The sequence below is a fragment of the Schistocerca nitens genome, chromosome 6 (assembly GCF_023898315.1).
Source record: "Schistocerca nitens isolate TAMUIC-IGC-003100 chromosome 6, iqSchNite1.1, whole genome shotgun sequence".
In the NCBI taxonomy this organism is placed as follows: Eukaryota; Metazoa; Arthropoda; class Insecta; order Orthoptera; family Acrididae; genus Schistocerca; species Schistocerca nitens.
In genome coordinates this window covers 50,987,559-51,131,737 of record NC_064619.1, presented here as the reverse complement: position 1 = coordinate 51,131,737, position 144,179 = coordinate 50,987,559, and the positions used below count along the sequence as shown (strand labels likewise).

The 144,179-nt window shown below is 41.1% G+C and overlaps 1 protein-coding gene across 1 annotated transcript; it reads left to right on the top strand.

Annotated features, from left to right (window-relative positions):
- Nucleotides 1-69,197: 69,197 nt before the first annotated feature.
- On the top strand, nt 69,198-119,430 carry LOC126262750 (ras-related protein Rab-2). The gene is made up of 6 exons (XM_049959560.1): nt 69,198-69,338; nt 69,914-69,985; nt 84,153-84,220; nt 84,295-84,470; nt 85,915-86,095; nt 117,953-119,430. Exons 1-6 carry the CDS (start codon nt 69,293-69,295, stop codon nt 118,046-118,048), a joined length of 639 nt encoding a protein of 212 aa, XP_049815517.1. The 5' UTR covers nt 69,198-69,292; the 3' UTR covers nt 118,049-119,430.
- Nucleotides 119,431-144,179: the final 24,749 nt, after the last annotated feature.

Sequence of the window (144,179 nt, the reverse complement as noted above, 5' to 3'; positions counted from 1 at the left end):
CTGTTCTTGATTCAGATTTGAAATCTACTAGTGAGAACAACTTCACTGAATTCTATGATTCTTTAAATTCTTACTTAGCTAACAATTTGATGATAGTTTAAAGTGTTTAAGCCCACTACGTCTAAAAAGGGAATTAACATTCAACGACATGCATGAAGTTGTGGGATGTGTCAAGGATTGTGTGAATAAAGATGATGTATCTGACGAATTTTGTAGTTCTAATAATGTAATTAAATATGCTGTCTGTTTAGAGGGTACCGTCAGTCGGAAATGGATAAAAGTTTTAACAACTTTGAAATCAAAGAAAGTGAATTTTGTAAACTTGGGTAAGCTGGTATGTTATGTTATGAGTATACCAGGAAGTCATGTTCACACCGTGAGACTGTTATCTCTTATGAATAATAAGTGGACAGATGTAAGGAATAGAACAGTACAAACCTGATCAAATCTAAACTGCAAATAGCCATGAATTTTAATTATTCACTCAGTGAATTCTTTGAATTTGTTAATAATGATCTGAAACTACTGACTGAAGAAAAATATGTGAAGTATTTGCGATGTGTAATTAAATAGTTATCTTTCACAAATACTGCTTTGATTTTTGGTGAAATTTCGCCATGCTCTTAATCTCCCTCATTTTTCACAAGGATATAAGTATCTCCTTATTTTCTTTTAAAAAAGTTGGTCACCCTACCCCTGGTTCAAATGAAGCGCCGCACTCTGTACGGAAGAGCTCCACTTATCCGAACCGCAACTACCCAGATGACCAGTTATCCACGTCGCTTTGAGGAAAGAGAAATTCTTACAGTATGACTAAAATCATTGGTTTTATTCGATAGTTATTGCAGTATATAGTACAGTGTACGTTTCTTTATCGTTCTCAAATAAATCCGCAGCGACCGTATTAAAAGACAAAATCTTTCAGTGAACAATGAATAGCATACGCGCATTGTGGTGTTTGTGGGGCCTATCATTTAGTGAGGTCTACATCAGTCTGTGTAACGTACACATTGATTTGTCGCTATGTGTTCCATCTTCCGTGTCTGTTTTTCTTTTTTTCATTGTGCATGCTCTAATTTACTCTGCGGCATATGTCTTCCAAAGGGAAACGTGTTGTCTTTATCGTTGGCAGACAAAATAAAAGTGATCCGAGAGTGTTCACCACAGTCACCGGTGACCATCACCGGGGACCGTCACCAGTGTCCCAGTGTGAAACGGGCCTAAGATGCCGAGGCACGTAGCAGCAGCAGGTGAGGCGTAGAGGCCATATGACGTGGCAGTAATGTTGTGGAGCATTATCTACAGTTTAAACAATACAGGCTGTAAATGTGTCAATGTTGGTATGATTCCTGACCGGGAATTCTATCCGGTGGGCGTATTGGAAAATCCGCAGTTTTGTGACGTTAAAGTGATATTATACGCTACGAATAGTATCGACTAGGCGGTATGTCAATGAATATTTCTGCACTGTTCCACGGCACCGTTCATTCGCCGTCAGTAATGCTGCGGGATCGTACAGTCACAGTAGGAAGCTTCCGTGGAACAATTAAAATTTTAAAAGCAGCGAGTGTATATATCTGCAGGAACAGAAGTTTCAGAATCTAATGTACACAAGTCATAGTACAAAGTATGCTGTACGCTGTCGAATGATGTGGTAATCGTACATCTGTCGGTTTTATGAGATATTGTGGAGCAAGCTTTAGGAATCTGCTCGCCGAACCCTGCGACCACCGGAAGAAACGGTCGCTCAGTTGAATGAATCATGTTGCGCCGGAATGGAGGTGGACGTGTATGAGCCAAGTGTGCCAGATATAGGCGTTCGTATTGAAGTCTTGTTCATATACCGTGCACTATGTAACTGCATGGTTCCCTATGCAACGCCCTGTATGCCAATGTGAGCGTCTAATCGTTTTCATGGTGGGAGTGGGCGACACATTACTACCCAATAGCATTCGCTATTCAATTGTGGGTTTTTCAGGGTGTGGGAAAACTAATTTGGTTGTAACACTGTTAACACATCCTGAGGGGGTCCGCTTCGAACACGCATATATGAGGGCGAGTCAAATGAAAACCTTAAATATTTTTTTTAAAATATTATTTATTGTGCAGATGTGGTGCAAAGCTGTATCACTTTTCAACATAATCTCCCCCACGCCCAATGCAAGTCCAGCGCTTACAAAATTCCTTTAGAAAAAAATTCTTTTGGAAGTCCGCGCAACCACTCATGCACTGTGTGGCGTACCTCTTCGTCAGAAAGGAACTTCTTTCCTCCCATTGCATCTTTGAGTGGTCCAAACATATGGAAATCACTTGGTGATGAGGAATGCCGCCATTCCTTGCTCGCTCTCTTTGTTTCTGGTTGGTGGAAGTGAACCCAGGTTTCGTCCCCAGTAACGATTCTTGCAAGGAAGCCATCACCTTCTCGTTCACGAGCATCAACATGTCGTTCTCTCATTTCAGGAGTCAGCTGTCATGGCACTGGAGCACATCATGCACAATGTGGTGTGCTGACCCATGACTAATCTGTAAACATGCTGCAATGTCATTCAGTGTCACTCGGCGGTTTTCCTTTACTATGGCTTCAACTGCTGCAATGTTCTGTGGAGTCACAACTCGTTGTGCCTGACCTGGACGAGGAGCATCTTCCACTGAAGTCACACCATTTGCTAACTTCCTTCTCCATTCGTAGACATGCTGCTGTGACAAACATGCATCACCGTACTGAACCTTCATACGTCGATGAATTTCAATAGGTTTCACACCTTCACTACGCAAAAACCGAATAACAGAACGTTGTTCTTCCCTGGTGCAAGTCGCAAGTGGGGCGGCCATCTTTATACTGATACTGCAACGGTATGTGTGCATCTGCACTATGCTGCCACCTACAGGCCATTCTGCACGCTGTTTGTAGCACGCTTACCAGCTTACGGGATAACGGCGCGAAATTTCCAGTTGTTATTACAAATTTAAGGTTTTCATTTGACTTACCCTCGTATTTTTTTTCTAAAACCGTGTTTCATTCAAAATATCAGCTGTTGCAGGAGGTATTGCACAGCATTGAGGGGATGACGTACCAGACGTTCAGTGAAAGAAGCTTTATTCCAAAAATGATCAGAAAACATTTCTACTTTGGTCGATATATTTTATTTGAGACAGGCATTCTCAAGGATCCCTAAGCAGTTGATCCGGGATAATGTAAACCTTACTATAGCTTTCAAGCAGGACAACTTGAATTTGAAGCATTTTTACCAAGCTCACACAGGAACCGATATTTCATTCAATGAATTAGTCGCCATATACAGGGACTGCTGGAACAACTCGCTGTGTGGTTTTCTGGTTATTGATAAAACGAAGAAACTGGGTGAGGAACGAAATAGACGAAACTTGGATGAGATTCTGTGTAAAAGGCAGTGTACCAAAACGTAAGTCTGTCAGTATATAGTAGGCTACAGACAAATTCGCAAGGATTCAGTGTGCTCGTCCTGATAGGATAAAGCATAAGCCAAACATATGTTTATATGTCGACAGAAAAATCGAGACGATCAACACAAGATTAACAGAATAGTTACAGGCGTCAAGGCAGAAGCTGTGAAAGGCGAATCTCTGCTGAACGGTAGAATCAAGTGAAATGAGCAAGCAGTCAACACAAGGTTAGAGGAATTGGAAAGCATTATCAAGGCAGCAGCTAAAAAAGTCGAAGGACTGAATGACAGAATCCAGCGGCGTGAGGCATATGTAAAGGGAAAAACTGAGGCAGTCAATGCACAATTATCGGAACTTGATGGGTTGATCAAGGGAATAACTACAGAATGACTATAAGAAGTAAAATCGTCATTACTTCTGATCGGTTTGCATTAGGACGTTCAAACTGCACGGTTGGCCGCGGGGGATGATGGGAATTAGTATGTGCATGCATGGTTTGATTTAGTGACGAAGCCCACTTTCATTTCATCCCCATTATCCAAGGTAACCCTCATTTCAACAAGCTGTGGTTCATGCAAGACGGAGCTCGTCCCGATCGAAGCAGGAGAGTGTTTGATGTCCTGGAAGACCTCTATGGGTACCGCATTCTGACTCTGGGTACCTATAGGCCACTGGCATGGATCTAGATTGGCCGCCATATTCTCTGGATCTGAACACAGGCGACTCCTTCTTGTAGGGTTATATTAAAGACAAGGTGGACAGCAATAACCCCAACCCCTGCTGAGCTGAAAACAGCCACTCAGGAGGTCATCGACAGCATCGATGTTCCGACACTTCAGCGACTCATTCAGAATGTCGCTATTCGTCTGCACCCAATCATCGCCAATGATGGCAGGCATATCGAACATGTCGTAAACGAAATCCGAATATCTGTAGTGACGTTTACATGTTGAATAAAGTGTGTGCACGCCATAGTTTGCAAGTAATTTACGTTTTTTTCGTGTAGTTCAATAATGTCACCCTGTGTGAAAACTTAGTTGTACGAGTCCCTGATGGGGGATACGAAGTCAGAGTCCATCGACAAGAATCTGAGATAAGAGAGTTAAGAAGGCGAACAGCCTATTTCGAAGTGTGATCAGTATGCGACAGAGGGTCGACAAAACTCAAGGCCATAAAGGTACAGAAAGATATTCATCGCGAACTGCGGCTCTCAAAAAAAAAAAAAAAATTGCCGGCTGGATCGTGACAGTCCCTCTCTGAAATGTTGAGACTCCTAACAGAAAATATTAAACAGCTTTCTTTGGTGGCGTCTGACGAAATCATAGACTGACTATGACTACTGATGGCATCAGCAACAGCGGGGAATACAGAGCACACGATTGAAATAATGTCAGTTATTGCAGATCTTCGAGAACGGCGCTTTATTGAATAAAAATGGAGGCAGTGGTCCATGAACTTCAAAGCCGCGCCCGCAAATTCTTCGAAAGCAGACGAGTTATAATACGTCGTTTGGATGATTTATGGCAGGTCGATCTAGTGGATATGAGAGAATACTAGCCATCGAATGAAGGGTTCAAATATATCTTAATGATCATAGATATTGTGGGGCGGCGGGTAGAATTAATTTTTATATAAATGTAATGTAGAAACACTTCCCGCCGATGCACCAATTGTGGGGCGGCGGTGGAATTTATTTTGTTAATATATAATGTAGAATATAAAACCAGTTCCTATTATTTATGCTGTTGTTTTGCTGTTCTCAACACTGGCTCTCCAACTACAATATTGGCAACCAGAAAGTGATTAGCAAAACGTGAAGCCTGTAATTAGATGGGTTCAAATGGCTCTGAGCACTATGGGACTCAACATCTTAGGTCATAAGTCCCCTAGAACTTAGAACTACTTAAACCTAACTAACCTAAGGACATCACACACACCCATGCCCGAGGCAGGATTCGAACCTGCGACCGTAGCAGCGCCAGAACCGCTAGACCACCGCGGCCGGCCTGTAATTAGAATTCCTAGTGCCCACTTCATCTGAGAAATACACTTATAGCTACAGCTTATAGCTGATTGTCTGAGATTTATAATCAAAAACGATCGTGAAAAAAAAAACAAATTTGCTATATTCTGAAAGTCACAGATAAAAAAAAAAGAATCCACACAATCTGACTAACAGAGCAGTTCAGAGTCTAATGCGCTGATGCAACTATAACTGTCCAAATTAAATGTTTACGTGAATGCTCGCCATAATTTGATGATAATGTTCATCAAACACCACGCTAAATATTGGTAGAATGTCTGTCCCGCGGCGGCACGTGAAAATACGACATACGCAAACTGAAGATCGATAATTAAAGTCATCCCAGAATTAACACTTCACTCGAAAATGATTTCATGGCTACGCGTATCCCAAGTAACTTAATACGGCATCCGAGGCTGTTAATAGCAATGATACCGACGCGACGCGACTCCCGGCACAGATTGGTGTGCTATTCAGCGTCTGGAGAGAACTGGGGCCTTGCTTCCTCTCGCAGCATTCTTATATATAAAGCCGCGGTGCGGACGGCTAAGGGAACGCCTGCCCAAATCGGCTTTCCCGACTAGCCACTGGGCTAGTAATGCACCACTTTAAGTTATTGAATAAATCATAGCTTCTTTTGCTGATGGCCGATGAAGCTCTCAATTTAAATGTGCATTCAGCACACAGGTAAATAATCATAATAAAAGTTTGACGTGGCTAAGTTAAATATTTCGGGCGAGAGAATTAATTTAATTACACTACACGCAGTAGACGAGCTCTGAACTTGCCCTTTGGAGATACGCTATCACTATAGTTTTATAGTTATTCAGTTTAAACTTCTCACATCTTTATGATTATAGCGGATCTCCATTCTACTTAAACTTAAACATCCTAGCCTTATTTATTTGCCTACTTAATCTATCTTGCTTCCTTAATTTTTAAGACAAAAACCAGAAAATCATGAATTTCCACTAAAATTTTAATTTGTGAAATCCAAAGTACTGTTTCTATTAAATTATTATGAAAAAGGAATCTAAATATAAATTTTTAAGTCTCTAGCTCTTTTCTGTTGCGCCAATGATTTTTACAGAAAAACGTCCAAATTTCGAAAATGGTTAAAGTTATCGAACTGATATTCAACACATATTAATTTAGTATTACTCCTGACATGCTAGAAACGTTTTAGGTTATTTGCTTGATTTTTAAAGTATTGCGCAACATTTATGACGTCAGAGCTAGTTACAGCGGACTGGCTGGCACACAATGGAAAGACTGATGTGAATTTACTACAGTGTGGGTAGGCTGCTTCCCTACAATATGTATTCCAAACAACATGGACCCCTAATGTGAAGGCAAAAACTGTGATGGATGTGGTATAGGTTCTTGAACAATTGTTTCAGACTGGTACGAATCAGTGCTCTGGCAACTTACAAGCAGAACACGGATTTCAAGTCGGTAATGGACCGATACTGGAAGAACCACTATTAAACATTGAAAGGTCTCTGTTGGATTCCTTTCATGTTAATTTCTTAAACCTGTTCTCATTCACGGCATAAATTCCTCTTCTAAATTTACTGTGGTGTTTCTGACTATCTGGGAGGAGACTGAGCAGTGAAACGTGTTACTTTTACACATAAACAAGAACGATCTGTCACACTACTACACTTTAAAACACAGTTTATATGTAATTCATGTCACACAGTCTCATACGGAATCTACATCCGCTTTCTTTTATATACTGTATATGATAAGATACTGTCATCCCCCTTCCCTTCTGTGTGAGAAGATGAATGAGCAAATGTATTTCTAGTTGCATGCTTGAGGGTAGCAGACAAGCCTGTCTGCTAGAGAACAGTAGGACGAACGTCGGAACAGGTAGCTACGCTTTCTAAAAGCAGAGAGGTTTCTATTCTTAGTATGGTCCTGTCTGTCCCTTGTCATGTTGGTATAGGAAGCTGTCTCTCTGGCCACTTCCGTTTGTATTTGTGAGCCACCCTCATGAAGGGACCAGGGCAGTCGGTCTGCGGCGAGTGTCTGAAGTGGTAAGATCTCCGGCTAAGCGCGTGTCTGCTAAATCCGTAGGACAATGGATTTCTTAAGTTCAGCCTAATTGAAAATTTAATCACCTTTATTTCAGGTTTAGCTCTAAAATATCTAATGTTATCTTAAACTGCAACGCAGTGTAATTCGAGTGTGAAGTTCAGAATATATTCCGGTAGTTGCTTTGTCACTACTTTGTGAGTAAAGTGGAACCACGTGTTGATCAGTAACTCTAACTAAGTTCATCAATCTTAAATGCGAATGTGCGTGAGATTATAACGTCTCGTCTTGACAATAGTTTTCAATATAGCAACTTTTCTTTATGTTCAACACACGTGGGGTGTACTTTGTGAGACCAGTACCACGTGCTTATACAATTGTTTGACCCATCAGGTTAATAGTAAGACGATAGTAACGAGTTCGAGGTTTTTCTTTTGTAAATTGCTTTTCGATCTAATTTATTTTAATTATCAAAATTATTGTGGAGTTACACTCTTTGTGTAAACCAAGTTGACCACGTGAAGCATGTGGCGTAATCATCAAAGTAGCCCTCAGCTATTCTTTTCGGGAAGATTTCACAGAGAGTTAGTATGAATTTAGTATACCAGTGTGTGGTAATTACATGACGTACAGGATTGCGCTACGAACGTAACTTCTTTGGGTGAAAATTGAATCGGTTGGTTGTGGTTAATTTCCTCTTGCATATGTTTCAACGTTCTTCCTGTGTTATTTTATGAATGCAGTGTTGTATGCAGTCTCCCAATCTTGACTTCATATTTAATGTGTTCCGTAAGATGACAAACTCACATTTTCACAGTCCTAAATAAGGCACCAGCTTAGTTATTATTCGAGTTTAATATGCTGAAATTTCAATGATCAATGTTAAAATAAATTTCCAAATGTAAACTGATTTATTTCTTTTTATTTAAATTCTCTTTTATATATATATATATATATATATATATATATATATATATATATATATATATATATATATATATATATACAGGGTGTTTCAAAAATGACCGGTATATTTGAAACGGCAATAAAAACTAAACAAGCAGCGATAGAAATACACCGTTTGTTGCAATATGCTTGGGACAACAGTACATTTTCAGGCGGACAAACTTTCGAAATTACAGTAGTTACAATTTTCAACAACAGATGGCGCTGCAAGTGATGTGAAAGATATAGAAGACAACGCAGTCTGTGGGTGCGCCATTCTGTACGTCGTCTTTCTGCTGTAAGCGTGTGCTGTTCACAACGTGCAAGTGTGCTGTAGACAACATGGTTTATTCCTTAGAACAGAGGATTTTCCTGGTGTTGGAATTCCACCGCCTAGAACACAGTGTTGTTGCAACAAGACGAAGTTTTCAACGGAGGTTTAATGTAACCAAAGGACCGAAAAGCGATACAATAAAGGATCTGTTTGAAAAATTTCAACGGACTGGGAACGTGACGGATGAACGTGCTGGAAAGGTAGGGCGACCGTGTACGGCAACCACAGAGGGCAACGCGCAGCTAGTGCAGCAGGTGATCCAACAGCGGCCTCGGGTTTCCGTTCGCCGAGTTGCAGCTGCGGTCCAAATGACGCCAACGTCCACGTATCGTCTCATGCGCCAGAGTTTACACCTCTATCCATACAAAATTCAAACGCGGCAACCCCTCAGTGCCGCTACCATTGCTGCACGAGAGACATTCGCTAACGATATAGTGCACAGGATTGATGACGGCGATATGCATGTGGGCAGCATTTGGTTTACTGACGAAGCTTATTTTTACCTGGACGGCTTCGTCAATAAACAGAACTGGCGCATATGGGGAACCGAAAAGCCCCATGTTGCAGTCCCATCGTCCCTGCATCCTCAAAAAGTACTGGTCTGGCCCGCCATGTTTTCCAAAGGAATCATTGGCCCATTTTTCAGATCCGAAACGATTACTGCATCACGCTATCTGGACATTCTTCGTGACTTTGTGACGGTACAAACTGCCTTAGACGACACTGCGAACACCTCATGGTTTATGCAAGATGGTGCCCGGCCACATCGCACGGCCGACGTCTTTAATTTCCTGAATGAATATTTCGATGATCGTGTGATTGCTTTGGGCTATCCGAAACATAGAGGAGGCGGCGTGGATTGGCCTCCCTATTCGCCAGACATGAACCCCTGTGACATCTTTCTGTGGGGACACTTGAAAGACCAGGTGTACCGCCAGAATCCAGAAACAATTGAACAGCTGAAGCAGTACATCTTATCTGCATGTGAAGCCATTCCGCCAGACACGTTGTCAAAGGTTTCGGGTAATTTCATTCAGAGACTATACGCCATATTATTGCTACGCATGGTGGATATGTGGAAAATATCGTACTATAGAGTTTCCCAGACCGCAGCGCCATCTGTTGTTGAAAATTGTAACTACTGTAATTTCGAAAGTTTGTCTGCCTGAAAATGTACTGTTGTCCCAAGCATATTGCAACAAACGGTGTATTTCTATCGCTGCTCGTTTAGTTTTTATTGCCGTTTCAAATATACCGGTCATTTTTGAAACACCCTGTATATATATATATATATCACTAGTTGTTGTATGACTATTAAAAGATTATAATTAATGTTAGTCTGGTTGGGAATTTGGTAAGGTAGACTGGATACTTGGTGAAACAGTTGCTAAGTAATACAAGGTTAACTTCCCCAGACAGCTCACAGCTTTTAACCCGCTTTTATTGTCCATCAGCACCGCTTACATAGCAAATTAAAGCAACAACATTACACATGGCGACCCTGTTCTGTGATTCCGCTAGACTCTGGAATCTCTGAAACATTAGATTGCGAGCGTTGTATAATCTTAATTTTTTTTTCCCTGCAGCGCTCAAACAACTTCTGCGTTGTTTCTGAGCAGAATTTCAAAAGATTCACGGCGTTGTTGAGCGGCATTGTGTTTTTCTTCTCCCTTGTAAATTGCACTGACTTCGATCAAAGATATAAATTTGTTTTGCATGTGAAAAAGTGCGTACTAGGTTGGGTACCTTTCGTGTGACTGTCGTAAGTTTTGGGGGATACATTTAATTTGATTAGTGTGTCACGTACCGGGTATAAATTGAACTAATGCTGACACGTAACCAAGCTAAAAGTAGGTGGTCCAACAACTTAAGCAACATGGACCAAGGGGATAATTTGATTGCGAATATTAACGCGTCGGACGGTTCCGAAAATGCCTTGGGGAATACTTCAGAGGAAATGCAAAACAGGACGAACGGGCTCACATCAGAGCCAGAAATTAATGTGCCTCCAACTAACCAAATTGATTTGGCAGAACTCATGAAAGCCTTATTGCAACAAAATAAAGAAAACGCAGAGAAATCTGAAAAATCGATCCGAGAGCTAGGCGAACAAATGACGCAGAAATCTAAAAAATCGATCCGCGAGCTAGGCGAACAAATAGACGAAAAACTAATCCAGCAGACAAATTAAAGTCGTCAAGTCGATGCAGAGAGTGTCCGATGATATCTCACAAAGAATAAACAATCTGGCAAGTGAAATAAAAAGTGATATTATGAAAGAATTAGGCCGTACATTCGAACAAATCGATGATCGTCTGCAAGCCTTAGAACAGGGCAAGCGGAGTCGTGATGCGGAATCGAAAGAGAGCGAAGAACAGCTACTTAGGAATTTCCAAGCGCTGAAAGAAGAATGCCAAAGAGAATGCCAGCAGGTACTTTCCAGGGTCCAGGAGGCGGAAACGCATTGTCCCACGTCCATTAGCAACACAGTAGCGGACAACAGTCAAGCGATTCACGCCCTCGAACAGCAAGTAGAACAATTGCAGCAGATTGGGGCGGAGGACAACAGACAAATACATGATAAGATTGCGGCTCTCCCAAGGCCGTCAGTAGTTCTAATGGAATGTTGTCTACTCCCGGGGCCTTGTTTCGGCTCAGGTCTTTCAGTGCTCTGTCAAACTCTTCACGCAGTATCGTATCTCCCATTTCATCTTTATCTACATTCTCTTCCATTTCTATAATATTGTCCTCAAGTACATCGCCCTTGTATAGACCCTCTATATACTCCTTCCATCTTTCTGCTTTCCCTTCTTTGGTTAGAACTGGGTTTCCATCTGAGCTCTTGATATTCGTATAAGTGGTTCTCTTTTCTCCAAAAGTCTCTTTAATTTTCCTGTAGGCAGTACCTATCTTACCCCTAGTGAGATAAGCCTCTACATCCTTACATTTGTCCTCTAGCCATCCCTGCTTAGCCATTTTGCACTCCCTGTCGATCTCATTTTTGAGACGTTTGTATTCCTTTTTGCCTGCTTCAATTACTGCATTTTTATATTTTCTCCTTTCATCAATTAAATTCAATATTTCTTCTGTTACCCAAGGATTTCTACTAGCCCTCGTCTTTTTACCTACTTGATCCTCTGCTGCCTTCACTCTTTCATTCCTCAAAGCTACCCATTCTTCTTCTACTGTATTTCTTTCCCCTATTCCTGTCAATTGTTCCCTTATGCTCTCCCTGAAACTCTGTACAACCTCTGGTTCTTTCAGTTTATCCAGGTCACATCTCCTTAAATTTCCACCTTTTTGCAGTTTCTTCAATTATAATCTGCAGTTCATAACCAATAGATATTGGTCAGAGTCCACATCTGCCCCTGGAAATGTCTTACAATTTAAAACCTGGTTCCTAAATCTGTGTCTTACCAACATATAATCTATCTGATACCTTTTAGTATCTCCAGTATTCTTCCATGTATACAACCTTCTATCATGATTCTTGAACCAAGTGTTAGCTATGATTAAGTTATGCTCTGTGCAAAATTCTACCAGACGGCTTCCTCTTTCATTTCTTAGCCCCAATCCATATTCACCTACTATGTTACCTTCTCTCCCTTTTCCTACACTCGAATTCCAGTCACCCATGACTATTAAATTTTCGTCTCCCTTCACTATCTGAATAATTTCTTTTATCTCATCATACATTTCATCACTTTCTTCATCATCTGCAGAGCTAGTTGGCATATAAACTTGTACTACTGTAGTAGGTGTGGGCTTCGTATCTATCTTGACCACAATAATGCGTTCACTATGCTGTTTGTAGTAGCTTACCCGCACGCCTATTTTTTTATTCATTATTAAACCTACTCCTGCATTACCCCTATTTGATTTTGTATTTATAACCCTGTATTCACCTGACCAAAAGTCTTGTTCCTCCTGCCACCGAACTTCACTAATTCCCACTATATCTAACTTTAACCTATCCATTTCCCTTTTTAAATTTTCTCACCTACCTGCTCGATTAAGGGATCTGACATTCCACGCTCCGATCTGTAGAACGCCAGTTTTCTTTCTCCTAATAACGACGTCCTCTTGAGTAGTCCCCGACTGGAGATCCGAATGGGGGACTATTTTACTTCCGGAATATTTTACCCAAGAGGACGCCATCATCATTTAACCATACAGGAAAGCTGCATGCCCTCGGGAAAAATTACGGCTGTAGTTTCCCCTTGCTTTCAGCCGTTCGCAATACCAGCACAGCAAGGCCGTTTTGGTTATTGTTACAAGGCCAGATCAGTCAGTCATCCAGACTGTTGCCCCTGAAACTACTGAAAAGGCTGCTGCCCATCTTCAGGAACCACACGTTTGTCTGGCCTCTCAACAGATACCCCTCCGTTGTGGTTGCACCTACGGTACGGCCATGTGTATCGCTGAGGCACGCAAGCCTCCCCACCAACGGCAAGGTCCATGGTTCATGGGGAACAAGTACGTCGCAGAATGGATTTAGGGACAGTCCAACGTATTGCGGCATTTGCAGTTGATAAAGCAGTGCTTGTTAAACTTAAATTGGGTGCAGGAATAAATTTAAAGCAAATAACGACCGAGGCTCGGCGCACACTGACAAAGCAGAAACTAACTGGGTGTTTAAAAAATTGCACTCAATCAGCGGTGTAGCGGCAAAAAGCGTCATGAAGGGGAAGCAGAAAGGAGCAAGAAGAAGTCGTGTTGAAGCGCACAGGGTTCTGCCAATACCTTAGGACCATCCCATTCCTAACTCCAGCGTTTGCAGGGCTGTCGGTAGCCGAGTCATTGGTGGGTGGCGCCCGAACACTGAGGAATTTGCAAAATGCACACGAGCGCTTCAGCCCGGAATCGCGCTGCTGCTACGGTCGCAGGTTCGAATCCTGCCTTGTGCATGGATGTGGGTGATGTCCTTAGGTTAGTTAAGTTTAGGTCTAGGGGACTGATGACCTCAGATGTTAAGTCCCATAGTGCTCAAAGCGATTTGAATCATCTGAAAATGCACACGAGCAACTGGAGGAATCTAAAAGACACGCATAGGGTGATGGAAGTCGTCGTTATCGGTAAAGGACTAAATTTAACCATACAAGGAAGGGCTTGTACTGTTCATCAAAAAAAGTCCCCTAACTATTCTATCTAAGTGACCTCTTGCCAATACTGATCTGCTTAAATTCGTCGAGAAACTCGGAATATGAAGAGTTCTTGCTGTGTTTATGCGGAATACTTCGCCGAAGAAGATATAAGAATGCAAGGAGTGTGGGCTCGTGAATTTAGACGTCGCAGGAGGATCTGGAACGGACCGGTTTCCGTACGTTAAGATAAAACATAACAACGTGCTGTACTTTTTCTCGTACTGGGATTTACGCCCACCTGAAGAATTGTGCCGATACTTCGCTAACAGTCGTGTGTTCTACAGTTTTTGAAGCTACCAGCATACCTCTGTGGTCATTTCTATCTAATGCTTCTCCTGACAAATGCGTAAAAACAAGCAGCATACACATCAACTCGTCATTCGACCTTGACATGCCATATCGTACACTCTGACTCTTGTCTTTAGTAAGCGCAAATTCCTGTACTTGGAAGGCACATTTAAGAAAAATGACCGAAGCACTTCAGCGGAACTTCGAGACTCAGCCGCCGGCCATGGTGGCCGAGCGGTTCTAGGCACTACAGTCTGGAACCGCGCGACCGCTACGATCGCAGGTTCGAATCCTGCCTTGGGCATGGATGTGTGTGATGTCCTTAGGTTAGTTAGGTTTAAATAGTTCTAAGTTGTAGGGGACTGATGACCTTAGAAGTTAAGTCCCATAGTGCTCAGAGCCATTTCAACCATTTGAGACTCAGCCGTAACGCGTTCGCCTTCCTATTTCAAGAGGTACGGTATGAACGTAATAGCGTCGAGGTCAACCGAACAGGAAGCACTGGAATCACACCAACACTCAAAACTTACGTATCCACATCAAATTCGGACCTGAATGTATTACAAAACGCAGGACGGTTCACTTAACTGCTTTAGTATACGCATCCCTCTCAAACTGCTCATGCGGTTATTTGGGAACAATAACAGAGTCATTTTGCCCGCTAAACGGGAACTAATCCTCGTTCGAAGTGCAACAGATAATAATGCATACATTCAAGAAGCGCAAGCCTCAGAAGATAAAAGTTTATTGGATAAATTAGTGAGAAAAGTACGGCACGTTTTTGTGACAGATGAGACCTGCCTGAAATTTTTACGTGTGTTGAACTCGGGAGCTCAACTAACACTAAGTTACCGTTTGTGGGAGCTATACGAGTACTCGGCTCTACCAACGACTTCAAAACACAGCTGGCCTCTTAAGACGATGGTGCAGTTGGAATCGCCACGATTCGTTATTCTGGGAGTGCAGACAGACAGGCGGGGGTACATGACTAAGTATTCAACCATATTCGACAACTGCAAACTAACCAGCGCAAAAGTGCTCCTGAACTCGTTATGTTATCCATACGAGAGTCTACAACTTGACTAGAACAATGAGAATACCGGTGTACTGTACGATATGTGCTCGCGATTCCGATGTTCTCACTATGAGGGCGACTAGTTGGGATGTATGCTCAACCCACAGACGTTTCAAGAATTAGCACCTGTTGTTGTAATTGACTGCTCGAAACAAAACGGAAGTATCATGACAGGTCCTATAGACATCCGCACTGAATTTGAATCATCAAGCAATTTCTCACCAAACACAGCGATGTACGCATAACTGTTGCACCCACGTATTATTAATTACTCACCTCTCGCAGGAATTGTGCAGCGAATAGTCTAATTGTGACAGGACTTCTTCACACCAGAGGCAGTCTACTATGGCTCCTGAAAGCGTGATTATCGTCGTAGATCCACAGGGCTTCCACAACGAGAGTGGACAATTTGTGTTCAAAGATGATGCTTTTCTTGCATTTCAAAACTCTGGACTGGCATTAACAGCATTCTCAACAATCGTCGCTTCACCCAAACCATTTAGAACAGTGCAGAGTGCCAAGATTCGATGGATAGTGGCATTCAATCACCATGGGAGGCGGTGGGATGTCGATGGTTTACAGTATGGAGAAATAGTGACAACGCTTTGAATCTACAATCATAAAGACAACATTGTTTATATCAAAGGTCGCGAAAAATTTGTGTGGCTTCGCGATATTTTCAAAAGTTCAACAATAAGGAACCTTGAAGATCTTAAGTGACCAGCTCTTCGGCGGCCGAGGAAAAAGTATAGACATATAAGTAATTATATTTCTGCTTCAGAGAATGTACAAGTATTTTTAAGCTGGATAATCAGTAAATAATACTGTCTTTTTTGAAACATTGTTGTACACTACTGGCCATTAAAATTGCTACACCAAGAAGAAATGCAGATGATAAACGGGATTCAGTGGATAAATATACTAGAACTGACATGTGATTACATTTTCACGCAATTTGGGTACATAGATCCTGAGAAATCAGTACCCAGAACAACCACCTCTGGCCGTAATAACGGCCTTGATACACCTGGGCATTGAGTCAAACAGAGCTTGGATGGCGTGTACAGGTACAGCTGCCCACGCAGCTTCAACACGATGCCACAGTTCATCAAGAGTAGTGACTGGCGTCTTGTGACGAGCCAGTTGCTCGGCCACCATTGACCAGACGTTTTCACTTGGTGAGACATCTGGAGAATGTGCTGGCCAGGGCAGCAGTCGAACATTTTCTGTATCCAGAATGGCCCGTACTGGACCTGCAACATGCAGTCGTGCATTATCCTGCTGAAATGTAGAAATTTGCAGGGATCGAATGAAGGGTAGAGCCAAGGGTCGTAACACATCTGAAATGTAACGTCCACTATTCAAAGTACCGTCAATGCGAACAAGAGGTGACCGAGACGTGTAACCAATGGCACCCCATACCATCACGCCAGGTGATACGCCACTATGGCGATGACGAATACACGCTTCCAATGTGCGTCCACCGCGATGTCGCCAAACACGGATGCGACCATCATGATGCTCTAAACAGAACCTGAATTCATCCGAAAAAATGACGTTTTGCCATTCGTGCACCCAGGTTCGTCGTTGAGTACACCATCGCAGGCGCTCCTGTTTGTGATGCACCGGCAAGGGTAACCGCAGCCATGGTCTCCGATCCGATAATCCATGCTACTGCAAACGTCGTCGAACTGTTCGTGCGGATGGTTGTTGTCTTTCAAACGTCCCCATCTGTTGACTCAGGGATTGAGACGTGGCTGCTAGATCCGTTGTAGCCATGCGGATAAGATGCCTGCCATCTCGATTTCTAGTGATACGAAGCCATAGCGATCTAGCACGGCGTTCCGTATTACCCTCCTGAACCAACGGATTCCATATTCTGCTAACAGTCATTGGATCTCGTCCAACGCGAGCAGCAAAACCGCAATACGATAAACTGCAATCGCGATAGGCTACAATCTGACCTGTATCAAAGTCGGAAACGTGATGGTACGCATTTCTCATCCTTACGCGCGGCATCACAACAACGTTTCACCAGGCAACGGCGGTCAACTGCTGTTTGTGTATGAGAAATCGGTTGGAAACTTTCCTCATGTGAGGACGTTGTAGATGTCGCCACCGGCGCCAACCTTGTGTGAATGCTCTGAAAAGCTAATCATTTGCATATGACAGCATCTTCTTACTGTCGGTTAAATTCTGCGTCTGTAGCACGTCATCTTCGTGGTGTAGCAATTTTAATGGCCAGTAGTGTATTTATTCACATCATCCTCTTACAGCGCTCAGGTAAGTATTCATAATACGCTGTCTTTGCAGTTCGCTATCTACTGGACTTTAATTCTTGAAACGTTGTCAATACGTTTCTGGAAGCGCCACCTGTCAACAGCAACCTGTACCCAGGGACGCACATGATCCTCTCTCTCTGTATAAGGCATGTGACCAGTCGTCTAACATGCAAACTGAGGCGCATTTTTGTGGAAAATGCACTTTCTTTTTAGATATTGTTGCATGTGAGCGCTCGGTGCCAGAAAGAGGCCACGGCGGCGAGCAGCTAACAGGGTCGTTATCACTCTCTGGTTTCAGATAGCGGACAGCACGGAATGCACAGCGGCCTGCGCTCGACCTCAGATATCATTTATCGAGCACCTGCGGTGTAATATAATAACGTTGGCGCTGACGGTGACAAATATGACTCCTCTGAATGCAATGTGCGCGGCGACACTTAATAGTGCTGCCGCAATGCCACTGAGGGCAAGTTCTGTCTCGCCCGCGCCTACGCGCACGCAGGAATCGACTTGAATATGCAGCGATAAGCATTCCTGGAAAGACGGCGCTCGCCTAGGAGTTGCTTCCGAACAGGAGCTCATTCGAGTCTTGTCCACGAAAGGCGAAAATTCCTCGCGCTAGTACGTAAAGCTAGGCGCAAATGGAGACGCCGTATAGCACGAGAGGCGCGGCGCGGTGCAGTGTAACACTCATTTTTGTAATTGAAGTGCGACCGCGCAGATTGAGACGCGACGCGATGGCGACGCGACACGCGCCTGCGCCATGTCGTGCGGCGTTGTGGTTGCGGCACGTTCACAGGTGTGAGGCGGGGAGTGGGAAAGCAGTCCTGCCTTCTGCTCCCTTAGGCAACCCGCATGTGGCCAGTGGTAGTGTTGGCACTCCGAAAAATATTGCCTTATTCCTGAACCTTATACTCATGGAGTAGTGATTCGTTTTTCGCCAGTTAAGCTCTCGATCTTTTTCAATAGCTCATCATATTCTTCAGTTATTTATATGTATATAGTTGTGCTGTCTTATTTCGTTACCGTTTATCTTTTGTCAAGAACAATGCACAGTCCAGTGACTGGTGAGCCATTAGCCAATGGAATTATATCTTCTGCCTAACAATGTCTTCAAGTTGCAAGAAGGGACAGACAATTCATCGCGAGAGTGGTGAAATAGGAAGTAATATCATATCATCGAGAAGCAAGGTCAGAAATTTTAAATATTATCCAGTAAAACAAGGATGTCTACGTGCTGCATATGCTGACATTTCTGTACTGTTCGTTACAAAAATTCGGAAAGTCGAAATTTCCATATGTGTATCCCCTTTATGCTCTTGCTAAAAAGGGTCCAAGATCTGAAGTATATGAGTTTCAGTGTGATTCCTTGGATATGAATGTAATAAGAGACTTTATATTACATACAAGCAGATATCAAATGGTTCAAATGGCGTTGAGCACTATGGGACTAACTGCTGAGGTCATCAGTCCCCTAGAACTTAGAACTACTTAAACCTAACTAACCTAAGGACATCACACACATCCATGCCCGAGGCAGGATTCGAACCTGCGATCCGTAGCGGTCGCGCGGTTCCAGACTGCAGCGCCTAGAACCGCTCGGCCACTCCGGCCGGCTGCAGATATCACATTCTCACTGTAAGCTAGAAACAGTCGAGAAACCCCGCTGAATGACAATGTTTTACTTGGTGAGTAGTGTAGAGATAAAGCATTTCAATGGTTGCATACACGGTATCGTCATCGATAAACTAATTACACAACTAATTACGCTACAAGCTTCGCAAATGTAGAATGCAGTCGATATCATTCCGAAAGCATGAATGCCCTGGGTGAGTTATATATTTAATTTATTGCTGACAAGGCAGGCCTACATTCATGACAATGCTTTTCGAACTCTTTCCCACACAACGCACACCTGTCCAGCTTCCGTATTTCTGTCACGCGCACTATTCTCAGTTGTTGACAGTAGATTGACCATCGTGTTGTGTGGAAATCAATTGCTTACTTTTCTCAATTATATTCACGAATCATACATTGTCATTTTGCCAGGCCATAAGTGAGTAACCAGCGTCTGGTTTGTGTGTTTCACTCCGCCTGAAGGGTTCGCTCGTCATTGTTTTAATATTGCTCAGATGAACAATAGGAATAAAACCCTTTGGTAAGTTTCCATTCCAGTTGTTCAATATTACAGATATGACGGGTTATGTGGATTCAACCACAGTTGCAACAGAACTGACGATTTATTTTTGTGTTAATCGTTAACCTTTTCTGATTTGAAGAAGTAGCACCATTTACGAGTAATGGCTACATTTCTCTCGTTGACAGGTTTAATTGTGTTTCTTTTGTCAAAATACAGTACAATTTGCACAAACTCACGTTGCAGCAGCTATTGCGACAGAATTTTGGAAGGGAGTGTCTCACTAAACAAGCAGTTGGCGACCAGAGAGATCAATAGCTTACAGAAAACCTGATAATGTCGGTTTGCAGTAACATAAGAGAAGAAATTTCATTTTTATTTTCATACTAGGAAGTTATCGTTTCACTAGCTACCGATGACTCTAAAAAGTTTGAGTGAAAAAAATAAAAACTGTAACTTCTGATATGTCACCACAGGTAAGAAAGTTCCATGTGTTAACAATTTGGCAAAATGCCAAACTCCTTGGTGCTATCATTCGCTAAAATCTCGTTACGATGTCTCGAGTGGATTAGTAGATATGAGGACTGTTAATATTTCATTCTCATGGACGTGCTATTTGGAGTGAACGTGCTATGTACTATCCTTTTTCTGGTGATCGGAGGCAGATAGAGATTTCCTCCCAAGTGTAAAGAAAAATTCAATGTGTTACCTAAATTTCATTCACAGCATACGCACCAAACGCAAAATCATAGTGTAATCCCTGACACAGTACTCGTTAAAGCCTGTGCTATGGTAAGTGAGCGGGATTCACCTTATGAGAAAGGATTTTCTCATAAATATCGACCGCGTGTACCTGAATGGTGGCAAATCAGACTTACATCCACTCTGTAATAATAATGATTCGTCAAGTAATTTCGAAATGCAATCACATGACAAGATGGATCAAAAGCAAACCAGAAGATGCTACCAATGTGACAATAATACGGTCGCCAGCCTAATTAGGCATTAACTGAGTTTCTTCCCTGTACAAGTTGGTATATGTTCATGCAAAACAAGAAGTTGTAACACTGCATAATATAGTAGAATTTTAGAACCAGAAAATCTATTGAACTAATAGTTTCACGTTCTGCACTGATATGGAAAATCATGAATACATAACTCTACACTATAATGTTTACTACAAAACTTTATACTGTCTGTTAATCTGATTAAAATCGGGCATAGGTTACCCTAGAAACTGTACTTCCATGCCACACACAAAATGTCAATTTTGATAAAGATAAAACACTGATAAATTTTGATTTTTATATTGACTTTAACTTTTGCTGGTCAAACCAATTTAGAACACTTCAGAATTCAAATGAATGAGGGGGGAGGGGGGACCCTGAAACTGTTATGGTCGCTGTATTTAAAAAAAATGATTACTGAATTTATTATTCATTCAAGATTTCCAGTATATACCCGTAAGTTACTACTCTTTTCACCTTATTTACTGCTCATTTAAATGCCTTTAAATCTGTCTCGAAATAATAAACTTCATTACTATATCAATACTAAAGTTATCTTTCGACTTCGTTAGACCTTCGCTATTCATTTACTGGTTCATTAACAAAACATTTCTTTAAACACCATTCTAATATAGCTAGTTTTGCAAGTAATTATTAACACAATTTTTAATTTTCATTTCGGGACACTCGGATTGCCCAACGTTTGGAAAAGAAATGATGGAAAAGTTCTGGTAAAATTTAGGTTATTATTGCACCAAACAAACACAGTTAACTCTCTGATCCATACGAATACAGTACTAAAAGTTTCAACCTGCTAGTATCGATGCGGCGGTTTTCGGGCGGTAAGATGGCGAGGCACAGAGCACACATACAACCACAGCTTTCTTGATGTATCGGCACTTCAATTCTTCTTAGCGTCACAATACTTTTCCATTTAGTGCCTATGGACTTTTGCCATGCTGTGTGGGCGTTGGAACGGCATACCCGAGGCTCAGTGAAGCTAAGTCTTCCAGGAGGGCCTCCAGAAGGTGTTGCTCAAACCAGTGCCAATCTCCAACTACTACTGAGCCCGTTGTGCCGTGCAGTGCCCGCGCGCATTTTTCCCCGCTCTCCGGCCATCCAACTTTCACCGCTCCCTGACAGACCGGGTATTCACCCGAGGTTTTGCATTCTACATATCCTAACACATCGTCTACGTATGGACCAGACGCACAGTTACAATTTTAAACATCTTACAACCGTTTCAACATTTGTTACATTTCAGTTCTATTACAATATTACTCGACATTTGACATAAACATTAATATTCACATTGAAACTTACTTACAGTTTTCTTAACGTAATGGCATGAAACAAAAAGAAATGAAATCAGAACATCAATTACACAAGTTTATCATAAAATCAGATGAAAAGAATTACTTATATGTACAATAGTACAGAGTCGTTGTTGTTACAATGGTTACCAATATTTTTCGTTGCAAACTTTTCAAATTTTGCGCAGTGTCTTACTTAAATGGGTAAATCACAGTAAGTATGACCATTAGCGAGGTGATGAGCACTTCACCACGAAGATGACATATAACGCTACAAGTAACGCAAAAATCAAATATCTTTACTGAATTGTTTCTGTAAAATCGTTTGAGAAAGATTACAGGGTGGGCGCGCTACGATTCTGTCAGCGCAGAGCGTCACCAACCGGTGCTTGCTAACAAGGGAACCTCCCCATCGCACCCCCCTCAGATTTAGTTATAAGTTGCCACAGTGGATAGGCCTTGATAAACTGAACACAGATCAATTGAGAAAACAGGAAGAAGTTGCGTGGAACTGCAAAAAATAAGCAAAATATACAAACTGAGTAGTCCATGAGCCACATAGGCAACATCATGGACAATGTGAGCTCAGGAGCGCCGTGCTCTCGTGGTAGCGTGAGCAGCTGCAGAACGAAGGTCCTTGGTTCAAGTCTTCCCTCCAGTGAGAATTTTACTTTCTTTATTTTTACATCGTTATTATCTGTCCGTTCGTTCATTGACGTCTCTGTTCACTGTAATAAGTTTAGTGTCTGTGTCTTGCGACCGCATCGCAAAACCGTGCGATTAGTAGACGAAAGGACGTGCCTCTCCAATGGGAACCGAAAACATTTGATCGCAAGGTCATAGGTCAACCGATTCCTCCACAGGAAAACACATCTGATATATTCTATACGACACGTAACGGCATGTGCGTCACATGACAGGAATATGTTGTCGACCCACCTAACTTGTACACTTGGCGAATGGGTAAAAAGATTCTTCTACCTTGCCCGATTTAGGTTTTCTTGTGGATGTGATAATCACTCCCAAAAAAGTGATGAAAACACAATAGTTTGTCACATAAACTGAAAATAAAAAAATTAAACTTTTCACTCGATGGAGGATTTGAACCAAGGACCTCTCGTTCCGCAGCTGCTCACGTTACCACGAAACCACGGCGCTCCTGTGTTCTTAGAGTCCTTGATGTTACATATCTTCCCATGAACTACTCAGTTTGTATATTTTGCTTATTTTTTCACAGTTCCACACAACTTCTTCCTGTTTTCTCAATTGATCTGTGTTCAGTTTTTCAGGGCCTATCCACTGTGCCAACTTATAACTAAATCTGAGGGGGGTGCGATGGGGAGGTTCCCTTGTAAGTATGTGTACACACTTCAATATGCACAGGACCAGTGTCGCACACGCGGAACGTGGACGTCATTTGTGCTTAGCCTGTCGGCTAAAGCTTACTCTTTAGTGCTTCTGACTGGCATTCCTACCCCTCACTCTCTACTTAGTAGCCTGCTTCCCAATATCCTTTTTCCTACTGCTATTACCTCTATCCTTCTTCATCGCCAGACCCCTGTCAGCGCCATGCTCACGACGACGATGGTGTGGCTAATAAGTGGCACAAAGTAATGTCTAACGATACAGGTATGTAGAATGATTTTCTGCTGGTTTTTCTGTGTGTGTGTGTGTTTGTGTGTGTATTTTCGTTTATTTCTTGCAATCTGGTGATTTGGTCTGTTGCAGACATGAGCAGCTGGTCACCTCTGTTGGTGCCAGTGAAGTTGAGAACTGGCACTCCAGAGGCTGGGTTTCTTATATATCCGTACTCTTGCAAAAGTAAATGCCAGTTTCTTCCCCTCTCTCTCTCTCCCCCTCCCTCACCACAAGGGCATGCATTTAGTTAATGTTATGCTTTTTTGTTTTGTAGAATTCTTCAGTGAGCTTGACAAGATGTGTTTGGATCAGGTACCACAACAGGATCCCATACCGTCGGCTCGACACCGTCCACCATCGTCGATGATAATGATGATGATGACCTACAGCAGATTCCTGTCGAAATGACCCCATTCTCTGGAGCGAGCTCATGTGGAATGGTACCTGCAGTTGCACATGAGCAGCAGTAATTCTAATAATCTTCTAACAAGCACACATACACATGCAGTTGCAATACTAACATTATGTGTTCTTGTCTGCTTATAGGTGCCCTCGATAATGAGTCACAAGCGGATGTATTGATCGTTTTCTCCAGTATTAGCTCATGGGGCATGACGCCAGTCATTGGCGAGCGAATAAGTGAGTAATAGTATTTCTCCTTCTTACAGCTCTGTTGCTGCACAGATTACTAATGTGACTTTATTTGCCTATTTTTAGATGCAGTCGATGCGCACGTCGAGCTAGATTGGGTTTTGCTGGAGTTTGCGGCCAGTAACATTGAATAACTCATTTAGAAGATAATGATTTTGAACGTTATTAGAAACGCTATCTATACCTACAGTTATGTTCTTTTATTATGCGTGGTACTTAATATTACCCCTCCTTCTGTCTGTGCACGTGATATGCAGGGTGGTCCATTGATCGTGACCGGGCCTAATATCTCACGAAATAAGCATAAAACGAAAAAAACTACAAAGAACGAAACTCGTCTAGCTTGAAGGGGGAAACTAGATGGCGCTATGGTTGTCCCGCTAGATGACGCTGCCATAGGTCAAACGGAACCCCCATTTTTATTGCGTATTCGTGTAGTACGTAAAGAAATATGAATGTTTTAGTTGGACCACTTTTCTCGCTTTGCGATAGATGGCGCTGTAATAGTCACAAACATAGGGCTCACAATTTTAGACGAACAGTTGGTAACAGGTAGGTTTTTTAAATGAAAATACAGAACGTAGGTACGTTTGAACACTTTATTTCTGTTGTTCCAATGTCATACATGTACCTTTGTGAACTTATCATTTCTGAGAACGCATGCTGTTGCAGCGTGATTACCTGTAAATACCACATTAATGCAATAAATGCTCAAAATGATGTCCGTCAACCTCAATGCATTTGACAATACGTGTAACGATATTCCTCTCAATGCAAGTAGTTCGCCTTCCGTAATGTTCGCAGATGCATTGACAATGCGCTGACGCATGTTGTCAGACGTTGTCGGTGGATCACGATAGCAAATATCCTTCAACTTTCCCCACAGAAAGAAATCCGGGGACGTCAGATCCGGTGAGCGTGCTTGCCGTGGTATGGTGCTTCGACGACCAATCCACGTCATGAAATATGCTATTCAATACCGCTTCAACCGCACGCGAGCTATGTGCCGGACATCCTTCATGTTGGAAGTACATCGCAATTCTGTCATGCAGTGAAACATCTTGTAGTAACATCGGTAGAACATTACGTAGGAAATCAGCATACATTGCTCCATTTAGATTGCCATCGACAAAATGGGGGCCAGTTATCCTTGTCCCATAATGCCGCACCATACATTAACCCGCCAAGGTCGCTGATGTGCCACTTGTCGCAGCCATCGTGGATTTTCCGTTGGCCAGTAGTGCATATTATGTCGGTTTACGTTACCGCTATTGGTGAATGACGCTTCGTCGCTAAATAGAACGCGTGCAAAAATCTGTCATCGTCCCGTAATTCATCTTGTGCCCAATGGCAGAACTGTACACGATGTTCAAAGTCGTCGCCACGCAATTCCTGGTGCATCGAAATATGGTACGGATGCAATCGATGTTGATGTAACGTTCTGAACACCGACGTTTTTTCTGATTCCCGATTCTCACGCAATTTGTCTGCTACTGATGTGCGGATTAGCCGCGACAGCTGCTAAAACACCTACTTGGGCATCATCATTTGTTGCAGGTCGTGGATGACGTTTCACACGTGGCTGAACACTTCCTGTTTCCTTAAATAACGTAACTATCCGGTTAACGGTCCCGACACTTGGATGATGTCGTCCAGGATACCGAGCAGCATACATAGCACACGCCCGTTGGGCATTTTGATCACAATAGCCGTACACAACACGATATCGACCTTTTCCGCAATTGGTAAACGGTCCATTTTAACACGGGTAATGTATCACGAAGCAAATACCGTCCGCACTGGCGGAATGTTACGTGATACCACGTACTTACACGTTTGTGTCTATTACAGCGCCAATTATCACAAAGCGAAAAAAGTGGCCCAACTAAAAAATTCATATTTCTTTACTTACTACACGAATACGTAATAAAAAATGGCCGTTGCTGTTTGAAAAACGCAGTTGATAACCGTTTGACCTATGGCAGCGCGATCTAGCGGGCCAACCATAGCGCCATCTGGTTTCCCCCTTCAAGCTAGACGAGTTTCGTTGTTTGCAGTATTTTCGCTTGATGCTTATTTCGTGAGAGATTTGGCTCGGTCACTATCAATGGACCACCCTGTATAGGCGCTGCTGGGTAGGAACCCTGTGCACCACCTGTCTTCCTGCAGCTGGCTCAGCCAACCGCGTTGCAGCTCTGCTCGATATCCGCGCACCTACAGCCTGCTCCGCCGTCCACGATGATGCAGCCCAATCTGTTGACTAATTTTGAAAATAACTACACTCCTGGAAATTGAAATAAGAACACCGTGAATTCATTGTCCCAGGAAGGGGAAACTTTATTGACACATTCCTGGGGTCAGATACATCACATGATCACACTGACAGAACCACAGGCACATAGACACAGGCAACAGAGCATACACAATGTCGGCACTAGTACAGTGTATATCCACCTTTCGCAGCAATGCAGGCTGCTATTCTCCCATGGAGACGATCGTAGAGATGCTGGATGTAGTCCTGTGGAACGGCTTGCCATGCCATTTCCACCTGGCGCCTCAGTTGGACCAGCGTTCGTGCTGGACGTGCAGACCGCGTGAGACGACGCTTCATCCAGTACCGAACATGCTCAATGGGGGACAGATCCGGAGATCTTGCTGGCCGGGGTAGTTGACTTACACCTTCTAGAGCACGTTGGGTGGCACGGGATACATGCGGACGTGCATTGTCCTGTTGGAACAGCAAGTTCCCTTGCCGGTCTAGGAATGATAGAACGATGGGTTCGATGACGGTTTGGATGTACCGTGCACTATTCAGTGTCCCCACGACGATCACCAGTGGTGTACGGCCAGTGTAGGAGATCGCTCCCCACACCATGATGCCGGGTGTTGGCCCTGTGTGCCTCGGTCGTATGCAGTCCTGATTGTGGCGCTCACCTGCACGGCGCCAAACACGCATACGACCATCATTGGCACCAAGGCAGAAGCGACTCTCATCGCTGAAGACGACACGTCTCCATTCGTCCCTCCATTCACGCCTGTCGCGACACCACTGGAGGCGGGCTGCACGATGTTGGGGCGTGAGCGGAAGACGGCCTAACGGTGTGCGGGACCGTAGCCCAGCTTCATGGAGACGGTTGCGAATGGTCCTCGCCGATACCCCAGGAGCAACAGTGTCCCTAATTTGCTGGGAAGTGGCGGTGCGGTCCCCTACGGCACTGCGTAGGATCCTACGGTCTTGGCGTGCATCCGTGCGTCGCTGCGGTCCGGTCCCAGGTCGACGGGCACGAGCACCTTCCGCCGACCACTGGCGACAACATCGATGTACTGTGGAGACCTCACGCCCCACGTGTTGAGCAATTCGGCGGTACGTCCACCCGGCCTCCCGCATGCCCACTATACGCCCTCGCTCAAAGTCCGTCAACTGCACATACGGTTCACGTAGACGCTGTCGCGGCATGCTACCAGTGTTAAAGACTGCGATGGAGCTCCGTATGCCACGGCAAACTGGCTGACACTGACGGCGGCGGCGCACAAATGCTGCGCAGCTAGCGCCATTCGACGGCCAACACCGCGGTTCCTGGTGTGTCCGCTGTGCCGTGCGTGTGATCATTGCTTGTACAGCCCTCTCGCAGTGTCCGGAGCAAGTATGGTGGGTCTGACACACCGGTGTCAATGTGTTCTTTTTTCCATTTCCAGGAGTGTAGTAAAGCTACAGATCTCTACATACGTATCTATTTAATTTTGCATGCAACTAAATTTTGTTCCTGCTCCTGTCTATACAGATAAGGCGATTCTGACAAGGGAACCTCCTCATCGCACCCCCCTCAGATTTAGTTATAAGTTGGCACAGTGGATAGGCCTTGAAAAACTGAACACAGATCAGTCGAGAAAACAGGAAGAAGTTGTGTGGAACTATGAAAAAATAAGCAAAATATACAAACTGAGTAGTCCATGTGTAAGATAGACAACATCAAGGACAATATCAGCTCAGCAGTGCCGTGGTCCCGTGGTTAGCGTGAGCAGCTGCGAAGCGAGAGTTCCTTGGTTCAAGTCTTCCCTCGAATGAAAAGTTTAATTTTTTATTTTCAGTTTATGTGACAAACTCTTATGTTTTCATCACTTTTTTGGGAGTGATTATCACATCCACAAGAAAACCTAAATCGGGCAAGGTAGAAGAATCTTTTTACTCATTCGCCAAGTGTACAAGTTAGGTAGGTCGACAACATATTCCTATCATGAGACGCACATGCCGTCACCAGTGTCGTATAGAATGTATCAGACCTATTTTCCTGTGGAGGAATCGGTTGACCTATGACCTTGCTATCAAATGTTTTCGGTTCCCATTGGAGAAGCACGTCCTTTCGTCTACTGATCACACGGTTTTGCGGTGCGGTCGCAAAACACAGACACTAAACTTATTACAGTGAACAGAGACGTCAATGAACGAACGGATAGATCATAACTTTGCGAAAATAAATTTTCACTCGAGGGAAGACTTGAACCAAGGACCGACGTCAATGAAGGAACGGATAGATCATAACTTTGCGCTAACCACGGGACCACGGCACTGCTGAGCTCACTGTATCCTTGATGTTGCCTATCTTCCGCATGGACTACTCAGTTTGTATATTTGCTTATTTTTACCGTAGTTCCACACAACTTCTTCCTGTTTTCTCGATTGATCTGTGTTCAGTTTTTCAAGGCCAATCCACTGTGCCAACTTATAACTAAATCTGAGGGGGGTGCTATGGGGAGGTTCCCTTGTGAGCAGTGGACTTGCGCCTCCAGCAACAGACAAACCACCCATAATGTTCCCACTGCCGATGTACCTGCAGCAGCAGCAGCAGCAGCAGCCAGCTTGCCCCGCTGAAGTCTGCGACAATGTACCCACAGCAGTAGTAGCAGTCCACTCCATCAACATTTGCGATGCAGCACAGACTGTCGACATCTCAGGCCTGCCTGTGGCACAGCATTACAACTCTGGCCCATTTTCTGTGGGCTGGGCACCACTCTCCGTGCCCTGGGCCATCTCGCGAGTGCCGCATCAGGTCGCCAAGACCCAGCATTGGATCTAGCAGCAGGAGCAGCAGCACCCCCACCCAGTTTGTTAAAAATCATCATGTGAGCCTGCAACTGCAGTCGGGGACCGAATTTCACTTGCACCAGTCGATAACTTGAATACAGAATACCTTTCTCAGTGCTTGTGAAGCTGTTTTGGAAAGGGAGCTATCTGCATACGCCAGTGACCTGTGGTATCCCACCATTAAGTGCAAGGAAGTTCTAAAATGTGAACTGACACACCTCCTGAAAGAGGATGGTGGAGTTGAGGAGAGGAGCATCGTCCAAATTTGGCAGAGAACTAGTGTGATACCGCGCGGCGAGTCGATCACTGAGTGGTTCGGAACTTTTAATGAGAGCGATATATGGGCCATTTTTCAGAGCTGCAGGAAAGGGGGTCCGGTAAGGCTCTCAACCATGTGCTACACCTTGACGTTTACTCTCACCTTTACGATCCGCTTAATGGGGGCCATCTACAACGCACTTCCGAAAGACATTGCCAATGATCATGCAAGCATTAATGTCCAGAACCTTGAGGATAAATATTGCTTTACATGGTCACTTCTGGCTAGCGATACGAATTACCCCAAGAATGCAGTTGATCCAAGAACATATGAAACTGCAGATGTGTGCAGGTATTATAATTTCCAAGGCATCCAATTCCCAATAAAACTCCAGGATTCTCCAAAAGTCGAGAGGCAAACCCCAATTATTCAATTCATGTAGACACCCAGGCAAGTGATGAGCCAGAAGATAATGATGATGATGCCCTTGAGCACACAGTGCAGAAGAACAAAGAAGTCAAGCATAAAGTAGTCGGACACCTCGTCTTATCCAAGTTAGCCAGTAAACGTCCCGAACATGTAGATGTGTTGCTAATCTCTGAGGGCGAGGTGCAACACTACCTTTGGATTAAAAACATATCCTACCTACTTCCCTGCCAGTTGAGTAAAAAGGAACATAAACAACAGTTTTGCTGTAGATGTCTCAGTTCTTTTACCAAGAGAGAGTACCTTGAAAGACGCCTTATTGACTGCTCAAACCAGGAACCAGTATCCGTGGAAATAACTTCAGAGAATACGAAATTCTTAAAATTTATGAATGGCCACCACCCAGAGCGATATTCCTTCATCGTGTATGCACATTTCGATTGCCTCCTAGTTCCTGCAGCCCGTTGTGAATGAGACCCCAATGCTTCCCATACCACCTTCACAGAACCACACGTACTGTATGCAACTACCTATCAGGTCTGTGCACATTTGATTCTAATCAGACAAGATTTTCATCTTATGTTGAGGATGATGCTGAGAGATAGTTGCTCACTGAGCTTGAAAAACTTGCGAGGGACGTTGACTGCATTTATCGTGACAGCACCCCTATGACCGACTCGAAGGAGGATGATTCACTGTAAAAGCAGGCAGTCGATTGTCATACTAGTGGGCTACTGTTGGACAGAGATACGGAAACACCCTGTGGGACTATTGTCATGTAACAGGAAATTCTGTGGTGCAGTCACAACGCATGCAACTTGAACTACCAACTACCACGGCACATACCCATCCTCTTCCACAATTTGAGCGGGTATGATGCCCACTTGGGCGATTTGGGGCTGAAAGATGATAAGGCCTGTGTCATTCCTGATACCATTGATATGTACATCTCATTCTCAAAAAGAATCATGCCAAGAATAACGCTCCATTTCCTGTATTCGCTTTGCTTCGTGTATGGATCTCTTCAGAAGCTTGCTGAGACAATGCGTCTAGAGGATATGCATATCGCCACAGCCACATATCCTGATGACACAAAGTTCCAGCTTTTGATGAAGAAGGGGGGGGGGGAATCTTTCTATATCAATAACTGGATTCAGTGAAGAGATCCAACAAAACCACATTGCCTGACACATCAACATTGTGCACTAAACTAGCAGGCGCTGCCACAATGAATGTGAATTATGAACACATATCAGCAACTTAGACGAATATTCCAGATTACTCCTGAACACTGACGTCCACCTGCTCGTGGATGCCTTCAAGGAGTTCCAGAGTGTATGCCTGGCCACATACTTTCTGGATACTGCCTTCTATTTTACCATGTCCAGGCTTTCGTGGAACACAATGCTAAGGAAGATGCGTTGTCACCATTAAAATTTCGACCAATGTTGACATGCTGCTCTTCTTCAAACACATCATTCATGAATGGGTGAGGAGGAGTACAAGTCTTCTAATGATTTATGTTAAATCTTCTACTATAAAACCTCTATGGGCAAGCCACGTAACAAAGTCTATCATTTGGAGTGTTCCAATGGCTGTCCAAAAAGGATCTCGATACACTGAAGAAAGGTGACATCTTTAATATAGCTGAGGACGCTGGTGAGGGATACATTCAGCAGGTAGAGCTGAAATGTCCCATTCATTTGCATGAGAGCACAGTGACTTGTCTCTACAGAGTAATTATTCCACTGTGCACAAACTCCAGGGATTGATTGATGAGAGGATACGGAGCAAATGCGTGGTTTTCATGGTAGAGATCATTTATTTAATCATACATTGTTACAGAGATTACAGTCTGATACGAGCTGTACCATGCAGCCACAGTTACAGGATGCATGGTTCCCTCCTAGAAGGTGGTACTGTTCCTCATATGTCAAACTCTAGCACCTTCTCCTGCCATAGTAAGTGGTAATGTTCTGTCCGATTCACTTCTCTTGATGACTCACTTTGTAGTGGATGTGAGACAGCATTCTACACAATCTCCCATATTTGAATCAAGAGCTTGCCGACATGGTATTTACTTACGGAAAGGCAAATGGCAACAGACGACGGGCTGTATTAGGTGACGTATCGATCAATCCCTAGAGTTTTTACACAGTGGAAAAAGTTACCCTGTATATCTGGAGCGCCTAGTCCTACGAAAAGGTTCCATCCCGAAGCTGCTGCCAACGCTTGGGACGAACGTTGCTGTATTATCCACTACAGAAACCTCCAGCATTGTCTCAGGTTGAGGGTGAAACTTGTTCGTATCACCTGCAGAACCTCCTTCAAGTAGCGTCGCTGGTCGTAAGAGTGCATTGATTTGAATACGAAACAGAGGACTCTCGCGACCTTTTATTTAAAAAATGACTTTTACGACTTGTTGAATAATTTAGTTTTCGAAAAGGCATGGAGAATGTTAGAGAATACTGCGAAGTTCATTTAGTTTATCGTTGGGATTGGCGTTATGACGCAAGATATTTCGTCGCCTGGCCAAATTTCAAACAGGCCACCACATTTAACGAAGGACTAGTCACTGTGCAGATGAGTAAGGTTTCACTGCAGTTCACGATACCTTTCTATACCAGTATGTGTGTTCTAGACCTCTCCAAACTCCACATGTACCGCTTTCACTGTGGCTTCGCTGAGCCAAAATCCTCCAATCTCAATTTATTTTATGTGGATACAGACAGTTTCATCTACGGGGTGGAAGGCTGTGATTCATACAAAGTAATTAGCTACACTCACAAAGAATTTGACATGTCCGATTACGTAGCCGAAATTCATTTGGGATAACATCTCAGAACAAAAAGTTTATCAGCATGTTGAAAGACGAAACAAATGGTTCGTAGATTGCGGAGTTTATGGGGCTGAGATCCAAGATGTATTCCTACCCTATAGATGCATGCGCCACCCAAAGGCGGTTTAAGGATGTGCATCGTGCTGCCTTAAAGGCTCTCATGATCGAAGATTACAAGAGGTGTCTTCTCGAAAGTGTTGGTTCTGCTCCACATATAGTGCACCAGGTTATCTTCGTTTCACAAGGTCATGCGGTCCATACTGCACTGCACGCTGAAAATAGGACTCTCCCATCATAAAGACAAATGGTTCATTTATGGGGACGGGACCGGGACCCTCCCGTACTCATACTAGTCCCTGGAGTGCTTGAGAGTGTGGCTGTGTGAAAATAGTTGGTGTGTATGTCTGGAATAGTTTGATGAGCCGTTTGTCACAGTTTTGTATATATGAGAGAGAGAGTATGAAGGCTTCGTTGCACACTGTACATATATACTGTATATATACTGTCTGCACACTATGTGTGCTCATACAAAATCATGTATGTATTTGTGTATTTGTGTCTGACTGTATGTATGGTTTTTTTTTCACCTGCTGCTGATAGTCCCTATTCCCCATATATATAGATAAGAAACCATTGACGTAAATTGAAAGACCTGCATTTGTTGTAAATGAAATAATCAAGAAAGTGTAAATATTGTAAAAAAGAGCATATAGAAACAAAATGGGAAATGTAGTATTTATTTTCTTGTACCTGCTAATCATAAGTCCACAGAAAAACAACTTTGTAACTGAACGTTCTTGCATATCAGAAAAAAAATAGCTTTGTATAAGAAAACCCCACTGTATGTATACTAAATAGGAAATAAATTGTTGAATAAAATGATTGTAATTTTAAAAATGCGCTGTGTGTATAACACATAGCTTTGAAAATAAAAAAAAATTAATAAGAAATGATTGTAAGGAAACTGTTGTAAATAAAAGATAAAATTGTTAACGGAAATTGTCAATAAACATAAGTTACGTTTCTGTATCATTGTTATTGTTTACAAACCCTTTCACTACAGTGTACAACTGATCTGTACAGAGAAAATAATTTCTGTTGTTTATAACAAACATTCATCTCACGCCATGAAGTTCAGGTGGCCCATGCACAGCTGAGCTGGTTATAAAAGACAATAAGGGGTAGGAGGAGGAGAGGGAAAGGGTGCTCCAACCACTTTTATGTCACATGACATAATTGCCTGTGTGATTCCCCTGGGGGACCTTGATCAATTCCCAGTGGTATGCCAGGGGAGAGGGAGTGGGGGAAGAAAGGAGCCCAAGTGTGTAGCCCAACACTGAATGTGTAATATGACATTCAATCCTATAATATCGTTATTTTAGCCAAAAACGGGACCTGTATTCTTACTATTGTATCTTCAGCGTTGCGTTATGAGGCTCAGCGACCAATATTCAATGAAAGAAACCTGCTTCCAGCAGCGTCCCGTTATCTCAGTGGTTCCAGACATGTCCTGTGATGCAAGGGCGGTGTGAGTTCTCATTTCTAATTGCGGTATAGACCAGTACACTCCAAGTTATTATTTTCTGTTTTATTTAACACAGCTGAAAATTGCTAAAAAAAATTCTTTAATAAAAACTCAAGAAAATCTTTACACATGAAGTCTTCTTACAAGCTCGACTCAGTAAGTTATGTTAAAGGTCATAGATGTCTGATTTATGAATGCCAAGCTTCTTCACTGTACAAACGTCTCTGAAGAACTTCGACTTGGTCATGAAGTACACGAATTTGCGTTTTACTTGTCACTTAGGACCCATATATGAGGGGAATAGTCACGAAATGAATATAGTTCTTCAGTGCCAAATCTATGATATACTAATTAAGCACCCATGTAGACGTTTGCTGACACTGACATTAGCAACTTTCTTCCACTCTGGGTAGCTTCAAAAATGGGCAACTTTGTTCGTTTAATTCTAATTGAATACCTTAAGGGGAGCCGGAGGTACCTATACTGTCCATGTTAAAATCACTACGTTTGAGGAACATTTATGAATAAACTACCAAATAGAAAAATTTGAATTTTTTTTACATATAGAGTGGTTTAGTATTGCAGTTATGACAGAGGGATTTTGGAGTATATTTTCTAGTTTCCTTCCAATTATTTTTTTTATTAATGACCCAAATTTTTTTACAAATAATTGCTTTATAATTAAACTGAAATGAAACTACTGAACATATTGCCAAATGGCTGTGTTACAATGTAAGTTTGACCACTAGGAGTGCTGTATAAAAATTTCATCTCTCTAGCTTGAGTGGATTATGAGAAAATGTTCCTTATATTCGAAAAATTCTAATTTACGGGAAATGGCTATCAAAGTTTCTCAATACATTCCTGCACTATAGGATGGATTATCAGGGTCTTCTTCTTCATCCTCCAAAAGCTTCCTCTTCTGTCTTTTTTTCTGGCCTGTTGTTCCATCATACTTCATATGCCTTTCTCTTCTTTCTGCTCCTCTTATCCTTTCTCTGTCAATATTTCTTAGTGTTCGTACAGTGTTCACCCCAGCTGTAAATCCTAATGCCTTCAGAACTTCACACTGTTCCCTTGGTTGTAGGTAGCTATTGCATCATAAATGCCAAAGTGCAGTGTTTTTATGCTTACAAATACCCTTTTAGGAATCACTTTCCAAATCAAATTGTTTACGCTCTCATTAGGATTCTGCATCTTTCCGTGTAGACATTTGTGTAACAATTCTGGCTGTGCTAAGTCATGAAAAATTGGTTTCATTGCATTTATCACAGCTGCTGCCAAACCATGTTTGTGATCATAGTCCTTTTTTGCATTATATTTGCACCAGGAATCTTTTGGGTGCAGGCTGTGTTGAGGGTATTCATTGGAAGAGGCAGTATGAAGGAACAATGCCCACACTGCTTTTCGCATGTCACTAACATTACTAGTATTTTGCCTTATAGCATACCCATAGTATCTCTGTAGACGTTCAATCACATCATCAGTAAGCCTGCCTCTCCCTCCTATTGTCTTTCCATCACTGAGCTTACTTGAACCCAAAGTTTGTTTGAGCCTTCGAAGATGTGCACCCATACGCTTTTGCACATGCCCAATGCATTCCAACTTTTCAACTACAAATTCATTTCCATATGGTTTCAGTTCCTCTATAGTCTTGAAACCTTTGGAGTCACCATCCCCAAGGTAGTATTTGTACCTAACATTGTATCTGGGAACTGAACTTTCAAAAATTTGTTTCACTCCATCCACTTCCATTGCTCCACTTGATCCGCTAAAATTTGCCTCACAGGTTCCACTGTGCTCTCCTTTGAATTTATTTTTGCACCTACAATGTTTTGATAATATTGCAACATCTATCACTTTTGCACTATCACCACAAGTAGCAGTTACAACCCCATTCAGGGATTTATGACCCCTCTTTTGCCAGGAACCATCTAATGCCACTACCAAATCCCTAGGACCACCATTCATTTCTACAGATTCCTCCACTGCTTCCTTCATGGTCTTTAAAGCCACATCTTCAACAGAGGATCCTACCAGTTCACAGTAGGACCCGAATTTGCTTGGAGGCGATGGAAAGTTCATAATACCACAAAACAGTTTACCAGCAGCAGACCCTTTTCCAGTGGATCGAAGACCATACACATGTCGAACATTCACATCAAACACTCTAGATCGTCCATTTTCACCAAAGAGACTGGTATGTGAATTGTAGAAAGTCACTTGATACTTGCAACATGCACAGATTATCTTCATCTCACAAGCTAAACCAAAGTGCTTTGTTATCTCTAGTCCCACTCCTACACTTGAACGCATTTTGCACAGAACACTTTCTTTCAGCACACAAGATAATAATTCAATATTCAGTACTTCGTTAATATCATCACTGTCACTAACATATTCACGAAATCTGTCACTTCCACCAGTCAGCTTCTTGCTAGAAGATGTCACAGGGCTATGGCCGGCCATGTGTTGCTTAGCAGAAGAACGCACTGTTTCAGTAATTGTAGTATCGCAACTTGGTATTAGTGTTAATTTTCTTTTCCCTAGGCTCTTCCTCTTCTTATATACACGGTAACCACAACAACGCTTTACACAAGAAGTATAATACTACCAACAAAGGCGCAACACTGAACTAATTAGAAACGGTAAACAGCAAAGAGACGATGTTTCGCGCTCTTAGCGCTTCATTTGTCACAGAAAACAATGTAGCCAACCCTTGCACACTCGCTGTATGCGTAACATTAGGCGCTGTATGCGTAACAGGCCGAGAAAATCCCAAGCAGTTCGCCAGGAAGTCACGAGCGGGTGTTAGATGCATTCAGCGGCCGCCCATTTCCTCTGCAGGTGTGGGGGAAAATAGTAATAACTCCACTTCTAGGGCGAGTAGAACAATAATTCAAAGTTTACATTAAAGAGGAATGTTCCAATTAATTTTCGGTAGCAAAAAAAAATCGTAATTTTTTGGATTTGACCACCTCCGGCACCCCTTAAATGTCACTTTTGACTAGGGGTAAGTTCTCCATGGGTCCATATCTGGACCTCAAAATAAGCAGTGTGTCTGCATCGCTATAGAGCATACACTGCATGGTATTCACATAGTTTATGGCACGCGTTTACTGCAAGAAATCAAACTACAACAGTAAAACTCATTACGTCACAGTTACTGACTGTGGTTTGATAAAAACATACGAGTTTATGGTGAATCAATTGGATGAAGAATCGCTTCTAAAATGGAAAGAAACGAGATGTATGTATAGCACTACGAATAACATTAGGCGACTTTGTAAGTTAGTCAGACTGCATCATAAAAGGTAAAATTAATTTTGAGCCATATTCATGTGTTGCATATTAGTGTAACTTAATACTCTTCATATAGAAACAGATCTCTGCCTCCACTGCTATGGAACGTGAAATGCAAATCTTAGACATTTTTATGGAGCATCTCTCAACAACAGTGAAGCATTTCATAGTGATTTTGGCAAAGTAGATGGCGGTGTAGCACTGCTGCACAGCCACTGCAGCAAGTGGGGGTCCAGAGAGCTCTGATGCAAGTGGCGTTCAGAGGCAGACAGTCTGCCACGAAATCCTCCATAAAAATTTTATTGGACGTAATTGTTATTAGTGATGTATCAGAGAGTGAAATACGTTGTAACTGTGCTACCGTTACAGTAAGGACTTCTGCATTCAGACGAAAGGCGCTATAGAAATTAAGGCAACGACAGGGTTTCGAAAACTAGAGGTTGCATTCAGAGGATGCACCGTTTACTGCTAGATTATGGGTGCAGATGCAGCATAATACCTGGAGCAGACTGACTTCCTATAGGAAATGCCACAGCCTACAGTGTTGTCAGATCCTGCAGACAGTCAGAGAATTACTAGTGTGGCCAATTTATTTGATCCATGTTGCGATCAGCACGGACTTGACTCTCTGTTAGGTTTGACATTAAAGAATATACATAGGTGTATATGGCGGGCAGAATGATGCAAAAAGTAGCTGCAAGAAGCTGACCAGAGAGCGCTTGATATGTCAAGGAGCATGCTGACTGGTACTCCTAAGAATCTACAGTGTGCCATTAGCTTGTAAAAGTGATGATGTCGTGTGACGAGGGCCTCCCGTCGGGTAGACTGTTCGTTGGGTGCAAGTCTTTCGATTTGACGCCACTTCGGTGACTTGTGCGTCGATGGGGATGAAATAGCTTGTAAATGGAAGTTGTCGAGACTGATATGTCAATGGGTGTGCGTGTCAGACGCAGGGTATTCTGCACGAATGTGAATTTTTACAAATGTAAGCATACGGGGTGTATGATGAGGCAATGTCATCAGCCTGGTTGGGGTAGAGGTAACGCTAATAGGGATGGACCAGGAGGAAGTAAGTTACCATTAAATGCAAGAGTGAACCCAAAGTTCACCAGAAGGCGTTTATGTTAGACTTAGGTGCAATGAGTATATAAGCAGAGTTGGAATGTGCAGTTGTAAGTGTTGTAAGGTGCATGAAGTCTGTCCTTGTTGGAACCAGGCACGTTGCATGATGTGGGAGATAATAATATGAGGCCATTCGGATCAGTGGAGACACATTTTCAAGTAGAGGCTGTTCTGTTTAAGCAGTGTGTAAAGATAGTGCTTCATTTAAGTGACGATTGCCATTAGATCCTGAGGTTGGGCATTCTGCATCAACATCATCCCTCAGTTCACCTTTGGTAATGTGTAATGGAATTTAGTTTGAAGACATTCCAGCTAGGGAAAGTCGTCGCCAGTGTAGGCCTGTCCTGTCTTCCACATTGGGCCATCTGATTAAACCATGTACAAATACATTAAGGCTTGATTCACATGACTGTGTACCAGGTGGTATAGGAAAGTCACTTTGGATGAGTGTAAAGCCAGACTTAACTGTCAATTTGTTACGTATAATAGAGCTACTGGAAGGAAACTATGTTTTGGATCCAGGGAGATATTTTGCTAAAATGAGCATTATATGCACACGGCAGAAAGATGACAGGAAAGTAGTAACCATGAGTTTAGATAACTTTGGCGCTGAAGAAGTGAAGTTGACCTAGGGGATGCTAATATCGAATTTGTACATTATGGAAGAGGAAAATTGATCCACTGAAAGTGTAAACCCTGGGCAACAGCAGGCTGCCACAAAGACTGTCTTGTATAACAAGGTGGAGCATCTAAAGAGAGTCGAGCAAGTGTGCCTGGAGGAGGAGTTGTAGTTAGTTTGAAGATGTGTTTGTTCCTTGGGATCCATTGTCAGTGATGCCCATTACACGACACTCAATTCTGACAGGAAATGAATTGGTGTACCAGAAAACGTATCAGGTATCCCAAGATTTACAACTGATTCTGGAAAATACTGCTTCAGTTATGAGTTTTTTTTTTATTTTGCAATGCTTGAACCAGTACTGGTTTATGGCTATGACATGCCCAGTATTAGGGGTGATAACTTTTTTGCTGTGACCCCAAGTGCCACAATGGAGAATATAAGACATGATGTACCACCAGATCACTGGTGGTAGACTGCATCCTATACTCTTCATGGAATAGCCCAAAACCGGTGGTGGTTAAAACATTGCAAAATAAAAAAATACCTTACAACTAAAATAGTATTTTCAATTCTTACTCAGTTGTGAATATTCCTCTGGCAGGATTATTTGTGATTCTGCAGGAGTTTATCAACCAGCAATTCGTTGATGGGACAGTAGAAGAAAGGAATAGTCTATGGGGAGCAGGAATTGTGCTTGTACCTAAGACTACAGCTGGTTCTAAGAAGTACAGGTTCTGGTGTGATTACCGCCATGTTAATAGTAAGTCAGAAACAAATGCATACCCTATACCCAACACCACAGAGACCATTGATAACTTCAATTTTCCCTCGCAATAGAGCGAGGGAAAAACGAGTATCTATATGCCTCCGTATGAGCCATAATTTCTCGTATGTTATCTTGGTGGTCCTTATGTGCAATGTATGTTGGCGGCAGTAGAATCGTTCGGCATACAGCTTCAAATATCGGTTCTCTAAATTTTCTCGATAATGTTTTTCTAAAAGAACTTTGCCTTCCTTCCAGGGATTTCTGTTTGAGTTCCCAAAGCATTTTTGTAACACATGTGGTTCGGACCTACCTGTAACAAATCTAACAACCCGCCTCTGAGTTGCTTCGTTGTCTTCCTTCAATCTGACCTTGTACAAATCCCAAATACTCGAACAGTATTCAAGAATAGGTCGCATCAGCGTCCTAAATGCGGTCTCCTTTACAAGCGAACAACTCTTTACTAAAATTCTCCCAGTAAACCGAAGTCAACAATTCGCCTTCCCTACACCACACTTCTCACATGCTCGTTCCATCTCATATCGCTTTGAAACGTTAAGCCCAGATACTAAAAAGACTTGACTGTTTCAAGCAGGACATTAATAAAGCTTCAAATGGTTCAAATGGCTCTGAGCACTATGGGACTCAACTGCTCTGGTCATAAGTCCCCTAGAACTTAGAACTACTTAAACCTAACTAACCTAAGGACAGCACACAACACCCAGCCATCACGAGGCAGAGAAAATCCCTGACCCCGCCGGGAATCGAACCCGGGAACCCGGGCGTGGGAAGCGAGAACACTACCGCACGACCACGAGATGCGGGCATTAATAAAGCTGTATCCGAACATTACAGGTTTGATCTTCTTACTCATCCGCATTAACTTACATTTTTCCACATTCTGGGCTAGCTGCCATTCATCACACCAACTGGAAATTTTGTCCAAGTCATCCTGCATTTTCCTACAGTCACTCAACTTCAACTACTTACCGTACACCACAGCATCATCAGCAAACAACCGCAGACTGCTGCCCACCCTGTCTGCCAAATCATTTATGTGTATAGAAAGCAACGGCAGTCCTATCACACTTCCCCGGGGCACTCCTGAAGATACCATGTCTCTGAGGAACAACATACCAGTTTCTATTATTTAAGAAGACTTCGAGCCACTCACATGTCTGTGAACTTATCCATATGCTCATACCTTTGTTAACAGCCTGCAGTGGGACACCATGTCAAATGTTTTCTGGAAATCTATAAATATGGAACTACCTGTTGCCCTTCGTCCATAGTACGCGGTATATCAGGTGAGAAAAGGGCAAGCTGAGTTTCGCACGAGCGATGATTTCTAAATCCTTGCTGATTCGTGGACATAAGCTTCTCAGTCTCAAGGAAATTTATTATAATATAACTGAGAATATGTGCAAGGATTCTGCAGCAAATAGAAGTTAGGAACATTGGTTTGTAATTTTGCGTGTCCGTTCTTTTACCCTTCTTATATACTGGAGTCACCTGTGCCTTTTTCCATTCACTTGGGACTTTGTGCTGGGCGAGAAATTTACGATAAATGCAAGCTAGGTAAGGGACAAGTGCTGTAGAGTACTCTTTGTAAAACCGAACTGGGATTCCACCAGGACCTGCTGATTTACTTACTTTTAAATTTTTCAGTTGTTACTGAAGGGCTGGGGAGGCTGTCTGATGGTCTAATGACGGTATGCTTGTACAATTCTCCTGTGTGAATGGTTTCTGGAACGTGAAATTTAAAACCTCGGCTTTCGGCTTGCTATCTTCAGCTGCCACACCAAACCCATCAACAAGAGACTAAATGGAAGCCATAGATGTGCTTATCGATTGTACATAAGACCAGAATTTCCTCGGGTTCTCTACCAGATCTTTTGCTAAGGTGCAACGTTGATGTATGCTTCACGCATAGTTGTTTTCAGAGACAACAGAGTCTCTGCTAACCTTCGCTTCTCGTCATTTGTGTGTTCCATTTTGAACCGATATTGCAACAGCCTCTTCTTCCTCAGCATCTTCCGACCCATGGTGGGTCTTTTCCATCCTTTATTCATTTATTAGACACACAACTCTCCAGACCACGATTTACAATCTGCTCAAACTCTGCCCATAATTCATTTTTTAGGTTCGACAAATTATGGCATCCATTGCTTTCTGCAATAAACTAGCAAAGGTTGCGCTACAATGTAGCCACAGATTCAATTTATGCAATCGTCTTTGCCATCAATCAATGTCTATGGCGCTTATGTGTCTGTGGCTGGTGTACAATGGCGCGATCCACGAGTTTCAGAGGACGAAGCGAGTGCTATGTCATAACTCTGTCGGCTCACTCTAGCGGTGGCCAGAAGGTATACTGCCGAATTATGAGGAGAAATATTGTTTGTACAGTTGCATTCCCGAAATTGAATGAGCCAGTAGGGAGACACAGCGAGCATCGTCCCACATTGCTAGTTGCCTACATCAGGGGCAAGAATACATTCAGGGGAAAAACTGTTGTTCTCTTTTGATTGACAGGTACTTAACCTATTGTTCTGCTAAGCGGATTTTGACCCCCTCAGATAAATGCTCAGCTTGTTGAGAATGGTCTTTCTGATCATGGTGCACAGCTAGTTACAATATATGACATAGCTCCATTCAGCAATACTAAACAGTCCTCCAAAGTAGTACGTTCAGTCAACGATTTAACAATTGCAAATTTCAGGGAAAGCCTACAGCAGTTAGACTGGGATGAGGTGTACCGTGAACCTGATGCCAATTTAAAATATAATTTATTTCATGACTTTTTGTAAATGCATTTCAAAACTGCTTCCCCAAGAAAATAGTTAAATATAATCGTAAGAAAACTTGTAACAAACCATGGCTTACCAAGGGCATAAAAATAGCTTGTAACCGGAAAAAGGAAATGTATCTGACAGCAAGAAAGAGTAGTGACCCAGAAACTATCAAACATTATAAAAACTACTGTGTTATATTAAGAAAAGTTATTAAAAAATCCAGAAGTATGTGTATCATGTCTGAAATCAGCAACTCTGATAATAAAATTAAAACAATTTGGAATATTATTAAAAGAAAAACAGGTCAACCAAGAGCACAGGAAGACAGTATTACCATCAAATTGAATGAAAACTTTACGAACAAAAAGTCGGAAGTTGAAAATATTTTTAATAATCATTTTCTAAATGTTGTGGATATAGTAAGATCGAGGTGTTCATTAGAAGATGCTAGGCTGTTAATGGAAGAGGCCATACCTATGCAGTTTGATACAATTGAAATCTCACCCACTTCTCCCTCTGAAATTAGGAAAATAATAAACTTGCTTAAAAGCAAAAACTCACATGCAATTGATGGCATTTCCAGCAAAATACTAAAAGCTTGTTCTCAACAGATAAGTAAGATTCTCAGCCACCTGTGTAATAGCTCTCTGGAACAGGGCATTTTCCCTGGTAGACTGAAATATGCTATTGTTATACCTTTGCATAAAAAGGGGGACAGATCTGATGTCAACAATTACCATCCAATCTCCCTTCTAACAGCTTTATCCAAAATTTTTGAGAAAGTAATGTATTCTAGAGTAGCTTCACATATCTGTAAAAATGAAGTACTAACAAAATGTCAGTTTGGGTTCCAGAAAGGTTTTCAACAGAAAATGCCATATATGCTTTGACCAATCAAATTTTGAATGATCTGAATAACCGAACACCACCCACTGGGATTTTTTGTGATCTCTCAAAGGCTTATGATTGTGTAAATCATCAAATTCTGCTAGACAAGCTCAAGTATTGTGGCATGAGTGGGACAGTGCACAAATGGTTTAATTCGTACCTAACTGGAAGAGTGCAGAAAGTTGAAATAAGCAGTGCTCATAATATGCAAAGATCAGCACATTCCTCAAACTGGGGAACTATCAAGAATGGGGTTCCACAAGGGTCAGTCTTGGGTCCTTTGTTGTTCTTAATATATACTAATGACTTGCCATTTTATATTCATGAAGAGGCAAAGTTAGTTCTCTTTGCTGATGATACAAGTATAGTAATCACACCTGACAAACAAGAATTAACTGATGAAATTGTCAATACTGTCTTTCAGAAAATTACTAAGTGGTTCCTTGTAAACGGACTCTCAATGAATTTTGATAAGATACAGTACATACAGTTCTGTACAGTGAATGGTATGACACCATTAATAAATATAGACCTTAATCAGAAGTATATAGCTAAGGTAGAATATTCCAAATTTTTAGGTGTGTCCATTGATGAGAGATTAAATTGGAAGAAACACATTGATGATCTGCTGAAACGTTTGAGTTCAGCTACTTATGCAATAAGGGTCATTGCAAATTTTGTTGATAAACATCTTAGTAAATTAGCTTACTATGCCTATTTTCACTCATTGCTTTCATATGGCATCATATTTTGGGATAATTCATCACTGAGGAATAAAGTATTTATTGCACAAAAGCGTGTAATTAGAATAATAGCTGGAGTCCACCCAAAATCATCCTGCAGGCATTTATTGAAGGATCTAGGGATATTCACAGTAGCTTCTCAGTATATATACTCTCTTATGAAATTTGTTATTAACAACCAAACCCAGTTCAAAAGTAATAGCAGTGTGCATAACTACAATACTAGGAGAAAGGATGATCTTCACTATTCAAGATTAAATCTAACTCTGGCACAGAAAGGGGTTAATTATACTGCCACTAAAGTCTTTGGTCACTTACCTAATAGTATCAAAAGTCTGACAGATAACCAACAAGTATTTAAGAAGAAATTAAAAGAATTTCTGAATGACAATTCCTTCTACTCCATAGAGGAATTTTTAGATATAAATTAAGAAAAAAAAGAAAAAAACAAAAAAATTACAAAAAAGTAAAAAATATAAAATATAAAAAACACAAAAAAATAAAAAAGTTGTTATATTAACTTAAGTATGTTGTTAAATTAACTTAATTATGTCATGTATTGGAAAATTTGACTCGTTCCACATCATTATGAAATATCGTATTCATGATCCATGGAACTAGTATTAATCTAATCTAATCTAATCTCTAATCTCAGGATAGTCCTTCCTTTTGATCGACAGGTTCTTAACCTTTTGTTCAGTTAAATGGTTTTCCCAGAAGCCCTCACCCCTCCCCCTCCTGCTCCTCCACCCCTCTGAACACTCCTCGCCAATATAAGCACAGTTCTGATATAAATTTGACTGACTAATTATTTAAATCTATTAATTAACCCCTCCCCCTCTGGGAAAACCCCATCCCACCACCTACCCTACCCCACCTGTTTTGGAGGGAAAAGACTTAGTTTATTGGTCATTTGGCAAGAAATCGATTGCAGTGCATGGAATATTGTTTAAACAATTTAGACAAAGTGTGGAATATTGTTTATGTAAACAATGTATGGGATGCAAGGAGGTTTTTTTGGAATATAGTTTATTTACTTAGTTAAAGAATTAGTCGGGAAATCGACTGCAGTGTGTGGAACACTGTTTACTTAAACAATTGACAGGATACTAGGTGGTACATGGAATATAGTTTATCTAAAGAATTTGTCAAGAAATCGACTGCAGTATGAAATATTTAAACAACTGTGATGCTTTTTTTTATTCTGATCGCTCTTGGAAACGCTGAGGGGGCTTAGTTTATATTTGCTGCCGGAGTCAGGTTTGTTAAGTCTCTTGTTTTTTGTTTTCCTCACTTTTCGAATCACACTGGTGTCTAAGCACTGAAGGTAAAATCAGATAAGATATATACCTAAAAGTAGTGACACATTTCGAAACCAACCGCCCTGCAGATGGACGAATTACTAGAAACATACAGCAGTCATATTCCACTGACAGTTAAACCCTGCAAAACTGGCCAACAGATCATGAACGGAATGAAGTGCGATATAGTGGTCATCGTTTGGTGTCTCCCCCATGTGTGTCTATCGCCAGGGCACCGCCAGGAAGGTCATCACCGCCCAGTGTCGTACTTACAGATCACGTTAGTAAATACCACCGACTACGGACCAAATATCGGCCTCCTTTGATCTCGCGACAAACAAAATAATGATCAAGCTTCCTGTCTCTGTCTTTCTTAAGAGGAAACTCTATGTTTGTCTGTGTGAACCAACATCTCAGAACATGCATACAGAGGTTTTCACCTCTCCTCAGAATACAGTGTTCCTATTGGCTAATGCTGGAGGCAAAGGCAGTGCTGACGCGATTTCGGTATCAAAAATAGAGTGAAATAATCTATTTGGATTACCCTATTAAATTAATTGTTTAACAATTTACAGGAGTCAAAAGACTCGCTCAAGACACTCATCTCCATCTTACAGTGATCCTTCTTCGTAATAAAACGTATTTTCAACATTTCAGTGTCACATACAAACAGTATGCAAATGAGGTAATGAAATTTCCGTCACACATAGATCGTAGCGAAAAGTATATCCGAGGTCTTGTATGCTCCGACGTCTGAGAGCACAAATATCCTCATCCGCCACAACGTTTTCACGAAACATAACTGGTGAAAAAAAAAATCCTATTGAATACACAAACTAGTGATCGCGAGGCACATGCATTGGCCGGGAGAAAGAACCACATCCACGCAGGCCCTGCCTGCCCATACCGAACGCATGTGTGGTCGCAGTAGAACTATCTGAAACAATAAATCGATCAAATGGGAATTTCACGGGGCGATTGGATTTTTAAAAGTGATATACAATTCCTAATGGTTTTCTCAGTTAAACCAGGACTAAGAAGGAGGGACAAAAAGGTGTATTACGTGATAGGATAGTAACAACAACAGCAACAAATACCACTGCAATGTATTGAGAGGCACTAAACACGACACACTAAAACCACAATCAATTACGTAGTGAAAAGTTGTCATGGCTAGATGTCAGACATTTCTATCAATCGGAAATTTGATGTCGCGATTGGATTTTCAAGCACTATTGCGACATCAAATTCTCGATTGATAGCGATGTCTACGCTTTGTTGGTAACAACTACCGCAGCTTTTAGTTTGTCACCAAAGCTTATAACCTGTCATGTGGCGACTGTGAAAGCGACCTGACCAGCAAGGGAGTATAGCTCCTTCGGACAGAGCACATCCAGCCTCCTCTCCTCCACCACTTTACACTGCTCTTGCATTACTAGTTTACAAATATTTGTGTGTAATTGCCTTACACTTACGTCCAAATTACGTAAGTGTGGACGTCACGGTCAGACCACATCTTCTCCCAATCGAGTGCTATGCGCCCATTGGTTTATATTGACTGTACGTAAACTCAACCAAGTCGAAGGTCTCATTTCGTCATTCAAATACCTTCTTAACAAAGTCTCTTAGAGCTCCAAAGCCAGTGGGAAGATTCACCGACTACAGCTGTATCCTAGCTACAGCCTCCATTGCCGAGAAGATGAGTTTTCTTCCGTATTTGTGACCTACCTGGATCTCATGCCACAATGCAGTGGCCAGGACAGATGGCTCCTCCAGTTGGGCCTGTTACATAGCAAATTCTACCTTGGGATACACCCTTACTGGGTCAGTTGCCATCCCTCTCATAGGGGGGGGGGGGGGGCTTGAGTATTGGGACAACATTTGTATCATTCCAAAGTACAGTTATCCAAGATGGCGTCTATACACTTTGCGAGCTAACAGGAAAAATTTGTTGGGTTGTTTATTCGAAAGATGAATATTTTGAATTAATAGAATTTTACTATAGAGAGTATGGGTATCATGTTAAGACAGTAAGTTACGAGAATACCTAAGCTGTAGCTTTTACATGTACAGGGGTATACCCGCATCCCGAGTACATAACCAGGGAAGATGTAGATTGCTGTAATTACGAAAAAGGTCTACCCATTTGGGAACTGGACTTCACAGGGAAACCCTGGAAAACCTGGAAGAATAGACCCCATCTCAGGTATTTAAGAAGTTAGGAAAGCCTAAATCCAGTAATTTTGAAATATATAGAAGCTCCATAGATTAGATTGAAGGAAAAGTGCCTCATAGACAAAAAAAAATTTTCAATAGTGCTCCAAAAAAATTTTCAAAATTCTTCTTTCGACGATGTAACCGGCGATCTCGTTGAGAAGTCTACGGAACAGGAACACTGGGTACGGACAGCGAGTAGGCGACGTACAGCGTTTGGTGGAGGCGGTACAGAGGACAGGCGATGGCTTATGGTACAGGACAGAAGCTGGTAATGTGCTGTAGAAACAGCAAGATGATCTCAGGAACAGATGGTCACGGACGTGAACATGGAACAGGTTTAAAGTGGAATAAGAAAAGGTTCTGACTGAATAAATCCCTGGAAGAGAGTGGATTAGGGCAACGAAGTCCATATTTCATCGTTGAATTCAAAATCGGAGTGGATTCTTATATTCTTCCATCTGTACTAAACTGGAACATCCATCAGTCCTGACAATCGCGAATTTTTTTTGTAGTCCTCAATACCAAAGTTGTTTTGCATTACAACTGCTGATTGTCCAAAACATTGCCAAATAGACTGTGGGCATTTAAATCGAATGTATTCCTCTCAATTTTTTTTCTAATCTTCGTTTTATTATAGTGCAGGTGGAAGTAGAGCATTGAATCTGTCCGAGGTTTGCTTTCAATTACGAAATTATGGATAAAATTTAAGTTTACACCTGATGAAAAATTTTAAACATAGGCATATTACACTGACTCCACAAAAGGAATAATTTCTAGAAAAAATTCTCTGAAAATTTTTTATTATTCTTATAATTAATTGATTTATAGATCCACCTGCAAATAAATATAATTAATGATGACGTATGTTCATTTAACAAATCATCCACTCGCAGAATCTTCTTCATTCTCTCATGAACATTTATGGAAATATATTTCAACAATTATGTCCATAATATGAAACACACAAACTGCTATTCTTAAAATGTTAATTAAAATTCTTAAATTAATTCTCCTGGTAGAGCAGGTATAATGAAAAATCTAAAAATTATAATAATTTTCTCTCGCGCAACCAGAGAGTTTCTTCAGTTGTTTGCAGCAGTGACATTATCGACTGTTGCTTCATTTCACAGTTCATTTGTTTTCTCGCGCGAACAGCGCACATCACACACACAGCGTATTTACCTACATATCCTGCACTGTTCAAGTTTCACACGCAATTCTCACATAAGTGCCGTGTCTTGAGGAAATGTATATACACTTTCATTGTATATCACTGTGGCTTCTGCTCATAGTCCACACTTACAAACCCTAGTAATTAACAAATTCTTCTACCTATCTTAAAATTTTGTGCTAAACTATCACAGGAGTAATCTCTCTGTCTCTTAACCTATCACAGGAGTAATCTCACCGTCTCTTAACCTATCACAGGAGTAATCTCACTGTCTCTTAACCTATCGCAGGAGCAATCCCACTGTCTCTTACCCTCTAGACAACATAAACATCTTGATATTTATATACACATTCGACTCATAGTCAAATTCCACTCTAAATTCTTCTCCATATTTGGAATCACAGATCTTCGATCCTTCAAAAAATTTCTCAATATCATTATGCGGGAATAATACCTTTATTCTTTTCGATTCGGGATATGCCAACAAGTATGATCCAGGATTTGGTATATTTACAATAACATGTGGTCCGGTATAAATAAGATTTCATTTCTTTATGTTCTTCATCAGTTTCGACGAATGGATGTGTCACCTCAATAAAACCTTTTCTCCAAGATGAAACGTTTGAATCCGGTGAATCCGTTTATCATATGTCAATTTCCGTTGTATTGCCTTTTTAGTGAAATTGACAAGTGCGAGTCGAATCTTTTCCTCCCATTTTAAATTCTGGTCTTCATACTTTTCTTCCGTTGCCTCCAAGTTTTGGAACGACTACGAGCGGAGAAAAATATGGACTAGTTGATGGCTCAATCAAGTTCCATTCTAACATTCTATTTATCTCCCTTTGAACAGATTGTTTTAAACGCCAGGGGATTTGATAGTGCGTGTAACAGTAAGTCTGATGTGGCTTCACTTGTAGGTGACAAATATACTCTTTAATAATTCCTGGTTTCTCATCAAAAATCTCTTCATATGCCTGTAACAAATAATGAAGCTGCTGCCTTTGTTCTCCGGTAAGCTGATTTGATTCACTAGCTTTTATCACTGTTGTTTGGTTAAAGTCCTCCTGTTGTATCAAATCCTTTGAAAGCTCCTTCCAACGATCGTTTGTAGTGTCAATTAACTGAATTATGGCACTGCGACAATATTTCTCATGCCCGTTTCCTTTCTATTTAAAGTTATTTTTCAGTTTTGACAATTTTCATTTTTTGGCATGTTGGACTTAGAAAAGTTGTGTTCAGATTCAGCGACGAAAGTTAAAGTTCTTATACATTGAGTTCCCTATGGGACTTAGTCTCGAAAATTTTTGTTGTTCAATAACTTTGGTAATTATGGATCAATGAGTATAATATTTGGTAGACATGATATTGTCATGTTTTTCAACGGTATGGCGTTGTCAGAACTTGCATTTTCAAAATTTCGATTTTTGCCATTATCCCGTACGGGCATACTAGCCTCACTAGGTACGCCCGTCCGTTGTGCGTCAAGTCAGAGATGGGTGCCACGTCATCAACAAATGCATGTTTGTGGGGGGAAATGAAGTCATATACGTTGTGGGGTGTCGGGGGGGCACAGCATACTCCCCCCACATCCATGCATATGTTGATGACGTGGCACCCATCTCTGACTTGACGCACAACGGACGGGCGTACCTAGTGAGGCTAGTATGCCCGTACGGGATAACGGCAAAAATCGAAATTTTGAAAATGCAAATTCTGACAACGCCATACCGTTGAAAAACACGACAATATCATGTCTACCAAATATTATACTCATTGATCCATAATTACCAAAGTTATTGAACAACAAAAATTTTCGAGACTAAATTTAGATATTCCTTCCAAAAAATCAATCTGACAATCGTACTCCTGCATACTCCCAATATCAAGAATACAGTCCACTAATAACTTCTCTACTACAAGGAATGTGCATTTTATTGCTACATTTCCCATTTTCATCTCTAATTGTGTTTGTATTTTGACATTGGGAGAGCGTGCTCCAACAGATCTGATGATTTCGCAGTTCTGTACCGGAAAAATTGGTACCTTCTTCTTCCTAATAATTCTCCTAAAAAGAGCGCCTGAGATGACATTGGCGGAAGCGGCGGTGTCTAATATGACATTCGTTGGAACTTCCTCTATTTCAACAAATACTTCCGATACCGGAACACTCGATCTGTCATTATGACACGTTATTAAATCCTTTGTTAACTCTTCAGTCAACAGCTCACCATCATTATATCTTAACAATTGTAATTTTACTGTTTCGCCCCTAACAGATCCCCTGACCGCTCCTCCATGGCACGATGTGGTCAAGTTTAGTTTGACTGATTGTTGGTCTGATTGGTATTTGTCTCTTCAGCTACTTCAGTGATTATCGGTTGTTGTGGTGAATTCTGTCTATATTGTCTTGCTTGATTCGTGTAATTATTGTTGTTGTTCTGCTGGTGTTGGTAGAACTGTCTTGTGTTGCCATACATTGGATTATATCGATTAAAATTCCTATTGTTCCTAAAACAGCCCCTTGCTGCACCATTACTAAAGTTTCCATTATGGTAATAATTATTGTTTGCATTTTGTCCATTTCTAAGTCTCCTCGGAGAGTGTAGTTGGTTATGATTATTGTTACTGCTACCATTACTGCCATTCCCATTCGAGTTGCAGCTCGGATTCGCTTCTATTACTCTTCTTTGATATGACATTTCTCTTGCCCTTTTATTGTCCTCCTCAACTATATCAATATGATCAAATGTAGTCATAAATGAGTCTATATCCTTACATTTATATATAACAGCTGATTCCTTATACTGGTGGGTAGTCTGGACTTGATTATCCTAAGCATATCCGGCAAAGGAATCGGTACATCCCAATACAAAGATTTGTTAATGTATTTCTCAAAATATCTCTTTAGAGATCCTCTAGAAAATGAGAAAGGCTCAGGATATAATACTTCCTGCCTAAGTCTTTCTTGTATTCCAGCAGACCATTATTTTGCTAGAAAAGCCTGCTCAAATTCTTTGTAACATTTACAAGAAGATGTTTGTTCGGATGCCCACAATGCTCCTGATCCTTGTATATATCCAGATACAAAACTAATCTTTTGCCATTCTGTCCAAGATCGTGGCAATAGACCTCTGAAACTTCGAATAAAGACTACAGGATGAACATTCTTTTTGTCAGGGTTAAAGATTTGAAATTGTCTCTGTTTAATCATCTTTTCCTCAACGATACTACGATTTCAAAAATCATCCTGTTCGTACTCTTCCCTGCGGCTATCCGTTATATCGAATCTAACTTGTGACGTACCAGTTCTGTCTACATCGAATCTTGACGTGGACGGAATTTCACACACGGATTGAGAGTTTTGTTTCCTACTTCTCGCTGTTTCTAAATCCTCCTGCGAGAGATTCAGTGATCTTTCGATATTTCCTTTCCAACACGAGAATTCTTCGCCAAGTTGTTCACGAACTTCCTTCAACCCTTTGTTGAAAAAATTCTCCTCGGAACTCTCTGAAATTGACTGTAAAGCTACTTTCACAGTTTCTTCTATGGTTTCCGAAGGAAAATTATGCCACTCTAATGCCATTTCTGAAAACTTTCCCGCAAGTACATTCATTCTATGTTCCACTGTCGTCTGTTTCTCCTTCACTTCGTCAAATTGCTTCTTTAGATTATCTTGGGATTCTATAATTTCTGGTATCATAGCTACAGAACACTGTATGTCCTCTTGAGCTTGTATTATTTGAGGAAACAATTCTACTTGTTTTTGTATCATGTCAATTTTGACGGATACATATTCGGTTAGTTCTGCTTTTAATTTAGTGTTGTTTTCTTGGCATTGTTGGCGGACCTGCTCAATTTGAGCAATAAGATTCTGTTCGGTCCTTACTGCCTGTTCTTTTATTTCCTGTGTCTGGGTATTTAATCTCTGATCTAATTCGGTAAAGGCTGCTCTTAATTGATTTTGTAATTCTGTTTGATTTTCGGCTAATTGATTTTGGAGTTCATTTTTTATAACAGATAAGTCTCGTTTTACCTCCGCTTGGCCTTCGGCTAATAGAGACAACTGTTGCGTAATAACTACTAATGTGTCAACAACACTCTGATCACCTGTTGTATGAATGTTTTCTGAACCAGCGGGATTAATTATATTGCTACCGCTAGCCACAACAGTCTCAGAATTGCTATCCGTGGCCTCTGCTTCTGCGCAAACAGCTGAAGGCTGTTTCACTTCTTGCTGCTGATTCAATGACATTTTAAATGCCGCTCTAGTCAATACCATTAAATAACTGTCAATATCAGGTTCTAGTCACTAAATACAGTTTCAAATTTACTGTCGTAGACACACTTAACTTTCAAATTACTTCACAAATGGTATAAAGTTCAATACGAAAATCACACAATTTACAGTTCTACAATCTAACTATGATCTGGAAAAAAGTTCTTTCTAAATTGATTTCAAACTATTTTAACTACAGGATAAAAAAAAAAATAGATTTCTCTGGCCTTGTTCTGTAGTCTCGGTATTGTCCAATAGTTGAAATCGTTTCTTGGTATCAGCAATCTTTTACTATAGGCACCGAATCTCTCTTCAGATTAGTTACCTCTCGTTCTCGGTTTTCATGAAACAAAAAATACATATATTATATAATAATCCAAGAGAGTCCTGTCACACTGGCGCCACTGTAATTTTTCCTCCTATCTATGTAGTTCTCAATTCGTTCGAGCAATCAATCATTCATGATAGGAAACACAGTCATAGCTCAGTCACTCAAAATGATTCAGAAATTTTACTTGTTAGAATGAAATCAGGCGATGATTCTTCTTCTCTGGAGCTCGTGCTTTGCGGCAGTCTGCTAATCTGTACAAATAAAATGCCTCGTAATTTTTGGGAGCGTTGTATAATCAGTCGGGAAACCTCAGATCAAGCGGATATTTGGCTTTGATGAAGTTTAACCTTCCGGAGAAGTAATGGAGCTCTTGGATTATTAAATGCAGGTTCGTATCCAGTCTTTCGGAAGTTCCCTTCTTATTAACAACTACGCAATATGTCGACGAATATCATTAATTCTCAAATGTCAAATACACACCTTTTGTATGAAGGAGCAATATATATACATTGCCCTTTTAATTGTACAGTTCGTATCAGTTATCTTCTGTCATAAATCTCAATAATCAGATTACAGTTCTTCAAACAAAGCTCAGGCTAATCGGCATGAAGACAATCTCGGAAGCCTTTTTCTTCTAACAACCACCAGAGAGAGTACTACAAGGAATAATTATGCGCTCATGGCATAGCTATTGTATGAAACTATTTTGCGCATGGATTCTGCGAGTATGAAGATAGAAAATTCGTAAACGTCATTCAAGGGTGGAATTGTATCAGAATAATTCATCGAATATAAAGAGATATTACAACGTCATTTAAGATGGTGGATTTAGTTGGGAAATTGCCATGCCCCTCCGCCAGAAAAATGGCGGGAAGTTCAAATTCCAACAGGATAGTGCACCACACCACAATTGTCTCTACTAAGCAAAGAAATTGGCGGGAAGAGAGGTTACTTGGACTAACCTAAGTCACTCGACCGCCACTTCTGCCCACGAACTTGCGCCAAGTCTGAATTTTGGCGGTAATCAAAGGTCACTTGGGGGTTTCGCTACCAACATAAGAAAATTGTGGTAAGATAGATCACTTGTACTAACCTAACTCATCCGAACGCCACCTCCTTGTACGAACTGGCGCCAAGTTTGAATTCCAGCAGGCTAATGCACCACACCCCGGTTATCTCTACTAGGCAAAGAAAGTCGCATGAAGATAGCTTACTTGGGCTCTCCACACTAACCTAAGCCACCCAACCACCACTTCCTCCTATGAACTGGCACCCAAGTTTGAATTTTTGAAGTAAACAAAGCTCACTTGGGGTTTCGCTGCTAATCTAAGAAAATGGCGTGAAAGAAAGCACACTTGGATTAACCTAAACCATCCGACTGCCACCTCATCCTACAAACTGGCGCAAAGTTTTAATTTTGGCGATTAACAAAATTCAGTTCCCATATATCTACTAAGCTAAGGTTCAAATGGTTCAAATGGCTCTGAGCACTATGGGACTCAACTGCTGAGGTCATAAGTCCCCTAGAACTTAGAACTACTTAAACCTAACTAACCTAAGGACAACACACACATCCATGCCCGAGGCAGGATTCGAACCTGCGACCGTAGCGGTCGCGCGGTTCCAGACTGTAGCGCCAGAACCGCTCGGCCACCAGCGGCCGGCGACTACTAAGCTAAGGAAATGGAACGAAAGAAAATACACTTTTACTAACCTCAGACACTGCCCCCTTTCCACTAGAGCGCATGAGAGGCTACCGACAGCCCTGCCAAGTGACGCGGCCATCAGCTGTCAAACCACACACAGTTAACCCACAGGCATGACACGGATACATCCCTTTTCAAACTTGACACTAGAGAAATTCCTATCACAATACGTGTTCACCTAGACGCCGATGATGACGCAATTGTACGGGAGTGAAGACTTACATACAGAGTGCAGATGCTCCAAGCCGGGCCGTGTGCACGTGTGGTTAATGTGGCTGATGCAGGTGAAAGTTGCGTCTATACAGTTTCCCTAATATCGACGTCACAGAATTCCAAGGAGCAGCCCCCATACACGAGACACCTCTGGACAGCACACGTCTTTACCACGGGTGGCGGAATAGCACAGACTGCTTCCATCAAACGGAACATATGAGCCACATTCAGTCGTGCATCCCCCTTCTCCCACCAGCGTGGCTCTCGCCTCGCCGCAAAACGTCTACATAGTGGCTCGTCATCTACAGCATTCTCAATGTTATCCTTATGTCACATGGCATTGTAAAAAAATAAGAGCCAAGTCGACCACTCAGAAATTATATAGTGTTACAGGAATAGTTAACCCTCGCTTTACTGATGCCTCAGGCTGTATGCTCAGAAATCCTTACTCTAACAGGACCTGTTTACGAAAATAACATCGAATGCAGTCTTCCTCGAGGACCCGACGTGGTACCCACTCCATCACGTGCTACCCTTCCTGCTCTCAACATACGCAAACGTTCTCACAGGTATCTAGAGGCTCATACATCCCAGTACAAATGATGGAGCATTGTGATTGGCTCTTATAGAGTTTACCCAACGAATTACTGATGCCGCCAGTATTGGAGCATAATTCACCTCTTCTTTCTGGACCTTTAAGAGGTTATTTTGCACAGATCGCTGAATTCCATAGACAGTTAAACCAACAATGTTGTCTACAGATCATAAAATATATAGCACACTCACAACAATATTGCAAGCCAGGAACATATTTACCACTTTAACTACAATTAAATATTACCATTTCTGCTACAGTGTGACACCAGTCGTTGTACAGTTAATGTCTCCTCTTGATGGCTGTGCCACTGGACCTTACCTCACTATCTACAGCACATATGATTTTCTACTTAAAAAATCTTTCTCACACCCTCACTGTTATCGATGTGCTCAATCTATACGTCCCTCACGATAGGACACACAGTCATCCTCTCTAGTCATGCCATAACACAAACATGACTATTTTTACAATGCAATATGTACACATTTTACACAATGTAAGCCACAGTAACTTTACAATACAATATATACACATTTTACACAAACAGTGCAGTTATCTTTTATATCTGTACACTGCCTGAAAAAATTATTGTATGCCTACACTCACACAGGCTATATGTTATGATGGTCCCCAGTTCTAGGGAAGCACCTTCAGCCTTTTCTTTCTTTCTACAGACGCGACATTCAGCGGTAATAAACTATTTTACACTGACCACCATTTTGCACTGGCAACTAAACTTCACAAATTTGTCTACAGATTATCAAATACGTACGAGACTCACAAGAATATTGGAGCATGAAACCGATCACCACCCCAGCAATATATCACTCAGTACCATGTCAATCTATTAAACAACACTTCATATCCTCCACTATAGAATATCACCCCTTTAACATCAGCGGGCCGAAGTCGCTCTCAGAACTGTTTTACAAATTCGGGATCGCTTCCCCTCAGCACAGACGCGTTACTATCTCGGCTTCCTTGCCTGATAGCTTTTCTACGCACATCTTCAGACTCGTCGCTTACAAGAACACAGGTATTTTTGCCATAATATTATACCATTTTCGCAATACTTCTCGATATTAAGCACTAGTCAGCACCCTACCTATCGCTAACACAACGTGATTCCCGAGATATAGACTAGAAATTATTTCTGTACAAACTCCAAACTTTAGCGAGGTGCAGCATGCTGTAAACCATTAAATCACCCAGATAATTTACAAGCCAACTAAGCTCTTCCCCATGTCTAGAGAACAGGTAAACATGTCTTCCAAATGTTAGATGCACACACCACAATCGATCTTCCATCAATTAAATAAACGCACCAAATGTGCAGAAGCAGTCAACCGAACAATTTGCATCGGAGGGAATAACCCTCCACCACAAACGCACCTCCATACACAATCTTCTCAAACTTCTACTAAATCACGAAAGCCGCCCAACAGATACTAAGTATTAGTTCGCTATTTGGTCATCTAGAGGATGGTAAAGTTAACTCAGACACATTCCTACACTCCAACAGGCCTCTGCATTTGGACAGCTGATGTTGTTAATGAGAAACGTGAATCAATACCACACACACATACACGAATCATTCCGGGAAAACGATCACATATATGTTCTATCACTATACTTACAATTAAATGTTAAGGTCACAGACTCAATTGAAAGGCATTTGGCAATGAGCCAAGTATCGGAAATACACCCTGCGACTGGACATACTCTTCCCTTTGCTATCACAGTACTACACGTCAAATCCATACCTTCCCTACAACAGGGCATAGGCATATCCTTTCCACAAACATATACTTTATAAACCTGATGCTCAAATGCGTACATATCATATACTCACCACTACTACTAACTCTAATACTTTGTCAGTAAATGATTGCCTATGATACGAAATAATACTGACTCAAAATCGGCGATCGATGTGTATGTCTCTTAAGTTCTTCTTGCGAGTCCTACCACCCAGTCATAGAAAGAGAGACGTAATCAGTCACATGTTAAAGAAAAAAGCCGATCCCAACAACTACTGCATGGTACTCTCACAAGCACTCTTGGTTCTACAGGTGCACACAAGTATCCATATTAAAAGCTGTATCTGCTTTACAAATCGTGGTACGATATTACCTCTGAATGAGGTCATTTTGTTTTTTCTGGGCAAATACCATGATGGTGATCGAAGGAATGTGTAAGTCCACGATGCAACCTCAGGATAAAATCAATGAACTTTGAAAGTGATTCGGCTAAGGAACGTGGCATGTAAGCAATATTTGCGACTCCTTCACACCGACCCCAGCTAGATAATTCTTCATTATTTTCAACACATTCTGTCTCGAGACCAAATCAGAGGTTCCGCGATATATCTGCTGAGTTATAGGCAATGACTGATTGAGAACGAACACAAACAGTAGTAGTACATGATGCGCTGATTGAGGTCATAAAAATAAGAATCTAAACTATCTTCTCAGATCTCTAGTTTTACACTATATCTTAGAAATTATGTCCATCATTTCCAATCACGTCTTTCCATTCAAGCACATTCATCCCTAGGCTCACACCCACAAGTGAATCGTATTTCAGGCACTCTCATATCTCTAAACCAGTCACCTTGCTCGAAGCTATCTGCTACAGTAAAATTACAACCTGGTTTTAGTCACACACTACACATCTTACAGCCACACCCATTTCTACAGCTTCGCGCATGTGATCGCTCCAGTTTAAGTCGGAACTGAGCAGAAGTCGGAGAAAGACATGTCCAACACCTTCTGCACCCCATGTAGAAACAGAAAGACCTGAGTTACTGCAACAGGACCATGTTCTGAGCATTCGGCGGAAATGCGCGAAATGTGCTACATCCCCAAACTGGATACAAGTACTACATATCCGCGTCCATTCAAATCAATCAGCCAAAGATGATACCATCATTATTCTATACCTCCAATCATAGAAAAATTATGAACTATAAAAGCTCGTACGATTTAGAAGTCACCAAGGCACCGATGCGGGCGCCATGGCGCATAGCTGCGGTGGGCATCCTGCATGGAGAAATACATTTCACAATACTTCCCCAGAATAGCATAGCGTGCAGCCTTCCAAGCATTCCTAAGGGGTGTACCCAGTCCCTCACATCAAACTGCTACTGCTACTGCTGCTGTCTGTATGACATGATCCTATTAAATATGCATGCACCGCAGAGACCACTTTAAAGTTTGATCACCTATACTCTAGACGAATGATCGTATGAGATGCTCACTCTGCTCGTGTTTAGTTGTTTGAAACACTGTTTTCTAAGACGCTTTTGTACAAGACAAAACATTTCATGTATTCCGACACGACTTCGATACCTGTGTTAGGTTCTAAACTGACATTAAGACGCTCTGAACTACGGCCTCTCACAGAAAACTAGACATCACACGGTGTAAATCATTTTGTTACTGCAACGACGATAACATGCGACACATGGTGTATGATTTGAAATAAAAGACATTTACAAGATAAGGAAACTAGAAGAATTTGGCTGCGTTGTGGAAAGTTTCCACACTGATGTCCGAAAGTGATTGACGACCTCTACACATCACAGTGATGGAATAGATGATGGCTCTGCGTTCCATTTCGAGTGATTCCTCATTTTGGACTCATGTACCCGATCACTGTTTCGCTGCTAGCAACCCCCAGAAGCTGTCACCCATCCACAAAACTTATTCCCCAGCTCAAACAAGCATTGTCAGTCAATCATTATGTGGTAACCAACAGTGCACCAGTGCATGGATGGGATGGAAAAGACACCATCGATGTACTCTAATAATAAACATGACATTTGATAGCGTGAAGAATTTTACAATAACTTCAACACTGTCCAACCATGTGTCAGCAAGTTTCCCCAATTTCATTATCATAGCTAAACCAGCCCCTCTCCACTTTGCGAGTATCATTGCGAACATGGATAGATGACTGTGCAGTACGTCCATCCAGTGCTAATTCTCGAACACATACATCATCAAAGTATACCAAACAGCGTTCCACGTATTTCTATCACCTCGAGCATAGTGTTTAATTTACGATCTATCTCTCTGTGCATGGGAGTCACAGAGCATTCTCGCTGTCTTAGGGTAAAATTAGAGAGTGAAAGACCCTCCTCACACTGTCATTGACCAACCAGCCATGCAGCACCGTTACCGAATTAATCTTCAACCATTCAGAAGAAGACCGCTACACTCCACGTCTCTTGAAAGAACTGAGCTTGCCGACTCCTCACCGATCCAAGTGCATTAGATTTCTCGAGATGCGCCCATGTCGAGGAGCTTAGCACTCCTCATGGATGTATAGTAACAGCTTTCAAAGTGCCGTGATTTAATGGCAGACAGTTAAGAAGAACAAGAAAGGAATTATTTTTATATGCGATGGAGCTCCAGACAGATGGAGTTCGACGCATTTTTAGGTAAATCAACCAAGCTATCGACTATAAAGTACTGTTCGAGAGTCTAGGATCGGTACCTGGAAGGTATTGGTAAGAGAGAATATAAACACACGCGCTCCTAAGGCTACAACGTTCTGCACTTAAAATGGGCCTTTAAGGTTAGATCACAGACGTTTCCGACCTGTCAGACGTACGGAATGTAGCGTTGTTAACATTCCTTTGTGAGAAATATATTTCAAGCACATGACATACATCCTCCTTCCCGGTTTCTCTACCAAAAACTATGGTATCGAACTGTAAAACACTCGCTCTGCGTGATACGAGCACAATATAGCTTTCCGAAGATGTATAGTGTCCGCTGTTCACATCCGAACACTGTTCATAAACTATACAATGACTGCATCCGACCTATATAAAACGATCGTTAGTAGCGGGGCATACATCGTACAAGGAAGCAAATAATCACATATTATGTACAATGAAGCAAAACTTAATGTTCGCCGGCCGCGTTGGTCTAGCGGTTCTAGGCGCTCAGTCCGGAACCGCGCGACTGCTACGGTCGCAGGTTCGAATCCTGCCTCGGGCATGGATGTGTGTGATGTCCTTAGGTTAGTTAGATTTAAGTAGTTCTAAGTTCTAGGGGACTGATGACCACAGATGTTAAGTCCCATAGTTCTCAGAGCCATTTGAACCATTTGAACTTAATCTGTTCAAATAAAGTGCATCAATAACATTGGTGTACCGAGCTTCTGTGGAATACCCAGATGTGAAAACAGCTATAGCGAAGGCAGCGACAGCGTCTCACTGTATAAGAGTTAAGACGAATAGAGATAACCATGCTGTTGGAAATGTGTATTATGACCATGGGCGTGGTGGCATATACTTGTAATCCAGATTACTGGGCGGCCATTGTGTGAGAGAGATCTGTAAACCAACTGTGGAATCGGTCATTTCATGAGCTCAGAAACATCCGCAATGCTTTTGTCGAGCTCTTTAGTCAGTCTAAATCCCAGTGTGGGGAATTTCGTCGAGCTGTACTCACAGAGTTAGAGAAACCAAACTCACAAATCCTCAGGAGAACTAAGCAACCAATAAACGATGATCCCTCGGGACACTGAAGCCAACTGATGGAAACTCTCTGACACAAATCAAGAAGATGAAAAGATGACTGCTGTAGTGGAAACATGAGAAAACTGCTACAGTCAACTTACAGTTTTTGGAGAGGGGAGGGGTAAAGGGGAAGGAAGAGGAGGGGTAGGATAAGGTGAAGTTGAAATGGAGCTTGTTAGCAATTGCTGACAGAAAAGGAATGTGTCAAGATGGATCTCATAGCTCAGGAGTGGGCGTTAGTTTAAATTTATATGGGAGAGGATGTATAAGGTAAGAAGTGCGTAAGAAGATGGGACATGGATCTAATGAAACAGCAGGTTACCTGGATTGGTGGTTAGATGGTATGATGTTGGCCACTGGAAGTGGGCTTCATAGTTTCTGTATTAGATTAGAGGATGCTTGAGGCAGAGTAGAAGGTCAAAGTGCTGGCATTGGAAGTGCGTTAAAAAAGACAGGAGTATGAAGAAGACGAGACATAGTATATATCTTTCTATTATTTCAAACGATTTCCAAAATTTCGTAGGAAATCCAAGCAACTATGGTGTATGTTATGATGTGACGAATGAGAGATTTGTTAGTAAGAATACTGATAGACAGATATATACACCCAGTGCAGCCTGTTAGTAGTTTTAGTAATTTTAGCAGGTTTAGGGCTCTGCGTTTGATGGTGAAAGGGGACAGGAGTTTCTTTCCCAGGTTAATCTACCATCTGATGTTAATCCCAAGCATCTGCCTATGATAGTGGGAGGGATGAGATAGCAGTGTACAGAGAGGTGGAAACCATGACAGAACAATCCTTGAATTATATGACCACAATGGTGGTTTCCCTTTTCTGTGAGTTAATATATAATTTCCATATGTTACATTATTTAACTGGAAGGTATACATGGTGCTGGAGGTAGACATGGAGGAATTCATGAGAGTGGTGGTAAGATAGATATACAGTGTTGTCAGTATAAGTAAGTGGAAGTGGAGTGATTTTGAAAATTCTGTGAAAGAGAACATTTTATTTTCATTACTGCAGCAACTAAAAAACAGAGCATATAACGTTGTGGTGGCCAACATAAATAGCGATGAGGAACAGAACCACCTTCTGATATCAGTATGGTTATTTATTTCAATCCATTGTGTGGATGCTAATCTGTCTCTGGTTGCCTCCAGATCAACATAAGCCAAGAATAACTATCTAAAGCAAGTCAGAATTCATCTGTGAATAGAATTAAAGAGAATTAATAGGGAGAGTAAAGTACCTCAGTGACAAATTAAGAAATGATGAAATTATTTCAAAATCATCCACAAAGTGATTACTAGGGTTGACAAAAACAATAAATAAATGTGCACTGGCCACATCAGAACCAGCCAAAGCTGTTGTATATTTCGAAGTATGCTGCTTAATCAATACAGCAATCTCAGAAACTATTGTCGTTCATTATTTTATATAACTGCCTCACAATGAACACTAAACTTTGCCTCCCATTTCATCGTATACATTTCGTTTGCATACGTAATTTATTTGCTGAAAATGTTCTTGTTGGGAATATGCCACTCTCACGTAACTAGCTACCATATTCCGTTCACAAAGATACCCTGAAGATGTGCCTCCAACAAGAACTGCATTAGAATTTGAGAAGTCTGTTTTTATGCTTTTAAGTTTCCTAAATTTGTGAATCAGTTATTTCTTTAGAAGTGTGGTAGATTTCATTGGTTGAGGAAGTGTTCGTGCATGAGGAGTTTCATTCCATGGAGGACATGGATGTTTCCACGTACATATGTGTAGTTATGCACTTGACACCAGTGTGTTCAGCTAAAGGGTGGAGATAGTGAATCTCCTACTAACTTTTCTATGGATTATAATCTTCAGTGAAACATATTCATGTTGCACCTACATATTTTTAATACCATCTACCCACTTTCTATTAGGTCGCCATTTCCGTCTTTATCAACTCTTACAATTCAGGGAAGCACTTCCTGGGTCCATTAACTACAAGTTTGCTTATCTTATATGTCTCTCCCATCACAATTCATTTTCATTGCAATAGTATTTTATTTTGCGCTTCTGTCCGTTCACTGATTTATTTGTTTATTTTACTGTGTATGGAAGCAAATCTTAGCATGCCAATCGCTGGGCACCGCTTACTTTCTAGATGGTTTTCGCATTTAATCCATAACTACTGCCACAAAACAGAACCCATAATACACACTATAGTGAAATGTACATTCGAGATGCGTCAGAAATGTCGTTTATCAGCCTAGCAATATTATGAAAAGGAAAGTTGCCGCTCGCCATATAGTGGACATGCTGAGTGGCAGACAGGCACAATAAAAAGAATGTCACAAATAAGCTTTCGGCCAATATGGCCTTCGTCAAAACTAGACAACACACACACACACACACACACACACACACACACATCAATGCAAAAGAATTAAATTGTGGATTGTTTTTAGACTTGTCAAAGGCCTTTGATGTCATCCACCATAAGTTACTGCTTAGGAAGTTATATGCCTATGGGATACGTGGAGTTGCCCACAAATGGTTTGAATCATATCTGTTGGACAGGTATCAGAAGGTGGAGATAAGCCATGCAGATAGGACATATTCATCAAGATTCTAGAGAGTTTTGTACGGAGTACCCCAGGGATCTGTATTAGGGCCATTATTGTTTTTAATATTTATCAATGACCTGCCAAGTCAACTATCTGAAGCAGAGGCAGTATTATTTGCTGATGATATAAGTTTGTTTGTTAATGCAAATAGTGAAGCTGACTTACAGGAAAAAGTCACATTAGCAACAGACGAAGCAGACAGATGGTTTAATGAAAACAGACTCATTGTGAATGCCAAAAAAAACAATATGGATCAACTTCAGACATATTACAAATCACATTAGCAAGTCACATTAGCAACAGACGAAGCAGACAGATGGTTTAATGAAAACAGACTCATTGTGAATGCCAAAAAAAAAAAAAAAAAACAATATGGATCAACTTCAGACATATTACAAATAAAATAAAAACTAATCTTACAGTATAACTGGGTAAGTGTAAGAATGAACAAGCATCATACACTAAATTCTTGGGAGTATGGTCTGATGAACACTTAAGATGGGAAAAGCATGTAGTATCATTGAACAAAAAATTAAGTCAAACATGTTATATACTTAGAATGCTTAAAAGCTCATGTAGTATTAAAACAGCGTTATGTGTTTATTTCTCATTCATTCACAGTTTATTAAGATACGGTGTACAGTTTGGGGGAACAACAGTCTAACAAAACATTCATTTAGACTACAAAAGAAGGCAGTCAGAATAATAAAAGGTATATGATATAGAGACTCTTGTAGGCATGCTTTCCAAGAATTAAAAATCATGACACTACCATCCTTATACATGTGTGAAAGCATATGTTCCTTAAAAGAACACGAGGAATTTTCTACATTAAACACAGAATTTCACACCAACGAAACGAGGAATAGGAATGATTTCCACAGAGAAACAGCTATTATCACAAAAGTGTACTATACCAACCCAAAATCCTCTGCAGTGCTCTCCCCAAATAACTAAAAATAATACCAAAACTGCACATATTTAAACGAGAATTAAAAAACATGTTATTGAGCAATAGTTTTTACAGTATTCAAGAGTTTATGAATCATTGACAATAAAAGAGCAGTTAATATTTCTCTGACATAATAAATATGTGTAATTGCTAACATTTAAATACTTGCTGTTTCTATGGAAGTGTGAAACAGTGTTAATGTAAGAATGGAAATAATCTTTGATGTGAGAATCACTAGCTTTTTTTTGTATGTTGTTATCCTACTATATTTTTATGTGAATGTTCTTATAGTTCTATTAAAATTGTAATGTCTAAGTGACAAGTAAATTCAATTATAAATTTTCATGTATTTTAAATTGTAATGTTTATTGACAAGTCCTATGTTATTTTGATGATTTACTACAAGAACGCTAATAAACTGAACTGAACTGAATTGAATTCATGCCTGCAGTCTCTGCAGAAGCCACACTGCCACAGCCAGAGATTACAGTTGTGTTTGTGTGAGTTCCGTTTGCGTGTTTTTGTGTATATGTGTCTGTCTATTTCTGACGAAGGCCATATTGGCCGAAAGCTTATTTGTGTCAGTCTTTTCATTGCACCTATCTGTGACTCAGCAACTTTCTTTTCATAATATTGTTAAATTACTTCCTGGATTTTCCATTGTTTGATTTATCAGACTAGTTAATTTAGCGAAAGGCTCTTTATTTGTTTCCTTTTACTGCCATCCAGTCAGTGCTTCACACTCACTTGTCCTCAAACTCTACAACTTCAACGTTAATTTGCACAATCTCCTTTTACATGCATTCATCTTGCATTATTTTAGCCTTCTTGTAATTTATTTCTATGCCAACATTCCAACATGCTCTAATTGTTACAATTTTTCTTTACAGGAGACAAACAGTTAATGTCTAAAACAAAAGGAAGTGCTTAAAATATGCATGGAAAAATATTCTTTTTTTCAAATATGAAGAAAATGGAAGAACATTTCCTTCAATTCTTGACAGTGTGTCTTCTGATTCTAAAATTTCTTGGCATACAACGTTTTCATTGCCTTTTGAATGATTACACTGAAATTTTATGCACATTATTCTTGAGGATTTGTTTTACACGTTTCCATCTATATTGGCAAAATATTTTCATAACTGGTGTGATATCGTTGAAATTACCATTCTCAATATGTTTTGTTCACAACTCTATACAATGCTTGTTTGTATGTTATGGAAAATGCCAATATAATGAAACAATATGATAATTTTGACTGACAGTAAAATTGTAGCACCCAATGAAACACAGTTTTATTAACAATATTTCATCACATTAATATGCTGTGCTTGTAAATGAACATGGAATCACCAGCTAACGTCACTTGCAAAGCATGAGGAGCATCACCAGCGTAAAGAGTAAGTTTACCATATTGTTCCACTGAGCAACTGTTGATCGTTCAAGACCTTGCAATATGATCAGATACGTTTGGCCAGTAACTGATGTCTGGTAGAGGAAGGAGCAACAATGGCAGACACCATAATAATGCACCATGCTAGTAATTAGCCGACAGTTTTGAGACTTTTAAGTAGAAAATGTGTAATTTCTCTCTCTTCATTTATGACAGTTGTGTGTATGAATACAAATCCATCAACGTCAAAACAGTCACCTCTGACAACACTCTCTGAAAGAGTCCACAACATTCATCATTCCAGTCAAAGGCTATTTCATTGGTGTCAACACTGCATTCAGTTTCTGGAGGAAGCAGTTGTCAGACATCATATGACTTCCATTTTCTAAATGAGTCTTTTTCAACATAGCTCTGCCTATGAGACTGTTATACTGCTGTTGCGAGACACTTGTGCCAAAGATTTATATGAACTTCTGGGAAACTGATTATGGGTCCCATCATTGGCACATGTGTTCCATGTTGACAGCAATCTGATTTCCTCATGTAGGTGACAATGCTAATTGTTGGTCTGATAACTGTCAGACATAGGTGATTCAAAAATGAAACAAACTGACATATTTCGTTTACTGTCATACTATAATGCTATATGGGAACTTCCTGGGGCAACTCATCAAACAAAGCTAAAGTTTTGTAAGTGCAAATGTGTGTAATGCGAATTATTTGTTGTGTGAACGCAAGAACATCATGCAGACAGATCTTCAATGAACTAGATACCAAATACTGCTTCTCAGCATATTTATTCCTTTATGAAATCTATATTAAATAATATAACTCTTTTTCAGACCAATAGTTCCCATCATGAAATCAGTATTAGGAATGATGATAATCTACCTAATGATTAAAGCAAGTTACTTTGGTCCAGAAAAGTATCCCCTCAAGAGCACATATTTTAAATAACTTGCCAGTTGCTCTAAAAAGTTTAACTACTAATAAAGTTTAACTACTAATTTTCGAGTGCCTATACCACTTATTTGGTGTCTAACTCACTTTATTCTCTTGACGATTTTTTTAGTAGAACCCACTGATGTATGTATTATTAATAATGTCAAATAACGTGAGTGGTACACCTAAAATTTGCCTTAGTTCTGCATATTTTCTGTGCTGCAACGTGAACAATGCAGGCATTGTACTGCTGTCTGTTTGGTGATGCGTGGCTACAATCGCTTAAAGATTCTCTTCTGCACTTCAGTGTACAGGTCTATACATTTACATGTTTCAAACAAGTTTCTTATTAACTCTCATAAGAGCAATTTCGTACAGGATCTGTGGCAGGAACATTAAGATACCTTTTTTTCTTGTAAGGGTATCATGTAGGCCTTTTCTTGTTTTATGAGACGTTCTACATCCTTGAGACTGTCCTTATTATGGATCCATGGACCGTAAAGTTTATCTAATCTAAAATACTATAATGCCTCGCACTGTGCATGCATCAACTCGCAGATTGCCAACTTAATTGAGACTTGTGCTTGGGGTTCACACAGTCAACACGAACTGAATATCCGTTCCCATACCGATAACTTATTTTATTCAAAAATGCATAATTGTTCCGATTAATCTATTCGACACATTTCTTGATGCCATACGCTGCTTATCCCGGGATTTGCAGTTACATGATCATAATCATTATTCTCTTTCAGAAGGACTTAATTTCTACATTTACGGGCCTACTCTGCAAAGCATTGTGAACCAGCAAACTACGTGCAGAGCAAAACTGGTTGGGAATATTTATGAAAGGATTTCCAGCTCCGGCATTCGCTTGGTGATCGAGAGAAGCGTCCGGAAAACCGGGTTCGGAACTGAGGATAGAACTATTTTTAAATCAATATCGTACATTGTGCGAGAGCCAAAGCGCTCTAAATAGCGGTCAAAGGATGAATAAATAAATAAATAAATAAAGATTACAATTAAGATGTGTGCGCGTATTTTAATTCCATAATGACAAAATTATATTCTCATCAATCAGTATACATCACGAGAACAGAAGCATGAATAATAAATAACTCATTTATAGTCTTCTTATTATTTGACATTATTACACGAAGAATATGTTTGAAATTATTGCTCAGTAATGATCTGTGTTACTCGTATCTCAGCCTGTATAAAATGTTATTATTTACCTGAGTAACTGTAAATATTGAAGCAATATTTACTTTGTTGGCAGTGACAAAGACTGGGAACATCTCTGTCTTCTGCGTATTTATTTCGTGACGTAGAGGCTGTGAGGGTGTTGAGGGTTTCGTTGTGTCAGAAGTATAAAGAAGTGAAGAAAATGTCTTACGCTTATTTGTTTAAATATATTATTATAGGAGATACAGGTAAGAATTTGTACGACATATTACGAGAATAAAAACGTTAAATACTGAAGAATTAATACGTTTTTGACTGTTGACATGTCATTTACTTGTAGTCGTATCTTTGTGTTTCACTACATAATGGAGTTGTTTTGCTCGAGAAATAGACGGAAGTTATCGTGTACATATAGTGAGCAGATTGGAATTATTTCTGTATACAGTTACCTCCTATTATTTTTCATTTATGTTATTGATTTTTTTCGAAAAACCATGATCAAACGTTGTATTCAAGGTTTTAGATGACAGTTATTACTTACACGCGTCATCTAAAATGCGAGAAATACAGGGCAGATTTGGTCGTTATAAATTTTAAAATGTCACATCGTAATGAACGAAACGGCTCCTTTTCCGAAGAATTCTACGGTAATACAATCGACGCTTATTTGCTTCCAAACAAGTCCGATGATGCTGACGATAACATTTGATACTTTTTCATTAGTCTCGTAGTCGATGAGTATTAGCGAATTTGGTGTAAATCTCCAAATAATTAGCAATGGCTGTGAACTTTTTGTAACATATTTTGCTTCTTTCTGTTCCAGGCGTTGGCAAATCGTGCCTGCTTCTGCAGTTTACTGATAAACGGTTTCAGCCTGTTCATGACCTGACTATTGGTATGTCAGTGCGAAGCATATATATTTAAAAATAAACATAATATATGTATTCTCTCTTAGGTGCATGCTGAAAGAATGGCTTATTAGTGGAAACAGTTATAGATAAACATTTTTAGATATAACTTTTATGAAACAAGCTATTTAGAGGGTTCAGAATATTAATTTTTTGTGTAGTAGCAGGGTAATCTGTTGTCAAAACCCCATTGCCAGATTTGTGTGTTGATGCTATAAACTGGTGTAATTATACATTGGTAAAGGGGCAGTGAGTTTACATGCTACATGTGAAGTGTGGGCCTATATTCAGTAGAGTTGTCGGAAATTTCCATGCAAATTTTTGTTAGTTATTAAAGTGTAATTATCATAATAAATGGTAATGAAGTTTTTAGTTAACACTTTACCCCCCACTGGGTGCTGTTGGTTAATAATTGGCATTTTGTTATGGTGTCCTTGAGAGGTGGGAAAAACCTGATACGAAATTGTGTGTTTGACTTAGTTTGCTGCAAATGTTCAAAATGAGCAGAGAGTGGTAAAATAAATTAGTAGCTTATTATTGTATAAATAATTTAAAAGCCATTCATCACAGTATATTTAATTGTTTATTGTGCAGCACCCTCATGACTTTAACTCAGTTCTAAACATAAATAGTTGATTTATTATGTTAATGGTAACACCTTAATTGGAATATTGTTTAAGTGTAAGGTGAAGTTCTCACTGGCAGAAGAGTATGCAAAGTACTGCTTGTTATGAAACATAATATTGTTTAGAGTAAGAGTGTTTAAATATGTACATTTCATATGAGTAATTAGGAGGATTGGCAGTGGGACAGCAAGAAGATTCGGGTAGAGCAAGATGATAGAAAGTGTTATAGAGCATGGAAATGAAAATCAAGTGGCGAAAACTGGAAACAGAAACTTTGACGGTGTATGAAATGGAACCACTTTTGTTTTTAGGAAGTCGACTTGGGTAGTGAGAGGGAGCATTGAAGAGGTGGCAAGAGAATATTAGGGAAATGAAGTCTAATTTATGGATGAAACAGAAGTAAAAAGGATGAGAAATATGAATATGTGGCTGAGAGAATGACTAGTAGGAAGAGGTCATTTGAATAAGAGACTCTAGAGTGATGTGCACATGAAAAGGTAGGTGTTGCACACAGAGAACCACAGCATAATAATACTTTGTCACCAGATAGCTCTCTAGCAAAAAATGCTTCACCCATTCCCACTCTTGGCAACACTGGAACAATTTCCGCATGGGTGTGCTGATTCTGGTACTCAGGCTCTCAGAATACTGTTAAAATACGGAATACTACTGCCCTCTCTCGTTCAAGTAATATTTGTTGCTCAGTGAGTGCTGCAATGATAAAATGAGTGGCATCATTCATGCAGAAACTAGAAAAGGAATGCTAAATGTTTAACCCACTTTTCCAAAGAACAGAGCAGCAGAAGAGCATTATTACCTGGTGCTTTAGTGGGTATACTGTCACTACAGTAAATTACCTCACTGTCAACCTTGTAATACACAAACCACTTCAGTATGTCAGTCCAGGACGTTATACAAGTGGCATGCAGTGGAGGGAAGCTTCCTATCTGTGAAGTGCAGAGGTTCTGATATTGTGAGACCAAGTGAGATGCATAGTCATTGAGATGCTGGATTCACATGCAGGTTGACAGGGGTTGAAATTTTCATCCAGCCATCAAAGTACAATTTTTTTATGGTTTTCCAAAACCATTGAAGCTAAATCCTGAGATGGCTCCTTTGAAAACCATACGGCTAATTTTCTTCCATATCCTTCACCCATCCAAACTTGGATTCCACCTCTAATGACCTCTGTCTTTGAAGCCTAAAACATGGCCTAGTGTGACCAAAACCTCTGGCTGCACTATATATTCCAAGAAATGCCAGAGGATATACAAAAAAAAAATTCCAAGCAACATTGAAAGTCCCAATTTAATTCTCGTACCACTGCAAAGATAAATTAAATTGGATGATTGAGGCTTCTTAAGTGCAGAGAATACAGTATGTTATCTTGGATGGAGAGTAAACAGTTGAAGTAACTTCAGGTGTTCCCCAGGGAATTGTGTTGGAACCCTTGCTGTTCAAGTTGAATGGTAATGACTTTGCCAACAGTAACAGTAATCTCAGAGTTTTCAGACACTACAGTCAGGCCTATCTATAATGAACAGCTGTCTGAAAAGAAAAGATACTCGTATAGTCAGATCTTACAAAGTGGTGGAAAGATTGATAACTTGCTTTAAATGTTCAGGAATCTAAAATTTTGCCAATGAAATGAAAGCTTTGTACACTATGACTAGAATATCACTCAGTCACAGTTTGAATACAAATACCTGAGTGTAAAAAAATTAGAGGTATGAAATGGTACAATGAAATATGCTCAGTTGTAGGTAAAGCAAGTGTCAAATTTCAGATCATTAGCAAAATATTAGGAAAATGCAATTACTTCACAAAAGCAGGTTGCTTCCCAAACACTCGTGTATGTAGCCGGGTCCAATTGCTGCCAAGATTCTTTCGACTATGCCGCAGAAGTTTTGCGGGGAGCCCTTACACATCCTTCATGTATTCCTGATTTCCTCCCTTGTTGTTTTAAAGTTTCTGGATCCCTCAAGAATGAAATTCGTAGTCATCAATTTTCTTCGGCCAAAGAGGTGAACGCCTGGGTACAATTGTGGTTCTTTAGGCACCTGCAAACATTTTTCCTTGAAGGCGTAGACCATCTTGTCTCTCAGTGGGATAAACATATTAACAGATATAGCAAATACTTTCAAAATGATAAACAGTTCACTGTTTTTCCCATCTGTCTCATTTTCATTTGATTGTCCGTTATATCCGTGTTTTTAACACTTAGGAGGTAACCTGTGCTACTGTTTCCAGTGATCACAGGCTCCTTTGTTGGTCATGATATATCATCATATTCTGTAAACACTTTGGCTCATGCTAAGAAAGCATAATATAAGATTCCACCAGTGCTGATAGGCATGTACCTGATACTAGCTAGTCCAACAATAAATAAATAAATAAAATTAATCTCTGTTGAATGGCTTTGTGTGTGTGTGTGTGTGTGTGTGTGTGTGTGTGTGTGTGTGTGTGTTTGAGTGAGAGAGAGAGAGAGAGAGAGAGAGAGAGAGAGAGAGTGAGCGCCTTTCAGGTACTGAACAGTTTTTTAAATGTGTGGCATAGGCGATCATGATGCAAACAACCTAGTAGCAATGACCCTTTACAGGACACCAGCAGGAAATATATTGAGCTTCAAAAAGTAGCTAGAGGCGATTTTAATTGGGTTATGCATACTTTTGGGAGAATCAGCATTTGTGGCAACTTTAATATTGATTTTCCATTGTATAGTAGTTATCTAGGACAACCAGAGTTATTGATGTTTGGGTTTGGATTATTTACAACAGTACAGTATCCAATGAGGATTACAGAACACAGGGCAGCAGCCATTGCCAATTCATTTTTTGACCCAACAAGCTACAGTGAGCTGTGAAACGAGTAGTTAGTAAGTTATCTGACAACAAGAGCTAAATACAGGGTGTCCATAAAGTCTGGGAACACTCAATTATTTATTGCACAAGAACCAAACATTGTACAGATATCATACGTATGTCATTTTGGAGAGAAACCGTAAAAGTTTTTTTTCCATGTATACACTCCATGTGACTTTTTTTGTGGGGACACATTAAAGATATGGTGTATGTACCGCCTCTACCATGTGCTGTAACAGAGCTCCGGGAGAGAATATGGGAAGTAACTACCACATTCGATGATGCCGTGCTGGGGCAGGTATGGCAAGAATTCAATTACCGTATTGACGTCTGCCGGGTCACTCATGGTTCGCATATTGAATGTTTGTAAAAATAAAAATAAATAAATAAGAGTTTCTCTTCAAAATACAATATGTGTGACATCTGTACAATGTTTAGTTCTTGTGCAATAAATAATTGAAAGTGTTCGTGGACTTTATGTACACCCTGTATTAACATAGAATACACTGATCAGCCAGAACATTATGACCACCTACATAATAGCCAGTATGTCCACCTTTGCCACAAATAACAGTGACGATGCTTCATGGCGTGGAAGCAGTGAGGCCTCGGTATGTCCCCAAAATCCTGTAAGTTCCGGGAAAGGGGACGGGGGGTGACAAGCTCTGACGTCAGGTTCAATCACATCCCAGATGTGTTCTATCGGGTTCAGATCTGATGAGATTGTGGGCCAGTACATCAATTGGAACTTGACACTGTGTTCCTCAAACCACACCATCACATTCCTGCCTTGTGACAAGGTGCATTATCTGTAGAAAAACGGTAGTGACGTCTGGAAATATGATTCATCATGAAGGGCTGTATGTGGTCTGCAACCAGTGTAAAATACTCGTTGGCCATCATGGTGCCTTGCACAAACTCCACTGGACTCATGGATGCCCCCATCAATGTTTCCCAGAGTATAATGGAGCCATTGCCAGGTTGTCTCCATCCCATAGTACAGGTGTCAAGGAGCTGTTCTCCTGGAATACAGTGGATTCACGCCCTCCCATCAGCATGGTGAAGTAGTTATCGGGATTCATCAGACCATGGAATGCAATGCCACTGCACCCATGTCCAGTGCCAATGGTCACGTGCCCATTTCAGTTGTAGTTGCCGACGACGTGGTATTACCATTGGTGTATGGTTGGGTTGTTCGCTGCGGAGGCCCATTGTTAGGAGTGTTTGATGAACTGTGTGTTCACACACACCTTTTCTCTGCTCAGCAAGCTGAAGTAGTGACACATTTGAAGAAGGCATCCATTTAAATTTTACACTGGAGGGACTATTGTATAGAAAATTTCTTTTAGTGTCACCAGCTATAATTATATGCTCATATCTCTATTCGAGACATGGAGCAGTTTAAAAGCAGGCTAACCCTCCTACTTCAGGAGGTTTGTAGAGAACTCACATCAGGCACTTTCCATTAAGGGATTTGATCTCTATGAACATATATTTAATTTGTTTATCTCCATTATTGTTGGTGTGTAGCACAGTAGGTGATAATAACGTGTGTGTACACCCCTCCTTCTGCTCGTTGTGTCTTAGAAAGATGTAGCTGTCTAGATTTACCGAACTGGTGGGAATACTTTGTTTGAGCCAGGATTCTAACCGAAGTATTACATGGATTTCTGTGTTGTGAAAGATGACAGGACTTGTCAACATGAGCTGACAGATTGCACATTTGTGTTTGCAGTATGTAGCGTAGTCTGTTCAGTCGCAAATGTCACAAGGGTGCGGCTAGTGAATGTTGGCAATACAGGAGCAGTGAGGGTGGGGAAATGATGCATTCTGGAGCAGCGCTCTGGGGAGGCAAGGGAGCAGGGTTCCCGGAAGTGGAGAGCAGCAGGTGCCATAGGGAGAGGGAGGAACTATGGTCAAGGCCATCCAGTTGTTGAATGGCTGACTGGAGACACATGAAGGGATTCAGTAAACAGAGTTAGAATAATCTCTGTGCAACAGTATTGAAAGCAAAATAAATGGAATAAAATAAAAATGGACATAAGACAGTAGATTAATCATCTGAATCAGTGCCCTGTGAGAATATTGAAATAACAATGAAATTAATGCACTAGATTAGTATTGGAGGTATGAGAGTTGAGCAGAAAATTTGTAATTAGTACTAAAAGTAGACTTAACCAAACAAATAACATCATGAAGCTGCTTTAGTGAAATATTGGCATTGAAAGCAATAGAATCGAACAGAAAATTTATGATTTGTGTTAAAAGTAAACCTAAACAACCAAATGATAATTCAAAACTGTGTCAAGGAAAGTATTACAAAAAAGTTTCTTTACAAAATAGAGATAAAAATAAACACACAGACTAGAGGCAGCAAGAGTTCACATGTTTTTTTAGCTTCTCAAGCACAGGCATTAAAGTTCATTTGCATTGCAGCCTTATCGTTTCCCATTTTTGGTCTTCACTATTATCCTGCTGCTGTTTGTCCACACGTTTTGTAGCACTAACCTCAAGATTGCACTGTTCAAAATCTTTAGTCTTTCAGAAGTGAGGTCCTCACGTATTGTCGACTTGAATCTGTGAGTTTCTTCTTCACTCTAAAGTTTTCAGATCTTTTCCTGTACAACGCAAACTTCTGAATTATCAGTGTAGGTTTTACACCCCATTCTGTGACTTTTTTCTGTCATTCAGTGTCACCTGCGGGCCTAGGTTATCTCGGGCAAGGCTGATCACTAATTCATTGGTATTCTCATTGTTGTTTTCAGGAATCCCAAACAGTCTGAGATTATTGTGTCTCTAGTATTGTTCAAGTTTGTCAAATTTTGAGATCAGCTTCTGTTCGAGTAGTCGCGCCCTATCCTCAGTTTCTTTCAAAGATGTGTTTAGAGCTCAGATCTCGCCCGCATTCATCTCCAGAGCTTATTGTCAATTCATTTGCCACTTTACACACCATACAGATGTCTTGTCTAAATAATTTTGGTGATTTTACTATATGGTAAAAGACAGTATTATCTGTGTGTAATCTAAGAGGCCTGCCCAGATTGTCTTTTAAATCATTTATGTAGATTAGGAAGAGCAGAGAGCTTATAATACTCCATAGACAAGCAATATGCCTAGAAGCAGCTTGTGAGGAACAGTGTCAAAAGCTTTCTGGAAATACAGAATCAATTTGAGATCCCCCGTTGATAGCACTCATTCTTTTGTGTGAAGATACGAAGTTTGTAACTACTGTGGTGACTGAAGATGGTGGAAATGGCAACTGATTAAGACTGCAAGGGAAAAGCAAATATTATTTTTGTTCCCACCTTCTGTTCTTATCTGTATTAGTTGTCAAATTTACATACTACCAATTTCAAACAAATACCTCCAGTTTCAAGCACTTTACAAGGATTCTGGAATAAATCTAAATCTTCAGTCCTTGTATTCTTATATGCGAGAGAGAGAGAGAGAGAAGGGGACGGACAGACATCTACATTTATACTCTGCAAGCCACCCAACGGTGTGTGGCGGAGAGCACTTTACACGCCATTGTCATTACCCCCCCTTTCCTGTTCCGGTCGCATATGGTTTGCGGGTAGAACGACTGCCGGAAAGCCTCCATGCCCGCTCAAATCTCTAATTTTACATTCGTGATCTCATCGGGAGGTATAAGTAGGGGGAAGCAATATATTCGATACCTCATCCAGAAACACAACCTCTCGAAACCTGGACAGCAAGCTACACCGCGATGCAGAGCGCCTCTCTTGCAGAGGCTGCCACTTGAGTTTGCTAAACATCTCCGTAATGCTATCATGCTTACCAAATAACCCTGTGACGAAATGCGCCGCTCTTCTTTGGATCTTCTCTATCTCCTCCGTCAACCCGACCTGGTACGGATCCCACACTGATGAGCAATACTCAAGTATAGGTCGAACGAGTGTTTTGTAAGCCACCTCCTTTTGTTGATGGACTACATTTTCTAAGGACTCTCCCAATGAATCTCAACCTGGCACCTGCTTACCAACAATTAATTTTATATGATCATTCCACTTCAAATCGTTCCGCACACATACTCCCAGATATTTTACAGAAGTAACTGCTACCAGTGTTTGTTCCGCTATCATATGATCATACTATAAAGGATCCTTCTTTCTATGTATTTGCAATGCATTACATTTGTCTATGTTTAGGGTCAGTTGCCACTCCCTGCACCAAGTGCCTATCCGCTGCAGATCTTCCTGCATTTCGCTGCAATTTTCTAATGCTGCAACTTCTCTGTATACTACAGCATCATCCGCAAAAAGCCGCATGGAACTTCTGACTTGTACTAGGTCATTTATATATATTGTGAAAAGCAGTGGTCCCATAACACTCCCCTGTGGCATGCCAGACGTTACTTTAACATCCATAGACGTCTCTCCATTGAGAACAACATGCTGTGTTCTGTTAGCTAAAAACTCTTCAAACCAGCCACACAGCTGGTCTGATATTCCGTAGGCTCTTACTTTATCAGGTGACAGTGCGGAACTGTATCAGACGCCTTCCAGAAGACAAGGGAAATGGCATCTACCTGGGAGTGTGTATCTAATATTTTCTGGGTCTCATGGACAAATAAAGCGAGTTGGGTCTCACATGATTGCTGTTTCCAGAATCCATGTTGATTCCTACAGAGTAGATTCTGGGTTTCCAGAAATTACATGGTATGCAAGCAAAAAACATGTTCTAAAATTCTACAACAGATCGATGTCGGAGATAAAGGCCTATAGTTTTGCGCGTCTGCTTGACGACCTTCTTGAAAACTGGAACTACCTGTGCTCTTTTCCAATCACTTTGAACCTTCCGTTCCTCTAGAGACTTGCGGTACACGGCTGTTAGAAGGGGGGCAAGTTCTTTCGCGTACTCTGTGTAGAATCGAATTGGTATCCCGTCAGGTCCAGTGGAATTACCTATGTTTAGTGATTTCAGTTGCTTTTCTATTCCTTGGACACTTATTTCGATGTCAGCCATTTTTTCGTTCGTGCGAGGATTTAGAGAAGGAACTGCAGTGCGGTCTTCCTCTGTGAAACCGCTTTCGAAAAAGGTGTTTAGTATTTCAGCTTTACGCGTGTCATCCTCTGTTTCAATGCCATCATCATCCTGGAGTGTCTGGATATGCTGTTTCGAGCCACTTACTGATTTAACGTAAGACCAGAACTTCATAGGATTTTCTGTCAAGTCTGTACATAGAATTTTACTTTCGAATTCACTGAACGCTTCTCGCATAGCCCTCCTTACGCTAACTTTGACATCGTTTAGCTTCTGTTTGTCTGAGAGATTTTGGGTGTGTTTAAATTTGCAGTGAAGCACTCTTTGCTTTCGCAGTAGTTTCCTAACTTTGTTGTTGAACCACGGTGGTTTTTTCCCATCCCTCACAGTTTTACTCTGCGCGTACCTGTCTAAAACGCATTCTACAATTGCCTTGAACTTTTTCCATAACCACTCAGCATTGTCAGTATCGGAACAGAAATTTTCGTTTTGATCTGTTAGGTAGTCTGAAATCTGCCTCCTATTAGTCTTGCTAAACAGATAAACCTTCCTCCCTTTTTTTATATTCCTATTTACTTCCATATTCAGGTATGCTGCAACGCCCTTATGATCACTGATTTCCTGTTCTGCGCTTACAGAGTTGATAAGTTCGGGTCTGTTTGTTATCAGTAGGTCCAAGATGTTATCTCCACGAGTCAGTTTTCTGTTTAATAGCTCGAGGTAATTTTCGGATAGTGCACTCAGTATAATGTCACTCGATGCTCTGTCCCTACCACCCATTCTAAACATCTGAATGGCCCAGTCTATATCTGGTAAATTGAGATCTCCACCTAAGACTATAACATGCTGAGAAAATTTATGTGAAATGTATTCCAGATTTTCTCTCAGTTGTTCTGCCACTAATGCTGCTGAGTCAGGAGGTTGGTAAAAGGAGCCAATTATTAACCTAGCTTGGTTGTTGAGTATAACCTCCACCCATAATAATTCACTGGAAGTATCCACTTCTATTTCACTGCAGGATAAACTACTACTAACAACGATAAACACGCCACCACCGGTTGCATGCAATCTATCCTTTCTAAACACCGCCTGTGCCTTTGTAAAAATTTTGGCAGAATTTATATCTGGCTTCAGTCAGCTTTCTGTACCTATAACAATTTCAGCTTCGGTGCTTTCTATCAGCGCTTGAAGTTCTGGTACTTTACCAATGCAGCTTTCAGTTTACAATTACAATACCGATTGCTGCTTGGTCCCTGCATGTCCTGACTTTGCCCCGCACCGTTTGAGGCTGTTGCCCTTTCTGTACTTGCCCGAGGCCATCTAACCTTAAAAAACGCCCAGTCCACGCCACATGACCGCTGCTACCCGTGTAGCCGCCTGCTATGTGTAGTGGACTCCTGACCTATCCAGCAGAACCCGAAACCCCACCACCCTATGGCGCAAGTTGAGGAATCGACAGCCCACATGGTCGCAGAACCGTCTGAGCCTCTGATTCAGATCCTCCACTCGGCTCTGTACCGAAGGTCCGCAGTCAGTCCTGTCGACGATGCTGCAGATGGTGAACTCCGCTTTCATCCCGATAGCGAGACTGGCAGTCTTCACCAAATCAGATAGCCACCGGAAGCCAGAGAGGATTTCCTCCGATCCATAGTGACTCACATCATTGGTGCTGACATGAGCGACCACCTGCAGATGGGTGCACCCTATACCCTTCATGGCAACCAGAAGGACCCTTTCCACATACCCCCCCCCCCCCCCCCCCCCGGTATGCACACGGAGTGCACATTGGTTTTCTTCCCCGCCCTTGCAGCCATGGGAGCTACAATGTCAGGCGTGTAATGGAGACCGTCCGGCCGAAGATCAGTATCAGCTGGAGACAGAGCCTGAAACCGGTTCGTCAGACAAACTGGAGAGGCCTTCTGTTCAGCCCTCCGGAATGTCTTTGGCCCCCTGCCACACCTCGAGACAACCTCCCACTCTACCACGGCTGAGGGGTCAGCTTCAATGTGGGCAGTATCCTGGGCAGCCACAGCCGTAGTCTGATCGGGGGATGCGTGAGACGAGCTGGCTGTCCTCGACAAACCCCCGTCTGGACTCCCACAGTGATGCCCATTGGCAACAACCTCAAGCTGTTCGACCGAAGCCAACACTGCCTGAAGCTGGTAACAAAGGGATGCCAACTCAGCCCACATCCGAACACAGCAGTCGCAGTCCCTATCCATGCTAAATACTGTTGTGCAAAGAACATCTGAACTAATCTGCGGAGAGCACAAACAATTCAACACAAAATTTAAATGGGTATTAAAATACAAGACTGCCTAGTAAATGCAGTAATTCTGCTACTTGCGCACTGCTGACACACTGTTCGGCAGCAGAAGGCTAACTGTACTGTCAGTAATGTACAAAGACTATATGAAAGAAATAAACAAATGACAGACGACTTTACACATCACAGATATTAAAATGCAAATCTGCCCCTGCGAAATACGAAACTACACAATGATTTGGCGGATTTAACTAAACAAATGCACTAAGAACATTCAAACAAATTTTCAACTTGACTACTACACTTATATGAACGCTAAACAAGCCCCTTGCTGCTACTTGCGCACTGCAGAAGACTAACTGTACTGGGAGGGGAGGAACAAAACTATTTTTCATCTAGAAACACAAACTGACGCACGTTCCATACACTGACCAATATAATGGAACTTTGGTTGTGTTGTTTGATGAAATACCTATTACCATGTAAACTATAGTTTTCACAATGAACAGAAAAACTCACATACTCATCATTTGCAGCAGTGGACTGGCTGTTAAAAATTGTCATTTAATGTTTATTGTGTTACATATTTGCCATGTTTTGTATGTGTCTAAATTTATAGTGTCCATTATTGTGTAATGCTTTGGCAGATGCTGAATGTCTAATTAATAAAATTCTACAGTATGTTACATTCAATATAAGGTAATTGAATAGTTAAAAAATCGACTCACCAAGTGGCGGCAGTAGGAGTCAGTGGCTCCTTCTTCTGGCAGAAGATCTGCAGACCAAGAAAGAGAGATGAAGGAAAAGAACTGGAGAGGATTAGGAAAGTGATAGTTACGTTCTGACAGTTGCTATCCTTTCCATGTCAAATGTTCCCTTCCCATACAGCCTTTCAGAGGCAGATTTCTTGGGCCATCACATCCAATCCTGATACTGCTGATCACTCCAGAAAACAACTTCAGAGCATATCAGTTATCACTCAGTCTTACATTTTTACAGTTGCCATCCTTTCCTTGTCTGACATTCTGTCCCATACAGCCTTGACATTTGAGGCAAACATACTTGTTCATATGCAGACTCTTTACAGCAATACACCACTATTCCCACCTCGGCCTTCACCTCACGTAATTACCCCACCAACCCAGTTCAAAAGCAGATTTCCCAGGCCATCACATCCAATCCAGGTACTGCTGATCCCTCCAAAAAAACAACTTTCGAACGCACGACTTGTCACTTAGTCTAAAACTACCCCTTTTCCTACACCTTTCCAGGCCTTTTCCTTCACTCCTTCTTTCTCCTTCAATCCTTCTACCAGGACGACGAGCCACTGGCTCTGAAAGCTTGCACTGGTAAAACCTTTTTTATGTGTGTATTCTGCTGCTGCTGCTTGGCGAGTAGATTTTTTTTGTCTATCCATCTACATTGTTGCTGTTGTGGTCTTCAGTCCTGAGACTGGTTTGATGCAGCTCTCCATGCTACTCTATCCTGTGCAAGCTTCATCTCCCAATACCTACTGCAACCTACATCCTTCTGAATCTGCTTAGCGTATTCATCTCTTGGTCTCCCTCTACGATTTTTACCCTCCACGCTGCCCTCCAATACTAAATTAGTGATCCCTTCATGCCTCAGAACATGTCCTACCAACCGATCCCTTCTTCTAATCAAGTTGTGCCACAAACTTCTCTCTCCCCAATTCTATTCAATACCTCTTCATTAGCTATATGATCTACCCATCTAATCCTCAGCATTCTTCTGTAGCACCACTTTTCGAAAGCTTCTATTCTCTTCTTGTCCAAACTTGTTATCGTCCATGTTTCACTTCCATACATGGCTACGCTCCATACAAATACTTTCAGAAACGACTTCCTGACATTTACTACTTTAAGTGTCTCATTTCCTAATCTAATTCCCTCAGCATCACCCGACTTAATTTGACTACATTCCATTATCCTCGTTTTGCTTTTGTTGATGTTCATCTTATACCCTCCTTTCAAGACACTGTCAATTCCGTTCAACTGCTCTTCTAAGTCCTTTACTGTCTCTGACAGAATTGCAACATCATTGGCTAACCTCGAAGTTTTTATTTCTTCTCCATGGATTGTAATACCTACTCCGAATTTTTCTTTTGTTTCCTTCACTGCTTGCTTAATATACAGATTGAATAACATCAGGGAGAGACTACAACCCTGTCTCACTCTCTTCCCAACCACGGCTTCCCTTTCATGTCCCTCGACTCTTATTTCTGTACAAATTGTAAATAGCCTTTCGCTCCCTGTATTTTACCCCTGCCACCTTCAGAATTTGAAAGAGAGTATTCCAGTCAACATTGTCAAAAGCTTTCTCTAAGTCTACAAATGCTAGAAACGTAGGTTTGCCTTTCCTTAATCTGGCTTCTAAGACACCATCTACATTATATTGTCAAAAATTATTTTTGTTAGTGTATTATATTTAGTATCATTAATCTTTCCAATTGACCACAAACAATATTTTAAGGCAACAATTGGAATTTATTTGCCTATTTGTGAATTATTTAAAAGGGCAAAAATTGTGCTAAATTTTGTCTCTCAAATATCAAAACAAATGTGTACTTTCCAAATCTTTTAGGATTGACTGCTACAAAAGAACTATTGCAGTGCTGGTCTCACAAAAGAGAAGTGTTTTGCTGATTCGTGTGGCCCTTAGTCATAGGTTCCAATCGATATTGCCAAACTTTCACCACCCCCAACTATAATATTCATTTTAAATATAGCATTGTGGAACACTACCTCTTGCAAAATACCACAGTGGTACTTTCCTTGGTATAAGGTCTGCAAACACAGCCACTGCAAGAGCAGCAAAGCCAAATTATGAAAACAATCTTTATTTAACAAATTCAGAAGAAGGGAACAAATTAATTCTTCGGCCTTTCACAGCCACCTTTTGTAGAATTCACTGGATGTATGATTCTCATTACAGCCGTGTGAGAAATGACAGGTGCTTCAGATTTTTCAACAAGATGGCTAACCACTTCTAATTTGCACTATGTTTCTGTTTCTGAGAACACACTTTCATGTACGGTTACTAGTCGTAGCTGTAATTTTGTTTCTCTTATTTCTTTTAGTTATAGAATGTTATCTTAATTTATATCATTGCAGATAGAAAAACTTAATGGTATCATGTTTATCTTTGTTAATAAGATGAGTGAAATAATTGTGCAGCTTTATCTTAAGCAAAGCCATCATAACTGGAAACTCGACGGGAAGAAAAAAGTTCATAGATTGTTGAATTACTAGCATAGGTCCATATGAGGGTGCAATGTGAAGTGATATTTTCTGATCTGTGTAACTGAATTAATAGGATAGTAATACAGAGTACATTGTTTGAATGGTAGTGAAATAACTTGGTTCGTATTTTACAGGGGTTGAATTTGGTGCACGTATGATTACAATAGATGGAAAACAAATCAAGCTTCAGATATGGGATACGGTAAGTGACCAGCATTTGGTTCACATTAATAGGAGCCATTATTTTTTCATTGTATTCATTGACTAAGCTTTCAGGCAGGGCAAGAGGCTTTCCGCTCCATCACGAGATCGTACTACCGTGGTGCTGCTGGTGCCCTGCTGGTGTATGACATTACCAGAAGAGAAACCTTCAACCATCTTACCACATGGCTGGAAGATGCTAGACAGCACTCAAACTCGAACATGGTTATCATGCTTATAGGAAACAAGAGGTAGGCACTCAGTAAATATCATCATTAGTAGAACTTTGTTGCTTTGTAATGCATGTAGTGATAAAACCATATGTGATAAAACCACTTAATGTGTAATAAATAATGTTATAAAGTAATTTGCACATAAGCGGGAACGGAGTTTTTATATTCAGGTGCAAAAGTAAACAATTTTTTAGCTGTTGATTTTTAAGTTATTACATCAGTTGTGAGTTAATATAAATTTATTGCTACCTAATGCTCAACATGAAGTTACTGATTTGTTATTTTTCAGTCTAATAAGATGGTAGAATTTCAGCTCCAAAAGTTAAAATGGTTACTGATTTGAAAACTGTCAGTAACAGAGTTTTTAAACTCGTATAACATTTCCGAGACTGTTAGTATTAGCTACCATTGAGCCCTGTTTTGTAAAATATGACACCTTTGTTGTTAGTCTGTGTAGCAGTGATAAACAGTAAAATGTTGGAATACTAAAATGATACTGTTTTTACATATTCTTTATGAATAGATGATTCTTAGACCTACCATCTGTTCTGGCAACAGTATCTTTCATCTGTGGTGTCTCATGAGCATAATATGTGCATTCTATTTCACTAACAGAGCAAGTGCTTTGTAGATGTCACCATTCTGTCCATCATATTTTGTCCAGTTCTTATTTCATGTATGTCAACTCAATCTTGACAACAAAGTTGGAAAACTTCAATCTTTTCTTTCCAATATTCTGCTTGATAATAATATTTCAGTTGTTGCATTTTAGCCTATATGGGCTTCAATTCCTCCGTGAAAAAAACTGTGTATAAGAGTTCTGTATAGTGCATGGCCTTACCTTGATGATTATTCTTCTGAAGGTGAGAGGTACAATGTTTGAAGAATAATTACTTGCTAGATTGAAGATTCAGTGACTATACTCGGACCCTTATTGTGTTGTGCATCAACCTTGTGTGGTGTGTTCTATTTTCCCTCAACAAAGAAATATTGATGAAAGTGAAAGTGTACAAGTATGATGGTAACAGAAAACATTGAAACTATATTTGATGTATCAGCGATTTAGAGATTGAATGCAATATGGGACAATACTGATCTGTGATGTGAACTGTTATTTGGAGATTGCCATCTACTCACTTCTTATTCAAGGCCACTGTAACAAACACAAATTAACAGCTTGGAAAACTCCAGAAGCTGAAGATTATAAATCTTTTCTTTCAGTTGTGTTTCAGTCGGCTTACTTCCATTTTTAATTTTAGCAGTTAGTGAGTACACTGTTGCCGTCTGTTGTGGTGCTGAAACACAAATAACCCTTAACCACATGCAGTAAAATGGCTTATGAAGTACAGATGTAGAACATAGCGTTTATATCGACTTTTTACTTTACAGTTTGAATCAGGAATGCGATGTCAGTGTATTCGATTTGGTATGAGACATTAAATGTAACTACTTATCATTTCAGCGATTTAGATTCTCGCCGGGAAGTTGTCAAAGAAGAAGGAGAAGCATTTGCAAGGGAACATGGGCTGATATTCATGGAGACTTCTGCCAAAACTGCAGCAAATGTTGAAGAAGCATTTATCAACACTGCCAAAGAAATTTATGAAAAGATCCAAGAGGGAGTGTTTGACATTAATAATGAAGTGAGTACAGTAGACTTAAACTTAGCAAGTTCATTGCTTTCAGGTTCATCCACAGGATACATTATTAAGAAAGATAGCAGAAAATTGCCAACTTCATACATGTACATAGTTTACCACAACTAGATGACCTCATTTTCTAAGGGCTAAATGGGCTAATGACCTCAGTTTCTAAGGGCTGTTGGAAATGAAACAGTCTTAGAATCCACCTTCATCAGCAACTTTGAATAAAGTTGCTACCTTGTGATTGAAAAATGTTCTTCAAAACAGTTCTTATCTATTTTTTTCAGTCTCAGTTGCACATTTTTAATTACATGACATGTTTGATCAATCTGGTTCAGATCCAAAACAAAGTAAAACTAAATATGTACCCCCTATTATTTTACAATAAGTAGGAAAGAATTGTACATTGTTGTTGTTGTGGTCTTCAGTCCTGAGACTGGTTTGATGCAGCTCTCCATGCTACTCTATCCTGTGCAAGCCTCTTCATCTCCCAGTACCTACTGCAACCTACATCCTTCTGAATCTGCTTAGTGTATTGATCTCTTGGTCTCCCTCTACGATTTTTACCCTCCACGCTGCCCTCCAATGCTAAATTTGTGATCCCTTGATGCCTCAAAACATGTCCTACCAACCGATCCCTTCTTTTAGTCAAGTTGTGCCACAAACTTCTCTTCTCCCCAATCCTATTCAATACCTCCTCATTAGTTACGTGATCTACCCACCTTATCTTCAGCATTCTTCTGTAGCACCACATTTCGAAAGCTTCTATTCTCTTCTTGTCCAAACTAGTTATCGTCCATGTCTCACTTCCATACATGGCTACACTCCATACAAATACTTTCAGAAACGACTTCCTGACACCTAAATCTATACTCGATGTTAACAAATTTCTCTTCTTGAGAAACGTTTTCCTTGCCATTGCCAGTCTACATTTTATATCCTCTCTACTTCGACCATCATCGGTTATTTTACTCCCTAAATAGCAAAACTCCTTTACTACTTTAAGTGTCTCATTTCCTAATCTAATTCCCTCAGCATCACCCGACTTAATTTGACTACATTCCATTATCCTCGTTTTGCTTTTGTTGATGTTCATCTTATATCCTCCTTTCAAGACATTGTCCATTCCGTTCAACTGCTCTTCCAAGTCCTTTGCTGTCTCTGACAGAATTACAATGTCATCGGCGAACCTCAAAGTTTTTACGTCTTCTCCATGAATTTTAATACCTACTCCGAACTTTTCTTTTGTTTCCTTTACTGCTTGCTCAATATACAGATTGAATAACATCGGGGAGAGGCTACAACCCTGTCTCACTCCTTTCCCAACCACTGCTTCCCTTTCATGCCCCTCGACTCTTATAACTGCCATCTGGTTTCTGTACAAATTGTAAATAGCCTTTCGCTCCCTGTATTTTACCCCTGCCACCTTCAGAATTTGAAAGAGAGTATTCCAGTCAACATTGTCAAAAGCTTTCTCTAAGTCTACAAATGCTAGAAACGTAGGTCTGCCTTTTCTTAATCTTTCTTCCAAGATAAGTCGTAAGGTCAGTATTGCCTCACGTGTTCCAACATTTCTACGGAATCCAAACTGATCTTCCCCGAGGTCGGCTTCTACCAGTTTTTCCATTCGTCTGTAAAGAATTCGCGTAAGTATTTTGCAGCTGTGACTTATTAAACTGATTGTTCGGTAATTTTCACATCTGTCAACACCTGCTTTCTTTGGGATTGGAATTATTATATTCTTCTTGAAGTCTGAGGGTATTTCACCTGTCTCATACATCGTGCTCACTAGATGGTAGAGTTTTGTCATGACTGGCTCTCCCAAGGCTGTCAGTAGTTCTAGTGGAATGTTGTCTACTCCCGGGGCCTTGTTTCGACTCAGGTCTTTCAGTGCTCTGTCAAACTCTTCACGCAGTATCTTATCTCCCATTTCGTCTTCATCTACATCCTCTTCCATTTCCATAATATTGTCCTCGAGTACATCTCCCTTGTATAAACCCTCTATATACTCCTTCCACCTTTCTGCCTTCCCTTCTTTGCTTAGAACTGGGTTGCCATCTGAGCTCTTGATATTCATACAAGTGGTTCTCTTCTCTCCAAAGGTCTCTTTAATTTTCCTGTAGGCAGTATCTATCTTACCCCTAGTGAGACAAGCCTCTACATCCTTACATTTGTCCTCTAGCCATCCCTGCTTAGCCATTTTGCACTTCCTGTCGATTTCATTTTTGAGACGTTTGTATTCCTTTTTGCCTGCTTCATTTACTGCATTTTTATATTTTCTCCTTTCATCAATTAAATTCAGTATTTCTTCTGTTACCCAAGGATTTCTATTAGCCCTCATCTTTTTACCTACTTGATCCTCTGCTGCCTTCACTACTTCATCCCTCAGAGCTACCCATTCTTCTTCTACTGTATTTCTTTCCCCCATTCCTGTCAAATGTTCCCTTATGCTCTTCCTGAAACTCTCTACAACCTCTGGTTCTTTCAGTTTATCCAGGTCCCATCTCCTTAAATTCCCACCTTTTTGCAGTTTCTTCAGTTTCAATCTGCAGTTCATAACCAATAGATTGTGGTCAGAATCCACATCTGCCCCTGGAAATGTCTTACAATTTAAAACCTGGTTCCTAAATCTCTGTCTTACCATTATATAATCTATCTGAAACCTGTCAGTATCTCCTGGCTTCTTCCATGTATACAGCCTCCTTTCATGATTCTTGAACCAAGTGTTAGCTATGATTAAGTTATGCTCTGAGCAAAATTCTACAAGGCGGCTTCCTCTTTCATTCCTTCCCCCCAATCCATATTCACCTACTATGTTTCCTTCTCTCCCTTTTCCTACTGACGAATTCCAGTCACCCATGACTATTAAATTTTCGTCTCCCTTCACTACCTGAATAATTTCTTTTATCTCGTCATACATTTCATCTATTTCTTCATCATCTGCAGAGCTAGTTGGCATATAAACTTGTACTACTGTAGTAGGCATGGGCTTTGTGTCTATCTTGGCCACAATAATGCGTTCACTATGCTGTTTGTAGTAGCTAACCCGCACTCCTATTTTTTTATTCATTATTAAACCTACTCCTGCATTACCCCTATTTGACTTTGTATTTATAACCCTGTATTCACCTGACCAAAAGTCTTGTTCCTCCTGCCACCGAACTTCACTAATTCCCACTATATCTAACTTTAACCTATCCATTTCCCTTTTCAAATTTTCTAACCTACCTGCCCGATTAAGTGATCTGACATTCCACGCTCCGATCCGTAGAACGCCAGTTTTCTTTCTCCTGATAACGACGTCCTCTTGAGTAGTCCCCGCCCGGAGATCCGAATGGGGGACTATTTTACCTCCGGAATATTTTACCCAAGAGGACGCCATCATCATTTAATCATACAGTAGAGCTGCATGTCCTCGGGAAAAATTACGGCTGTAGTTTCCCCTTGCTTTCAGCCGTTCGCAGTACCAGCACAGCAAGGCCGTTTTGGTTAATGTTACAAGGCCAGATCAGTCAATCATCCAGACTGTTGCCCCTGCAGCTACTGAAAAGGCTGCTGCCCCTCTTCAGGAACCACATGTTTGTCTGGCCTCTCAACAGATACCCCTCCGTTGTGGTTGCACCTACGGTACGGCCATCTGTATCGCTGAGGCACGCAAGCCTCCCCACCAACGGCAAGGTCCATGGTTCATGGGGGGGAATTGTACATAAGTGTAGAATTTACCAAAGTAATGGCCCCAGCAGCCTGTCTTGTCTGTCCAGAACCTCATATTAAGAGTTCTGTGTTTTGCAGCTACAGTCCTGTTTTAAATAGGTGTCTTGGAGGTGGTGGAGGGAGAAAGACGGTGGGAGTGGGTTGAGGGTGATGTGAAGAGAGGAAAGGAAGCAAGGAGAGGGTGTAGAGGGTCTTGGAAAAATTATAATTATGTTTAGATAAACATTCTTGTTAAAAATGTAAAATAGTGTGGAACTATGGGTGTCTAAACTGTAAACAGCATGAAATAGTAAAATTATAAAATGGACCGAAGGTAATTGAGAGTAAAGAAAGGAAGTGGGGGGGGGGGGGGGGGGGAGGTTAGTGTAGGGATTTTATTGGCTTAACACGAGAGGGTCTTATACTGAAATTGCAAAAAATCAGTTACCTAAAAAAACTTTAATTGAAAGGTTAAAAATGTAGATCAATGGTTGTGTAAAACTGTAAAAAGGATAAAATAGTAGACTGCAAAGTAAAAATAAAGTAACAAAACTGAATTAGTGTCTTAAAATAAAAATGTAGAATAAATGAAAATATAAAAGTCGTAAGATACTTCTCAGATAGTATTAAAGACCTTGTTAAAGTATTAAAAGGATAGAAAAATGGATGTATAAATGACGAAAGGCATAAATATTATAAAGTTGCAGAAATGGAATTATGTACAGTACATAGAACTGAATTAAGCATAATTCCTGAAGCCAACACTTATAACTCGTTGGCATGTACATGAGTTTTTGTGTTACTGTTCACCTGTTAACAAACTACCATTGACATTTTTATAACATTTTTTTCTACTTATTGTAAAAGTACATATTTAGTTTTACCTTGTTTTAGATCTGAAGATGATCAAAACATGTCACACAATTAAAAATGTGCAGCTGAGACAAGAATAAGTAAGAATGGTTTTAAATATCAATGACACTGTTGAGTGTCTCAGGATAAACATGTCGGCTATATTGAAACATGTTTATTGTACTAATGGATACGTAACAGTACTTCAGTTTAGACAAAGAAAATTATTTTGCTTATAGTTGATGATAATGTAATAATGTTTGTTTTTGTGTAAAATGGACGTTGTAAACCTAGCTGTTAAACATTATGCTATTTAGTTTCCCTCTTACTGGGTAGTACTTTCCTACAGACAGAAAACAATAGTAGATATTTAGAAACAAGAGATTAGGTGAACAGCTCCGATGTAGGAATAAACTTATGGGCTTGGAAGTATGTGAAGTGCTATGCACTCAAAATGTAGCTAACAAATGTATCCCTGGCTTGATATCAGTTAGGTATTTAACAGTTTGTAAGAGCCAGTCACTGAAGTCACAAGACATTTAAACACCATATCCACCCCAGATGGAAGTTGTTATGCTCAAGAAACAAAAACCAAGGAAATGATATAGTTGTCCACACTATATCTGATAAACCTCACACTGAAAGCATTTATGTATATTACATGCACACGCAAAATATTAAATATCTGGGAAGCTTATAATCTATAATCTGACACTGTGGAGCACACACATGAGGATGGAGGAATCTGATTGGTTTGGAGAGGGGAGCAAACAATAAATTCAAAATTAGAATGCCAGAGCCACACATTGATAAACTTACTGTTCTTTTGTAACCAGGAAGTTCAGCTTCTAGTACACTGTAACTGCAGCTCTGTCGTGACAAAGCAGAGCTTTGGTTTGTATATCAGAGTTGCATTCTGAAGAAGTGTGAATTGCAATGCCTGTCTGACCATTCTGATTTAGGTTTTTGTCTTTTCTTTAAATTGATTAAGTTTAAAACTGTATGGCGCCTTTGAAAAGGACACTGTCGATTTACTTCCCCTTCCTTATGCTATCTAGTTTAATGGGACATTAAATGCATACTTCCCTTTTTATTTTCTTTGTAGACAGTGCTATAAAAATACCTTTAGCAATGTAAGAAGTAGCAATATAATAAAAAGGATAGTTGCTACTCGCCATAAAGCGGAGATGCTGAGTCATGTCTTTCTGCGACTCAGCATCTCCGCTTTATGGTGAGTAGCAACTATCCTTTTCATTATATTGTTACAGTCCATCCTGGATTTTCCATTGAATATATTGCAAAAGTATTATCCATGGCACAACTGTTTGGTCATCCATAAAAAGTGTGCAGAGAACATAAGGAAACAACAAGAAAATTAGTGTGTGGCAGTCAAAATTGTACTTGATTGCTTTAATCCTCTGTTTGGATCAGAATAATTTCATCCAGTGAGTAGGCTGCATTACTTAGTCTTCAACACAAAATAGTGAGCCTCTCCTTGGAGTCAGTGTCAAATTTCTTTTTATGTGGATATAGGTGGAAAGCCACTGTACTCGATCCCTTGCATAGGGTGGTTGTTTGAACAATTTCTTCTTAAAATCCCTCAGTTTTCATATTTAAGTTTTGTCTTGCAAAATAAATATTGAACAAACTTGTCCATGAACTGCCTTGTCCCCCCTCGCCCCCCAATTAATAATATCCTATTCCTAACACATATTTCTCATTAATCACTGACAAGCAGTAAATCGTGTGGGATGAGTGTCCTTAAAGGCTCATCTCTCTACCGCCAGTTGTGTTGTAATAAGATTTTTTATCATTATCCAGACCTCATCTTTCCTCCTGAGCCACGCTTTTCATCTCGGACTAGCACTTTTATCCAGTGTCACCCATTATTTGTTATTGGATGTATCGCAACCTCGTTTTCCCCTGAAGTTTTTATTCTCCGCAGCTCGCTATAGTATGATTGGTGTCTTAACATGTCCTATTTGCATTATTCACCAGTTATTGTTTAACTTTTTATAAGGTGATGAATAATTTCTTTTGCTGCCAGCAGTTCTGGTCCATCTGGTAGGTCAAATGGCTTTCACAGATGACAGTGGGTGGCCATCTGCTTCCACACAGTGCTTCTAATATTTGACTGTTGTCTCATTTCTTATGTGAAGTGACAGGTTCATGTCTCACCCAAAGTAGCAGACTGCTGCATAGAATTGATTGGATGATTTTTAGAACCGTCCAAACTTCATTCAAAGATTAAATTTTGCATGTGCATTGGTCAGCAGTCAATAAATACAAATGCCTCTTACAAAGAGCCGCAGATGTAAAATGTATCATGTACTAATATAATCAAAATAATATTCAGTCTATGCAGTGGTGCATACATATGGAGGGTGCGTTTAACCCCCCCCCTCCCCCTCCACTGTTGTGGGGATGCCTGCACTGGCCACGCCAGTCAGCCTGCACACTATTCGTTTGTTTCTTTCGTCAGTTGACTCAATTGAATTCAGTTATTGAGTAGTTGTACTTTCCTATATAGCACGAGCATCCGCGTCGTCATATTTTATACGTTTCTGTCTGGCACGCATATAGCTAACACATACCTACTAGAAAAGTCGTGGGCATTCTAGTGATCTCAATATATTATTCTGCCTGGCATTTGTTCGAGAAAAGTCGCGCGTATTCTACTGTTTACTTGTACAGAGAACTTTCGATATGTAGTGTTATAAATATGAGAAACTATTGATGCGTATATCTCTGGTAATAGTGACTTTTGAGAAGATTCTTTAAAACGCATAGTTACTATATTGGTCCTCTAACGAATGCACTAGTAAGGAACGGAATCGACAATAAAAGTTCCACACACATAAATTGCCAGATGACATTATCATTGGAAACTCGCCCTTATAATATGTGTCATAAGGTACATATTGGCTTGTCACATTCACAGTAGGTGTTTGTTCACACTCCATAAAAGTTTGGAAGAAAACATTCTGGCAGTGAATGTTCTCAACACAACTGAGCCACATATATAAGGAAAGCAGAGTCGCTGCCAGGTAGTCAGTTTGAAAGCAACAATCATTGCAATAACTTGGAAGTGATAAAAAGTGAACAGCTGCGATTATTGGCAATTACCATGGACGTCATCAGTGTTGTGCTTAGTGATATTAGAAATATGTGGAGTGTGACCATTTGTGTTTTAGTGCTAAGTGCACTAGCTTTGCATTTTTCAGTGCGAATAAAGTGTTTATTCGAGAATAATTGGCATCTAATTTACCTACGTCATAACAATATAATAAAGCGGCTCGTTATGTAAGAAGGAGAAAAAGTAAAGTAGAAACATCTGAAGATTCCGGTCACCATTCAGACACAAAAAAACCACCAGATGTACAGGCAGAGCCCAGCACTTCGTTGAAACTTCCATAATGAAGTTCATTGACTGATTCCTTTAATCCCATGGATATTGGCAATTATTTTGATATATTAGCATCAGGGAATATTAGTGATGATATAAAGCACAAGCTTCTCACAGCTCCAAGGAAACCTGAAAAAGGTGATATCTTTCCTACTTCAGGGTACAGCAAGAGGGGATGGTTTGAATGCAGACAAATGCATGATAATCACTTTAAACAGTATCCATGGCTGGTGTTCTCACAAGTTGAAAAGGGATTTCTTTGCATTAACTGTTTGTGAATAATAAAATGGTTGGAGGAAAGAAATCCATTGTCGCCAAGAAACTTTTGTGACTGAACCCCTAACAAAGTTTGCCAAACTTATTGGTAAAGATGGTGACCTTGAGACCCATTCTCAGCTCAAGTACCACGTTGAAGCGTCAACAGATGCAAAATTATTTTTGGTGACATGAGACAACTGCAAATTTGAGATCGTAAATAAATTGCCAATACAGAGAATGGAAAGCATTAGGAAAAACAGAGACAGTCTTGTACCCACAATAAAAACAATCATATTTCATGGAAAGCAAAATATTCCTCTGCGGGCATAGAGACGCTAGGAGTCTATTAGAAAACGAAAATGATTGTGAAAGCATAGTGAGTAACAAGGGAAACTTGAGAGCTCTTCTAAGATTTAGAATTGACGCTGGAGACTTGCAACTAAAACATCACCTTGAGACCACTAAAGCGAACATGTGTAACAACATGTAACAAACTTATTTCATGCTGTGAAACAGTGACGTTATCAAGAATACTGGAGGAAATCAACGATTCTCGTTATTACAGTATAATCTTCCTTGAGGCTACGGACATAACATACATCGCCCAACTGAGTTTAGCTGCAAGATATATTGATGGTGACGGCAAATTACATGAAAGATTTTTGGGTTTCGTTGACATCTGTAAAGACAGTGATTGTAGTAGAAACATTGACGATAAACCTCAAGAGAGTCAAGATGAAGAGCGTAGCCTTACTGGTGAAGTATTAGGTACTAAGATTCCTGGGAGAATGGAAAGTCTTTCTGTGTCACTGGAGAACTGTGTGGGTATAGGCTGTGATGATTGCTCAGTTACTATGTCAGAATTGAAAGGAGCTGTGGCTACAATAAAAAAGAAAAAGCTATCAGTTCGCAAATAGCACCGTGTCGAAGTCATCAGCTCAACCTCACAGTTGCAAATTTATAAGTGTGGGAAACTCACTTGGTACTGTTGAAGTAGTAGTATTGTTCTTTACAGCATCTAGCAAGCTGTTCGCAACATTAAAGAGTCACCTAAAACACTCACTGCAGTCACATTGTCAAACGAGATGGGTTGAGTGACCTTATGCTGTTATTCAATTCGCACCTGATCTTGGAACAGTTTGCAAAATTCTTAAAGTAGTACAGTGTTGTAGGGATATAACAATGGCTGCCAAAGCCGATATTCTCCTTCAGGCTCTTTCTAATTGCAATTTTATCATCATTCTGTTTACACTGAGTGACATTATGAGTATAACATGTCCAGTCAGCAAAATATTATAAGGCCCTATGTTGGACGTCGCGATGGCAAAAGCAAAATTAGATTTGACACTCGAGGTGTACGATAGCATGAGAGCTAATGCTGACGGCCACTTTGCCTTCGCCTCTTCAACAGTACGAGCAGCTATGGAAGAGTTAGATGTGCAGATGAGTGTTCCTCGTCTTACAGGCAGACAAAGACACAGGGAAATCTGCGATCATAATGATGATGCTATAACGTATTGGAAAAGAACTGTTTTTATTCCAACACTGGACCATGTTATGACTGACATGAGGGAACGCTTTGCTGAAGAAAATATTTATCATTTAAAATTCATCATACTTTTGCTCGTACAACTACTGAAGCATGTCAGTAATGATCTGGTACGTAAATTGAATCTGTGTTTAACTGAATTACCCTTCTTTGAAGAAGAATCGCTCTTTGTGATTAAAAAGAGACTAATGGGAGAGATTCATCAATATAAGCAAAAGAGCATAAACACCCTTAATGATCGTGATTCTGTTATGCGAGCATTGTGTCTGTCTGTCCTAAATCTGACTATCCTACTTTGCACATGCTGTACAAAATATTTGCTTTTCTACCTGCATCTATTGGTACAGTAGATACATTGTGGCATACAAAGACGTGGCTGAGGTTGACAATGGAGGAGGATCAACTTAATGGCTTAGCTCTGTCGAACATTTACCCTGCCATGTAATTAATCAATTTGCCAGGAAGAATAGGCGCATGGAATTCATCATTTAAGGAAAAGAACCACAATTGTAACTTTTTAATATCATAAGATGGCATTGTCTTGTATACGTGTATAATCAGCTTACTGCTGATCTTGTCCACTTGTGGATTCGGATAGGCATCAGTAATGAACTGACCATTGATTGTATCCTTGAAGTCACCACAAATTCAAAATTCCCCATTTGGCTTTTCCAGGAGATTCTGCACTTTGAAGAAGCAGGGAATGGCTGTTGGAAGAAAAGTGACATAAACCTCAAAACCATTGACATCGTTGGTAGGATGAGAAGAAACAACTTTTACTTGGATCATAGGTCACTTAAGTAGGAACTAACCCCTGACAGCTGAATGCTGATGGTGGAGTCATGTACTTCAAAGTCCAAAGCATTCAGAGGGTCCAAGGATGTTTGTGACTCCTTCAGTGTTTACCACCAAGATGAAGGCTTGAAAATGTAGGATATCACTGAATGCGAGCAGTGAACTGTCCTTTCACTTAGATAGAATTGTTTCTGTGACTGTGCAGGCATCTGGAGGATTCCTATGGCGAAATGGGCCCAAACAGCGAGAAGTATCCCAAATCAAGGTAGTTGTGGAAGAACTTTTATCAACCTGGAACTCCGTTCTGACTATCTTGACTTCCAGTGTGTGTATTTATAGTCTATCATAGGGGGCGGCAGCACAGTGTGGACATGTAAAATGACTGGAGCATAGGCATCGGGCACTTCCTCAACTTTAGGGGAAGGAGGGTCCATACAGGCATAATCTGCATTCATTTTGAAGGAACAATGGCAAACTTCCTCCTTGATTCCTGCCTTGCTGCAGGAATAACATTTATCCCAGCGATAACAACACTGTTGCAACGAGTGAGCTGCATGAGGGCGACCATTGCGGGTGACACACATTGGTCGTGGGCTTGCCATTTGCAGGCGAATGAGAATGCCGTGAGCGCTGTGGCTGGTGTGGAGGCCAGGCAATCAGGCGGGCCACAAACACTTGCGAAGTGCCACGAAATTATGCGAATGGCCATAGTGACTGTTCAAAAGCTCTAATGGTGGGTATCTAGCATGGGATCCTTGAGTTTGTGGAGGCCATTACAGAGACCTTAGTCTGGTGAACATACAGGAATCGTGCCTCTGACATGGGAAGTTGCGTAGGACTGTGTACATTTGAAGGTCAGTACACTGGAAAAGATTAGTGCACTGGAAACAACAGTCATGGGAGAAATCCTGCAATTTGTCTATCCACTCTCTGTAAGGTTGTACACTAAGCTTATTGGAGCTAAAACGCTTATGGCGTGCTTCCGCAATGTGCACTTGAGTACAAATATTCTAGTAACAAAGTCTTCAAGCAATCACACAGGAGACAAATGGACTCCACTTCAGGATTGAGTTGCCATAGTAAATGGTAAATTTCCAAGTCTGCCAGGGCTCGATCAGATCACTGTTATGATCCATGAAATGTGCAGATAACAAACTAATAGCAGGATCCCCGATTCCAGAATATTTGAGGTTCTCTAGGAGAGCACTGCAATTTGCACAATCGAATTCTTTGACAAATTTCAGAAAACAACAGTTAACAACATTTTGTCGCGTAAATTTTGTATATCAGTAATCAGATTAGTGAAATAAAAATGGCTTTTTTTTTTTTTTTTTTTTTTTTTTTTTACGGAAAGATCCTTTTGAAATCCAGATTGAAACAGACCAAATATCATATTTGAAGCCTGCCCAGCTAGCCGTGCGGTCTAACGCACTGCTTCCCAAGTGGGAAGGCATGCTGGTCCCCAGCACAAATCCAACGGATTAGTGTTGAGGTCCAGTGTGCTGGCCATCCTGTGGGTGGTTTTTAAGGCAGTTTTCCATCAGCCGCAGCGAATGAGGGCTGGTTCCCTTTATTCCGCCTCAGTTACACTATGGCAGCGATTGCTGCGCCAACACTGTCTCCACGTACGTGTACACCATAATTGCTCTACCGCACAAACATAAGGGTTGCACTCGTCTGGAATGAGACGTTCCCGGGGGGATACACTGGGGGCCGAACTGTACAATAACCCTGGTTTTGGTGTGAGGCGAGTGGACTGCTGTAGCCTGTTGTGGGGTTGTGTACCACTGAGGGCTACGGTGGGGACGTTTCTAGGTCCCCAGTTCAATAAATATAAATACATACATACATACATCATATTTTAAGAGAGGCACTATTTTTGAAAGAGGCGTATATAATCTTTTCCAGTACCTTTGTGAATGAGGTAAACTGTGAGACTGCTCAGTAATCACTAGTGCAGTAATTATTCAGATAGTGAAGGGAGACGAAAATTTAATATTCGTGGGTGACAGGAATTCGATAGTAAGAAAAGGAAGAGAAGGAAAAGTAGTAGGTGGATATGGAATAGGGGTAAGGAATGAAAGAGGAAGCCGCTTGGTAGAATTTCGCACAGAGCATAACTTAGTCACAGCTAACAATTGGTTCAAGAATAATGAAAGAAGGTTGTATACATGGAAGAAGCCAGGAGACACTGGAAGGTTTCAGATAAATTATATAATGGTAAGACAGAGATTTAGGAACCAGGTTTTAAATTGTAAGACATTTCCAAGGGCAGATGTACACTCTGAACACAATCTATTGGTTATGAACTGCAGATTAAAAGTGAAGAAACTACAAAAAGGTGGGAATTTAAGGAGATGGGAGGGGTCAAATACAGGGAGCGGAAGGCTATTCACAATTTGTACAGAAACCAGATGGCAGTTATAAGAGTCGAGGGGCATGAAAGGGAAGCAGTGGTTGGGAAGGGAATAAGACATGGTTGTAGCCTATCCCCGATAGTATTCAATCTGTATATTGAGCAAGCAGTAAAGAAAACAAAAGAAAAATTTGCAGTAGGAATTAAAAGCCATGGGGAAGGAAAAAAACTTTGAGGTTTGCCAATGACAGTGTAATTCTGTCAGAGACAGCAAAGGACCTGGAAGAGCAGTTGAATGTAATGGACAGTGTCCTAAAGGAGGATATAAGATGAACATCAACAAAAGCAAAACAAGGATAATGGAATGTAGTCGAATTAAATATGGTGATGCTGAGGGAATTAGGTTAGGAAATGAGACACTTAAAAGTAGTAAAGGAGTTTTGTTATTTGGGGAGCAAAATAACTGATGATGGTCAAAATAGAGAGGATATAAAATATAGACTGGCAATGGCAAGGAAAGCGTTTCTGAAGAAGAGAAATTTGTTATCAAGTATAGATTTAAGTGTTAGAAAGTCGTACTGTATGAAGTGTAGCCAGGTATGGAAGTGAAACATGAAAAATAAATAGTTTGGACAAGAAGTGAATAGAAGCTTTAGAAATGTGGTGCTACAGAAGAATGGTGAAGTTTAGATGGGTCGATCACATAGCTAATGAGGAGGTATTGGATAGAATTGGGGAGAAGAGGAGTTTGTGGCACAACTTGACTAGAAGAAGGTATCGTTTGGTAGGACATGTTCTGAGGCATCAGCAAATCACCAGTTTAGTATAGGAGGGCAACGTGGAGGGTAAAAATCGTATAGGGAGACCAAGAGATGAATACACTAAGCAGATTCAGAAGGATGTAGGCTGCAGTAGGTACTGGGAGATGAAGAACCTTGCACAGGATAGAGTAGCATGGAGAGCTGCATCAAACCAGTCTCTGGACTGAAGATAACAACAACATGTCTGACTACCTTCTTGTAAAGGAGTCTTACATTAGCATATTTTAATCTCTTCAGAAATATCCCCTGTGACAATGCTTTGTTGAGTATGTGACTGTATACATCGCAGATCTATGTGATTCCCACAGGGGACCCCCTGCGGGTCTGGGGGTTAGAATAGGCCCGAGGTATCCCTGCCTGTCGTAAGGGCTACAGAAAAAAAGAGCCATATTCATCTTGTTATTTAGTCTGTGGCAGAATGGATGGGAAGTCCTTTCTACTTATGAAGCCTCAGTTTTTGTTGAACATATTGAGGATAAGTTTGGGGACGTGACAGTGCTGTCCCAGATGAGAAGTGGTGCAGTCTTGATTCAGACAGCATCCCTAGCCCAATCCCAGACATTACTCGCTTGTGACTGGCTGGGTGATATTCCTGTTTCTGTCACTCCCCAAAAAGCCTCAACATGGTCCAGGGGATTATTTTCCATTGCGACCTCTCTTGCAGTCTGACAACGAGCTCCATGCCAATCCAGAATGGCAGGGTGTTAATTTCATCCAGCACATTTACAGGGAACCCAAAGACAACAGGGTTGCTACCAGTGCCTTCTTGGTCTTTGAGGATGATTCATTGCCTGAAAAGGTCAAGGTGATGGTTTACTGCTGTGATATTAAACCGTATGTCCCTCCCCCTATGCGGTGCTTTAAGTGCTGGAAATTCAGGCACATGTCTTGCCACTTCACTTCCAGTGCTACATATCAAGGCTGCGGATGTCCACTGCATCCAGATACTCCCTGTACTCCTCCTCCCACTTGTATCAACTGCTCATCAGGAGTGGAAAATCATGGAGTAAAAGACCCTGGACCAGTTGACTTACCAAGAGGCTAAATGTAAATTAGAACAATTACACCCCATTTGATTGATGTCTGCATATGCTGCAGCTACATTACCATTGCCATCACAAGTACCATTTGTACCACACTCTGTGCCACGAACAGTGGGCCCTCCAGGACTCCAGAATACATCTGCCCCCTTGGTGGTAGGGGGAAAATCTCCTTCCATTGCTCCCAAAGCAACAGCCTCCTCTGGCTCCTCTCATGCGGAAGGGGTCCCAAGGGACCCCCTCTCCCAAGGTCTCCACTAATGCCACAGTGAACACTCGCCAGTGGCTAAAGGAGCCAAAAACTGCTGGACAAAGAGCTTCATGGTCTTCCTCTGCGCCTGAAGCTACTTCGGAGAAGTCCTTCCAGCAAGCCCCTAAAGAGAAGCAAGAGGGCAAGCAAACAAAGAAGTCTGCCAAGAAAAAGGACCTTCCAGTGGCCCCAACACCCCACCATTCCCTACCAGTTCTGCACCTGCAGATGAGGTGGAGATCTCGGTGTCCCCTGAGGACCTGGATCTCACTGATGCCTCATAAACAATAGGAATGGATACAAATATTCAGTTGGTGGCAGCAGGAGAACCTGAGGTGTAACCTGCCTCCTTATATGCTTCATGCATTCCCAGTCTCACGATAAAGTCATCCTCCAGTGAAATTGCTGCGGTTTTTTGCACCACCTGACTGAGCTAAGGCAACTTTTAAGCATTACACCTGGTTTCTGCATTGCCCTCCAGGAAAGTTCCCAGCAATGCAGACCCTTGCCCTCCGTGGCTATAGGGGATATTACAAGAACTGTAGCGACTATAATCAAGTGTCAGGTGGAGTTTGTGTCTATGTCCTCAGTATGCAGTGAAACTGTGCCCCTTCAAATCACTCTTGACGCTGTGGCTGTCAGGATAAGGACGACACAGGAAATAACTGTATGCAACGTATATCTTCCTCCAGATGGTGCAGTACCCCTCAATGCTGCGCCAATTCATCAACTCCCTAAACATTTCCTACTTTTGGGAGATTTTAACGCCCATAACCCCTTGTGGAATGGCACCATGCTTATTGGCCGAGGTACAGATGCCGAAACATCCCTGTATCAAATCGACTTCTGCCTCTTGAACACTGGGGCCCCCACACATTTCAGTGTGGCTCATGGCACTTACTCGGCCATTGATTTATCCCTCTGCAGCCCAGGACTTCCCCCATTTGTCCACTGGAGAGCCCACATCGACTTTTGTGGTAGTGACCACTTCCCGTCTTCCTGTCACTCCCCCAGCGCCATTCCCGCGGACGTTTACCAAGATGGGCTTTAAACAATGCAGACTGGGAAGCTTTCACCTCTGCTGTCTCCCCCACAAGATGCGGTTGATGTGGTAGTTGAGGTGGTCACTAGAACGATCGTTTCTGTGGCGGAAAACATGATGCCTTGTTCTTTAGGGTGCCCCCAGCAATAGTCAATACCTTGGTGGTCGCCAACATGATGCCTTGTTCTTTAGGGTGCCCCCGGCAATAGTCAATACCTTGGTGGTCGCCAGAAATTGCTGAGGCCATTAAAGAATATCGGCGAGCTCTACAGCGACACAAGTGGCATCCTTCCCTACAGCACCTAATAGCTTTTAAACGGTTCCATGCCCGTGTTCACAAGCTTGTAAAAAGACAGAAACAGGAGCGTTGGAGAGGTACATCTCGACCATTGGGTGCCATACATCACCTTCCCAAGTCTAGACACCCCCCTGTGGGCCCGGGTGTTAGAATAGGCCCGAGGTATTCCTGCCTCTCGTAAGAGGCGACTAAAAGGAGTCTCACACCTTTCGGCCTTTGTGATGGTCCCCTGTAGCATTTGAACACCAGGCCAAGGATGGCAGTGAAGCTTATTTGCCCCGGTACCTTATATTTACAAGAGCTGATGGCGACTCTTTCATGTCCATGAAGCCTCAGTTTTTTTGTGGAGCATTTGGAGGACATGTTTGGGGAGGTGGAGGGCTTGTCCAGAATGCGCTCTGGGTCATTCTAGATAAAACCAAAATACTCTGCCCAGTCGCAGGCATTACTCGCTTGTGACAAGTTGGGGGATGTTTCTGTTACCATCACACCCCATAAGAGCTTAAATATGGTCCAGGGTATTGTATTCCACAGGGACCTTCTTTTGCAGTCTGACGACGAGCTGCACTCCAATTTAGAGCGGCGAGGTGTTCATTTCGTCCGGTACATCCATTGGGGTCCAAGGCATAATCAGGTTGCCACCGGTGCCTCCATCTTGGCCTTCGAGGGTGACACATTGCCTGAGAAGGTCAAGGTGATGGTCTACCGCTGTGGCGTCAAGCCTTATATCCCTCCCCCGATGTGGTGCTTAAAGTGCTGGAAGTTTGGTCATATGTCTTCCTGCTGTACTTCCAGCATCACATGTTGAGATTGTGGATGTTTATCAGATCCCAATATTCTATGTGCCCCACTTCCCATGTGTGTCAACTGCGGAGCTCACCTTGCTTGTCAGACTTCAGGTTTGGGAATATAAGATGCTGCACCGACTGACCTACACTGAGGCTAAGAGGAAATTTGAGCACCTACATCCAGTGGCTATGACCACCTCTTACGCCGCCACTATGAGAACAGTTGTCGCCCCATCAGTTCCTCACATTCCTGTCGCCTCTCAGAACCAGAAGTCTACACCTGCCCCCCTTGATGGTGGGGGGCACTTCCCGCTCTGTTGCTCCCACACCACCTACTTCGGGAGCAATACCCCTTCAACCATCAGGGATATCAGTCCCCACTTCCAAGCCAGAGAAGCATAAGTCTTCTTCAGCTCCTCTTGCTAGGAAGGGGTCCCTTGGGTCACTCCCTTCCCAGGTTTCTGCTAATGGGAAAGATGACACCCACCAGTGGCTGAAGAGCCCAAAAGCATCCTCAGTCGTGGAGACTGAATCAGTGAAGTCCTCCCAGTCAGGGAAACGAAAGGCACAGCGAGAGACATCCAAAAAGAAGGTTCCCAAGACCAAGGGAATTGTGGTGGCACCCACACCACCGCTATGTACAAGCTCTGCGTCAGCGGATGAGGTGGAGATTCTGGCGTCCGCTAAGGACCTAGATCTCACTGGACCCTCAGACAGAATGGATATCGACTGCTCAGTCAAAAAGTCGGTGGCAGCAGGTGACCCTGAGGCGTAAACTGCCTCATTGAATGTTCCATGCCTTCCCAGTCTCACAATGATGTCATCCTCCAGTGGAATTGTGGCAGTTTTTTCCACCACCTGGCTGAGCTACAGCAGCTGTTAAGCTTTACACCTGCTTTCTGCATTGCCCTCCAGGAAACCGGGTTCCTGGCAATGCAGACCCTGCCCTCTGTGGCTATAAGGAACTATAGTGACTATAATCAAGTGTCAGGTGGAGTTTGCGTTTGTCTTAAACTCAGTCTGTAGTGAAACTGTGCCCCTTCAAACCCCTCTTGAAGCTGTGGCTGTCAGAATAAGGATGACGCAGGAAATAACTGTCTGCAATCTATATCTTCCTCCAGATGGTGCAGTATCCCTGAATGTATTAACTGCACTGATTGATCAACTCACTAAACCTTTCCTACTTTGGAGAGATTTTAATGCCCATAACACCTTGTGAGCTGGCACCGTGCCTGCTGGCTAAGGCAGAATATCAAAACTTTACTGTCTCTGTTCGACTTCTGCCTCTTAAATACTGGGGCCGCCACACATTTCAGTGTGGCTCATGGTAGCTACTCGGCCATTGATTTATCAATTTGCAGCCAAGGACTTCTCCCATCTATACACCAGAGGGCACATGACGACCTGTATGGTAGTGACCACTTCCCCATCTTCCTGTCACTGCCCCGGTGTCAGGCCCACGGGCTCCTTCCCAGATGGGCTTTAAACGAGGCGGACTGGGAAACTTTCACTTCTGCTGTCACTGTTGAATCTTCCCCACACGGGAACATAACTGTGATGGTTGAGCAGGTGACTACAACAATAGTTTCTGTGGCAGAAAACACGATCCCTTGCTCTTTAGGGTGCCCCTGGCGAAAGGCAGTCAGGTGGTCACCGGAAATCGTTGAAGCAATTAAGGAGTGTCGGCGAGCTCTACAGTGGCATAAGCGGCACCCTTCCCTGGAGCACCTCATAACCTTTAAATGGCTCCATGCCCGTGTTCACCAACTTATCAAACAACGGAAGCAGTAGTGTTGCGAGAGATATGTCTCGACCATTGGGTGCCAATTATCACCTTCCCAAGTCTGGGCAAAGATAAAAAGTGTTTTCGGGTAAATTGCAGTTTGTGTCCGATCCCTTCTTTCCAACTGGGGTCCTTGACTTTACCACCTATACTTGAAGTCCATTTACGTACATCTCCATGGTGTACACCTAGGCCGCAAATTCACCTGGACCTTTCTCAGGGCCCTAAGGACTCATTTAACCCCGTGGCTCTCCGCTGCTACTGCCTCTCGATTCTTGACAAGTACTGAGGCCACAAAGTGGTTTACACCTACAGCTCAATGACTGATGCTCACGTCGGCTTCGCATATATCCATGGAGGACATATTGAACTTCACTCCTTGCCCGATGGCTGAAGTGTTTTCACTGCCGATCTGGTGGCTATATCTCGTGCTCTTGAGCACAACTGTTCATGCTCTGGGAAGTCGTTTCTTCTGTGTACTAACTCCTTGAGCAGCCTACAAGCTATCAACCAGTGCTACCCTCTTCATCCTATGGTAGCGACCATCCAGGAGCCCATCTATGCCCTTGAAGGGTCCAGTCATTCAGTGGCGTTTGTGTGGACCCCAGGTCACGTCGGAATCCCAGGCAACAAACTTGCCGACAGGATGGCCAAACAGGCTACGCGGAAATCGCTTATGGAGATGGGCATGTCTGAACCTGACCTGCGTTCTGACTTACACCGCAGGGTTTTGCAGCTTTGGGAGACAAAATGACATAACCTCAGCATGCACAACAAACTGCATGCCATTAAGGAGACTTCAAATTTGTGGCAGTCCTCCATGCGGGCCTCTCGCAGGGACTCTGTGGTTCTCTGCCGGCTCCGCACTGGCCATGCTTGGTTGACACACAGCTACCTCCTGCACTGTGATGACCCACCTCAGTGTCAGTGTGGCACCCAGCTGACAGTGGTCCATATCTTGGTGAGCTGTCCTTTGGCTGCCCCACGATGGACTTTACAGTTACTGGACTCGTTGCCATTAATTTTAGCTGACAACGCCTCATCAGCGTTGCATACATGACAGTGAGTTTTATCATTTTATATAAGTTTTAGCGCATGTCCTTTGTCCCTTTGTGTTATCCACTCTAATGCTTTTAGGTTGGATGTTTTAATGTGTCGCAGAGTGGCTGGTTTTTCCTTTTTATTCTTGTAGTTGGCCAGCCATGGTCATCTGCTCTCTTGTTTTTACCCTTTCTGCCTGTTTCTTGCTTCTCCCTGTGGTTTTCTTTTCCTGTTTGGTCCATAGTAGTATTGGTTGTCCTTCTTCCTCCTCTCTCTCCTGTTATTGTGTTGTATATCTCCTTTCTTTTCTTCTTTCCTTTGTGTAATTATTTTAATGGGAACAAGGGACCGATGACCTCGCAGTTTGGTCCCTTCCACTGTGGCGTTCAACTGGCAATGGGAGCTTTCAGAACAAGTCCGGTGACCAGCGTCCTGGTGGTGGCCGGAGTCCCTCCATTGTAGTTCAGGCGTGCACAACTGCTTTTCATTTATGTTGCACACATTCGTAGTTCTCCTAAGCATCCGAATTACCATCTCCTCTTCCCATCAGTGACAGTTCATCTCCTGCATCGGAGGCCTAGGTCAGGGCTTAAGATTGCGGTTCACATCCGATCCCTTCTGTCCGGACGTACACATCCGTGGTGTACACCTAGGCCGAAGCTTCTCCTGGAGCTTTCACATGGTCCTAAGGACACAGTTAACCCCGCAGCTATCTGCTGTCACTTTCTCTCGATTCTTGACATGTACCAGGACCATGAAGTGGTTTACACTGATAGCTCAATGGCTGATGGTCACGTTGGATTCACGTATGTTCATGGAGGACATATTGAACAGCTCTCCTTGCCAGATGGCTGCAGTATTTTCACTGTAGACTGGCGACCATTTCTTGTGCACTTGAGTGCATCCGCTCATGCCCTGGCGAGTCATTTCTTTTCTGTACTGACTCCTTGAGCAGCCTACAAGCTATCGACCTGTGCTACCCCAACCATCCTTTGGTAGAGACCATCCAGGAGTCCATCTATGCCCTGGAACAGTCCAATCGTTCCGTGGTGTTTGTGTGGACCCAGGCCATGTCGGACTCCCCGGAAATGAACTTGCTGACAGGCTACAAGAAAACTTCTTCTGGAGATCGGCATCCCTGTAACTGACCTGCAATCCTTATTACATCACAAGGTTTTTCAGCTTTGGGAGACGGAATGGCATAATCTCAGTACACACAACAAACTGCATGCCATTAAGGAGACTATGAATGTGTGGAAGATCTCCTTGCGGCCCCTTCGCAGGGACTCTGTGGTTCTCTGCCGGCTCCGCATTGGCCATACGCAGCTAACAAGTGGCTGTCTCCTCTGTTGCGAGGACCCACCTTGGTGTCACTGTGGCTCACATATGACTGTCATTCATATCTAGCTGGACTGCCCACTTTTAGCCGCTCTGCGGTGGACTTTTAACCTTAACCTTTCCAGCATCCTACCTTCAGTGTTGGGCGACAATGCCTCTACAGCAGATGTAGTTTTTATGTTTTATTCGTGAGGGGTTTTATTCGTACCATCTACCATCTAAGGGTGGGCATTTAGCCTTCTCTGAGGCCACCACCCTCCCTCCAATTTAACTCTGTTACACTTTCTTTGCATTTGTCTGTCTTGGTGGTCGTCTTTTCCCTACATGTGTTCATCTTGCCTTTTCTTTTTGGGGTGGACATTTTAATGTGTTGCAGAGTGGCTGGCTCATCCTCTTTTATTATTGTGATCAGTCAGCCCAGACCATCTTCTCTATTGGTTTAATACCTTCTTCTACTTTTCCTTGTGGTGTATGTTTTCTCCCTTTTTTTTTTTTTTTAGGTGTGGTGTTGGGTGCTTTTGTACTTTGAGCCTTGCTTGCATCAGGAAAAAGGGGCTGATGACCCTGTAGTTTGGTCCCTTTATACCCTGAACCAACCAACCAACCAAACCCCCAGGGTGCTCACCTCTCTTTGGCAGGTTCATTCTTGGCCACCATGGGGCTGCAGCCTTTGCAACATCTTTTCCCTTCCATGCTGCTGCCAGGCACTTTATTGTGAATAGCAGAGTAATCACGTATATGCAGAAGTATCCTCTTGCTGTTCTTTTTCCCCTTCCTTGCGGAACAGATGGGCTGTTTCTGGAAATTTATTCTGCATTTTCGATATCCATATTAGGATATTGTCCACTGTTTTCTGTTCCTTTTTTCTTTCTTCGTTCACCTTCTCCCATCCTTCCTCCACTTCAGCATTTGAGGTTCCTCTTTTTCTTCTTCCTCCCTGTCTGCTCCTGAAGCCCGTCCCAAATGTCTTCTGCATAACAGGTGACTGGGTAACACGTAATTCCCAGCCGCAGGTCAATGGATAGGGTTTGCACGTACACCCTGGTACAGGCCAGGCCCAGGGAGGGGTGATTGCCTGAGCTGCTACCTTCCCAAATAACCGATAGGTCCCCTGTCTGGTTTTTGAGAGGTGTGACCTGAGGTGTGAATAGTCACCTAAGGGGGTGTGCCCCCTTCTGAAGGGCCCCCCAGTTGGAAGGAGCACGAAATCAGAGACGCTGGCAATCGTGGGGATTTTCTCATAGTGGGCCACTCATCTTCGTAGTCAATGGCTACAGAAGGAGGCTAATGATTCAAAGACCCTCCCAGCTGCACCACAGTTCCTCATGACTTCATGTACTGAAGACGGTGAGTCCTTCACTATGGTAAATCCGTTTATTATTCGAAAAGGTGTTGGTGCAGTTGCTGGCTCTACGAAATCCTGCTCGCATTTACTCAGTGGAACTTTGATTTTGTAGACTACGTCTGATTCTCAAGCACAACTGCTGCTTGCAGCTTCGGTTGTCCATAGCAAACCTGTTAGTGTCGAGGATCATCTGATTCTCAAGCACAAAAACTGCTTGCAGCTTTGCTCCTCCGTGGCTATCCTGTTCGTGTTGAGGATCATTGAACGCTGAATTCTTCCCGTGGTGTTATTTACACTAGGCTGCTTGATGGTCTTACCGAGGCAGAAATCCAAACGTATCTCTCTGATCAGGGGTGTCATTGCAGTTCATTAGATGATGAAGAAAGTAGATACCTCCTTAGTGCCTATGCGCACTCTTTTTCTTACTTTTGATGAGAGTGGTTCTTCAAAGATCAAAGCAGGCTGTGAAGTTATCAAAGTACGACTGTGCATTCTGAAACCAATGCGCTGCTACCACTGTTGTCATTACAGCCACACTTGAGAGTCCTGTCGACACCCAGCCAAATGTGTAACTCTTGGTAGGGATGCTCATGAGGGTGTTCATCCACCTCCTCCTCCTCCCCCCCCACTGCATCAACTGCAATGGCAACCATGTCGCCTCCTACCACGATTGTCCCGTACATCTTGATGAGCGGGCTGTCCAGGAGATCCAAGTGTAGAAAAAAGTGCCTTACCCTGTCTCTCGCAAGTTGTTGGTTAGTCACAAACCCTGCATTCTACCGTACAGTACTGTTCTTCCTACATCTCGCTACTCAAAGGACGTGGCCATGTAGACATGAGACTTCAAATTTAGCACCGCCCTAGCATTATGGTACTGTCCCCGTCTCCTCCTCCAGCTGTGCAACATGCCACCAAACTTTTGCCTCACAGGGTGAAGTCAGCAGCTACAGAACTGGCAGCCTGGATAGGACAGAAGAAATACTCCCGTGAAGACTTCCTACATCCCTCCAGCCAACCAACATCTGAGTCTTCCTCTGCCAACCGGAAAGGCTCCAAGAAGTTAAACAGAGGCAAACAGTCTTCTCCTTCACTGACGTGGCGTGGTGTATACGACCCGAGCAACCGGGAGATCAGGGAATTTTTTAGAATTCCGGGAATTTTTCGTCGTTTTAGTTTTCAGTTAAATTTTTGTAATTTTGACTGGTAAGAATCAATACTCTAACAAAGGATATTACTGTATCCCGCTTCTGCAGAATAATACTGCAACAATAAAACGTGAACAGGGAAAAAAAAGAAATAGATAAATAAATAAATAAAATAAAACATGAATTGCAAAGGAAATGTGCCATATACAACAAAAAAACACAGTGCTCATGCAAGCATTTGCCAACAGCAAAATGTGTCAAAGGCTTTAGGAATACCATGCAATGCTTCATAACAACAAATAACCTCAGATGAGTGTGACCTCACAACTGTTTACATTAGATTCATTTTAGCAGTTGAGTGGCGTATGAGTAGTGCCTTCTCCTGTTTCTGGCTACAGAAATGTGGCTGCTGCTGTGTAAGCAGTCACAGCAAGCAGCTGGATGCAAACCAGGAAAAATTTTACTGCCACTCATATGATTTTGATGTGCATTCCTGTTGGTTTTTGAACACACACTGTAAGTTGATTTCTGAATTAATCATAAGCCGCACGGGGTAGCTGTGCGGTCTGAGGCGAACTTGTCACGGTTCGCGCGGTTTCCCCTGTCAGAGGTTCGGATCCTCCCTTGGGCATGGGTGTATGTGTTGTCCTTAGCGTAAGTTCGATTAAGTAGTGTGTAAGCCTAGGGACCGATGACATCAGCAGTTTGGTCCCATGATAAAAAGAGATCGTAAGTTGATATTTGAATGCGTGCATAGTGTATGTGATGTCTCTGTCAGGGGAATCCTCGTCGCATCTAGAAATAAACTTTCCTGCAGGCAAAAGGGGACCGGACTATACAAGCTGAGCGGAGTAAAGCCAAATGAGTGAACGCCAATCGCTGTTTGATTATGTGGTTGATTGGGTTTGCGAATGATCAGCGTTATTATAATTACTAAGGAAATCCATAGATTCAGACTACCAGAGTGGAAAAAACGACTAACAGAAATAACAGGTAAGAAAGATTACGTATTATCTTCTCGGTGTGTCCAGGAAAATGAAATTTTGTCAGAAAAGTTTTGGGCAGATTGCTAAACTAGTAAGGGCCAGTTGTACAATCCCCGTCTAGCAGCTGCTTGAGTTCTATTCTGGAAGTGGCGCGGAAAATGGTTTGTAGGAACATAACAATGCTTAACCGGAGCATAATCAGGGATAACTAAACCGGTGATTGTGGCAGGGTTAGTGAAGTTAACCGGTGAATAAGTTTTGACAAAGGCAGGAATAGTTCCAGAATTAGTCATGACGAGATTGTTTGTTAGAACGAGGAAGGAGAGGAAACAGGGACATCACACAAATTAGGGAAGTATATGATGATTCCAAATTTATATTAAAATCTCGTACTACCGATCTCATGCTCGAGAAACTGGAATGTATGAATGAAATGTGAAACTATCTACAAAATGAACATATTTTTGATAGTTTGAGTTTTTTAAATTTTTGACGTATCTCAAACGCTTGAGGGAAGGGGTGGGGCTGGGAGGGGGGGAGGGATTTCCACTTTTCTGATAGCTATGCATTAATCGCCTTGTAGAACAATGCAGTTATTTCTGTCAGTTTGCTAAAGAAATTTGACTTTTACTTATCTTTTACGCTGACGCAGCCAATGTGTTTGAAACAAAGTGTTTAGTTCTACACTATTGGCTAATTTAAACTGCTCGCTGCGTTTCAAGTGCATGTCTTCATCTTGCAGCACGTATGGCATTATGCCATAATAAAGAATCAAAAATGAGTTAATACAGTACTGGTACTCCAAGAAAATCTACATCCCGAAACCCACGTTGAAAAGCTTAATGTCAGGTCGAGGCCTACTTCATTGGCAATCTGGACATACGAATGTACTCTTTAAGTATGCAATTTAAATAAGCCATTTTAATATGGTTCACGAAATTCCGATGCTCTTGGAGTATCCTCTGATATCTTTTTTCTTTTGTGACGTAATGTAAGATCTTTTAATGTTTTACACGTACGAACATACAGGCTTCCTGCGTCATAGCAGGTGCCGAAGTGCGGTGGCGCCTGTTATCTGGCGCTTTCTGACGACTACTGAAACGAACCTATTTCTAACAGGTCGTGGGAAAATGTTGCGAATGGTGGTTTGAAAAGGGTTACTTTCAAAGCAAATTTCCTTTTACGCAAGTTGAACTATGTGCGAGAATGTATTTTGAATTTCTTAAATCACAGAGTGTTTGATGACGAGCCATGTAGAAGTATTTCGAGCCCAGATCAGACATTCATGTCGTCATTATGAGCAAATTGATGTAGTGCTACGGGAAGCTCTCTCTCCTCTGCGGTATCTAATTTATTTCTTGTAAACTCTGAGGACAAGTCACTGGAATCGGCTAAAAATTTTACTGGCACATTTGTCTGATCTATCTTCAAGTGTAAACTATCAACATTATATGTGAAAGCTTTGCTTTTCTTGTAGCAACACTATGTATACGAATTTAAAACATTAACTTTTCCTGTTTGTGTATCTGCGCTACATAAGTGATGTTGGTATTAGCTGACTACGTCATGTGTCCTGTGGTCTGAATATCCATTGTCATCGGCTGGCAGGATCACGTGACATGAGTATGACTGGCCTACAAAAGCGCTTCGCAATCTCGATTACAATGGTTCGGAAAGTAACATGCTGTATTTGGTGGAATTCGAATTTATACTTTCGTAATACGAAAATATGCAGTGTACATGTTGCTGAACATCAAAAATCTTTCCAAAAGGAGTTTTATTCCCTGAGTTTCGTTTTATAAAGTGCCGGGAAATTCTAAGTCAGTGTATAAAAACATAACCATTGAAAGGATTGATAAGTTTTACAGTTCAGAGGGAAAATATACTGTCACTTAATAACACGGAAAAAGTGTGTTTTCATCTGGGAGAAAGTATATTTTTAACCGAGAAATCCGGGAAAAATCCGTGAATTTTTTTTCCTTGTCCGCGTATACACCCTGCGTGAAGATCCTCTTTGACAATGTCGACTCGTGATATGGTCACCCGGCTGACCTCTGTGTCGCCGGTGGGCGCCACCAACCGATTTTCAGCGCTGGACTCCAGAAGCCAACAGAAGGAGAATATTGACACTTCTGTAGACCTCATGGAGCAGGATAGTCCTGCCTCTGTGCCCTGTAGCAGCAAGTCTTCAAAGGCTGGTCTTGGCAGCCGCCGAGGTGACACCCCTTCATTTTTTCCTTGTTATGACTTTCCTCCATTGGAATGTTTGCGGTCTTCGATCCAACAAAGAGGATTTGCGGCAGCGCTTAGAATTGAAGCGTCCACTTGTTTCTCTACCTTCAGGAAATGAAATTGCGTCCTCAGGACCACTTTGAGTTCTCGTAACTCTTCCCAGTCAGTTTTGACTTTCTCCCCGAGTACAGCATTCCATCTCATGGGAGAGTCATGCTGCTCATACGGGATGACATTCATAGTCAACCCATCTCCCTGACTACACGTCGTCATTCGATGTCAACAGGGCAGATTTCCTCCAGCTTATTCGGCAGCTGCTGCTGCACCCATTTCCGCTGCTCGTTGCCTTTAATGCGCACCATTTCTCTTGGGGTTCTCCCAGAATCCGTCCAAGAGGTGCCCTCTTGGGTGACCTCAACCAATTTAACCTCTTCTGCCTTAACATAGGAGCACCCACGTTCCTTTCAGACTCCACGCACACCTATTCCCATTTGAACATATTTTTCTGTACTGCCCAGCTTGCCCATCGTGTTGAGTGGTCCGTTCAGACACGTACTCAAGTGACCATTTCCTGTGTGCTGTCCATTAGCTGACTCCTACCCACCTATGCGCACACCCAAATGGCAGCTTACTAAAGCTGACTGCAGGTTTTACTCCTCCCTGGTTTACTCCTTCCCCAGTTCCAATGATCAGGTAGAACATCTTCCAAACATTATCCTTGCCGACGCAGTGTTCCATTCCTCAAACTACGTCTTTACCACACCGTGTCCCGGTCCTTTGCCGGACTGAGGCATGCTGTGATGCAATTCGTGTGCGTAGACATCCTCTCCACGTTTTTAATCGTCATCCTGTGATGGCAAACTGCATTCATTATAAACAGTTGCGTGCACAGTGTTGTCGCATTTTTCGGGATGGCAAAACAGCTAGCTGGATTTTATTCACTAGTCCTTTCAGTAGTTCCACACCTGCTTCCATCATGTGGGCCAACCTTTGACAGCTCTCTGGGACCAAGGTCCATTTCCCAATTTCCGGCCTGACAGTAGCAGACAATGTCATAGTGGACCCTATTGCTATCTCCAACACCTTGGGCCGCCTTTTGCAGAGATTTCGAGTTCGTCCTGCTATCACCCTTTCTTCCTGCATGGGAAACAAGATGAGGCAGCTCGGGCAATGTCTTATTGGAATTGTGAGTGCTACAATGCTAGATGCTCACATAAAGCAACTGTCGTACCCATATCTAAGGTCGGTAAGGACAAACACCTTCCTTCTATCTACTGCCCCATTTCTCTCACCATCTGTGTTCTAAAGGTGATTCATGCCCAGCTGGTACGACGACTCAGGTCTGCACAGTGTGGATTTAGTGTGTCATTCTGTAGTTGACCATCTCGTCACTTTGTGCACCCACGTCGTGAATGGTTTTCTGTGGAAATCCCGGACTGTGGCTGTCTTTTTCGATTTAGCGAAAGCGTACTGGTATCCTCTGAACACTCTACATGTGGGGCTTCTGGGGCTGTTGGACACCTGTATCCAGGAAAATGGTGTGCCTCAGGGTTTCATCCTGAGCATTGTCCTCTTTGGTATCGCCATTAACCACATGATGGCCTGTCTCCCACTGTGCATCTCAGGCTCCCTTTTCGTTGACTATTTTTCCATCTATTGAAGTTATAAAAGGACCTGTCTCATTGGACAGTGTCTTCAGCAGTGTCTCAATTGACTTTACTCACGGAGCATCGACAACAGCTTTAGTTTCTCCACTAACAAAATTGTTTGTATGGATTCTGGTGGCACAATTGGTTTCTTCCACTGTCTTTCCTTCTTGGGCCTATTGCTCTTTTTCATTGAAACTATGAAATTCCTGGGGCTCATGCTCGACAGGAAACTTTCTTCATCCTCAGTGTCTTACTTGACAGCCCGCTGTACTCAGTCACTCAGTGTCCTCTGTGTCCTCAGTGGTATTTCCTGGGGAGCAGATCAAACCACCCTCCTCCATTTGTACAGGTCCCTTGTCTGTTCGAAACTAGACTATGGGTGTTTAGTTTATGCATCTATACGTCCGTCCGGCTTACACTGTCTCAGTAGTATCCACCATCGTGTCCTCCGTTTGGCCAGTCACCTTTTACACTAGCCCAGTTGAGTCTGTATGCAGAAGCTGCCGAACTACCGCTTTCCTACCACCATGACTTTTTCCTTAACAGATACGGACGCAGTTTGTCTGCCATATGTGGACACCCATCCTGTGCACCCTCCTTCAATGACTCCTTTGATCGCCAGTACGGGTTGCGTCCCTCTTCTCTGTTACCTCCTGGCGTTTGCTTTCGGCTCTTGCTCTGTCAGCGTAACTGCATGCACCAGCAACTTTCCGAATGGGTGTAAACCCTTAACCACCTTTATGCTGTGGCCCATGTTCACCTTGGCCTTCATTCACTTCCGAAGGTCACTACTCCAGCCGTGCTCTATTGCCTTCAGTTTCCCAACCTTCGCACAGAACTTCGTGATAGTACCTTTGTGTACACTGATGGCTCTCGGACTGACTGTGGTGTCGGGTGTGCCTTCATCATTGGCACCAACGTTTTTCGGTATGGCTTTCAGAACACTGCTCAGTATTTACAGCAGAGCTCTTTGTCGTGCATCAGGCCACATAGTACATTCGGTGACACAGGCTTTTCAATTGTCATCTGCACCGACTCTCTCAGTGCTCTTCAAAGGTTCTGGTGCTGTACACCATCCATCCCTTAGTGCAACGGGTCCAGGACAGCTGTCACTTGCTCACCCTTAATGGAGCCACTGTGATGTTTATGTGGGTTCCTGGCCACATCGGCCTGACAGGAAACGAGGCTGCTGACACGGCTACCAAGGCTGCAATCCTCGTATGTCGGCTCGCTAGTTATTACATTACCTCCAATGCTCTCCATGTTGCTTTCTGTCAGCAGGTGGTCACTTTGGCATCACCAGTAGTTCTCCCTTAATGGGAACAGGCTCAGTGTTATTAAATCTCTCCCAGCGGCTTGGATTACCTCCTCTCGGCTATCTCGCTGTGAGATCATTTTAGCTAGGTTGCACATTGGGTGCTGTCTTTTTAGCCATCACTATTTAAGTGGTGCTCTCCCACCAATCCGCACTCTTCATGCTCAAAAATTTGACTGTCTGCCATTTCCTGACAGAATGCCCCCCCCCCCCCCCCCCCACACTTTTTTTAACCACTTACATTCTCATTTGTATTTGTCATCCTAGTTATCGGCCGATTTAGTGAATGTCGTGCGGGCTATTAAGTGCGTTTTACTTTTTATCTGTTGTAGCAATAAGGCAAAAGCCATTTAAGTATTAGGACATGACCTCCGTTTCTCTGTGGCATATTTTATAGACCTTTCGGCCCTTTGTCCATGTGTTCTGCAGTTCTTATGTGAGCGCATACGACCCTAGTTGTTTTTGCGCCCAGAAGCAAAATACACGAACAGATGTATGTGATGAACAGGATTTTAGTACTTTAAGGTGTTACCAATTCTAGAACTTGGTTTTGAGGAAGTTTATTACTTTCTTAATTTCTTTGGCAAGCAAGAAGTAATTGTAATTTACTTGACTGTCATTTGCTGCTTGGTTGTTTTCCTCAATAACAAAGTCAATGCATTCCTCAATCCATTTCCCAGTTTCTTTTGTAATGTTTGATGTACCACTATAAATTTAATTTTATCATCAGAGTTATTTATTCTTAATCAGTTCCCATAAGATAGCAGTATTTTTTGTAATGTGAAATCGGTCCTACTTCTGTTCGTTGTAAGCATCTTTAATGTGCTCATAGTGCCATATTTTGCTTTCTTGGGAGAGCTGCTGTTAAAGATTGATGGAAATCTATCAAAAAATACATTAAATTTGGAACTTAGATCTGCAACATTATACACATTCTTCTAGTCAGATGTTTGTGAGACTGCCTTGAAACTTTGTTGTTTGTTCATTAATTACTTTGTTTTCCATCATATCACCTCATTGTGATCAGATGAGTTATTTATATGCATATTCAGTATGATTAATTGTATGTTGTGGTCAGAGAGTGCGTTCACTATGGGTAAACATTTATTTTATTCATAAGTATTCATTTACAAAAATATTTCCCTTAATGTACTGCGTTCCCATCTACTTTTCATGGGAAAAATTAATAACAAAACTCAGTTTATAAGTAACATTTTCAAATTGCTTCATTTACATGTATCTTTTGGAAATTGATATTAAAATGTGTAAAAGCAGTTATTTGCTTTCTTTAGTGGCATAGTAATGATTCAAAGTTTTCTAATAATCAGAATGAGATTTTCACTCTGCAGCGGAGTGTGTGCTGATATGAAACTTCCTGGCAGATTAAAACTGTGTGCCGGACTGAGACTCTAACTCGGGACCTTCGCCTTTCGCGGGCAAGTGCTCTACCAACTGAGCTACCCAAGCACGACTCACGCCCCATCCTCCCAGCTCTACTTCTGCCAGTACCTCGTCTCCTACCTTCCAAACTTTACAGAAGCTCTCCTAGTTCTGCAAGGTTCGCAGGAGAGCTTCTGTAAATTTTGGAAGGTAGGAGACGAGGTACTGGCAGAAGTAGAGCTGTGAGGACGGGGTGTGAGTCGTGCTTGGGTAGCTCAGTTGGTAGAGCACTTGCCCGTGAAAGGCAAAGGTCCTGAGTTCGAGTTTCGGTCTGGCACACAGTTTTAATCTGCCAGGAAGTTTTCTAATAATTTTTGAAAATTTCCCTGTGGGGTTCAATGCATTGTAGTAATTAAAAACAGAGCACACTCTCTGCTGCAAAATGAAATAATCAGGGATTCTGGAAATAATTAACAGTTGTTGCTTTCTTTGCAGGCTAATGGTATCAAGATTGGACCCCAGCATTCTCCAAGTTCACCAAGCCTTCCAGCAGGCGGTCAAGGGGGCATGCAGGGCGGTGGGTGTTGTTAGGAGTTAGCCTGCCTCGCTGTCTGCTCCTCTTGCTCAGGGCTGTAAGTGCCCTCCTGGCCACAGTCAAAGCAGCAGTACACTGAGCCTAATGGCCGATGCCAGGCGCGTGCGTCTCCACTCTTTTTTTTTCCCCCCCCCTCCACACTCAATCTAGCATCAGTCATGATGGTTTCCTTGAAACATGCTACTTATGGTTCTCATTGACTGTCTGATCACTGTAACAAAACTGTAATCTCAAGAGTTTGAGGCAGAAGGCTATATATACATATATATATTCATATATACATATATAAAAACCAGCACTTGTGTAAATTTGTGAGTAATCTCTCTTTATATTACCCACATGAATGATGTGATCCTGGATGTAGACAGGAATCTGAATCCGTAACATTAATTTGAAACACTGTGTATATTAGCATTGTAATTATTTATGTTGTAGATTTTTATTCCACGAATTGACACCAGAAATATCTACTTTTTGTCTAACTGAACAAATAAAGTGTGGTAGAGAATTGCTGTAATGTCTTATTGTATTTGAACTGTGGAAATAATATTTTTTGTTAGTTAATTTCTTGAAATAATTGGGAACATAATTCCTAGTCAAGGAGAAACTGCTAGTCCTTAAAATTGTGTAATTTTCAAATGGTTTTGTAAGTCTGATATCTTTGCTGGTGTGATGCATAGCCTGGTGACAGCTCTGTTTGACACCCATGTTTTGTATACTTTTTAAACATTTCCCAGAGCAAAACTTATGGAATAACTTACTTTGAAGTTGATACATGTAGTTTCAAACATTTGTGGGTTGTAACTGATGTGTGTGTACTACCTAAGATGATCTCATTGTTTTTCTTTTTACTACCAGTGAAAGTGTACCTCTTGCTTATACAATTGCATACTTGCTGTATGTTTATTAACAAGCTTGTGCACAATTATAATTTTCAATGCTGTTTATAGAACATGTATTTATTAGTGCAGTGAAATTCATCTGAATACAGAACAATAACAGAGTTGCACACCAGCAAGAATTTGTCTTTTTAATTAGGCAGTAATTTTTTAAAACTTTCTTTCAGTCTTCAATTTCTACTGTTCTGGATACTGTTGAAGTGAATAAAGAAATATTCACTTATTTTTTTAATGAGCAGAACAGTTTCCTCAGAATTGATTGTTGTTTTTGAACAATACAGTTAGTCCATTCAGAATATTTTATGTGCATGTTTTTACAAACTTTTAATAATTGTAATTAATGTTTTCTCATAAATGCAGCCTTTTCTATATCAAAACATGTAAACATTCGTGTTTCATGTTTATCAATATGTATGGACTTTTTATTGTTGCACCAAATAAAACCCCCACATGGTGTGCACGAGGAATGCTTGCAGTTACTGCTGGACAGAAGTCATTTCTGTAATGTTTCATAATTTGTGCTGGGCTAGTCACATGTTAAAACTATTGCTTTCCTTTTTTTTTTTTTTTTTTTTTTTTTTTTTTTTTTTTTTTTTTTTTTTTTTTTTTTGCTAAAGTAATGCAGTACGAAAATTCTCACCACTAAAACTAACTCATTTGATTGCCAGACTAGGGTAGCATGAGGAAATTTTGTTTAGTCTGAAAAGATAATTTATCATGTGGTAAATATAATTTTTATCAGGGACCTGTGCTGATGTGTTTGATTATTCAAATACATACACTCAGCTTGGATGTAATAGTTTTTAGATAACTAATACACGTATATACTCTGTGAGAGCTGGAAAGGGAATTGATGGTTAGAGCTAATAGTTAAAACAGCGTACTGGAAGGGTAGGGATTCCTCCATAATAGAATGTAGATTCAGCTGTGACTAGGGAAGCAGGTGGCTCTAATTTCAGCTATATTTTCAGTCTTGGGGTATGTGCCTGTCTACTACTGAACACCTATAGTTAGTGGTCACACCTTTACTCCCTGCGTTATTTGTATTCGATCCAAAACTTCAAAGTAGTAGATTAGATATAACTACATGTAACACATGGTCAGTTCCACAAGAAAATGTATGCCATTACCTGTTTGAAAGAAAAGACACCATATAAATGCTTTCACGAAAATACATGTTATTACTAATTGCACAATTATATAATAGTTAATTCAGTTGCCGCCAATATCAATTATAGCTTGGCACCTTTTTGGCATGCTTTTCATTACTTTCTGTGTATTCTCTTGGTAATGGTCTCCATGATTTTATGACAGCTGCTTCAGAGTATGTATTGGCTTTCCTTTAAGCTTCATCTTAATATACGACCAAACATTTTTGATCAGATTTGCATTGAGAGACATTGCAGGCCAGTTCATCGTGGACACCCCATTGTCTTGTTTCCACACTGGAGAGACACGGCTATGATGTTTCGGATCATTATCCTGCTGAAGCACCCAGTTTGCCTCGTTTGAACCAAATAGCTTCTTAACGGCTCTAAGAAGACTTTGTGATAAATATTGCACATTTTTTCAGCATTTAAATTGGCTTTAAATAAATGCAAATAGCCAAAACTGCATTTACAGAAACATCCCCAAACATGCAGTTTTACTGGGTGTTGACAGTCTGTTGAAGCAACCTCTCACACTTTGTACACCACACTTTTGAAAGAAGTGACCAGTCCCAAAAAAAAAAAGATGATTTACAAAGGAACACTGCCTCGTGACACTTCAGATATTTTGCGCTTATTTTAAAATGTAACCGACAAAACAAATCATTCGACTCACTCTGTTTATACACCATGCAAAAGCACATTGATTACATATTCGAGACAACTACCAGAGATGTCGCTGTGGACATTATATTTAAAATTATGGCATACACTTTGTGGAACTATGTGCCATTTTACATAAGTTTCTACACTACTTAGATACATTTTTTTTCCAATTACAACATAATTTTTAACATGCCACTGGTTTGATGGGATACATTGAGCTCTCTTTTTCCTGCACTAGTGAGTGTAGCAGTTGTCACCCCCTTATGTTACATCTGAGTCATTACTGTGCACTGCTCAAGATGTTGCTTTATCTCTGACTGTGGTTTGAGAAGCTCAGTACTCATCTGTACACTAGTCACGTATCTTGTCATACAGAAGAGGGTTTGAACTTAACTCAATTTGATGACAGTCTGTTGTTACTAGAGTTAATAATTGAGCGACATGATCTGTTATTTACAAAGTTGTGCAGAGTTATTGATGCTGCAAATTTATTTTCCTGAAGGTTCCAATACATCTTTGAAATGCTTGAATCACTCAAAAAGGTCTTATTTGCCTTAAACTAAAGGCACATTTTATCATTAGGTGTGTATTACATGTGGATCATGTACTCCTACAAAGACAACTATTTCAAGTTTTTGAGACAATGCAGTGAAGTGTACGTACTTACGCAGATGCCTTGACAGACTGCCATTAGAAAATTAACTGCTTTTGGTCATATATTATGGGTGTAATTTTTTTTATATAATGAGTGCTGATAACCTTGGAAACAAGACATTGCTCCCTTTGGCTTTCGTTTCCTAGCTTTCTTTTATTATTATTATTTTTAATACCATTAGCTATAATCATGTAACTTACTCTAGCATGTGTGTTTCAAACACCAGAGCAGTGCGATAGTTCATGTTAGACCTACAAAGGATTCAATATTCACAACAAATCAGACAACACTTTTCTTAGTTAACTTACTCAGAAGCTTCCTACTGCTTAACTGATTGCAGATCAGTTTCATGCAAGAGACTCAAATATAATTTACTCGTAAACATGAACCATTCTGAGGTTGCACAATAAAGCCTGAGTGTGCTGTAGGTATTTTTTTTGAAAAACCTCCAATTTAATTTTCATTGCCAATGTAACCAAGAAAAAGTGCACATCCTTCACAATGAAGTAATATAAAGCTATGAAAACATTGCTGCCTTTCTGGGTTGTCAACGAGATTTTTGCACAAACATGGTATCAACAATTCCTCAGTCCTTAAATATGAAGAACTGTAACACGATACATGTTCTATAACGGCTTTTGGGACAACAGCTAAATTAGAATCTATGATAGATTGCACAATTTTTGTGTTGGTTCACTTCTCTATTATGTCATACTTTTTATGTACTTTGCTTTTTCCCATCAATTGCTTTCTGTTTTAGCATAATGTCTCTTCATGAAGATCTTTCTGATATGTCTTGGAATACCTACTGCTGGAAGCAGTCCCTTTATATTTCTATAGCCATACATATACTACATAATCATCATGATTTCCTTCCAGTGAGCCAAGTAGGAACTTGGTGAACGATATGCGTCCATTGGTTTCTGTCCTGATATAGCTTTTCCCTCTCCACTACATCCCATGTTACTCATCTCCTGGGGAGATCTTCCTTAACCTGGTCTGTCCATCTCTTTCTAGGCCACCCAGTTGGTCTTCTTCCTGGTACCTCCATCTCCAAATACTGGCATGGACTTCGAGTCAGGTGTATTCGCTTCACATGACCGAACCACTTCAATCTCAAACCACTCATCCTCTCCTCTGTAGTCAATGTCACCTGCAGGTCTCTCCTATAGCCAGACAGTGCCACTTTAATATTTGCTGTACAGGTAATGAAATTCAAAAGTAGCCTGCCAGTTACATGAAGAAACAAATTATGCATTCAGAAGGCCTTTTATCCACATGAATAACATTGGTGATGGTTTCAAGACTACTATCATTGTCTTCACGAACTCTGGAAATCGCATCATCCTGCCTTATTAACTCTAAGCACTCGTATTTCCATTTCCTACTGGTGCAGTTGCAATAATTATGGGGGCCATTCAAACCTTATTATGCAAATTAGGTAATATAAAAAAAAATTATATTGAAAAAGTTTTTGTAGCCAAAATCGCATTCATAACTACTTTTTGTCTGGTTTCAACTGATATCTTCAGATCTTTAAAAACTTTTTGATTGTAAATGATGTTCCATTGTGTGTGCATTGTTTATGACCTGTTAACATTTTAGTGGAGAGTACATTGCACTTTCTTCACACTTTTTTCAAAAATAAAATTAAAAACGGGTTTGTCAAACATAAAAATATACAAAGCTAAAATGCACCTTGCGGAACTTGGCATGTCTACATATGTAGCATTCCTTTGATGCTCGTCAGTTGTTACAATGCACAATATATAGTAAAAGGTCACATTTATGCCAAAGTTTTACTGTATATTTGGATTTTAGCAACTGACAAGCATCAAAGGAGTGATACATATTTAGACGTGCCAAGTTCGACAAGGCACATTTTAGCCATGTATATTTTTACTTGTGACAAAGCTATTTGTAATTTTATTTTTGACAAACGTGTGGAATGTGCAGTATACTCTCCACTAAAATCTTGACATGGCATGAATAATGAATGCACAATGGGACCATACTTAAACTAAATAAGCTTTTAAAGATCTGAAGGTGGTGGTGTTACCTGTCGAGGGTTTGAATGCAATCTTGGCTATGAAAAATTTCTTTTAAGCAGATGCAGATTGCTGCTTCTCATTATGAGAAACTTCAATCAGGAAAATTACAGAAACATTGTGTATAATGGCTCCATGACATGTAACACATGCATTCCACTGCTTGAAGAAATGTGTGGATACTTTGTGATAGGAATTCTTTTGGTTGTGATTGCAGCCACTCTTGCGCCATGGTTTTCATCACTTCTGAAATACTTGCATCCCAGCACTTCTTTGAGTTGACCCGACACTTGAAAGTCATTTGGGGGTGAGGTATGGTGGGATGTTTGAGCCATTCAGATTTCATGTACTTCGTTGGTGCTGCTGTTGATCGGACAGTATGTGGACGTGTTGCAACACAACACCTACAGTCAGTAACCCTTGTCACTTAGTCCTGATTGCAGGGTGAATGTGATTTTGTAACAGAATTGAATGTGAATTACTGGCCACGGAATAAGTCTTCCCTGTAATGCTTTAAATTTACCTCTTTGTGCATCCCAAAAGAGTGCACAGGACTCTTCTTGCCAATGGTTGAGTGCAGAAAGTTTTTGATTTTGACGAAGTATGATGCCCCTTCTTGCTCAATCTTTTCATTTCAGACTGGTGATACTACACTCAGGTTTCATCTCGTATGACAGATCTGACCAGAAATCCATTACCTCCAATATAGCAGTTATGCAAAAGATCAAAGACTGATGTGATGATCTCTCTATTCAGCAGTCGACTGACAGTGCACCTATCTTGCAGACACTTTATTGAATTGTGGCAAATCATGAACAAGATCTTGTGTTGAATGAACAGTAATATCCAAAATTATGGTTATATTTGTTTATAGTAAAATATTTGTTTTGCTTCACAAGGTCTTCCAATGAGACAATGTGTTTGTTCATCACTATGTGGTGCACCTGGCCTGGGAACAGAGCTCCTTCCTCAGAAGTTACGCCTCTTTTAAACTTTGTACACTACTCATACACATAAATTAATCACCATAATGTGTTTTCAGCCTATGATGCATTTCCACAAATTTAACAGCTTCAGTACTCAAAAGACACAGCATAGATCGCTGCTCCAATGTGTTGCAAGTCAACAATGGGGCAGCCATCTTTTCACTGACACAGCTTCCTTTTGTTATGCAACAACAGGCCACCAGCTGTTGGACAGCTCTCAAAACACTAGAATAACTCCTGGTTATTGCCAAATTGATAGAACTACTTTTAAGAATTACTTTTGAGGAGCACATTCCCTGCAAAAAAATAATAATAAAAATAATCTGGTAGGTCTTTCCTCATTGTAAGAGGTGCTGTGACGATAAACAAAGCACCAAATACTGCTCTTCAACACATTTAAAGTAACATTTATAATGACCCTGATGTTTCACCACCAGTCCACGGTATCGTGTGAGGCTCTGCTGTGGCTGCTGGTGGGCATATGGTGTCAGTCATAGTGCTCTCTGCTTTGGGTGTCAGGAGCCTCGTCGCAGTCCATATGCACAGCGTGGGAAAGTAACAGATAATATTTTTATGTTTGGTTTTTCAAATTGTCTCTGCAGCCTGAGAAGGAAGTGCCAGAGAGAACACTGAGGGCACTATTTCAGCAGTGTTGTGTAAAGGTTGACATCAACTATGACTGCAAAGCAACACTGAGACTGCTGCCACAGGGAAAAACAGTATGATGTTAGCAGCCTCACAACCAACCAAACCCAAGTTACATAGTGCTTTCCAAACCCACTGCATTTCTCATTCCATTCAGCAATGCTAAAAGGTTTAGTAACCAAAGAAAGGATAACGGTCTATGAGTTAGGGTGTGGAATGTCAAAAGCTTAAACGTGGTAGGGAAGCTAGAAAATCTGAAAAGGGAAGTGCAAAGGCACAGTGTAGATATAGAAGTCAGTGAAGTGAAATGGAAAGAAGACAAGAATTTCTGGCTAGATATAGGGAAATGCAAAGGCTCAATGTAGATATAGAAGGGGTCAGTGAAGTGAAATGGAAAGAAGACAAGGATTTCTGGCTAGGTGAGTATAGGGTAATATCAACAGCAGCAGAAAATGGTATAATGGGAGTAGAGTTCATTATGAATAGTAAGATAGGGCAGAGTTACTGTGAACAGTTCAGTGATAGGCTTGTTCTTATCAGAATTGTCAGAAAACTGACAATGATAGTTTGGATATACATGCCAATGTCGAAAGCTGAAGATGAAAAGAGAGAGAAAGTATGGTGACGATATTGAAAGAATAATACATTATGTAAAGGGAGATGAAACTCTAATGCTCACTGTGATCTGGAATGTAGTTGTAGGGGAAGGAGTAGAAGAACAGTTACAGGAGAATATGGGCTTGGGACAAGGAATGACAGAGGAGAAAGACTAATTGAGTTCTGGGAAGTTCCAGTTAAATTACATCATGGTCAGGCAGAGATTCCGAAATCAGTTGCTGGACTGTAAGGTGTACTCAGGAGCAGATACAAACACAGATCACAATGTAGTAGTGATGAGCAGCAAGCTGAAATTCAAGAGACTAGTCAGGAAGAATCGATAAGCAAAGAAGTGGGATACAGAAGTACCAAGGAATGACGAGATGTGCTTGAAGTTCTCTGAGGCTATAGATATGGCAATAAGGAATAGCTCAGTAGGCACTACAGTTGTAGAGGAATGGACATCTCTAAAAATGGCAATCACAGAAATTGGAAAGAAAAACATAGGTACAAGGAAGGTAACTGCGAAGAAATACTTCAATTAATTGATGAAAGAAGGAAGTACAAAACTGTTCAGAAAAATTCAGGAATACAAGTCACTAAGGAATGTAATAAATAGGAAGTGCAGGGAAGCTAAGACGAAATGGCTGCATGAAAAATGTGAAGAAATTGGAAAATAAATGATTGTCGGAAGGACTAACTCAGCATACAGGAAAGTCAGAACAACCTTAAGTGAAATTAAAAGAAAGGGTGGTCACATTAAGAGTGCAACGGGAACTGCACTGTTAAGTGCAGAGGAGAGATGAGATATGTGGAAAGAGTACATTGAATGCCTCCATGAGGAGGAAGATTTGTCTGATGTGATAGAAGTAGAAACAGGAGTCGTTTCAGAAGACATAGAGGATCCAGTATTAGAATCAGAATTTAAAAAAGCTTGGATGACTTAGATCAAATAAGGTGGGAGAGATAGATTACATTCTATCAGAATTTCTAAAATCATTGGGGTAAGTGGCAGCAAAACGACTATTCATGTTGGTGTGTAGAATGTATGAGTCTGGTGAAATACTACCTGACTTTCGGAAAAGCATCACCCACACAATTCTGAAGACTGCAAGAGCTGACAAGTGTGAGAATTATCGTACAATCAGCTCATCCATCCAAGTTGCTGAGAAGAGTAATATACGTAAGAATGGAAAAGAAAATTGAAGATGGGTCGGATGGCGATCAGTATGGCATTAGGTAAAGGCACCAGAGAGGCAATTAAGACGTTGCAGTTCTATGGATGCAAGAATAAAGAAAAATCAAGACATGTTCATAGGATTTATCGACCTGGAAAAAGCATTTGACAATATGAAATAGTGCAAGATGTTCGAAATCCTGAGAAAAATGGGGTAATCTGTAGTGAGAGACAGGTACTATCCAATATGTACAAGAGCAGAGAAGGAACAATAAGAGTGGATGATCAAGAACAAAGTGTTAGGATTAAAAAGGGTGTAAGGCAGGGGTGTAGTCTTTCACATGATGGAAATAAAATTCAGGAGTGAGATTAAAATTCAAGGTGAAAGGATATCAATGATACGATTCGCTGATGGCATTGCTATCCTGAGTTGAAGAAGAATTACATGGTCTGCTGAATGGAATGAACAGTGTAATGAGTACAATATATGGATTGAGAGTAAATTGAAGAAAGATGAAGGTATGGAGCAGTAGTAGAAACGAGAACACCGAGACACTTAACTTTAGGATTGATGCTCATGAAGAAGATGAAGTTAAGGAATTCTGTTATGTAGGCAGTAAAATCACGAATGATGGACGGAGCAAGGAAGACATCAAAAGGAGACCAGCAATGGCAAAAAGGGCATTTTTGGCCAAGAGAAGTCTACTAGTATCAAACATAGACCTCAATTTGAGGAAGAAATTTCTGAGGGTTATGTTTGGAGCAAATATGATAGACTGTGGGAAAACCAGAACAGAAGAGAATTGAAGCATTTAAGATGTGATACTACAGACGAATGCTGAAAATTAGGTAGACTGATAAGGTAAGGAATAAGGTGGTTCTGTGCAGAATCAGAGAGGAAAGGAATATGTGGGTAACACTGACAAGGAGGACAGGATGATACGACATCCATTAAGCCACCAGGGAATGACTTCCACGGTTCTAGAGGGAGCTGTAGAGGGTGAAAACTGTGGAGGAAGACAGAGATTGGAATACATCCAGCAAGTAATTGAGGATGTAGGTTGCAAGTGCTACTCTGAGATGAAGAGGTTGGCACAGGAGAGTAATTCGCGGCGGGTCACATCAAACCAGTCGGAGGACTGATGACTCAAAAAAAGTAAAAAAGAAAGAAAAGTTTAGTAGAATCACAATCATTTCTACAAATGCATGATAATCCTGCAGTGAACAAAGTCTGTACCTCAGATTCCACAAGTGAACAAGTGTCCCCTCTTGCCAACACCACACCCTCTTCTTATTGGATGTGTATGCAAGCACTGCAAATTATGAAAGTCATATTAGGTACAAGATAAATAGTAAAGTAAGTTATCACTGTAAGCATTCACTGGAAACGTATTCTTCAATTTCTCCCAGCATATTTGTTGACTGAACAGTCCATGGATGTACTGTCAATTCATAGTGGTCAATGGACACAATATTTTGGTGATCAGATATGTCGCCATCCTCAGGGGCGCACGGGTTGCCTTATACTACCCCCTCCATGAGCCGTTCTCTACGCAGTCTGCACCTGAGGCGATTGCGTCAGTGCCTGTGGATCTATGATGCCTGGTGGGATGCCCCATCTGCTGTAGCCTGGATATAGTTACTCTCTCCACCCTAGCCACCAGAGTGGTTGATGGGACTCTACCCCGTCCATATTTCAGTGACCTTTGTAATGTCCCTGTCCCAGTATTTCAATGCTTCTGCTAAAATCCTGGTCCATTTCTATTCCACCACATGAGTCTCGAAAAAACAGTGCTCTGCAACTGCTGACTTCATGGAATACATTAGTCAAGTGTGCTGCTGATTTTTGTGGCATCACTATTTGACAGTGAGCACTCTTTGTCCAATATATGTATGTCTTGCCACATTGGTACAGAATCTGAAATATCCTGACCTGTAAACTGATGTCATCTTTGACCCTATCAAATAATTCCAGTGTTATATTGGTTGGGAAATAACAGTTTGTAATTGATGCTTTTTCAGTGAGCACCCATTTTTTTGTGATAGCACACCAGTGTCCTGTAAAAAGGCAGTAGCTGCCTCTTTTCTGCGTCTTCAGTCTCCGTAGGCTGTGCTGTAGTGGTGTGGTGCAGAGCACACGTAATCTGTCATTCGAAATAACTGATTATTAAAAAAAAAGTGAGTGTGTGTTTTCTTCCAAAAATCTCCATGGTCCAGGGTGCCATCAGCTCTTCTCTTGACCATGATGTCAAGGAATGGTAATCTTCCTTTTGCCTCAGTCTCCATAGTGAATTTGATGCTGGGATGAACAGAGTTCAGTTGTGCAGTTGAACAGGTCATGGCAGGACTGAGCAAGGTGGCGCAGTGGTTACCACACTGGACTCGCATTCGGGAGGGCAACGGTTCAATCTCACATCCAGCCATCTGGAATTAGGTTTTCTGTGATTTCCCTAAATCGCTTTGGACAAATGCCAGGATGGTTTCTTTGAAAGGGCACGGCTGACTTCCTACCCTAATCCGATGAGACAGATCACCTCGCAGTTTTTTCTCCTCCCCCCCAAATCATCAAACCTGAAGCAGGTGAAGAAGTGCATCGTGAAACCTGCCATGCTCTGACAAGAATATGCCTACCAAGTCAGGCATTACCAGCAGAGAGACAGGGCGGCCATTCAGGACCTGAGATTGTCATATTACCTCCTGACAAAGGCCACTATTGTTGTTCACTCCTACAAGGACTACACTGAGAAGCTGCAGAGCTTGCTAGATGATAACTCCTACAGGAAAATCAAAGCTGACCCCATCAAGAAGGTGGAACACAAGATCAGGGCATTTCTCAAGGACTCAGTTTTACCGGAGAGGGTCATCAAGAATTTGTTACTACAAGGACCTGTGCTGCCAAGACTGTATGGACACTCAAATGTCCACAAGGATTCAGTTCATTGTGCCCAATTGTCAGCAATATCAGAGTGCCTACATATTTGTTGGTAAACTACCTGAAAACATCCTGGCAGATTAAAACTGTGTGCCGGACCAAGACTCGAACTCGGGACCTTTGCCTTTCGCGGGCAAGTGCTCTACCGACTGAGCTACCCAAGCAAGACTCACGCCCCGTCCTCACAGCTTTAATTCCACCAATACCTCGTCTCCTCCCTTCCAAACTTCACAGAAGCTCTCCTGCTAACCTTGCAGAACTAGCACTCCAGGACGAAAGGATATTGTGGAGACATGGCTATGCCACAGCCTGGGGGATGTTTCTAGAATGAAATTTTCACTCTACAGTGGAGTGTGTACTGATATGAAACTTCCTGGCAGATTAAAACTGTGTGCTGGACCGAGACTCGAACTCGGTAGAGCACTTGCCCACGAAAGGCAAAGGTGCCGAATTCGAGTCTTGGTCTGGCACACAGTTTTAATCTGCCAGGAAGTTTCATATCAGCGCACACTTCGCTGTAGAGCGAAAATTTCATTCGACCTGAAAACACACTAAACCCTTACGTGGGTAAATGCCTGCAGTTCAGTAGATTTTGTGAAAAGCCTCAACAGCTACAGGCAGAAGGAGTCCAATACAGTGGTGAGCTTTGGTGGTGTTTCAGTTTTCACCAGGGTGCCTGTACGAGAGTCACTTCAACTCAGTGGCCAGAAATATGATAGAAAGATCACTGACCTTTTGAGGCACATCCTGACTTACATGTATTTCCTGTTTAATGAAGAATGCTTTCAACAAATGGAGGACGTCACAATGCACTGCTATTTTCACCTCTAATTGTGAATTTGTATGTGGAGCATGTGTCCTCAAATCATCCAATTGAAAACCCACTTGCTTTTTCTGTAATGTGGACAGCATATTCGTCATCTGGCCCCGTGTAAGGGACAAACTTCATGACTTCCTTGCATATCTGAACTCCGTTTGGCCCAGCACCAAATTCACTATGGGGACCAAGGCAGAAGGAAGATTACCATTCCTTGATGTCATGGTCTAGAGAAAAGCTGATCGCATCCTGGGGCATGGAGAGTACTTGAAGAAAATGCACACTGACCTATACTTGCAAGATATTTGCCACCATCCTGGAAAGAGGAATGGAATACTAAAAACAATAGTAAACACAGTACATACAATCTGAGGTGTAGATCATCTTCACCAGGAATTGGAATTGCTCAGAACAATGTACCAAAACTGGTTTCTTGGAATGGCAGATTAGGTGCTCTCTGCATACAAAAAATAACTGAGTGAGAACAGTCTTTCATGTATCCAGTAAAACATGAGTGTTATTTGGGATTGTCAAAGATAACAGTTTATGGAAAGCCAAGGTATAGCAAAATCAAATGATAATTAAATCGATGTATATCAATGCTTGTTTACGGCTAGGGTGTCAATTTAATTATCATTTCATTCTAGAGAAGCTGCACGGTCATCAATGGTACCTGTTCTTTCAGGAACAGATACTACCTTCATAACACACACATACATGTATTGGACAAATGAAGATCGATGCCGAGAACATCAGCAGCACACTCAACAAGACAGAGGTTGCAGAGCACTGTTTGTCAGACACACGTGCAATGGAATATGAACGTACCAGGATCTTAGCACAAGCTCAAAACACTCGGCAAGCATAAAAATTTGGCAACTAGGGCAGACTGACAAGGAACCCCTTGAGTCCAAGTTCGACCTTTAACAATGTTCGTTTGAAGCTGTTGTGCTAACAATTATGACAGCAAATATTAGCTGCTAATAACTCACCATGTGCATCAGCAGGGAGATGCAGAGATCAGCCATCCATGGGGTGCATATATTACACTTCACAAAGTAGACATCATTGAAGAGTGAAAGTGAACTCGTAGGAAGTTACAAATCATGCAGGACATTCAGCTAGGTATCCACTCTTAAAGAATGCATATAGAATTATATTGCTGTAATGGGATGATGAGAAATGATAGAATGTGTCAACATGCAACCTAATGCAAAACGGTCTTTTGTGTAGCTTATCGTGAAACTGGCTATCCTTTAAGGTGTATATGCATGGAAACAACAAACATCCAGAGGCTGAATTTGTCCATTGCTTCTAGCTGGTATGACTTGCTATGTCACACACTTTTCAGTAGGGATAGTTTGTTCTAAAGGAGAATGATTTTTATACGAAGGCCAGGAATCAAGCAAAAGCAAATTATTTTGATCAGCTGTTGGCCAAAAGCAGAGCTCATACAAAGTTGTAGTTCTCTCATGCTCATTTTCCCACTCTAGCTCGTTGTGATATAAATATTCCCTACTGCCCTTGCAAGATCACACACGCGACAAAGAATCATAGGGGGCAGAGCATCTCCAACTTTTCGCAGCACAATAAATAACTTCCCAGCCCATTTACCATCCAGATTAACAATCAGAATAATTGTATGTGAATGCATTTAGGCATTGATGTTAGTTGATCTTGATACAACTTTCTTGATACCTCTTATTTCAGGGGTTCCTTTCATATACTTTTCCTCTTCAAATCCCTATTGATCAGAGTTGAAAACAAATTCCTTACTGAATGATGGGATACGTTTGTTTATCTCATCTACAAATTTTCTGGCCATTCCACAGTTTGCTGTGCATTGTCAAGTTGACATTTTGTTTGAAATTTCATCATCCTGTGTCTTCCCACTCTATAGCATTGTTTGAAGTTATGCAACCATCCACTACTTCTCTTGAAATCACTGTAAACAATGTCACGCCCAATTTGATGTGCATAATATACTAAGCCACTACCGTGCATAAACACAAGTTTTTGTAACAAGTGCGCCCCTCGAATATCTATAGTTTTTCTTATGCTCTGCAAGGTCCAATTGCTGTGGACGTATTAGAAATCTGGTCATAACTGGTTTTTCACTTTGCTGCAGATGATCTTCCATGCACGTAATTATATGTAATACCCACTCCTTGGACAATGATTGTCCTTTACTATGCTTCACTGTAGATGGGATTTGTGGCTCCCTGTCTGACAAGGATCTACATCTACATTTACATATATACTCCGCTAGCCACCAAGCGGTATGTGGCGAAGGGCACAATTTGCGCCTAAGTTATATTTCCCCCCCTCTGTTCCACTTGCAGTTCACACGAGGGAAAAACGACTGTCTGAATGCCTCAGTAAGATCTCTAATTTCCCTTATCTTTGAATGGTGATCATTTCGCAATTTGAAAGTTGGTGGTAATAATATATGCTCTACATCCTCGGCAAAGATCGGATCTCAGAATTTAGTGAGCAGCCCCTTCCGTTTAGCGTGTCGTCCATCTGCAAGTGTATCCCACTTCAATCTTTCTATGAGATTTGCAATGCTCTCATGATGGCTAAATGTACCAATCACGAATCTTGCCACTCTTCTTTGGACCTTTTCTATCTCTTGAATGAGACCGAACTGGTAAGGGTTCCATACAGACAAACAATACTCTAAGACTGGACGAACTAACATATTGTAAGCAATTTTGTTTGTTGAAGGACTGCATTGCTTCAGGATTCTACCAATAAACTGTGATCTAGAGTTCACCTTGTCCATTACTTGTGTAATCTGATCATTCCATTTGAGATCATTTCGAATAGTCAAACCCAGATACTTGATGGATGTTACCGCTTCCAAAGACTGGGCATTTATTTTGTACTCATAAATTAATGGGGATTTCAGCCTTGTTATATGCAGTAGGTTACACTTACTAATATTGAGGGATAACTGCCAGCCATTACACCACGCACTTATTTTCTGCAAATCCTCATTGATTTGTTCACAACTTTCGTTGATACTTCTTTCCTGTAGACTACAGCATCATCGGCAAATAGTCTAATGCCACTGTCAATACCATCAACCAGATCATTTACATAAATTGTAAAAAGCAGCGGGCCTATTATGCTGTCCTGGGGCACACCTGAAGTTGTGCTTGTTTCTGTTGAAGTCACCCCATTCAGGACAACATACTGCTCTCTGACTGTTAGAAAACTTTCTATCCAACCACATATGTCATCGGATAGACCATAAGAGCGCACTTTTTGGAACAAGCAACAGTGAGGAACTGAGTCGAATGCCTTTTGAAAGTCGAGAAATATGGCATCAACCTGAGAGCCAGTATCTAGAGCCTGTTGTATAACACGCACAAAGAGGGCCAGCTGTGTCTCGCATAGCTGCTGTTTCCTAAAACCATGCTGGTTTCTGCAGATGAGTTTCTCAGAGTCTAGAAAGGTCATTGTGATGTACAGATGGTGGCAGAGCCAGGATGGGGAAGGTGTAGGCACATTTATTTGGCCCAAGCCTTGTTGACACAAATTTATTATTTAACAATAATTGGTTATACATACAAGTTAATAAAATTAACAGTTTAAAAGGAAATTTTAGCAATAAATTAAAAAAAAAATTCTCTAGAAGAACATGCAGCCCCACTCTGAAACATTACATAAAGGTACTGTTAGTAAAGGGTATATTATATTGTACAATAGTGCAACATGTACAAATATTAACAGTTACACCAGAAAAAAATTGAACTTGTGATTTGTACTACATGTAAATCAAACCTTAAAAAATCCAATTTGGCGAGAGTGCAACAAATTCCCTACTGCCTGCTTAAAAAAAAAATGTGGCAATGATAATCAGTTTTTTTACCTCCTGATTTCACTTAAGCTTACGTAAACCCTACATAAATGTCACTTATTTTTCTCTCATGTGACATCAGTTCACCTTTTGTGACAAATACACAAAATTTCTAAATTATTTTATATTGGTTAAGTAAGCTACAAGACAGAAATAACATTAACGACTGGTGACATGAGTAAACACTGTCAAGCTTTCAATTTCATGATGGTTGTGTTATGTAGCAAATTTTCATGTAAATACTCGCCCCATGTGTTCCAAAATCAATTCAGTCAGTCTCGAGAAGAAACACAACTTAATACACAAATATGGCAATATCAAGAAATTGATGGGTTTATCCCAAGCAATATTAGTAGAATTAAGAAATTTGCAAATAAACGCACCAATTTTAACAAAGGCTAATGCAATAATAATTTGGACAGAACTTTCATAAAATGATCGATGATAGTGGATACCATGCCATACACTATGAAATAAATTAAGAATTATTCACAGTAGACACCTGGCACATGACGATATTCTCTGAAGTATTTCAAATCAAAAAATGTTAGCTACAAGTACCAACCACATAATAAAGTAATGATCATTAAATATAATAAAAGTATATGAAAATTTCGGCCTTAGCCAGGTGACGAGAACCACACCAATGCAGTTTCCTGTAACACTCGAGTGCTAGGCCCAACAAACAACAGCTGGTCATGGAGAACCACGCTAAGCAAGCGAGCATCCCATCCTCCCCACATGCTCGCAAACAGCCATACTCATTGCAGTTCTTAATTGGCAGGCACCAGTTGACTCCCCGCCACTTCTGTCCTGTCGCCCTATCCCAACCGAGCTGTCGTCCAAAACTGTTGCTTCGTGCACCAGCGCTCAGCGATCACGCCCCCTATCACTGCGGCAAAAACAAGTGAAATAATTTCGTGGGTAAAGCAAATGAGCTGAGCCGTGACACGGCTCAGTCATTATGTCTGAACACAAAATATGTTCCATGATTCTACAACAAACTGATGTCAGTGAAATTGGCCAGTAATTATGTGCATCCCATTTCCTACCCCTTGTATAGATTGCTATGACCTGGGCCTTCTTCCAGTCCCATAGAACTTTCCGCTGTTCCAATGATCTCTGACAGATGATGGATAAGAGTGGTGCTATATTTGTAGCATAGTCAACATATAATCTTACAGGGATACCATCTGGGCTAGATGCCTTCCTGGCATCTAAGGATGGTGAATTACATGGCTTGACATCTGTTTCAGTATCACTTTCAGTTGTTAAGCATGTATCGAAGTCATTGTACTCATCGTGCACTTCATCCACACAGTTGAGCATGTATGACACCACGCGTTCCACTGACTCATCTTGCAGAAATGTTAATATTTTATATGCTACTTCTTTCACACTCTGCAAAATTCCTTGGGTTCCTTTGTGATGAAATGTCAACTTCAGCAACTATTGTTGTAGATATAATACAATGTTTGTTTTATTTATCATTGCCATTGTTCTGCTTTGTATCAATACCACTAGCACTGTTGTGAGTTACTTGTCAACTAAGCAGTTCAACTAGACTCTGTAGCCTCATGCTGTTCTCTCCATTGGATTCCTCTAGTCCCACCCCCTGTGCCATTAGCAGCCAATATTGTGGTTTCATGGTAGACAATTTGTGGGGTGTTGACTGCCGTGCACATCATTGGCCATTTGTGACCTCGCACTCAAGGAGTTCCTTGCAATTAACTACACCCATGCTATAGCAACCAGAGGCCCCCACCAGGTGTCGCTGGTCACAGACACCAATGGAGTTGCTTCTGCGACTATGCTGACTTGCACCCTTGGGTGTCAACTGCATAGAGGATGTCTCATGGGAGGAGGAGGTGTAAGTCATCATGCATTCCCAGGGGGCCAGTGTGTGAGATGATGGCGACTTGTCTGATCATCGAAACACTGTGCCTGTTGGACACTATGAACCAGCAGTACATATCTGGATTGTTTGATACTAAATATGCAGACACAAGAGATTTTGTCAAAGGATAGATTCTTAAGTCTCTTCAGTTGGAAATTATGATCAGAGAAATGGAGAAGCTGTTTGTGTGCTACTGTCGGGATCATCTGCGGAACATCATAGAACATGGAGGTTGATGTCTTGCATGCTGTGTAAAGCAGGATAGGTAGCAGATGTGATGACAGATTATAGTGCTGGTGCAGGTGCAAGTGTTTCAGACTGCACTGTTCAGTGTAAAATGTTGAACACGGTGCTCCACAGCAGGCAACCCCTAGTATTTCCATAGTGACCAAATGGCATCATCAGTTCTGATTATGGTAGGGATAGGATCAATGGAAATGAGTCTCCTTGTTGGACGAATCACATTCTTGACAGTTGCATCTGGGTACTCCATCATGCTGGTTAAGGTCTGCTCAAAACATGTGCCACAACGTGGACACCAGCTAGGAGTCAGTATTTTGCTATGAGGGTCACCCACCTGGGCTTATATGGGATCTGTGGATGTACATGAACATTAGTGCAGATAAACTACATCCTATCTACATCTATACTCTGAAAACCACTTTGAAGTGCATGGCAGAGGATGTGTCCCATTGCGCCAGTTGTTAAGATTCTTCCCACTCCATTCACATAGGGAACATTGGAAAAATGATTGACTGAAATGCCTCTGTGCATGCAGTAAATGTTCTAATCTTATCCTCATGATCCCTTTGTGAGCATTACGTAGGGGGTTGTAGTATATTCCTAAAGTTCCCTTTTAAAGCCAGTTCTTGTAGCTTCGTTAGTAGAGTTTCTCGGGATGTTGTTGTTGTGGTCTTCAGTCCTGAGACTGGTTTGATGCAGCTCTCCATGCTACTCTATCCTGCGCAAGCTTCTTCATCTCCCAGTACCTACTGCAACCTACATCCTTCTGAATCTGCTTAGTGTATTCATCTCTTGGTCTCCCCCTACGATTTTTACCCTCCACGCTGCCCTCCAATACTAAATTGGTGATCCCTTGATGCCTCAGAACATGTCCTACCAACTGATCCCTTCTTCTAGTCAAGTTGTGCCACAAACTCCTCTTCTCCCCAATCCTATTCAGTACCTCCTCATTAGTTATGTGATCTACCCATCTAATCTTCAGCATTCTTCTGTAGCACCACATTTCGGAAGCTTCTATTCTCTTCTTGTTCAAACTATTTACCGTCCATGTTTCACTTCCATACATGGCTACACTCCATACAAATACTTTCAAAAATGACTTCCTGACACTTAAATCTATATTCGATGTTAACAAATTTCTCTTCTTCAGAAACGCTTTCCTTGCCATTGCCAGTCTACATTTTATATCCTCTCTACTTCTACCATCATCAGTTATTTTGCTCCCCAAATAGCAAAACTCCTTTACTACTTTAAGTGTCTCATTTCCTAATCTAATACCCTCAACATCACCCGACTTAATTTGACTACATTCCATTATCCTCATTTTGCTTTTGTTGATGTTCATCTTATATCCTCCCTTCAAGACACCATCCATTCTGTTCAACTGCTCTTCCAAGTCCTTTGCTGTCTCTGACAGAATTACAATGTCATCGGCGAACCTCAAGGTTTTTATTTCTTCTCCGTGGATTTTAATACCTATTCCGAATTTTTCTTTTGTTTCCTTTACTGCTTGCTCAATATACAGATTGAATAACATCGGGGAGAGGCTACAACCCTGTCTTACTCCCTTCCCAACCACTGCTTCCCTTTCATGTCCCTCGACTCTTACAACTGCCATCTGGTTTCTGTACAAATTGTAAATAGCCTTTTGCTCCCTGTATTTTACCCCAGCCACCTTTAGAATTTGAAAGAGAGTATTCCAGTCAACATTGTCAAAAGCTTTCTCTAAATCTACAAATGCTAGAAACGTAGGTTTGCCTTTCCTTAATCTTTCTTCTAAGATAAGTCGTAAGGTCAGTATTGCCTCACGTGTTCCAGTATTTCTACGGAATCCAAACTGATCTTCCATTCGTCTGTAAAGAATTCGTGTTAGTATTTTGCAGCTGTGGCTTATTAAACTGATTGTTTGGTAATTCTCACATCTATCAACACCTGCTTTCTTTGGGATTGGAATTATTATATTCTTCTTGAAGTCTGAGGGTATTTCGCCTGTTTCATACATCTTGCTCGCCAGATGGTAGAGTTTTGTCAGGACTGGCTCTCCAAAGGCCGTCAGTAGTTCCAATGGAATGTTGTCTACTCCGGGTGCCTTGTTTCGACTCAGGTCTTTCAGTGCTCTGTCAAACTCTTCACGCAGTATCGTATCTCCCATTTCATCTTCATTTCTCGGGATAGTTTATGTCTATCTTCAAGAGTCTGCCTGTTCAGTTTCTTCATTATCTGTGTGACACTCTCCCACAGATCAAACAAACCTCTGCCATTTATGCTGCCCTTTTCTGTACGTATTCAAGATCTCCTGTTAGTCATATTTGGTATGGGTCCCACACACTTGAACAATATTCTAGAACTAGTCGTGAGAGTAATTTGTCAGCAGTGTCCTCTGTAAACTGATTGCACTTCCCCAGCATTTTTCCAATAAACAAAATCTACCACCAAATTTACCCATGGCTGAGCCTGTGTGATTATTCCATTTCATGTCCCTACAAAATGTTACACACAGGTGTTTATATTTGACTGATTCCAACAGTGTCTCGTTGATATTATAGTCATAGGATACTACTTTGTTTTGTAGAGAGTTTTTACATGTTTGAACAGTTAAATCAAGTTGCCCATCTTTGCACCACTTTGAAATGTTATCAACATCTGGCTGCACATTTATGCAGCTTCTTTTAGACAATTCTCACATACAACATCTGCAAAAAGTCCTTCCAAAATTGTCTGAATTATTCGGCACAGCCTGTTGCAATTTGTTTGTTAAGTATGATTCAAACCAGCTGTGCATAAAGCCATCAATTCCATAAAACTTTAGTTTTTCTTGGAGAGTAATACGATCTACACAATGAAATGCTTTGAAAAGACCACAAATATACCAACTGGCAATATATTATTATTTAAGGCTTGTACTATTTGATGAGTGAATGTATAAATAGCATTATCAGTCGAGCTACCCCTCTGGAATCCATACTATGGTATACTAAGTAAATTGTTTCCACTAAATGTGTTACTTCTTTTTGAATCCATTATTTTTTTGAATATTTTGGGAAAGAATGTCAGTAAGGAAATTGGATGATAGTTGCTTAAGTCTATCTTGGCACCTTCCTTATGAAGTGATTTAAAACTGCATATTTTAACCTACTTGGAAAATATTCCTGTGCCAATGATGCATTTGCATATGTCACTAAGAACATTACTTATTAAGTTGGAACAACTTCTCAGAATTCTGTTTTAAATTACATCAAACCCCCCTCCCCTTGACCTTGTGTTGTTTAGAGTTTTTCTAATTGTGTTCATTTCAGTAAAGGATGTTGGTGCTACTTCTAGTTGCTTAAATTTTATGGAATGACATTTTTAATATACTCTCTTGCTTCTTCAACTGAACTATTTAATCCTGTATTTGCTGCTACGTTTAGAAAGTAATTGTTAAAAATTCTTGCAACTTGTGAAATATCAGTCACAACATTATCATTTAGTTTAATTGTTATGGACTCCTGTACACTGGCTGGTTGTCCTGTCTCGTTTGTGACAATCCCCCATGTAGCTTTAATCTTGTTACCTGAACTATTTATTTTTGTCACATCATGCATACTTCCGGACATTTCAATGACTTTCCTTAAAATACTACAGTATTTTTGTAATAAGTAAGTAATGTCAGATCTTGATTTATTCGGGCCTTTAGATAAATTTTCCTCTTCCCTTTACATGAAATTTTAATTCCATTAGTTATCTAGAACTTAATTTGTTTTTTAACAGACCTTCTGAATAATTTTTTCAGGAAAGCAACTTTCAGATATTGACGCCAGTTACCTATGGAATAAATTGAATTTGACATTAGCATATCTTTCTACGCATATCTCATCCTGTACCACCTCTTTTAGCTTACTCTGAAAACGCTGTATCATGTCCTCATTAATAAACCTCATTGCTTCACATGAGTCTGCCTCAGGGTTATAAGGCTGATATTCTAGTCAGGTACAGGTGCACATTCTGAGTTGACAGTGCCTGCTTTCGACACATTTTACGAGTCCGCAGGTAGAACCGGCAGAGCACAACAAGTTAAATGGGGCGAGACAGGAAAGAAAAGAACCTCCTCTTACGAAAAAAATGGTAATGAGAAAGTGACTCCCCAAATGTAGACAGAAATGACTGAAAGAAAAACATTCTCTTCATTTACATGCTTGTGTAATCTGCAGACCTATGTTCACGATCATAATGCTAAGTGAAATATTGACTTCTCAGTTTTCAAATAAATGCTTTTCAAATGCTTTCCTTGTTGCATTTGTTTGGAAGTTATCTTAAAATGATATACTAAGCATTAATTAAACTAATTGTTATTATATTAAAATATGTTGTATATTTTACCCTGCAGCCAGAGACAGCGGTCATGTGTGTGTGAGCTGCGTTTGCATGAAAGTGTGTATGTTGTCTATTTTGGATGAAGTGCTTCTGACCAAAAGTTTACGTGTTTAGTAGTCTTTTTGTTGTGCCTGTCTGTTACTCAGCATCTCTGCTATATGGTGAGTAGCATTCTATCCTTTTCATAATACAGTCATTATTCCATTCTAAATTTTCCTTTGTACTATATAATTAATAAGAAATAATATGTGGTCAGTGATAAATATGTAATATGTCAGGGTAAGACACCATACTTTTTGCTTCTACATGAAATTATGACAGCAATTTTGAGATTTTCGAAACAAAATTAATCACACATGTGGAAAGTTGTTTTCAAACTGAAAACCAATGTATATGATAAAATCATGACATTCATGTCCTGCAGGTCCCCCCAACTCACCCCCTGTGGGCTACTAGGCATCTCACCCTGAACATTGTGTTAAGATGGCAAAATAAATTTGATACTATTATCCATTTTATTTACACCGGTTCCCGTGAGATCACCGAAGTTAAGCGCTGTCGGGCGTGGCCGGCGCTTGGATGGGTGACCATCCAGCCGCCATGCGCTGTTGCCATTTTTCGGGGTGCACTCAGCCTCGTGATGCCAATTGAGGAGCTACTCGCCGACTAGTAGCGGCTCCAGTCATAGAAAACCATCATAACGACCGGGAGAGCGGTGTGCTGACCACACGCCCCTCCTCTCCGCATCCTCAACTGAGGATGACACGGCGGTCAGATGGTCCCGATGAGCCACTTGTGGCCTGAAGACGGAGTGCTTTTTTATCCATTTTATTATATATTTTATTGTCAAGTAAAACAAATAAAAATTTATATTGCAATTACTGACAATTCTACAGTTGGTATTTCATTTACTGTTTTATGGTACTGTCAAATTTATATTGCAATTACTGACAATTCTACAGTTGGTATTTAATTTACTGTTTTATGGTACTGTCATTATACGTATCTGCTTCACCTGTGACTGTTTTATGAAACCCCTTCTTAACAGTGAAAGCACTGAATCCAGCCACTTACAGTCCATTTTTCTCATAGTAGTTACTTTTTCATTGTCTTCAGCAGTATAATTCTCCCTCATTTGGTGGTCGGATCATTTTTTTTTTTTTTTTTTTTTGTGTCAGTCTTTTTCTATTGCATTGCTTTCAGACTTTGTACAGTTTCCTAGTCTGTCAACACAGATGTAGTTTTCTTTCACCTTTTCTCCGGTGTTTTGCAAACTGGTATCAATGCAACCTTTTCAAATGAGGTAGAGGTCTCTACTTTAGCTGCAACACTTGAGTTAGTTGCAGTTTCTGCACTTACAGATTTATTTGGAGTGTTTGGTTCGGGGTTGCCACTTCTGCCAAAAATGTTGGTTCCATTAGGATGCTTCTCCATAATTTCTAATTACTGTCTGCAAATAAATAAGTGTACCAACAAGGTATTATGAAACTCAGTCTTACCCTGAATAAACTATGGTGTCTTTCCCAGGTATCAGAGTGAGGTGTAAGCTGAAATAAATGGCAGCAAATGGGACATAACTGGACACAGACATAGTTCAAGACACAGAGTACATGATAACAAACAATTAGAATTGTTAAAAATGTATAGAAATCACTATTATTTTTTAATACATCTGTGATTATTTTACAACATAAATCTTAATGCTTACCACAGTTTTTTTGCTCCCAAAGATGAAAAATAGCTGATACAATTGCACCTACCATGTACCCCTCATTTCTTGGATTCAAAGAAGCAGTGGATGCTGCACTCTCTCGACACAGTGAACTAACACAAGCAAATAAGCATCATGCCCAATTACCGTCTTCTCCCAATACACTCTATACAGCAAAATTTTATTAATTACTGCAGCATTAGAACTTTTAACAATATGCTGCACAGGGTTAAACTGAACAAAGACCTAAACAAAAATGTAGGTCAAAAATTCTAGTCATTTTTCTATGATTACAAATACTTCTATGATTACTGCTATGATAATGCATTCCCCTTAAAAAGTTAAAATCATTTGCAACCTAAAATTAGACTCATAGTTAACTCCAGATATAAATAAATCAGCAGGCACACTTAGAAATCTGTGGAAGTATGCAAAGCATAATACAGCTACATCTTAGATGTTACAAAAAAGACTATAGGAAAGTGATATGTGTGGCAAAAAACTTGAACAATGACTTGTTTATTGGAAGATGCAGTGACCAAACAAAATCAGTTTGGAACAAACTTGGGTAAATGTAAAATGGAAAACAGTATGCTTATCATAAAAAGAAGGAAACGTTATTGAAGACACCAAATACATGTAAATTGCTAACAACATTGTTAGGAAAAGGATAGATTTCTACTCACTGTATAGATAATCCATTCAGTTGCAGATAGGCACGACGAAAAGACTGTTACGCATTATATCTTTAGGATAAAGCCTTCTTCAGCAGAGAAAACCCTCACATACACACAAGCAAGCATGCCCAGGCATGCACGGCAGCTACTACCACCAGTTCCAACTGGAATGCAACTCTCAGATGAATAGCACCAGATTGGTATTCACGTGACAGTCACATTCCGGTTGGAACTCTGGTGATAGCGGCCGTGTGTACGTGAGGTTTGCTTGCTTGTGTGAAGGTGTGTGTATTTTCTTTGCTGAAGACGGCTTTGGCTCTGAAAGTTATGTGTAACAGTCTTTTTGTTGTGCCTTCTGCAACTCAATGGGTCATCTTTATGGTGAGTAGCAATCTATCCTTTTCCTGATATTGTTGATATTCCAACCTGGAGTTTCCATTGCTTAGTTTTAAATATATTGCTAATATATTTAACAATAACTATACAAATTCAGCACAAAAATGATAAAGATCTTAAGAAACACAGACAATGAAAACATAAAGATTCCCATAAAAGGAAAGATATGTTTTGTACCCCGTAACATATTCAGAGGCAGTAAATGCTAAAAAATTAGGTAAAAATAGAAGGATTATCAATTTGATGGCATTCCTGATTAGGGAATTAAACATAGTTCAGAGAATGTAAATACCCAACTAACTGATATACGAGGACTATCCACAAAGTACATTACGTTTTCGTTTGTGTCCATTAGGGGCGGGGCTAGTGCGGCCATCTTGGTGTCATGGCATGTCAGTCGGCATCCTGCCATGCT

Bases quoted from the DNA above. Each gene is read 5' to 3' on its own strand.
- LOC126262750 (XM_049959560.1), top strand. From the start codon at position 69,293: ATGTCTTACGCTTATTTGTTTAAATATATTATTATAGGAGATACAG. The intron at 69,339-69,913 runs GTAAGAATTTGT...TTTCTGTTCCAG, and splicing joins TATTATTATAGGAGATACAG to GCGTTGGCAAATCGTGCCTG. The intron at 84,221-84,294 runs GTAAGTGACCAG...CTAAGCTTTCAG, and splicing joins AGCTTCAGATATGGGATACG to GCAGGGCAAGAGGCTTTCCG.